The following is a 144,179-nucleotide window of genomic DNA, read 5'->3' on the forward strand; positions in this document are numbered from 1 at the left end:
CCATTGATTGCAAAGAAACAATAAATGAGCAGGTGTCCCAATACTTTTGTCCATATAGTCTATTTCTCTCAGATTTGCTTAGTCATGGTTGTGTACTGTGCACCACTTCACCTGTAATATGGCACCAGCGACGTACACGGTCCAGTCCAGCATCCAGGTGCAGCCGGGTGTTATCAGTCCGTACACAAAGGAGCCCAGCAGGGGCAGGGCGTGGAACAGCAGCAGCAGCATCTACAGCAGAGATCAGTGCAGCTCAGAACATGCAGCAGCTCTGTGTGTGGCCTACACCGCTCTGCACTGCTCTGATCACAAATTAATGCAGTTCAACTTCACCCTCAAGGGCACCATCACTTCTGCAGCTCAGCTACTCCCTCAGCATACCGAGAGGAGCGCCCGGGCTGAGTTCCCTCGCTCACAATCACGGCCACATTACCGAGCCATCGCACACCAACCCGTGTCATTGTGTTGTCGATCAGAGTCATTATATTGCAACAACTTGTATGTAAAGAGAAAGAAACAAGCGGACGACTTTGAGCGAAGGCCCGCTAAGTGAATTACTGAAGCATGAAAGTCATGTTGCCACAGTAATGGGATCCAGATATACCTTTGGAAAATTGCTTATACACTTCACTGTGGCCTTGATGAATCCTAATGAATGAGGGGAGGGGAGAGAGAGCCAATCAAATATGCCCTGCTGTTCTCAGTGGAGAGAGTATGCGCTGTGCCGGGGCATGTGTCTGCAGTGGTTTATCAGCATCAGTGATTTAGAAGGGCAACTGAAGCCCAAAACACACACAAACACACACAGACATGCACCAAACTCCTAGAAAACTCTAGTATACCGTCACTGTGACACAAAAAAAAACTTGTATCTCCAGATCAGCAGCTTTACATGAGGAGGAAAAAACCTTCTTCACTTTCAATGGAAGTCAATGTAAAAAGATTCATTTTGGAGCGTTTCTATTGGTCCATTCATCATGAAATTCATGATTACAGTATAAATTCATGAGACAGTATAAAGAACAACTGCCAGATTTATATTATGGACAAAAGTAAAAAACAGCAAAAATGGAGATACAAGGTTTTTGTGCTCAAATGCTTAGCATGCTGTTGCTAGCGACAGTAGGCTATCACAGAAAAGCTCCTGAAGGTCCCGCGGACTGTGCCTAATTTAAAGTAAACCCGTGACCACGGAGGAGAGGCAGACAATAGAAGTCCTATAAGATCTTTGGGAGAGGTCGTCAATCAGCAGAGTCTGTAAAGGAAACCTCTTAAGGTGCTTTGAGGAACCTTCAAGGAACCTTTTTCTTATAAAAACCCTTTTTTGGAGGTTCTTCAAAGCACTTTAAGAGGTTCCTCCACAGTTTCAAATTGAAGAACCTCCAAAAGCTCCTCAAGGATTTTATACATGCCAGACCAGCTGCACACCCTCCTGCCACTGCTTCCTGCCTAATGACCATGATAAAACCTACAGGAACTCTTAACTATCTGCCACTATTAATATCACCACCATTACCCATCATTCCTCTCATCACTCTGACCATCACTGCCATGACTATATTAAGTTATTCTACACCATGATTATTATATTATGATTATGAACATGCTGCACACCTGAGCAATTCAGCAGTTTAGATGGTTTGGTGACTTTGATCAATAATTTTTTAATAGTTCTGATCAGAGGAGGACGGGTCGGGTCCTCTTTGTGAGTCTTGGTTCCTCTCAAAGTTTCTTCCTCCAGCTCTGAGAGAGGTTCTCCTGCTCGGTGGTCTTTGGCTGCTTTGGGTCTTGTTGATTTCTTGTCTTTTACTAATTACGATCACTACTTTGTGACAACAACAGTTGTAAAAAGCTACACAAATAAATTTGATTTGATTTGATACTTTTAACAGTGTGTTTTTTATAATGTATCACAGTATTTTATTTTATTCATTTACTATTTGCCAGTAAAACTGACTTTGAAAACTGACTAGTGATCTGCCTCAAAGCCTGTCTTTATAGGTTTACAATCTTAAAATAAAAATGATGAAAAAATACAGTGATACACATTTTTGGTCAAACCACCCAACCTTAATATACAGCATGTTTAACCATATTAGCGTTAAAGTATAGAGTGAGTATAGAGTGTGGAGTCTCTGCTATTTATGAGGAACAGAGAAAAAAATAAAATAAAGAAACAAGAGGAAAACCAAACTAAATTAATGTAAATAGCAAAACTAAATGAAAGTCTAACCAGCTGCTTGTTTCTATAAGCCGTTTCATACGCTGGGCTTTTGAAATGATGCATGCAGTTTCACAAAAATCCTCCCCAAAAAAACACTGAATATATAATTTCATAACAATATTGTGATTGTGTTGGTTATATCGTCCACTCTTGTTATGTACATTTACTGTACACTAACCCTTTTTTCCAAACAGTGAATATTTACAGAAATATTTAGTGAGTGTACCACGTTTTCACACATTAACACTGTATAAACAATACAGTTCACTCTTTATCTCTCAACACACACACACACACACACACACACACATTACACAAGGTAATCTCCTCTGTGTGTGTGTGTGTGTATGTGTGTGTTTGGTGGGGTGGGGTGTGGGGTTCAATAGAGGGCTTCATTCTGGACTCGAGGGAAAGATTAGCTTATCAAGTCCTCACAGTGCAGCTCCTGCCTGATCGATGGCCTGCCATCCCGCCTCGACTCCAACCAGAAAGAGGACTCTTGATAACCTGTTGGCCCGACTAAACCCTGATCCAAACAAAACCAAAACATGTTTGACACCAAGGTGGGTCGGGACCGTCAACAGAGAAAGAGTGGGTGACAGCGGAGGGAGGCTGAATCTCCCGAGGTGTTCACCCTTCATACTGTGTGCTAATACTGAATAATGGTAATCTGATCGCTGCTGCATTTCTGGGTACAAGGGGTTGGAGGTAAAGCGAGCCCTGAGATCGCCCCGAGCCGTTCTGTTTGACTGCGTTAGGATGATGTGGTTATCTGCACAGTGTAAATGAGATTACTGGAAAACGTACAGATACTGTGCCGAGGAAACCTCAGTCAAACAAAATGTTCTTACCATAACCTTGGGGAAGCCCGCGGGATCCTTCAAATATGGCTCATACTGATTCACATACGTTGTGAAGACTTCCATTGGGCAATCCAGAACTGCCTACATGGAGAAAAACAAAAAAGCAGCCTTCAGGCTTCGCATTTCTTAAAGGTTGAGCTTGAAGCATTCTTTATTTAACTTCTCAACCAAATGCACTGTTATTGAGGAACTCTGGGCGTCTCAGTTGCCTAGAAATCAACGTTTAGCTGTGAATGGTAAAGTTCTTGTATTCCTTAGAGTCTAAGAATCTGGTCATCTCAAAGGCAGCACCATCAAAAGATGGGCCAGTAAGATGTCTAAGAACCTTGACTCACCAGTCCTCTGAAAAGTGTGAAGGCCATGATGCCCAGAAGGTAGATCACGAGCAGAAGGTCCAGAGGACGCCAGATCAGAGCTTTCTTTTGTTCACGTTCTGCCTACAGTACATGACCATCAGGATATTTAGACCTTTGTCTGACACATGAATTACACCATATGGACAAAAGTATTGGGACAACTGCTCATTCATTGTTTCTTCTGAAAGGGTGTTAAAAAGAGTTGATTCTGCTTCTGTTGGAGTAACTGTCTCTACTGTTCAGAGAAGAAGGCTTCCTACTAGATTTTGGAGGTATTGACAATACCTCTCTGCAGGGAATAAAACTATGTATTTGCACTGTGTGAGTAGTGGATGCAACCTAAAGTATCTGAATGCAATAGAATAGGTGTCCACAAACATTTGTCCATATAGTGTAGTTTAATTTCACAGTCATTATAAACGTACAGTACATAATTAGCCTACCTTAGATGCAGCAACAACTAGCAGCTCCCTGGGTTTCTGGAACAGGTGTATGGCTCCCCATATAGGCAGCAATAAGAAGGGCATGTTGATCCAGAAGGCAGGATAGATGTCTGAGCCATATTTACCTGCAGTCCAATTACAGTACAGGAACATTTTCATAGAAACTTAAAAAATGCGTCCTGTGAGATTATATTAATGTGAATTCCGAGTGTAGAATTATTAATTTTTCCTGTATGTATTTGTTCTGCCTTTTTCCACTCAATGTTAGAGGATAATTAAATCACAATTTGATTCACAGCAGTGTCGCAATCTGACACATTCATCTATACAGTAAAGAAAGTAATGGCTAAAAAAAATGCTTTTTCAGTTTTAGAGTCTTCAACATTAAAAACGTACAATACCTAAAGCAAAAGTATTGTTTTAGGTACCACCTCACCTCATCCACAATTCCCAACTCATCTCAAAAGAGCAGCACCATCATTCCAGAGAGCACAGGTCCCAATAGGTTCATGATGTTGATCTGCTCCAGAGAGTCCTATTCTATTGGCAGTATTTCTCTACAGGGACTAGACAAGCTGTGTGTGTGCATATGTACATCTGTGTCAGCAATGGGTGCAGATTAAAGTAGCTGAATGCGTTTATTAGAAGGAGTGTGCACAAACATTTGGACATGTAGTGCATGTTTACTCACCAACAACTATCCCCACCAAAAACACAGACATGTTGGCTAACAGTGATCCAGCCCAGAAGAGGCCCAGATTGCGGTAAGGCTTCCTGGAAAGAAAAGGAGATTCATCAGAACTGGCTCAGAACCACCGACCCACTCTGTGTACGATCAGCACATTAGTCAAAAGCTTCAGTGCAACAAGAAGCTAAAAGAGCCAACTTTGAACACCAGACAGTCCCAACCTGCCGGACATGCGGCGGATCAACACCAGGTACATGATGAAGTGCACTATCCCATCCCAGTAACACATCATGATGGCATATGCTGACCCGAGGTATGGCTCCCCCTGGAGGACAGGCAAGCCAACATCAGACGGAGCTCAGAGAACATCGCAAGTGAAGCTTGGGCCTGACCGTGATACTGACCACCTTCTGGTAGAAGTCCATGTATCCCGAGATAAAGCCGTCGTATTCCAGAGCGCTTACGATGTCGATGACACAGGTGAAGGAAAACTCTGCGAACACTGTGGAGAGGAAGACATCGGTTTCACAACCGGACAGACCTTCAGTCTGAAGTTCTTATGTTACTTCTGTTGGTATAAATGTTAAGAGCTGTTATAGTGGTATAATGGGACGTGCTTGGGGTTAATATGCTGTTGTTATAAGAGGTTTTGGCAGACTCTACATTGTGAAACACGTCAGTGCAAAGGTTGGCTTAGATTCAAACAATAGTGGAATTGAGGAAATGAGAGATATTCAAAAGCTCTTGGCTTTGCAGTTATACCAATTACTGTTATTCAGGGGTTTAGAGAGAAAGGCGACTGTCTTCGGTGTAATTACGCTCTTTCACAGCTCTTTTCAAATTCTCAAAATAAATGATTGTAGCTTTTATCAATAGGCCTACACCTGCTCCACAAACAGCTAAATTCATCCCCGTAACTCAGAGCAGGACTATTTCCAGACGAAACCCAGTGGCTTAATTTTATTGTGAGACCTAATCGCAATGACCCCTCCGACACAGTGACCACCGACCACATTCTTCATTATTTTACCAGCTATTGATTTCTTGCACTGCGGCAAAGGCTTAATGATGTCTGTGAGCTGAGAGGATATGTTCACATCGATCAGCCATAACATTAAAACCACAGGACTAATGTCCAAATCAGTAAAAAAAAATCAGCTTTGACCCATCGAGGCATGGACTCCACAACAAAGGCAGGCAATAAACATCATTACACTATATACGATATTTATCACACTATTTAAGCATGCAGACAAATTCCATCAGTAGCAGCAGATTCCTCAAAACTGCTGTTCATATACTTGAATTTTTTCTATTCTTAATGTGCTGCACCTCCAATTAAACAGCCAATTAATAAGCACTAATTACACTCTCTTTTATGAAGCGTGCAGTTGGTCAGTGTTCTTTAAGCACTGATGATATCCACGATATGCCCAGAGAAGTAGATTGTGCAGCAGACTAATACGCTGCCACCATGGCCCGGGGGGTCACGAGTTTGAATCCCAAAGCCATGCAATCAGTGTCCAGAGTCAGAGAGAGCACAATTTTCCAGGTAGGTACATGGCGCTCTCTCGCCTCATTACTTTCAAGTGATGTTGGCCGGCACAGGCGTCTGTGAGCTGGTGCGGTGGTGCTGTGGAGCGTGTCTCAACTCTTGATTATCTGATTGATTATGTGGGAATGACGTCGGTAGTTTTTAGTCAGTTGTGGGTGAAATTGTGAAACTCTGTTGCTCTTTCTCTCAAGGTGCTAAAAAATGACTCGAGCATGTTATCTTAAACTATGTCAATTCTTGAAGGTTGGAATTTTTTAATGCTTTTTTAATATCACTGTATTTTTCTGTGTTTCTTTAAAGCACTGTGTATAGAGGGCGCTATACAAATAAACATGCCTTGCCTTGTCATTATCTTGCCATTATCGACAACAACTGTTTGCACTATTTCTTTTTTTGACTCATGTTTGAATATGACCTGCAAATGTTGCTTTTTACTGAAAAAAACAAGTACTTATTTTACTGAATATTATCACAAACGGCCACTCGAACCAGATGCATGTTTACATCCCAAATTCAGCGAAAACAAACAAAAAACAAGGCTGAAGGTCTTTTTCATCACATCACGCAAACACAAGAAAAAGAAAGTGACAGAGCACAAGCAAGAACAGAAGTGTGGGGCTTGTGCGACAGATTTGTGCAGATATCTCCTCGATGTTCAATTTCATGGTTGAATTGCGAGAACAGATGTTGTCAACTGTCCTTATGCTGGCATCCACAAGTATCTGATGGAGGGCCTAGCTGATATGAGGTCGAGCAGAGAAGAGCCGCGCTGCCGGTGTGTGAGACGGCTCTGCTGAGCACTGATATACTGCCTGATAGGAGCATTCTCTCTGTCTGACTCTTTCTGCCTCATTCTGCTGGAGATATGCCCCTCTAATCCCCAGGAGGGCTTGGTTTAGCTTACCTAGCTAACAGGTGAGATAGGCTCTATCGATTCCCCCATCCTAGCAGGGGATTAGCATTACGTTCTGCGGTGCACCAGGTGACTTTGAGCCATCTTACACTGAAGCTGCTGTAGAAATAACACCACCTCGTATATCAGTGTTACGGCTGGGGAAATGCAGGGGAAATGGTACAGTCACTATACACTGATGAGCCAATACATTAAAAACACTGGCAGGCTCCATTGACTCCTGTCAAGGACTGGATCTACATATTAGGCAGTGAGTGAACAGTCAGTTCTCGAAGGTGATGAAGCAGGAAAAATGGACAAGCTAAGAATCTGAGACACTTTGACAAGAACCAGACTGTGATGTTCTAGACAATGACTGGGTCAGAACATCTCCCGAACATCAGGCAGGTCTTGTGGGGTGTTCTCTCCCAGTATGCAGTGGTCAGTACCTACCAGAAGTGCTTCAAGGATGGACAACTGAGGATCATGGGCACCTAAAGCTCAGCAATGGAGGCTTATGGAAGTCCCTTCTTATAACATACAGGATCTGCTGCTGACATTTTGGTCTTAATGCCAGATACCTCAGGACACCTTCAGAGCTCTTGTAGAGTCCATGCATCGACAGGATCTACACAGTATTAGGCTGGTGGCTGATTGGTGTATAATAGCGACATAATTGCAGTAGGCTATGCTGTCTGTGTTGTGTCCTAAAACCGGGTACAGCATGAACTGGGATGCCAGGCAGTGCAGGTTCTTACGTTCTGGTGGTGAGTCATTCCACTGGAATGCCAGTTTGGGTCACAGCTTTCCAAAGATCCTGATCAAGGTAATCTGCTTTGCTAAATGAATACACAATGAGAGCCTTTCATGTAGATGTGTGACCTACCTTCCCCTGTTACTAAATAAAACTTTGTTTTCTGTCTCGCTAAAGATTTCTGACATTTCTCATTGGACAGAACAAATTCCAGGTGACGTATGGAACAGTAGGCATGGCTTATTGGTGTTTGAGATATCTTGAGAGCAACTGAAAGAATCGAGAGATTAGTGATTAGTGATGACGAAACTCATACCATAGAACAAAAGATCCTTTGGTGGATTGTAGCGGGTGGCGAGGTAGATGAGGAGGAAAACGACCAGTAAGACACCAAGTCCAGTCTGCATGATGACTGTAGGCCTGCAGGTTCAACAGTACATTGTTAAATTAGTAGGCAAATTACAACCGGGCCATTTTTCTATCGATTCCCATTCATTTGTGTAAGTACACTGTCTGTGCTTCCCAAAAGAGATCAGTTCAGAGGGACAGTGTTGTAAATATAGACTCATGGTTGGAGGCCGCAGTGCAGATACAGTGTTATTTGCAGATGACTCTATGACCTGGCTTTCCATGGTGCTAAAACCTCTGTAAAACAGGTTTTAATCTGTGCAAATATACTCCAGACCTGACATCGTATGACATTTCCAACAACCCCAGTAATCCCACTATGTGGTTAAAGGTTGCTCTGGAGCTTTGTCTGGTCATATGAACAGCAAAACACCAACAGTCACGGCACAAATACACTCCTGTTCTCTGAATGCTCCTCGACTTTAAAGACCGAACACAAAACAATCTCATAATCAGCGTAGTTAGCGTGTTAGCATGACATGAAATCGGTCTAACTCAGTTTAACTGATTTTAACTTTTTTTTGAAGTCACTTTTTCTCTAGGAGCCTCTCTGTTCTTTTTTGCCTCTCAGAACTGCTTCTCAAAATGCTGTGTTTTATAATTTTAAGCTTAGAGCACCACAGGCTACTGGGATGTGAATCACTAGTTCTAAATGCTCTTATTGCCCCCTGGTGGCAGACAGTGATAAACACCCCCCAAAACATGCAATCCCAACTCTTGTCCCTGTTCAGACCAAACATAGATATGGTAACAGTCACATCTCATCTTCAGTCTTGGAGAACTCTGTCTGGTCCAAACCACAGCAGCTAGTTGTCCAGTTCTGACCTCCCTTCACTGGTTACCAGCACAGGATACAGTAAAACTACCACTATCACTTTTATAGTTCTTCTAGAAGATCTTCGGGCATCTGTTATCTATTTCCCAGTCTTGCTTGAGATTACAGGGTGATGCCTTTTCTGTGGTGGGCACCAAATTAATTAAGAGCCCACCTACTTATAAGATCTTCTCCCACCGTTCACCACTGTACTGTACAGAGTCTTCTAAAGGTCCATTGAAATGTGTGACTTGTTGATCTGCCCTGTCTTAATGTCTTGCTCCATTAATACATTTGTTTAAGTATTTTTGACATGCTTGGTTTGTGCAGCACGTCTGTTGGCTTTGGTTGAATTTAGAGGTGCTATATTAATAAAAATGACTCGCCATGTTGATGCATATGATCCATAAACTGAGCTAGCTGTGCAGTCCGGCTGTTTCCCATTTGGAAAAGTCATTAATAGAAAAAAAAGTGAAGACTTACTCTTGAAATGCTGGAACCGTGTTCATGATTTGAAGCACACCAAGGGCTGTGAAAGAAAATAAGAAAACGCAAATTTCCTGCACCATCTTGCCTGAGGGGCAAACAGTCAGTCTATTAGGTCCAGGTGTCTGTTGGCAACTCTTCGTAGCACTGTGAAGAAAATTGGCTCATTAGAGTGAAAAGCAACAGCAGTTTTATCTAATCTCAGTCAGAAAAACAGAGAACAGTTTGCTTCTTTATCATTGATAGAACCTCTAAGACCTACCGTGAGAGCTCTCTGGAGGAGCAGCAGAGTTATACTGGAATGCTCTGCATAGCTGAACCAGTTTAAAGGGTTTTTTTGGGAAAAGTCGCATATTTTGCTTTTGTCATAATCCGAATTAGTCCGGGTCTCACACGGCCACGTCACAGTTGCATGAGTGCATAAGCCTAGATTTAAATGTCACTACTGTTCTTCAGTTTGGGATTATAATTATGAAAACAGGCCTACTTCAGGCGCAGGTATACAGTGTATCACAAAAGTGAGTACACCCCTCACATTTCTATGATAAGTATCTTTTCTTGGGACAACACTGACAAAATGACACTTTGACACAATGAAAAGTCGTCTGTGTGCAGCTTATATAACAGTGTAAATTTATTCTTCCTTCAGTATTACTCAATATACAGCCATTAATGTCTAAACCACCGGCAACACCCCTAAATGACCAAATTGAGCACTGCTTGTCATTTTCCCTCCAAAATGTCATGTGACTGTTAGTGTTACTAGGTCTCAGGTGGGCATAGGGAGCAGGTGTGTTCAGTTTTGTAGTACAGCTCTCACACTCTCTCATACTGCTCACTGAAAGTTCCAACATGGCACCTCATGGCAAAGAACTCTCTGAGGATCTTAAAATACGAATTGTTGCCCTACATGAAGATGACCAAGGCTGCAAGAAGATGGCCAACACCCTGAAACTGAGCTGCAGCACAGTGGCCAAGATCATCCAGCATTGTAAAAGTGCAGCGTCCACTCAGAACAGACCTTGCGTTGGTCGTCCAAAGAAGCTGAGTGCACGTGCTCAGCGTCACATCCAAAAGCTGTCTTTGAAAGAAGTGCTGTCAGCGTTGCTGCAGAGATTGAAGAGGTGGGGGGTCAGCCTGTCAGTGCTCAGACCATACGCCACACACTACATCAAACTGGTCTGCATGGCGGTCACCCCAGAAGGAAGCCTCTTCTGAAGTCTGTACACAAGAAAGCCCGCAAACAGCTTGCTGAAGACATGTCAACAAAAGACATGGATTACTGGAACCATGCCCTATGGTCTGATGAGACCAAGATTAATTTGTTTGGTTCAGATGGTCTCAAGCATGTGTGGGGGCAGTTAGGTGAGGAGTACAAAGATAAGTGTGTCGTGCCTACAGTCAAGCATGGTGGTGGAAATGCCATGGTCTGGGGCTGCATGAGTGCAGCAGGTGTTGGGGAGTTACATTTCATTGAGGGACAGATGAACTCCAATATGTTCTGTGAAATACTGAAGCAGAGCATGATCCCCTCCCTCCGGAAACTGGGTCACAGGTCAGTGTTCCAGCATGATAATGACCCCAAACACACCTCTAAGACGACCACTGCTTTGTTGAAGAGGCTGAGGGTAAAAGTGATGGACTGGCCAAGCATGTCTCCAGGCCTAAATCCAGTAGAACATCAATGGGGCGTCCTCAAGCGGAAGGTGGAGGAGCGCAAAGTCTCGAATATCCGCCAGCTCCGTGATGTCGTCATGGAGGAGTGGAAAAGCATCCAGTGGCAACCTGTGAAGCTCTGGTAAACTCCATGCCCAGGAGAGTTAAGGCAGTCCTGGAAAATAATGGTGGCCAAACAAAATTCAGACACTTCAAGCTGCACACAGACGATTTTTCATCATGTCAAAGTGTCATTTTGTCAGTGTTGTCCCTTGAAAAGATATACTTACATATCTGCAGAAATGTGAGGGGTGTACTCACTTTTGTGATACACTGTAATTCACTTAAATAACAGCTTTTGAATCAATTTAGTTTTTTATTATTTATCATTTTTTACAACAAGCTTGGTCCCAAAACAGCTTTACAGAGATTCACAGAGCCTCTTATGATAAAGTCAACGGCGGCAGCGGCAAGAAAATGGAATGGTTCACTATAAAATGAAATTGCATCATTTTTTTCTCATCCAAAATAAAACGTAGTTCATCAGTAAAGTCGTCTTTGCTGTTTGAAGTTTTGCGCTGTTGGTTTTACACTTCAGCTATGAGGCTGATTTAGTTAACATCTCATGGAAACTTTTACCTCACCAGTTAGCACTGGAGCTACATGATAATGTGGCTAGCAAGGTATAAAAACATATATTCCACCAATTAGCACTGGAGCTAATGTGGCTAACAGTCAATGGAAGTTATTACCCCACAGATTACTACAGGAGCTACATGTCCTCTATTGCTGTGTGTAACAGCTCTGTGCCCGACCGTGCCTGTAGGAACAGTCCATGTTTAGGCCTTTAGGTGGCGTCATACCATCATAGTTCACTACTCTTATTTAGGCTGGGTCCTGTAGTGTCTTTAGGCTCTCTGTGAACACAGGTTTTTGCTTTATGTGAAACAGTTCTTTTATTCTACAAAACTATACAATTCTATAATAATAAAAAGCCCATAATTACTTATTATGATCTGCTTTAGGGGACGTTAATAAAGTGAACATATCCTACAAAACTGACCCACAACCTCTTATAACATTCCTGTCTTATAACAAGCCTTCACACCTTTAACAAATGTCTATAAAAGCATTAATAGATTATAGATTAATAGATCAGTTAACAATATTAACGTTTACAGGTTAGCTTTTAAAACTTGGCTGATTAGCATTTAAAAAGGTATTAAAATTAGCATCAGTGAAGTTAACAGGTTTGTATGAATAAAGTTTACAAACGATCATTAATAACATTGTAACATTCACAGGTTAGCATTAATGAAGTTAACTGGTTAGTATAATACAGTTATTCCGTTAGCGTTAATAAAGTAAATATGTTAGCATGAATAGATGTAGACAGTTAGCATTAATGAAGTTAATAAGGGAGCGTAAATAAGGTTAATAAGGTTAATAAGGTTAATGGTGGGGGTGAAGCTGGCTCAGCAGTTAGTTGGTTGTTGGGCCGTTGGGCCGTTGGGCCGTTGGGTCAGGGAGCAGGAAGGGTGGAGGGCTCTGCTCAGTGACAGCTGCTCCAGCTGTGTGTGTGTGTGCTCACTGTCACTGTGTGTGTGTGTGTGTGTGTGTGTGTGTGTGCATGGATGGGTTAAAGGCGGTGGGCATATTCCGTATGTGTCCAACATTAATGGTGAATATGGTTGTTAATATTAATGCAGTTAATGAAGTAATAACCTTTGAAAAGCATAAAACTACGTTATGTTGCCAACTTTGCCGTCTGTAAGTGGAACACCGTGATCTGTAGAGGAGTTAGAAGGTTTTTGCATTTCTGAAGAAGAGTTTCGGCCACAATATTTTTTGTTGACACTTCCTGTACGAATACTATTGCACTTATCCAAAATATGCATTCTGTAGGAGAAGAAGCGTCTTACAAAAACATGTGGAATGATAATAATAATATAAATGATTATAGTTATATAATAAATAATGAAGAAAATTAAAGTGTGATTGCAGCTCAGCAGTGTAGCTGTGATATAGGTTCTAGTTTTTAGGGTGTTGCTATGGTATAACTGTGCTAAGGAGTGCTGGGTTGTTGCTAAGGTATTGCTATGGCATAACTGTTGGTTGCTAAGGTGTTGCTATGGTACAGCTTTTGATTGCTAAGCTATTGTTAGGTGGTCACTAAGGTGTTGCTATGGTATAGCTGTTGGTTGCTAAGGTGTTGCTGTGGTATAGCTGTTGGTTGCTAAGGTGTTGCTATGGTACAGCTTTTGATTGCTAAGCTATTGTTAGGTGGTCACTAAGGTGTTGCTATGGTATAGCTGTTGGTTGCTAAGGTGTTGCTGTGGTATAGCTGTTGGTTGCTAAGGTGTTGCTATGGTACAGCTTTTGATTGCTAAGCCATTGCTAGGTGGTTACTAAGATGTTGTTAGGGTTATCTGTTGGTTGCATTAATTGTGTTAGAATGGTGTAGTGATGATATCTCGAAAACTGTAGGAGAGATTGCTTCTTAAAAAGCAGCTGAAACAACAATAATAGTAATATTAATAATAATATTAATAAGGAAATAAAAAACGTTTTATAATAAAAATATCCAACTTAAGAAGAATAATAAATATGGTTAATAAGATAAAGGTAAAATGGAACATTAAAAAGCTAGCTAAGTAGGTAATTAATACTTTAATAATAAGTAAAAGAAAATAATGCACGTTTAGCCAATCAGTGAATATTAATAAAGTTGTTAATTCAAATGAAAAATGGAAATAAAGAAAATACAGTTACTGGATTAGCATTAATAGGTATAGTCAACCAGTTAATATTAATAAAGTTCAAATGAAAAATGGAAATAAAGAAAATACAGTTAGCATTAATAGGTATAGTCAACCAGTTAATATTAATAAAGTTTAAATGTAACTGTTTCTTTATTTATTTTTCTCTCCAGCTTTCAAAATCTATGTTGATGTTGAGACTCATTAATTTTCCGTTCCACCTTAAATACTGCCATAGAGCCATATGAGCAGCTGCAGCGGCGCCAGACTGCCACTGTAGCGTGTTTAAGGTGGCGCGGGGAGATCTGTGAGGGGTGAGCGCAGCGCTGCCCCGCGGCCTGAGGGTGGCGGAAGTATCGGCTTTCAGTTCAAAATGGCCTCGTCGCCCCAGCAGTGAGGAACAGCGCAGCGGCGGCAGCAGCGGCTCTCACAGGGAGGACGGAGAGACACACTGTCGTCTGTTCAGCCGAGGTAGTCCGATACACTTCTGGGAGCTGTGATCGCCAGACTGAGCGGCTGTTTTGCTGAAGGTAAGAGGATGGATCCAGCTGTTATGGTCGCGGGGAGAGTTCATACGGTCCTCAGTGGCGGAATTCTCGCTCTGGGGGTTTAACTGACAGCTACCGCCTGAACCTCGCAGCCTGAGCGGATCTGAGAAGAAGGTTTCTGCTTCTTTATTCCTCAGTAATCTTCCTCAGGTCGTCACTGGAGACTTTTCTGATACTTGTTGATCGTCTTGTTAAACTTTTCAGTGTTTAATAAAGTTGTGAAAGCTGCTGAAATGTAACGGTGAAAAATCCGGATCCAGGGAGTGGAAATCTGCTCCTGGATTTAGTTCCAGCTGCGGGGGCTGAGCTGCGGCAGCCGGGCGGAGTAGAGCTGCCCAGGCGGCTGTAAGGAAACACTGGGGCGGACTTTGACTTTCTGGATCTGGATTTGCCACAGCTTTTGAAATGTATGCGTTTGCTTAGCCAAACCAGCAAAACTATCTTAGGAGTAATGGAGGCAATATTATCCTTATTAACATTATTATCCTTATTAACAATATTACCCTTTTTATACAGTCAGTTTGTTCAGTGTAAAGCTGAACAGTAGGTGTAGGTGACTCCTCTAGTACTGAACTGAGCTCAGCTTCCTGTTTTAGGTCATATTAATAAACTCATTTATGTCTAATATATATATATAAATATAGAGTCTCCTCAGCAAAATCTCTTAATATTGAAATGCTTTCTCGTAATTACAAGATACTGTGTGTCATAACTGGATGTATATAGTATATACAGTATAGTGTGTATGTACTTTTAACAATAACAAGATACTTTCTGATAATTAAAAGATGTTCCATGATATAATTTTCATGATATACTATGTTTTTACGTCATAAAAACATATACGTATATGTATGTTTTTACAACAAAGTCTCATAATAGCAAGATAATGTCCCAACATACAACTACAACACATGTTGGCTTTATGACATCATTCCTCATCATCCTCAGAAGTTATTTTCTCATGAGAACTATGACATAATCTCTCATAATAACAAAATAATGCCTCTTAACCACAAGATGTTATATTATATTCATATAGTTTTTTACATATCATATAACATATCTTAGAATACTCAAATACTTTAAATTACAACATGTTCTGTGATATTGGGCAGGTTTTTATCATAATTAGTCATTTGTTTACAACAAATCTCATAATAGCAAGATATTTTGTCATAATAATTAGATGTTTATTTTATAGTATTGATGATATCTCATAATAACAATATAGTCCATGTCATAATTATGACATAATGCCATTTATTTTACAATATATCTCAAAACACCAGGATACTTTCATATATTAACATAATACGTTCTTTGTCATAATTATGACAGTAGCTCATACTATTCTCTTATATTTTTCATATGTGTTTGAATGTATATGTTTATTTGTATAATGAGAATAATTATAACGAGAGTTTTATTTTTTGCTTTGGAGTTTTTAGTAAACAGTAAGTAAACAGTCCCTCTGAAAGCTGAGAGTGTATATGATAATGCTATAATTCCACCAGACGGCTGTAAGCTGATCATATTGCCTCATACTGGGTCATAGAGAGGGGTCAGACTCTCGTATTGCTCGTATCTGATGTACATCTGTTGAAACCCGTGTTGGATTGTTTTCGTTCTGACTGTGGATCCAGGTGAAATGTGAAGTGTGTCTGAAACAGAAAGTGAGAGAGAGGCTTTGAGCCAGTCAGACAGAGAGAGCTGGACGAGTCTGAGCTTGTGGGAGAGGACAGGCCCCCGGCGTGATTCACAGCTTTGGGATGCTCTGAGCGAACACAGAAGAGACACGGATCTGTTTTGGCTCCTCCTTCCGCTCACTTCCCTGGTAGACGGGTTGTTCTTAGGAAGTAGTTTGAGCTTCCTCAGAACTGTTGTGATGAAACATTTCTGCAGAACGGTCAGAAAAGTTGGCTCCTGTTACAGCGGATAAGCGGACTGGGCTGGATTTGGGCTCTTGTTGTCAAGTCATTTGTTATTGGTTCCAACTTTAGTTTTCGGGCTTTCTCGGCTTTCAGCATTGCGTCACTCCTGTAAGGTGTGGAGAACAGGCTCAAACGTTTGGGTTGAGCTAATCTAGTGCTGTCCGGAACTGATAAGATTCAGTCCTAGTTTTTAAATATTTGAGTGAGCATTAATAAATAAATAAAGTATTAATAAATAAATTAATCTTATTATGTCACTGTGTCAGATTAGCTTGTGGCTGAAGTGGTAATAAAGTTGACACAGCTGCACTGATGGAGGTATTAGAGGTAATACGCCGTGGTTCCGTTCTGTTCCCTTCCGTTCTGTAGAATCAAGGCCAGAACTGTCCTCCATGTTGTCAAATTTACAACCAGAGTCTGCTCAGTAGAGACCAGAGGCGGTGTCAGATTCTCCTTCTCCCAGATCGAGCCTCAGTGTCTCAGACCGTCTTCACTGAGCCTCCAGTGCAGAAGCAGAGCGGATTTCCCCCTGGACTCCCAGTCTGTCCAGTAAATGGAGCAGTGCTCCAACGGTAAAAGTGCAGCCCCGCCTTCTCATGTTCGAGCAGAGTAAGGGTTAAACTGATTTCTGGGGAAAATACAAATTGGGTCCATATCAGCACAGGGAGACTAACTGCTGGACTTTGGAGACACTGGAGATGGAGAGACTGTTTAGAGGAGGGAAATGAGGTGGAAAATAGGAGTTGTTTTCCCACTGAAACATAGGGGATGGGTGGAGCCGTACATAATACTGCAACCAGCCAGACCTGTGGTGGCTTCACTTATGAGAGATGGTGTGCTGTCCATGTTCTCTACAGTCAGTGGGTAGTATTAGAAATGTAAATACAGTAGTATAATTAATCATAAATGAGCCTGAATGAGTCTGTTTGAGTCTGAATGAGTCTGTATGAGTCTGAACAAGTCTGAACGAGTCTGTATGAGTCTGAATGAGTCTGAATGAGTCTGAATGAGTCTGTATGAGTCTGAATAAGTCTGAATGAGTCTGTATGAGTCTGAATGAGTCTGTATGAGTCTGAATAAGTCTGTATGAGTCTGTATGAGTCTGTTTGAGTCTGAACGAGTCTGAACAAGTCTGAACGAGTCTGAGTCTGAATAAGTCTGTATGAGTCTGAATGAGTCTGTATGAGTCTGAATAAGTCTGTATGAGTCTGTATGAGTCTGAATAAGTCTGTATGAGTCTGAATGAGTCTGTATGAGTCTGAATAAGTCTGTATGAGTCTGTATGAGTCTGAATGAGTCTGTATGAGTCTGAATAAGTCTGAATGAGTCTGTATGAGTCTGAGTCTGAATAAGTCTGAATGAGTCTGTATGAGTCTGTATGAGTCTGAATGAGTCTGTATGAGTCTGAGTCTGAATAAGTCTGAATGAGTCTGTATGAGTCTGAATGAGTCTGTATGAGTCTGAATAAGTCTGTATGAGTCTGTATGAGTCTGAGTCTGAATAAGTCTGAATGAGTCTGAAAGAGTCTGTATGAGTCTGAATGAGTCTGAATGAGTCTGTATGAGTCTGAATAAGTCTGTATGAGTCTGTATGAGTCTGTTTGAGTCTGAACAAGTCTGAATAAGTCTGTCTGAGTCTGAATAAGTCTGTATGAGTCTGTATGCGTCTGAATAAGTCTGTACGAGTCCGTATGAGTCTGAATGAGTCTGTATGGTCCTTGTTCACTAGGGGGTATGTGTGTGTTTGCTGCACTGATGGGACAAATGCTGAATGTTTGGTCTGTCTTGTCTTAACAAAGTTAATAAAGCTGCATTAATATGGTTAATAGTTTAACACTAATACAATAAAATAATGTAACTATTAAAGTTAACAGACAGTGTTAATAAAGTTAGCAGGTTAGCATTAATACAGGTAATACGGTAGGATCAAGAGAAATAATGAGAAAACATTATTGAAGGTAATTAGATATGATTAATAATGGTAATAAAATAATTTTAATAAAGTTAATTATGTAGTTTAATAAAGGTTTGCATTTTCAGCATTGTTGATGTTTATGTTTGGACCTCATTTACAGTTGTTACACGTGTTGTAGTGTTAATTAATCATTAAGTGGTTATTGATGGACAGTTTAATAAACCATTAATAAACAAATATTAGAACACTCTTCTTTCAAAGTGGAAGAGAGAGGATGCTGACGTTCAGTTTTCTGTGATGCAGAATAAATAAAATACTCTATTATTATTAATAAAAAAATCATTATTTATTCTTCATTAACAACATGAATGAATTTTATTCGTATTTTGTTCTGTAATGAACAGAGTGTGTAGGGAGTGTGTGTAAGAGCAGGTAAGCCCCCCACAGACTCTGAGGGTTTAAGGGGTTAAGTAGGGCTGAGTGAGTGTGAGCTGAGTTACAGTAACGTGCTGCTGATGATATCAGTGCGGTTTGTTCTTTAATGAGAATCAGCGAGATTTGTGAGATGTTCCTGTTCAGTTGGCCGTGCTGGGCGGGTCTAACCCAGCTGTGTTTTCCTTCCTTAGTAGAGGCCCACTGTCTCTCTCTCTGTCTCTCGCTCTCTCTCTCTCTCTAAAATACGTCTCAGTGCAAACCATTAATACAGTTTAGATTAGCAGGAATGAAGACAGTAGTATAAGTAAGACAGTATTAGTATTAAGTTAATATTTAGTTATTATATATTACATATTATGTTAATATGGTATACTGTCATAGAAATATACCATATTAAAGATAATACGGTACTTTTAGTAAACGACATTAATAGCATTAACAATAACATGAGTTAAATAGAATTAGAATAATAAATAATAACCAATAATAAATAATATAATAAATAAATATATATCATTATTATTATTATTATTATTATTATTATTATTATTATTTATGGTTGTAAAAAGAACCAAATAAACAAGAATAAACAAAGTGATTAAATACATTTAAAATATAAAGTAAATACAATTACAATTATTAAAGTTAAGAATTCAACATTCATAAAGTTAGTACAGTTAATAATGTTAACTTAAAAACGGAATATTGGAATTTATTGGAATAAATAATAACCAATAATAAATAATATAATAAATAAATGTATATCATTATTATTATTATTATTATTATTATTATTTATGGTTGTTAAAAAGAACCATAATAAATAATAAACAAAGTGATTAAATACATTTAAAATATAAAGTAAATACAATTACAATTATTAAAGTTAAGAATTCAACATTCATAAAGTTAGTACAGTTAATAATGTTAACTTAAAAACGGAATATTGGAATTTATTGGAATAAATAATAACCAATAATAAATAATATAATAAATAAATGTATATCATTATTATTATTATTATTATTATTATTTATGGTTGTTAAAAAGAACCATAATAAATAATAAACAAAGTGATTAAATACATTTAAAATATAAAGTAAATACAATTACAATTAATAAAGTTAAGAATTCAACATTCATAAAGTTTTTCAAACAGTATTAGTACAGTTAATAACATTAATAAGGTAGTATTTATGAACTTAATAAAATAGTATTAGTACAGTTAATAACGTTAGTTTTTATGAACTTAATAAAATAGTATTGGTTGGTCAGTTAATATGGTTAAAAAGGTAATATTAATAAAGGTAATAAAATAGTAGTAATAACACTAATAATAATGAATAATAAGGCCTTCTAGGAGCTGCACTGTCTCTGATTTGTCCTTTCAGACGGACTGTAGAGTCTTTTAAGTGCACTGGCTAATTTTCTCCCTCCGTCTCCTTCAGCTGTCCAGCAGCCGAGTGCTCTTCACCCCAGTCTGACTCGTATTGTCCTCTTGACGACAGGGTGTGTGTTGACGTCACTGAATCAGAGCAGAAATAGCTTCCAGAGAGAAAGACGTCAAAGCTATTATAATCTAGTGTCCTCTGTGACGAGCCGAGAGTGAAATTTAAGGGTGTGGGGTTGTTATCAAAAGTAGTGATGGTTGGTCAGGTCTTCAGAGCTGGTCTTCTCCTCTTCCTCCTCCCATCATCCTGACCTTCAGCTCTCTCCATTTCTCTCCCTTATTTCCCTCCATCCCCTTCCTAAAGGAGGACAGGTGAGATCCCCTAGACCACTCAGTCTACCATACTGTAATCGGGTACTGTACACCAATCAGCCATAATATTAAAACCACCTGCCAAATATTGTGCAGGTCATCCTTGTGCCTCCAAAACAGCTCTGACCCATCGGGACATGGGCTGAAGGTGTCCTGTCATATCTGGAACCACCAAGATGTTAGCAGCATCTAACAGGTCCTGTAACTCCCTGTTCCAACTGAAAATTAACATTGTAAGCCACATGTCCAAATGTTTGTGGACACTCCTTCTACTTTAAGCTGCACCCATTGCTGACACAGATGTGCAAATGCACACACAGCTTGTCTAGTCCCTGTAGAGAAGAAGTACTGCCAATAGAATAGGACTCTCTGGAGCAGATCAACATCATGACCCTACTGGCTCCATGCTGTCTAATGCCAGGTGTGGACTAGAGGGGTATAAAGCCCCCCAGCATTGAGGAGCTGTGGAGCAGTGGAGGAGCTGTGTTCTCTGTAATGATGGTGAAGGATCTCTATCCAGTACCTTTGGATGGGATGAGTTGATGTGGTGGGGTGGTGATCATCATCCAGCATCCTGACTTCACTTGTTGCTGGATGCAATCAAATCCTCACAGCAATACTCCAGAATCTAGTAGACCGTTTTCAGTGTGTCAGTGTTATTAGACAGGCGTAGGGACAGTGTGCAGAAAGACCTCCAGCATTCTAATGTTTACATTTTACTGCTTAATTAACACACTACAGACTTCACCAGCTACCTCAGGGGGGCGCTATACCGCACAATGTGAAGAAACTATAACTCGCACGACTGTCTGTTCAGGGTCGATGAAATCGTGATGTGTTTTGTACTGCCAGGTCTTTGGCAATACACTTATCCCCATCCTGTTTAATTACCTGTAAGTTCTCAGGTGAAAGCTCATGTGTGAAAGCAGCTTAGGTAAGGCAGGGCTAACACCAGAGAGGTCACACTGGGACACTTTACAGTGGTACAGTCTTATTTCACTGTCCAGTTACTTTTGGCTGCTCTTGACATGTCTCATTTATGCCCCCCCCTCACTCCCATTTTGCTGGATGGAGAAAGTGAAAAATGTTGAGGCAGCAGTGGATAATAGCTCTGTCCATTTCTCCATTCCTGGAACCTAGAATTAGGTAATGCTTCACGTATTAAGCCTGAACATGGACATCATTCTGAAGGGGCAACAGGATGAACAGGACCCTGCTGTTATGTTGGCACGGCTGGGGTAAACCGCTCTATGTGTAGCATTGATTGGAGCCTCGTAGTCAAATTAATTGGCCTCATTGTAAGCATATCAGTACAGAGCACATTGTTTCCCGTCTTCTCTGTTAGGGTGTCTTAAAGGTCAGCAGCCTGATTACATAAGTGCATTCAATATAAACCATGAGCTACAGAATTAATTACAGCTGATTGACGTCACGATTTTGGCCTCTGTGGTTATTTCATTAAAGGAGGCCGGAATTATTTCATGTTTGATCTGTGTGGGAACATTCTTAATGATTGCATTTTGAAGACACTGACCAGCATTGAGAGTTCTGTGAGTGTCCTTATGAACCACGTTCACCAAGTTCAAGCAAGGCCTGTCAAATCGTAAAAGTATTGGGACACCTGTTCTGAAACCAAGGGTATTAAAAGAGCTGACCCTGCTTCTGTTGGAGTAACTGTCTCTACTGTCCAGAGAAGAAGACTTTCTACTAGATTCTGAAGAAGCAAAGTCAGGATGTTGGATGATTGATCACCACCCCACCTCATCCCTCCATAAGTACTGGATGGAGCTCCTCCACCATCATTCCAGAGAACAGAGTTCTTCCACTGCTCCACAGCTCCTCAATGCTGGGGGGCTTTATACCCCTCTAGCTCACGCCTGGCATTAGACAGCATGGAGCCAATTGGGTCATGATGTTGATCTGATCCAGAGAGTCCTATTCTATTGGCAGTACTTCTCAAACATTTGGAAATATAGTGTAGGTATTATGGCGGACCATTTTTTTAAATCACAATTTGCTCTTAATCTCAGCGACTGTACAGAATCACAGTACTACTCATTTATCAGGCTTTTAGTGGCATTTGTATTGTTGCCCTGCTGTGAATTTAAGTTTTGGGTGAATTTAGTATTTTGTGTTTCTCTGGGATATTTACAGTTCGTGTTAATATAAATATAATTGTAATAATAATAGTAATAACAGTAAGTATAATATGTATAGAACTTTTTTGCTTCACATTAGCTACAAACACACACAAAGTTTCCCAGAAAAACATGGTCAGAAACTCCCCATACCACAGCATAAAATAACTTATCCAGCCCAGACAGAGTCCTTATGAGTCTTAAAACAGTCCCCCTCTTCCAGGGAATGAAGGGAAACATCCCCACAATGATTTAGAGTCACTCATGCAATCTGGGAAGCGAAAAAGTCGGCCAGTGGGCAAAACCAGTACAAAAACAAACGAACACAAGCATGTCAAGACGATGACCCCCTTAGAAAAGAGGAGATAGCACACCATGTTAACATTAAGACGTAATATTTAGTAACTAATGTGACTCATTAACTACTACTCTGAAGATTCTCCTGGTGAAAAATGAAAGACAGGGTTAAAAACGTAAATGTATCTAAAAGCAAGAACGACAGTAATTTACATTTACAGCATTTAGCTGACGCTCTTATCCAGAGCGACTTACAAGGTTACTGGTATTACAGAGGAGGGCCAGTGTAGTGTTAGGAGTCTTGCCCAAGGACTCTTATTGGTGTAGCGCAGCACAGTCACCCAGACTGGGAATTGAACCCCAGTCTCCCACATGGTGAGGTAGCTCAGTGGCAGGTAGTGGTGTTATCTGTTGCGCCACACCAACCTCTATGATAATCCAAAGGCACAACCCAAAGAGAGGTCAAACACAACGCCAGGTAAAGCAGCCAAAACAGAACCAGCACAGCAAACAAAGCCCAGAAGGGAAAAGCCAGAAATGAAGTCCCACAATAAAGCAGGTCAAAACTCGGAGAGTACAGGAAGGAACTGCTCGGTAATCTCAGAGAAAACGTGGGTAAAACCTTCCAACAACGACAGTCCAGCATTTATAATGAAACTAAGATTCCATACAGGTGAGATCAGCCAGTGTTCAGGTGACGTGGAGCAAAGAAGAGACTACAGAGTGGGCAGGTGAGACAAGGCGAGGCCGAAAACAGACCCCATCATCAACATTAAGACCTATACGGTTTAATATACTGCAGTCAGGGATGCCTAGAGCCTGCCTGTTCAATTGGAAAACTGCAGCGGTTTAAAACTTCGGTAGATATGAACCCTGATCTCCTCAGCACTTGTCTTCTGAAGGAAAGCACCAACAGAAGCTTGATGAATGAGCTTTGTTCAACCACAGGGTTTGCTATGAAGGGGTGTTTTTGGTAGAGGAAGTGAAAAGGACAGTTGTGTGATTCTAGTCAGTATTTCCGTGTTTGCTTTGAAAGACCAGTTGGAAGTTCTGGGATTTCGGGGAAATTTCCTTGTGTCGAGGCTGAGCAATACTGGAGAAACGGCAGAAATTACCTAATGTGACCATAGAGTCAGAACAAGCTGAGGAGACAGAAAATATGACAACACTGTTTCCCCACATGGTTTAGAAGGCGTGGGCAAAAACGGCAGAGAACGCCTGGAGAAAAAGCATCTCGAACACAGTCAAAGCTAAACTAGAACCACAGATATTACGCTAAGTTCTCATGTTCCTCTGGAAAATCCGCACTGTAGACTGTCTTAAAACCTTCTGGGAACGCTCCTCACTGCTGCCGGCTGGGAATAATGTCCAATAATGACGCTGAGCGGATGCCTAAGGGTGCTCTGTTAGAACACAGCGGTAAAAACAAAGAATCTAAACTGAATCAGGATTAAAATAAAATTTTCGTGAATCGGCTCCAATCCAGATCCACTAATCAATACCAATATATTGATCAAATCGATATTACAGTTAATTAAATTATTTGACATCGATTATCAGTTGAGTCATCATCGAGTTCATTAACGATTATATCAGCTGCTGGAGTCGCTCAGTCGGCTCAGGGTTGAAGTTCTCCTCCAGACTGGGCAGGACGGAGTCACGTGACTACACACACAACAGTATGTTTTTAAGAGGACAGTACATGAACACAAAGTGAGGAAAGTACTGACGGAGTAACCGATATGGGCAAGATTACGTCGATCAAAGTTTCTGAATGCAGTTCCCACTGATACATTATTAGTAATTGTCAGGGTCAAAGACTAAAGTCTCAGTGTTGTCTTGGCGCTCCATCCACCCACAGCTTTCCCATGGTCGGCTTGGGTTAGTCCCTTTTTCTCCTCAGCCTCTTGCTGCTTTTGGAGCTGAAGAACTTGAGATTCCACCAAACTCTTCAAATGTCATGGCCGAGTGGCCGGTTCTTCTACGCTGAAAAAAAGAAACTGATGCAGACGAGTGTATCGGTTTCACAGTAATGAAATGTCCTGCGTTAATGGAATATATGATGTATTACAGTTCACAGTTGTTGAGAAACTGATGAAAATATTTGAATCAGGATGATGTAAAGTCATCGGGCCTTTGACACCAACTGTCCTTAGGAAGAACGTTCTCCTGAAAATCCACTTGCACAGTTTTTGAGAAGGTTCTGATGTTCCCCAGTGTTTTCTTATTTGTGCAGTTTGTGCGGACGATGAGGTCCATCATGGTAAAAGGCAGAGCACAGCGGCCGGACGAATACACGAACAAACACAGGTGTTGGGCTGGTGCGCCTCGGCTGTCGAACTCGACATGCGTTAGGTTGAATTCGTGTTTGCTCGTGTTTGATGATGTTTGGTTGGCTGTCAGTTAGAACCGAGGTTTTCACACGCTGCTGCGCCCACTGAAACTCAGCGCACGCTTTCCTGGTTAGCCAGCAGCTCGTTTTTGCTAAGCTCTGCCATGGATGATGCCATCGTTTTAGACTGAGAAGACTTGCTCATCGCCAAAAACCTCAAGTACACTTCAGACGCTGTTCTGGAGGAGGAATGCAGTCCTGTTATTACAGTTCTGCCGTCTTATACGAGGTGAAGCTAACCTTTTTAGAAAGCTGATGGTGTTGCTCTGAAAACTGTGTGAAGAAGAAGATAAAACCAGGTTTGTCTTGATTATCCAGTTTTTCTGTAGCGATTCAGAAGGTTTTTAGGATCCACTGGAGGAGATTAGTGCTTGGAAACTAAATACAGCAGCCAAACATTTTGTTTTTCTGACGTGAGCCAACATCTGTCTAGTGTGTGTCTCAATAACAGTCATTTTATCTGAAATCACATCATATTGCCCCTTCTGAGCTTTTATCTTGCAAATGCCAGAGGTGCAGAAAGTAAAAGTCCTACTGCCTGGGTCACTCTGCAGCTCAACAGATGAAGTGATTTTTACATTTTGGGCCTGAATTCTGCACCACTATCCAACGCAGAAGAAGCTCTTTGGGCGCGCACTGCTGCCTGCCTCTGAATTTGCTCTTCAGACAAAAAGAAAAGACATTTGATTTTAAACCAGTGTTTTTAATCTGTAGTGGGAAAATAATCATTTATTTATTTAACAGTTTCCACTCCCATGTTTGTTGGGCCAACAAACAGCGGAAATGTGTCATCATGAGATTCATAAACGGAAAAAAGTGTGCTCGGAACAGAAATACGTCACGTCATGTAAAGGGGTATACTGGAACTGTGTTAGCGACCGCAGAACATCTCGTTGCCATTTTAGGGATTCCACAGCATGCGTTTTTACAGTCCACTCATATGAAGCCAGGTGCAGCCTCTGTAATTGGGCTTTCAATCATTTACCTCTCAATCTGGCTGGTCTTGAACTGATTTGGATAGAGCGCTCCATCCAACCTTACCCATCCTATTCCAGGAACATCAGGGAAGCTTGTTCTGGCGGGGATGTATTGGCACTGGTTTAGAATGTGCCATCTAATCACCAGCTGGAAGAAACATGTGGTCAGATGTCATCTCGGTGACCTGGAGTCGAACCGCAGCATCTGACAGATGATGTTTGGGTTTCTGGAGCCAAAAGGAAGCAGCGTCACGCTGACCAGCAAGGTCAGGGGCATGCCGAGAGTGGGTGGAGCCTGACAGTAAACCAGTTCAATGACCAGTGAGAGGAAGGACAGCGTAGAGAGAGGCTGGTTAGAGGCCTGGTCACATTCAGGAGCTGCGCTGAGCGTCTGGTTTAGCTTAGTTTGGGGCTGAAAATGGGCCAATCTGCCAGGTTCAGATCAGAGAGTCAGTTCCACCATCTGTAGGGAATTTGATTAATTCTTTGATATTTTCTTAATGATTATAGGTTGTGTTGAGGGCAGATACAGTGTATCGTTTCAGTATTGTCATTGCATGTGAGCAATAATCACATAGCAGGGATGCAATGTCATGAAAGTCAAAATTAATTAAATGGCAGCTTTTAATACAAAAAGAATTGTTATATTTGATAATATCTGCCCAATATCATGTATTTTATTTCAGTCTCGGATACACAAAGCACATTATCATTATAATAACATGTTGGACCAAAGACTACTGCGGTAATCTGGTGAAAATTACTGTATGTATATATATATATATATATATATATATATATAATATCAAGAAAAAAAACTTTGCAATGTCAGCTTATATATATATATATATATATATATATATATATATATATATATATATAATCATGCAGTCCTAGTTGTGCTGAATACGTTTAAGCCTATAATGGACAGTAGTAGGCTATAAATAGTTATCACTCAAAATATAGGCTTAAAAAATAATCTTGTCAGCTGTGGGGAAACAGACTACTTAAACAAAATGATCATAATCAGAATCACATCTACACTTATTTATATCCTACTGAAGGTGTAATGCAGTAAAAAAAGAGATAATTTAAATTGAAGTTTAAGGCAATATTTCCAGTTTGTGATTGGAGGGTTTAGTTTGTTAAAGGGTGGTGCGGCAGACTTTAAAAATGTTCTATTAGTGAATCTTTATTTATCTGTTCCAAATCTGAGACACTTCTTATTGTTGTTGTATCGAAAATATTGTTGAAAACAAGTATTGCATGGCCCATACATATATATATATATATATATATATATATATATATATATATATATATATATATATATATATATATATATGTGTTTGTGTATATATACATATGTCAACTTTACAGGAGGAGGAAAGAACCTTCTTAACTTACAATGGAAGTCAATGTTAAAAAGATTTTTTTATTCGTAACTCGTTTTGGAGCATTTCTATTGGTCCATTCATGAAATTCTGATACAGTATAAAGAACAGCTGCAGATTCATATTAGAGAGAAAGTGTGAAATTACAAAATTGGAGATACAAGATTTTTATGCAACAGTATCTATACATCAATCTATTTATCACAGTTTGGTTCTTCAGATTGTTACGCTTGTTCATGTTTTCCTGCATTGTCACCTTCATCACCTTCAAGAACTGACTGTTCACTCACTGCCTAATATGTAGATCCACCTCTAGACAGGAACCACTGGACCCTGATCATCAGTGCTGTTCACTTCAGCTGTCAGTGGTTTTAATGTTATGGCTGGTCTGTGTATGTTTATAACATGAAAATATTATACAAAAAAAATAGAAGCTCATAAGCGAGAACCAACTGTGACTAATGAAGTCATTATAATTTGATTATTGAAGTACAGATACTGGCTGGGCTTGCAGTGTAGAGATGATGAGGAAGGTCATCCAGAACTTCACCACAGGGTCTCTCAGGTCTGGGTCACGCTGCTTCAATTTCTTTTGGAGTCGAGGTTAAATATGATCACACTGGGCTTCTGTATTTATTTGGGGCAGCAGAGTAATCTGATAGAATTCCAGGATTTATGGTTCCTTCATTACACAACATCCCAGGACAGCGTTTATGGCACGTTATGAGTGAATGCTCTGTTGAATGCTCCTTTGTTGCCCAGCGGACTGATAACTGTTTCTGTGTCTCATTTCCACTGATTGAAACGGGTCGTGTTTAAAAACCCTCATTAATTTTGCAATATTTTGAATGGTGCTGCTCGCCTGTGTGTTCGCCTGTGAAGTAAGTTATTCCCCTCGTGAAATTTTAATCTCTGACTAAGTTCTCAGAGCGTTTACGAGCTAACAGTCATTTGGTTGTCTCAAAACGACGTACACACGACTCGTAAGCGCAGTGATGTTATCAGCCTCTTAAGTGCTGGTTGTCTTTCATCGAGCCGTGTGAAACCCCATCCACTCCTACTGAGGAGCTTTGAAATTCTCACACGTTCTGTAACTAAAGGCTCACCGAGATCAGGTGACGTCATCTGTCAGAAACGTCACGTTCCTTCAGAAGCTCACTGGATTCTCTCAGCACAGAGGGATGAAGCGCAGCAGCCTGTACGTTCAGCTGAGCCTGGTCTGGACGGGATTACATGAAGATGAGGTCCTGAGGTGATTTCCTCTGTGATCTGGATTGGCTTCATCTGTGTCACTGAATTACCTGCTGTTTGTCACTGAACTGAAGCTTCTGTCCAGGATCCCTAACTAGATAATGAGCTCTTTTTGAATTGTATCACGGAAATTAAATTAAATTAAAGATTTTTATTGTAACTTTTTATCACCCCAAACTGAAATAAGAGCCACCGCCTAGAATCATGTGACCACCTTTGCTCACACATTCAGGTACTAAACTTTCTCATCCTGCAGTATTTTAATCCCTGTCTGGATGGGAAAGTTGTGTATTTTTATTACCTTAATAAAACCTTTACTAATCCAATACCAAGAATACTTGGTTCTATACCAACAGGACTACGCCATCTGTACCAATACACTAATGACACTTCGTTGACCTACCTCTGTAACAAGATTAAATATGCTCTAATTATCATTAATAATAATAATTCAAATAACTAAAAAAACTTGCTGAAGTTAAAAATGACAGAGTTGGACTGAACTACAGTACGTTAGTGTAGCGCAGACATTTAGATTTAGATTTAAAAGCCACTGAACCACTGATTTCAGTTCATTTGCACCATCGCCAGCATTCACTAGGAACATATTGCAGCCATACTGGATATATTTTGAAGTGCAGTAACAAACGTATTTGACATTAGCTGTAGTTTATTGTGAAAAGTAAATATACTAACTAATAAATAAAAATAAACAAAGCCACTATGAATTCTGGGAAACCCTGACCCATACAGTACAGAGTGGTAATTATAATTAGATTATTTAAGTCCAGAGACTGCCGTGACTGATTTCAGTTGAGGTTAGCTGCATTTAATGATGACAAGTAACGTTGCTTTTCAGAAACACCAACCTATAAGATCCTGTTCAGGCCAGTTCATTTGAATAGCACAGCAAAGTGATGCCCAACTTCCCAACAGGGCTGAATGTCATGGAAAGGACAGATGCAAATTTGGCCTCAAATAAAGCTCGATGAAAATGATTTCTCAGAACTGTCTTTATTGGGAGGCTCAGGCATCCTGGTTGGTGTAGTTCTTTGGCTGAGCGCTGCATCCTGCTTTCTCCGCTCATAAAAGACTGCAGACTGCAGTTTTCCCCTCGCCACGGCAGGCTGTCCTCGTGAGCTCTGAGCCGTGACAGAGGAGATTACCAGAGTCACACTCCCTGGATGACTTCCATGTGCTCCAGTGGTCTGCCCACACTCATTGTGACACATCAGAACATGAGTAGAGTGGAAAGTCAGTGAAACAAAAGGGAGGGGAAACCCGTACTAAGCTCTAATTTGAGGACGAGATCAAGCTTGAACTTTTAAGACTCAAAGTCTCAAAGTGCAGAAATCCTTCCTTTTCATAAACCGCATGTAAGCATCAAGACGGGGGGGATTCGGGGGGGGGGGGGGGTTCTCAGGAACTCACGCTGTTGTTGCCTTTGAACGCTGAAGGTGTTAAATGGCAACAGATCAGACAAGAGGATCAGACGAGAAGCCACGTGAAACGGGAGCCGCAAGCCAATCGAGGCAGGAGTCACCCGAGCTCAGGTCGTGGAATAATCCCCCTTTGCTTTAGAGCCTCAGTGCTAGGCCACCCAGGAAAGCCTGAGCCACCTACTGCAGCCTGTAAGGTAATCGAAAGATTAATGGGAGTCAGAGGGACTCTTGTCCTGGAATGAACTTCGCCAGCTGCAAAGCATTCGTCTCCCCGGGCGCATGCAAGCACGTTAAGTAACTGATTGAAAACACCAGGATATTATTTTTTTTCCTTTGTGGTCATTGGAACTCCCCGACCCAAAAGGGGCTTGTTTTGCTGCTGAACCAGCATCATTTATTTGATATAAGGGCATGTTATGATTTTGCATGATTCATTAGTAAGCAGCCACAAAACTGGTCTGTGGAAGATTTCCCCCCAAAAAAATCACCCTAGAGCCATCAGATACCTTATGCGCTAAAAGTCCAAATGTTTGTGGACACCCCTTCTAATGAATGCGTTCAGCTGCTTAGAGTTGCACCAATAGAAAAGGGCTCTCTGGAGTGGATGAACATGAACCTGTTGTGTTTCTGAAGTGGTGCAACTCCTTTGGCTTCATAGAATTTAGGACCGTGGTCATTTTATTGTAGACGTTATTAAAATGCATTGAATTTAATTTTGATAAACTATCCAGCAGCCCTGTTTTCATTGAGGGATTGTGGTGAGGCTGTGCAGTGGAGATGTCTGAACTGGTCTTATTGTAAATTTCTGTGTTCATTCATTTGTGTAAAATTGTAAAGGTCATCAGAGGTTTGCGGGGGAGGATGGGAAGTTACTAAAATCTGGCCCTGGTTTGCTTTTAATATAAAACTCAGCTTGTTCCATACAGCTGTTTCGTTAATCCTCCTCTGGAATGACCATCACTCTGGATCTGACCGTATTACTTAGTTGGTTTTCCAGTAAGGATGAAGAGGCTTTCCAGGAAGAGGTCATTCTGAGGGCCAGTAATGATCGGTAACCTATTGATTGTCCTGCAGGATGGCTCTGCTAAAGAGGAGAACCTGATTGCTGTGGTGCTTGAGCTGCTGCAGCATCTGGTAGTTCAGAAGGGGATGGATCCAGCCAGGTGGCTCATGTTTGGAGCAGCCGACTGAAGTCCTTTACCAGCCCAATGTCAGTTTTGTGGTTTTGTGTTCAGGTTTATGAAGGCAGGTCAGGGAGTGGTTTGGCTTCTTCAGGAAGCTGCTATGACTGGTTCAGCAACGTCCTTCCTCTGACTCTGCTCTCAGTTAGTTCTGAGTAAAACTCTTAACTCCAGGCTGCACCAGAACCAGCAAGGCGCCCCTGCTTTTGTTCCCCAGCCTTTTATAAAAGTGTTTGTTATTTTAAAATGAATCCAGCTGCCTTTGATTTTTGATTGGGTTGAATTTAGGGAACTGAATGTGGCCCACAGTTATTGTACTGAGCAATATGTTTGATACTGTATCAAATATTGATATATCAGAATATTATATATCAGTATTATACACTGATGTATTCTTGTATGTATTATTTTTACATTTTCACTGATCGGAACATTAAAATCACCTGGCTAATATTGTGTAAGCACCCCTTGTGCTACATCTGACCTGTCGAAATGTGGACTCCACAAGACCTCTGGAGGCATCCTGCTGTGGTATCTGAAGCACCAAGACTAATGTTAGCAGCAGATCCTTTAAGTCCTGGACGTTGTGAGGTGGGACCTCCATGAGCACCAGTAAGCCCTGGGTGCCCAAAACCCTGTCACTGAAGCACTTTTGGTTTCTTTTGGAACTGACCACTGCACACCAGGAACACCCCACAAGACCTGCTTGCTGATGTTCTGGTGATGTTCTGACCCAGTCATTATCTAGAACATCACAGTCTGGTTCTTGTCAAAGTGTCTCAGATTCTTATACTTGTCCATTTTTTCCTGATTCATTACCTTCATCATCTTCAAGAACTGACCGTTCACTCGCTGACTAATATGTAGATCCAGCTCTTGACAGGAGATACTGGAACTGGATCATCAGTGTTGGTTTGTGTTGGTAAGTGTAGACTTTTAATATGATGCAGTTGGATTGAAATCCTCATGGTTCTGAAGTTTACTCCTAGTATAGGAGGGTATATACACACACTGTAAACACTGAGGCCTCTTTAGGTGTGTTGTTCCTCCGCCAGGTTTCTGTTGTATATCTGGAGTTTTTTGATCATGTTGAAATTCCAAATTCCAAATTCCCAGTTTGTGGCAAACTAACCACTGATTCCTGCAGTTCTGTCTGCGTTCCCTATCAGAAGACCTAAAAGGCCCTCACACAATCCCCAAACTCCTAAACTGTAATATTCAGGATCACATGAGTCTGATTCTCAGCAGAGTCAGCGGAGTTCGTCTGAAACCACTGTGCGGTTCATCACTGAGGCTTTGTGAGCGTTGGATACGGTTATGCCCAGGTCTCGTCTCGCACGGCTTCGGTGTGTAGGAGTGGTCACATGTCAGCGTGACAGAGCAAACCTGGGTCTGTCTTAACAAAGAAGCCTTCTTCTGAAGCTTGTGGTTTTGTGCTTTTTAACAGGTTCTCCTTCACCTTCTTTCTCTTTCTCTGTTACCCTGAGTGAGAGATGTGTTCAAAAATATCAGTACGGTGATGTATATAGCTACATAACTACATGTCCAAATGTTTGTGGACACCCCTTTTAATGAACGCATTCAGCTACTTTAATTCACACCCACACAGACATGCAAATGCACACACAGTTTGTCTAGTCCCTGTAGAGAAGAAGTACTGCCAATAGAATAGGACCCTCTGGAGCAGATCAACATCATGACCCTATTGGCTCCATGCTGCCTAATAATGCCAGGCGTGGGCTAGAGGGGTATAAAGCCCCCCAGCATTGAGGAGCTGTGCAGCAGTGGAGGAGCTGTGTTCTCTGAATGATGGTGGTGGTGGAGCTCCATCCAGTACTTTTGAATAGGATGAGTTGGGGATGATGATCATCATCAAACACTCTGACCTCACTTACACTCATGTCGTTGACTGCAATCAAATCCTCACAGCAATGCTCCTCCAGAATCAAGTAGAAAGTCTTCTTCTCTGGACAGTAGAGACAGTTACTCCAACAGAAGCAGAATCAGCTCTTTTAATAGCCTTAATTTCAGAACAGTGAAGGAGCAGGTGTACATATCAAATACAAATACATATTTATACATGAACGTCTGTGTGATTTTTGTATTGATGAGCCTCTGTAAGTAGGTGGAACTTTTTGGAAGTCACTTTCTTTACTGCCCCCCCCCCCCCCCCCCCCCCCCCACTACCCCGTTTCTTTCCACCTACTCTCATTTACTGTACACCACGGTGGAGTAATACAGGATTTAGTCAGCGAGAAGTCAGATGTTTTCCTCGATGGCTCGCATGCTGAAGTGTTGCTGCTCTCATGATGCTCTGAAATCTGTCAGTGATACTTTTAGTGGTGAAGAGCATAACCTCAGCTTACGACTGTGAGGGTTGGCAGTGGAACAGTAAAGTACTGTAAGAACTTTGATCATCTACATATATCATATTAAATGGATCAGAGATGCCCTGATCATTATTATATGTACATGTATATATTATATTCATATATTTTATTTTAACAGCCAAACTTACTCATGGCCATGGTTTTGAGTTGATACACACACACACACACATTCTCTACTGTCTGCTTGACAAAGTCTCTAACTAAATAATAGGACTTCTTAATTATGGCAAAATTAAGATTTGTAGATCATTTTTCATTCTTTAATATAATTGCTGATTCACTTCGGAACCATCATGCATTTATTAAACGTTTAAAAGTTTTTTTTACAGTGATTGACCTTTAAGTATAAACTAATTTATTACTAAAGAAAATGAAAAGATGAATAAATAGTAAATAATATATAATGGGGTGCACTGGATTTCCAGCACAAGACAAACTAACAGCATCATTGAATCACAGTAATCATATATCTGGAATATTATTATAATTATTTTGATATAATCGTTGGTAGATAAAATTGTTTTCACCCAGCCCTAATAAATAACATTATTTACTGTTTAATGAACAAAAATTATGTTTCAGCAGTTCTGTTCAAAATTCTATTGCCTGTTAAAATAACATGAAATTAAATATAGACCTGCATTAAAATCAATCAAAAATGTAAGAGATCTTCTAGTTTTGAGGACTTCTAGGAATCTAGTTGTGCACCCCTTTATTTTAATTAAAAAATTAAAATTCATTAATAAATATTTCATTAATTCATTAATAAAGTTTCATTTTTTGTTTTGTTTGGGTTATTGTTGCAGTTTTGCCGTGTCAGATACCCTTATCCATATTTTATCCCAAACCCAGTTTGCTGAAGTCATGTATCTCAGTATGTGGAGTTATGCCATAACTTAATTTTAAGGATCTCGCCCCAAACTCCTCCTCTCCACCCTTTATACACTCCGCTTCCAGTCCAACCACATGTCAAACAAACTTTGCGCCCACCTCCTCCCCATCTCCTCCTTTACTCCCATCACTCACCACAACTACAGGGGGTACCTGGCTGTGGTCCACAGTAGCAAAACCTCATATAAGTCATGTACCCCAACATGGTTGAAAACAGCGCTGCTTTCCTGCTCGCTGATTCCTTTCATTCCTGACCTTTGGGTTTCATGTTTGTGTGTTTCAGGGCATGTCGAGTTTGAGACACTGAGATCTGCACTGCGTTTCTCACATGGTCAGCCATCATGTTTCAGACTCTGACCTGATGCCTTCCCTCTCTGCTTCATCTGCCATGGATGGGCAGAACTATCCACATCCAGAGGGACCACAGCTGGATACTGGAATCTTCGGCCTGGCCTCGTCTGCTATGGAGGTAGCGTGTTGTTTTCATGTGTGTTTTCGGTTTTAGAAGAAGGGTTGCAACATCAGTGTCTGGCCATATGCCATAAGGGAAGTTCAAACTGATTGCACAATCACTTATTCCAAGAGGTTTGGGCCCCTTCCAGAAATCTGACATTTTGCTGTGTTACAATATTGTGAAGCTGAGTTTGGCTGAGTTTGGCTGAGTAGACGGCTGAATCCATAATCTTCGTAACAGCACACACAGTCCTGGAAATAATTGCATGACAACAATGTAAAGGGAAACTTTCAGTAAAGGCTTTGGTATTTATTATTATTTTCAACTTCTGTTCTCCGGTGGTTTCTAAGATACTCAGAATTTACCAAAACAGTAAACCTTACATGCTTCTATCACTAAAATCAAGACTGGTTGAAAAAAGAAACAGGCGCAGAAACAATGCTGCTGATGCATGTGGGTGACGACATGACGTTGTTGTGGTGTCACAGTCATTCTGACAGATGGCAGACACAGTTCCTGATAAGCGGATGTAACCCATTCGAAATACCATGCCGTCATCAGCAGGACTTTCCTTCTGTGGGAAGGATAAATAGTTGATATTTGAGTTATTTTGCTGTACAGTGAGGTTTTCACACTAGCACGTAACATAACAGCGGTCAGGTTTCTGCGCTCGTTCAGCAGTCGTTTAGGTGGAGCAGGTCAAAATGTGTGCTACCTATTGAGATTTCAACCCATCAGCAACACATTTATGTACTTTTTGCCTTCTGTCTCACTTCCTTTCTTCTGAAACGCATCTGTTCTCTTTCAGAACCCGATGCATTTCTGCACGCCATGGAGTTTCACACAGCAAGCTTACAACCTTTGCTGGCCTGTGCAACCTGGGAGCCAGTAAGTACTGTCAGACTTCATATAAACTTAGGGCTGGTGTCAGCATCCCCATCGCCATGCTGAACGGACTGGCACTCCCTCTCTATTTATATTTAATGTTCAGTTCTTAATCCTAATGCAGAAACTATTCTTAATTATTTGGCAACTATTTGGTTTGGCATATCTTGCGGAATCCCTCAGGGTTATATTTTAGGGCCTATAAAACTGATGTTAATTATGACGCAGATGTTACAATCGGAGTGAAAAACTCAAGTGTGGGCCTAAGGGGCCAGCATGCAACTGATAGGTTAACTGCTTAAATAAAAATCTAAAAAAAACAAAAGAAAAACAATCTATAATAATATATATTAAAAATTGGTAGATAAATACATATATGGCCAAATATTTTGTAAACATACATGAATAGAAATTATTGTACTTTCAAAAATCTTGATCTCAGTTTTTGCAGTTGTTCTCAGATTTTTCAGTTTTTTAATTATACTACACATGTACATTCTACATACATATTTAAATGTGTTGATAAATGGTTAAAATATATGTCCCTTATTTAAAAAAAAACTTTTGCAATTTTTTTGTATATAAAATTGACAATGATATGTTGAAAATATATTCTAAAATACCATTAAAAAAAATAATAATAATAATAAATGTGCAAACCATGTGCAAAGAAACGAGTGACTGAAAGCGATACCGCTCTCGCTCTCTGAGACCAATGAACATTGAGCTGCTTTGCATTGCTGAAGGGGAGGGGATGGTTAACCCACTTTCATTTTAATCAGAAACTGGTGGCGAAGCTTCCATGAAGCATTGACACATTAACACACATTACCTGTGGGCCTGACTATCTCCGCTAAATGAATGGTAGTAAAAGCAGGTTTGCATTACGCTGAGGTTTCCCAGCTCCTCTGGAATCGTACTGTGTTTTGTAGTGTTGGAATAACTGAATGGGCTTGAACCGATTGATAGTCGTTGTGACAGTGTTGTGAATCGCCGCGACTGTGGAACATGTTGTACGATGCACAGAAGGAATCATTGGGAGTCTCTGCTTTCTGTCTGTGTAATTCATGGCCGCTCTAAGTGAAAGTCTGCCAAACGTTCTGTAGCAGCTCAGGCCACCGTGGTAAACCGTGGTCATGCTTGTCGAGCAGATAAAGCTGTCCTGCCTTCTCTGGTGAACCATAAATGAGGGCGTAAATGATTTTGACCTTGTACATACCTCGGGTTCATGAAACCCTGTAATAACATGTAGCCCAGCCCTGAGCTGGACTTCATATGGTGAACTTTAGTGGGAAATATTGGAACCAGAAGCAATTTCTGAACTATAAACATGCAATTACCTAATTATAAGCAAGAAAAATGTCACTGCCCACCTCCTTGATACTCAATGATGGCTATAAGGTGCGTGTGGATGGTAGGATGGAGGGTAGGATCTCATTGGTATTGAACTTATATTAGGGATATATATTAATTGCAATGTTAAAAAATACAGTATTTTTTTTGTTATTTATTGTTGTTTATTGTTGTTATTTTATACTGAATCAGAATTAGAATGAAGGAAGGTTTTCTCCTGTAAAGCTGCTGATCTGGAGTTCTGAGATTCTTGTGTGAGAGCGATGATTTACAAAACGCTATGAGGAAATAATGCATTGAAAGGCATATCCAGTTTATCCATATAAGAGAGACTATTAGGAGAATTTAAAATATGCATTATCATCATCCACTGTGCCGACTAGTCATTAATGAATCACCAGGGTAAAGTTACACCCCCTAAGAGGCCTTTAATTACATACTTTCATACATTGAGAATAGATCTGTGGTTTGTATTCTATTAATTCAGTTAATGAGGGGTAATCCTGAAGAAGATGTAAGTCTGGGATTTTAAGGGGTTAATCATTTTTAATCGACTAATCATAATTTACACCATATGGACAAAAGTATTGGGACTAGATTTTGGAAGAGCATTGTTGTGAGAATTTGCTTGCATTTAGCAACAGGAGCGTTAGTGAGGTCAGGATGTTGGATGATTGATCACCACCCCACCTCATCATCCCGAACTCCCCAACTCCTCCCATCCAAAAGTACTGGATGGAGCTCCTCCACCATCATTCCAGAGAACACAGTTCTTCCACTGCTCCACAGCTCCTCAATGCTGGGGGGCTTTATACCCCTCTAGCCCACACCTGGCATTATTAGGCAGCATGGAGCCAATAGGGTCATGATGTTGATCTGCTCCAGAGAGTCCTATTCTATTGGCAGTACTTCTTCTCTACAGGGACTAGACAAGCTGTGTGTGTGCATTTGCACATCTGTGTCAGCAATGGATACAACTTAGAGTAGCTAAATGCATTCAATAAAACAGGTGTCCATAAATATTTGGACAGATAGTGTATCTCTGAAAACCTGAATCACCTAGAAAGTAATGGCATCTCCTGATCATTAACCAAACGAATCATTATCTCAGCTGGAGTTGAACTGAGGACAGGAGTGAACCTGCTGGGTTGGTGATCTGTTTACACTCACCCTCGTCCAGCGGAAACTGCTGAATATTTATGGAAGTCAAAGAGGCGATCGGCTGAAGTCAATTGGCGCAGGCTGAGTGGGCGGGGTGGATATGTGTGTGTAAAGGTTACTTTGTACAAGTGAGCAAAATTGCAGTCTCAGTTTTAGGATGAATAACGATTTGTGGCTGATGCTAGCGTCACTCTCAATGCTACATCCTGTCTGCCCACGTGCTCTGGTGGAAAAACAACGCTCAGTGTTCAGAATCTAATCAGTTTTTACTGTATATGAGACAGGGGGTGGGGGGTAGTGGTGGGGGGAGTGGTATAAAAAAGCATGAACTGAGTAAACTGGGGAACTGGTGACACCTTTACTTTAACATAAAACGGGTCAAACTGGACCACACATCTGAGTGCATACAAAGTGCATAGTGTGCACAATTTTCAGTGAGTCCCCTGTATATCAGAGTACAGAGCTGCTGACCTGCTCAGAAAATCACTGATATCAGAATAAACACTAATAATAACACTCCTACAGAAGGTGGTGGTGGTTCTCCATCACTGTGTTCATCATTAGAACATCTCCAAAGTTCTCCTCTCTCATGGAGTCTAGTATTATTTAGAGTTCTCCTCAGATCAACACCTGGTTTGGTGGTAAATCAGGGCTTAATGATGGTAAATCAGGTGAGCTGCTGCTGCTGCTGCTGCTGCTGCTGCTGCTGCTGATGGAGTTGAACACATCCTCCACGCTGTGCTGGCTGGACTGGGGGACTTCCAGGAGAAACCTGGAGGAACTGAGCTCTGTTCTTCAGACTAGCTCACCGACAAGATCTCACTACTTTCTTTCTTCAGAATGAGAAGCTCTTGTTTCTCTATTTTACTGGATTTATGTTCAGCTGCTTTATCTGTTCTGAGGAGATCTGGAGCTTCTACTGTAAAACTCTCACTGCTGAGAGACAGGGGGGTAGAATAACAGGATTAGGGGTCAGAAACCTGTAAAAAGTTAAAGAACAGTTTAACATACATAATACTAAATAAACAGTGAGGTTCCTTTCTGGAAATAGTTTCTGGTTAATGTTTACAATGCTGTGTAATGCTACCTTTGGTCTTATTTTAACCCATGTGATTCCAGCTTGTTTTCTATTACTGTACAGTCTTACTGGAATATCAGTAAGATACCCTTTAAGATTATGACCATCAAATATGAATTTCCTCTTGAATTAATTATAACTTAATTATAACAAATAAAAGTGTTGATAGATAACCTATACTGTAATTATGGACACTCCTTCTAAAGAAGGCATCCGGCTACTTTAAGTTGCACCCATTTCTGACACAGATGTGCAAATGCACACATACAGCTTGTCTAGTCCATGTAGAGAAGTACTGCCAATAGAATAGCACTCTCTGGAGCAGATCAGCCAGAGGCCAGGCGTGGGCTAGAGGGGTATAGTATAAAGCCCCCCAGCATTGAGCTGTGGAGCAGTGGAAGAACTGTGTTCTCTGGAATGATGGTGGAGGAGCTCCATCCAGTACTTTTGGATGGGAATAATTAGGGATATATAATGTATATGTAAAAAGACAGCAATCGTAGTGACAGCAGAGATAGCATGTACAGAGATATAAATAAAATAAGAGTATAAATAGAATATGAAAGTATAAATAACTGCCAATATGAATGCAGTAGGTGTACAAGTACTGACAATATCCTCGAGGCAACATTAGGTTATATATTATCTGCCTACAATTTTCAGCCCACTGGAAGCCGCCTGGTGTTTTTCTCAGCGATCTGGGCGCTCAGGGTTGTTTTTCCTCTCTATCTCCGTCATAAAGGCTATGAGAGATAAGAGCATGCTGCTTTGCTCAGGCAGCTGAAGGGGGCTGGGGTTACGCAGGCCAGGGGCCGGGCGTTCCGGGAAAGACCCACCATTCCAGAGGCACGTAGAGCGGAGCACAGCTCAACAGAGCAGAGCAGGCATTGTATTCACGGAATGCAGCTGCTGCTGTGAGCCAGAGGCTGCAGTGGCACTGTCGGATCAGGAGAGGGGGTTTTCCACTCGCAGCTACAGTACGGCCTCCAGCAGCCCTGCAGCCACTGAACAGGCTCTAACTGAGGCCTGCCTTAATGTGCACTTTATTTGAAGACTGCTGGAGTAGGCAAACAGGTGTGTGTGTGTGTGTGTGTGTGTGTGTGTGTGTGTGTGTGTGTGTGTGTGTGTGTGCTGAGTTTTCAGAGTAAAAATATCCTGTGTATACAGCAAAGCCATAGAAAAACAGAGCTAGCCAACAGCATCAACTAAAATGTGTGTTTCTTCTAAGTGAGAGAAACGTACTCAGTAACTTAGGTTAGAGCTTAGGATCAGCCTTAGACTGTACCTACATATCATATATAAGACATGTTACATGTGGTCGCACACTGTAAAAATCATTATAATGAAACATGTTTTTAATAATTTTACAGATTTATGCAGTTAAATGACATTTTCCTTTTTGTCTAGTGTATTTTTGGGGGGGAAATACAATGTAATACAAAACGTTAGTACTGTACTATTTCTTCATTCACAGATGAAGAGCACATGGGAGAAATGTTCCAAACAGGAGCTTTAAGTAAAGTAAAGAGCTCAACAAGTCCAAACCTCCTCCTACAACCTGACCCTTAGAGCTCCACCCCATCCTCTCTGTAGCCTGAGATCATCACTCACTCCTCATATCTTATAAATTAGGACTGTGTGGAAAACGGTGTGTAAAACACACACTACAGCCTGCACCTTCACACAGGATTTATAGTGGGTAGATATTCAACATGCCTCTCCAGGGCTGCACTGCATGTGAGGGTGGGGCCATCCGGTGTTCAGTGTTCATTTCAGAGTTAAATTCAGAGTTAAATTTAACACTGTGTCTAGAGAACTAGCCATAGGGGTATAAAGCCCCCCAGCATTGAGGAGCTGTGGAGCAGTGGAAGAACTGTGTTCTCTGGAATGATGGTGGAGGAGGAGCTCCATCCAGTACTTTTGATTGGGATGATTTGGGGAGTTGAGGATGATGAGGTGGAGTGGTGACATTCTTCTCGCTGAATGTTTTTTTTTTTTTAGAAGAAACAATTAATGAACAGGTGTCCCAATACTTTGTCCATATATTATACATGATTTTCTCACTGAGTCTTGGGTTCCCATGACCCTGTCGCAAGCTGGTTCACCAGTCGTCCTTCCTTGGAGCACTTTTGGTAGGTACTGACCACTGCTGGAGATGTTCTGACCCAGTCATTGTCTAGAACATCACAGTCTGGTTCTTGTCAAATTGTCTACTGCATTATTTATATATATATATATATATATATATATATATATCCCATTCAGGTATTGTGCTGTCCTCAGCCAATGAAATCACAGTTTTCAGTTAGTTGTGTGTGTATGTCTGTATGTTTCTGGTTTCGGCTGGAAATCTGCTCGGATGGCTAGCAACATGGGCAGAGAGGGGCGGAGCAGAGTCGGCCTCATGTCTTACTGTGTGAAAAGCCTGTTAGTGTAGTTGGATGAACTGTGATTGTGTTTATTCCTTTGAAACCTTTTGGAGAGTATTTTGGGGTTTGGGTTTTTTGGCTGCTTGGAGCACGTGTATTCTGTGGCTGAGATACTTTTTGTTTTCATTTCAAGAGTTCAGACGTATTTCTTAATAACAGATTGATTACTCATCCTGAATGTGTGTGTGTGTGTGTGTGTGTGTGTGTGTGTGTGTGTGTGTGTGGTCACAGAGAAACTAAGCCCACTGTAGTGGTTTACGTTGTGAAATCACTCATCGTAAGGAGCTCTGTGTAGTAGAGTTTCAGCGTTCGCCGGGTTGGTTTATTAATGGACGGTTTAAAAAGCGCCGCTGATAAAAACAACAGTAGATGATCCGGACTAAAGCTCAAACTTCCTCAAATACACGGAGGTGATTTCCCAACCGGGAGTGGCTAAAGAGAGAGAACTGAAAGTGAATGTCACATGACGCGATTATGACTCGATAGGTGGTGAATTCATGTACGTCACACACTGACAGGGACTGGTGTGCTGAGCCACAGCAGGAGAGACTCTGTCTGGGTTTAGACTGGTTTAAAGGTAAGAGCTTGTTTTAATAATCCTCAGTCCTGCTCAGCAGATTTGGTCGAATGAGAATCCTGATTTTCTGAACGCTGTAAGCCTCAGTCTGACTTCGTCTCTGCGTAGAGAATACATAGGTTGTTATGGTAAAACAAGAGAATAGAGTGGTGAGCTGTGAAGGGATTGGTCATTTAGTAAAAATACATACGTCAGCCAGAGCATCTGAATGTTCTTACCACTCTAAAAGAAGCTCTGTGATTGGTCACCGAGTCAGATCACAGAATGAAAATGTTGACGGCCTCTGGCTTTACGTAACAGCCTTTCCTGTATCAACACGTGTGAATTATAAGTGAGTTCTACTTTTTAAAACCGATGCCAGGTCTTTTTATTTACAGAATCAGGATTTATGGGGAATTCCACCTCCTCTATCTCTCACCTGCCTCTGAAAACGGTCACAGAGCGTTATTACACAATAATGATGAAGGAGCTACCTGATACCTCATACTTATGGGAAGTCCAGCTGCCCAGGATGCATCTGAGAAACATTTGGCATAAAACTTGTTTTTAAAATCTATTCATGATGGTGAGATACTGTAAAAAGAATCTATAAATTTACAGTAAAAAACTTTTTGGACCATATATTTCACTGTATTAGACACTACAGTAGCTGTTTGGCTTTCAAGAAATTCAAGAAATGTTTTGTTTACAGTGGATTACTGTTAAAAATGAGTTATACACGGTGGAAAAAAGGGGTTGTCAGAATGTTTTAACTGTAATAAATATGGTTCAGTGTGTCCTGCTATTAAAGGAAGTGGAGGTTGAAAATAAAAAGGTAATTTTGGGAGGAAGAACCTCCCTAAAGCTCCTCCTCCCAAATCTAACGTCCTAACGTCCGTACCTACTTTGTTGACGTGTTTGATTCCACATGGTCGTGGTCTGCTAAGAAACCTTCCAGTATACCACAGTTTTACCATTATTAACTTTCAGTTCATTAAAAAAATAAATTTAATCAAATCACTTTTATTGTCAAGTCACATTACACTGGTGTAATAACACTTGGGTGCATCGTCCCTCACAGTGGTACAAAAAATACAGAATACAGATTTACACAAATAGAAATACTGAATATTTACACAAATAGAAATACTGAATATTTACACAAACAGAAATACTGAATATTTACACAAACAGAAATACTGAATATTACACAAACAGAAATACTGAATATTTACACACACATAAACACACTCTCTATACACATGGACAGTGAGACGTGGATAAACATATGGATAGTCATTACACATTGGACAGTATATAAAACATGGCAAATCACCTTCAAGAACTGACTGTTCACTTTGTACCTGATAGATCCACCCGCCACTGGAACCCGATCATCAGTATTCTTCACTTTGACTATCAACACTGATTAGTGTATATTTAAATACTCATTTACTGTGTGTGTGTGTGTGTGTGTGTGTGTGTGTGTGCTTTATCGTCGATCAGTATGGTTTATGTTGATGACTGTGGAATGGTTAAATAGAGAATTTCCACTCTTCCCATTCATTCCACCACTGTTACTTTCTCTTTTGTTATTGCTGTCCGAATAGACGCTCTTGTCTGAGATGAATGTCTGTGCTTCACCTTCCAGGCAAATCTACTCCAACGGTTCTTCTGAGATGCACATGGATGTTTTCAGCCGTTCCTCTTTTCCTGAACTAGACTTCCTGAACAATGGAGACATGTCTCAGGTAGGCACTGGCTGTTTACTCACTGGGAATGCTTGGGCAGGGCTGGTGAAGAGCGGAGCGGCTTTGATCTTCCTCAAGTGTCTGTCTACAGGTGACTGGAGCCTCACCTGTCTAGACGCTTTACAGAACACACTCCTCACTCCTTTTCCAAAGGCTTGTTTTTGATGAGCTGCTGTGACTACATGGAGTGCTCTCCCTTGTCTCTCGTCTTTTAGATCAAAGACTACATTACTAATCAGTTCTAACAGAATAAAAAGGACAGCAGTAGTAGTAACCTACTGACAAATACACTGCATGTCCTAATGTTTGTGGACACCCCTTCTAATAAATGCATTCAGCTTCTGTAAGTTGCAGACTTATTGTCTAGTCCATGTAGAGAAGAAGTACTGCCAATAGAATAGGACTCTCTGTAGCAGATAAACATAAACATGAATATGAATCTATTGGCTCCATGCCGCCTAATGCCAGGCGTGGGCTAGAGGGGTGTCATCCAACATCCTGACCTCACTAGTGCTATTGTTGCTGAATGCAATTAAATCTGCACAACAATGCTCCTCCTAAATCCAGTAGAGAGTCATTAAGTATTAAGCCTTTTATAAGCCTCCATCAGAGTAGTCTTATGTCACAGTGTGAGGGACGAGAGGTGAAGGATCTGACTGTGAGTGAAAGGCGTGGAAATCAGGCTTGTGGGCAAGCCCATGTTCTCCACTGTGATGATGCCGTTCTTCTGGTGGGCGTGTTTTGCTGTAAGAAGTTGATGGACCACAGATCGTCTGTCTGATCACTTTCTTTTCAGGCTAAAGTGGGAGAATAAATGTCACATAAAGTCTGCGTCTCTTTCGCTTTCTGTTCCCTGTGCTCTAGATAAGTTCTCTCACCCTGCTCAAATTTGACTCGTCACCTGCTTATCTGTTTTCGTTTGAATGTTCCTTGCCGGGTCGTCCTGCATGTCCTCTGCTCACTCTGCATAGGTACACTACCTGTCCAAAAGTTTGTGGCCACCTGTTTGTCCACGGTTACCCGGGAGAAGGCTTTACTCTAGATGTTGAAGAACATTGCTATCTCAGAACAAGTCCAGAGCACCATAACCTAACAAACCACTGTTCTAGATAGTGTTTCTATGTTTACACTGTTCTAGAATGTTAGGTTTTTGGGATTTTTACTTTATTGACAGTGTTCTAAAATGTTCTCTTATAGTTTCCTCTGTTCTAGAATTTTCCCTCTTCCCGACACTGTCCAAGACTTCGCTCTGTTCTAGGATGTTGTTCTTCATTCTCTCTGGTTCATTTGATTTGTCGGTTCTCGTTTAGGTATTAGTTGAGGTTTGTTTGTTGTTGGTAGCATTTCATGATAGCTTTTGGTGTTTGTTAGTATTTGCTACTATTTCTCGTATTTTCTGCTATTTGTTGGTATTTGTTGTTTGGATCTGTTAGTATTTGCTGGTATTTCTTGGTATCTGTTGATATTTGCTGGTATCTACTGCTATCAGTTGATGTTTGTTGGTATATGTTTATATCTGTTGGTATTTCTTGTTGGGATCTGTTAGTATTTTCTGGTATTTATTGGTATTTGTTGGTACTTGCTTCTACTTCTTGGTATTTTTTTCTATTTGTTGGTATTTGTTGTTGGGATCTGTTAGTATTTGCTGCTGTTTTTTTATACCTGTTGATATTTGCTGGTATTTATTGGTATTTGCTAGTATTTCTTGGTATTTGTTGGTCTTTGTTGGTATTTGCAGGTGTTCGTTAATTTGTTGGTGTCTGTTGTATTTGCATGTGTTTGCTAGTATTTCTTGGTATTTTTTGGCATTTGTTGCTGTTTGTTGGTATCTGCTGCTATCTGTTGATGTTTGTTGGTATTTGTTGCTGGGATCTGTTAGTATTTGCTACTATTTCTTGTATTTCTTGGTACTTTTTGCTATTTGTTGGTATTTGTTGTTGGGATCTGTTAGTATTTGCTGGTATTTATTGGTATTTGTTGGTACTTGCTTCTACGTCTTGGTATTTTTTGCTATTTGTTGTTTTTTGTTTATTGTTGGGATCTGTTAGTATTTGCTGCTGTTACTTGATATATGTTGATACTTGCTGGTATTTATTGGTATTTGTTGGTATTTGCTACTATTTCTTGGTATTTTTTGCTATTTGTTGTTTTTTGTTTGTTGTTGGTGTCTGTTAGTATTTGCTAGTATTTCTTGGTATTTTCTGGTATTTGTTGCTGTTTGTTGGTATCTATTTCTATCTGTTGATGTTTGTTGGTATATGTTGATATTTGTTGGTATTTGTTGCTGGGATCTGTTAGTATTTGCTACTATTTCTTGTATTTCTTGGTACTTTTTGCTATTTGTTGGTATTTGTTGTTGGGATCTGTTAGTATTTGTTGTTATTTATTGGTGCTTGTTGGTACTTGCTTCTACTTCTTGGTATTTTTTTGCTATTTGTTGGTATTTGTTTATTGTTATTGTTTTGATCTGTTAGTGTTTGTTTTAGGCCCAGAGTTTCCTTCTGTTGCTTCTCGAAGATGCAAGTGTGTTTGTGAAGGTGAGACTGAGAGAGCTTAGTCAGAATATGCTTCAGCTTTTTAAGCTGCTGGAAAAAAAGGCTCTTCATGACCAAATGAGGTCACGACTGACCCGTGACTAATACTGACCATGCTGACCAACAGCAAGATCACACTGCCCCACCATCTTTCTCACAAGGCTCAGACAAACAAACACACACAGAGTCGGCCCATGTGCCCATGTGGATGCAGGATGTGTGTGAGTTCTGCACGACAGCAAAACGCTGGTCAGTTTCTAAAAGATTCAGTCAGTGAAGTTGTGAAGTGGTTTTCAGCCGTGTTGTTTATCACCTTTGACAACATGAAGCGCAGGACTTCCTCACATTGTTTAGAGACAGAGGTGTTGTGTGTACAGGATGTTCATCTGAAGAGTCAAAACCAAGACAGAAACCCAGAGTGCTGTTCTGCTCCTACAGCAGCTGCATAACATTTAAACCAACCACCTGCTTAATATTGTGTAGCCCCCCCTCGAGGAATGATCTCCACACGACCTCGGAAGGTGTCCGGTGGCATCTGGAACACCAAGACCTAATATAAGCAGCAGATCCTTTAAGTCCTGTAAGCTGTGAGGTGGACCTCCATGAGCATCAGTGAGTCTTAATGATCCAGTGCCCATGATCCTGGTTCATCCTTCCAGCACTTTTGTACTGACCACTGCATACCGGGAGGAACACCCCACAAGACCTGATGCCTGATGTTCTGGAGATCGTCTAGAACCTCACAGTTTGGTTCTTGTCAAAGTGTCTCATATTGCTGCTTCATCACTTTCAAGAACTGACTGCTCGCTTGCTGCCTAATACACAGTGTAACGGTATGTGGGTTGGACCCGGTTTTGGGCCTCATTGTCATTCACTTGTTCGGGTCTCGCTCTAAATGCATTACATTGGTTGAAGTAGATTACCTTCCATTACAACACTGTCATTGCCCTTCTCTCGCTCTCTCGCTTTCTCTCTCTCTCGTTAGACACCGGTTTGTTCACGGGCTCCCCTAGCTACGAAATACATGATGGCCAATATCAAGGTCAGCAAAAAATCATTGAGGTTCATAAACTGTAAGATAGGTCAATAATGTAATTATCATGAATGGCCTACACCCATCCTCCCCAACAACCACAACTGAAATCTGGCCTCCTCACCCCCGCCTCAAGTATTTCTCTGTCTATATCTTTATTAGCTACGTGTATTAGCTTTATTAGCTGTGGAATGATGGTGGTGGAGCTCCATCCAGTACTTTTGGATGGGATGAGTTGGGGATGATGATGTGGGGTGGAGATCACCCTACATTCTAAACTGAATGCAATCAATCAAATCCTCACAGCAATGCTCCTCCTCCAAAATCTAGTAGAAAGTCTGGACAGTAGAGACAGTTACTCCAACAAAAGCAGGATCAGCTCTTTTAATACCCTTGAGTTCAGAAGAAACAATGGATGAGCAGGTGTCTCAATACTTTTGTCCAATTATTATTATACAACATGCCTGAGAGACAGGTGTCAGTATCTCCTAATAACACATTTTGAGTCCTTACCCTCCTAGTGTCTGGAGCATTGGTAGTGCTGGGGGGAGCTAAAAAACAGGTGGGTTCATTGGCAGAACCAGAATTGGGAGAAAATATATATTTTTTTAAATATACAAATTATGAAAAAAATTATTAATTAATAGCCAAGTCAAAAATAACCTGTACTGTATGATAGGTCAATAATGTAATTATCATGGATGGCCTACACCCAACACATCCTCCGTCATACCCCCTCGCCTAATGCTCATTTGTTTAACCGCAACTGAAATCTGGCCTCTTCACCCCCGCCTCAGGTATTTCTCTGTTTGTATCTATGAGCTACGTTTCCATCAACTTTCTGTGCAGTTTACAAACATAATATAAAAGTGTGGTTTAAAAAAAAATGTTGATAAATTTAATTAGACTCAATGATGCCACAGTCATCCGTCAGTGATCGGGAGTCCCAGAGAGCATAGCTGTCCTCTCTCTCTCTGAGAGGGTAGGTAGGATGGTCCTCCCTCTCCCCCATCACTCAGCGTGGGACATGCTAGCCAGCATGGGCGTCTGTTAGCTGACGTAGCAGAATTAGCATTTAGTGTTGTCCTCCCGAGCGTGTTGAGTTCCAGTGGTTTTATGTTAGAGGACGTTTTATGTGACATGACAGCTTTAAAAAACATTAGCAACTTTATTTTTAGCAGTGAATCTGGTGTGTGGGACTGGAAATGTAAGAGTGTCACATGACAAGAGGGACGGAGATGGAGAGTTCACCTGGAAGACTGAGCAAGCTTAATCATGGAGGAGGGGCGAGGGGGGGGGGGGGGGGGCAAACAAGACTACAGTTATTATTGCAGTACTCCTAAACCGGTACAGTCCCCACAATACCTTGCAAAACAGCCTGCAGTTACCATGCACTTGGGAAACTACCGTATTTACCCTAATAGCAACTGCATGCACCCCACTGTGACCCCTGTACCATAGCAGTTTGGCACGAATACATGTACTCTTACACCCCTAATTAGCATATTTGATCAACCCATTCCTTCTACAAAGTCTGGATGAACCAAAGTTCGCAGAGTTCTTCTCGGTATGACTTCACCTTGAAGCCCAACACTGTTGACTAAGCAAGCTTAACCATAGTCCCAGCTAAACCCAGCCTGAGGTCACCTGGGATGCCTGTGGGGTTTGAAGGCCCTGCTGTGCCGCTGCTGTGCGCCCGGGCTCTTCTGACTGCGATATGGAGAAGGCACTAGTGGCTCGCTCAGCAGGAAGAGAGTACAGCCTACCTGAAGCAGAGAGCGATGAGAACGTGAAACCACAGCGCAACCACAGAGTAAGAGCAGTGCGCAGAGACCTCAACACTTATGCATGCTACACACACTGACACACACACACACACACACACATTTGTAGAGCGTGCCCCTGCAGCACCAGGTCCTCAGCAGGCCTTTGAAGATTGGATTCCTGCATTGTTAACCTGAAATGTGGTGAAGTTCTGTTTATTCAAATGCGGAGTGAGATCACACTAAGAGGGAGAATTTCAGAGGAACCGTACAGTCGCGTCGGCCAGGGTAGCGTAGGCCAGGGTAGCGTAGGCCAGGGTAGCGTAGGCCAGGGTAGCGTCGGCCAGGGTAGCGTAGGCCAGGGTAGCGTAAGCTAAAGTTCTGTGGAATGCTTTTTACCTCAACAGCCGAGAGCTCTGAACAGAGATGTACATCACAAACTTTCTCTCAAGCTTTCTGTAAATGTCATTGTTGGGGACAGTGGCGAGACTAGGATCCTGTGGGCCCCCGGTGCCCATAAATAGGCCCACCTATTACCGTAAATAAAGAAACAGCAGTGTGATGTAACTGACATTCCCACCACTGGCATCTAGCATCACCTCGGACCACACTTAGTTCTGAGAGGCACACGTGCCATGGAGCTCCATCCAGTACTTTTGAATAGGATGAGTTGGGGATGATGATGTGGGGTGGAGATCATCCAACATTCTGAACTGAATGCAATCAATCAAATCCTCACAGCAATGCTTCTCCAGAATCTAGTAGAAAGTCTTCTTCTCTGGAAAGTTGAGACAGTTATTCCAAGAAAAGCAGAATTTTTGTAATAGCCTTGATTTCAGAACAAACAATGGATGAGCAGGTGTCCCAATACTTTTGTCCAATTATTATTATACCACATGCCCGAGAGACAGGTGTCAGTATCTCCTAATAACACATTTTAAGTCCTTACCCTCCTAGTGTCTGGAGCATTGGGAAAAAATTTGGGGAAAAAATAGAAAAAATAAATATACAAATTATTAAAAATTAATGAATTAATAGCCAGGTCAAAAATAACAAATAACCTAAAAAATGAGGTGACCGATTGATACACTGACCAAATAAGACGATTCCTGAGAACACACAATGCACAGCACCCACCTTTCTGCATATATATAGATATGATTGAAGCTAATTTTTTTTCTGTTTGTTTATATCTTATTAAATTTGTCTTTTAATTTACTTGCATAGAAGTTGCTACTCACCTGTTTTATATCACAATGTTCAGAACAGTCTCAGCTCTCTCTGTAATGAGACCCCATGTGACCTAGAGTTCTGAGTGAAGAGATAATCCCTCCCTAAACCTGAAAAATCAAAGCCAGATTTAATACATTTAGAGATGTAGAGATTCCTTTACATACAAATCCAGCAGTTAGACACGACAAAGCAGAGCAGAGTATCCGGACCCGTCTTCATAGCCTGTTAACTCCAGAAGTGGATCACACACAGTCGGCAGTGAGATGCAGCGGGAAGGGCGGAGTCTGCGGGTTCAGGAACTGTGTGAACCGTATTTCTGTGCTGTGTTATCTCAAAGATATTAATAGAAACATCGAGAAACATCAAATGTAATGCGCCGGTGCATACGTACACCCCAGAGCAGCTTGCCTTCCAACAGCCTTATAGTGCTCCCTCTGCTGGAGACTCAGTTTGTCGCACAGCCCGGCAGAGCCTAATAGCGTATTAATGCCCTGTAATAATCTGCTGTATTTACAGTTAAAGAGAATTAGGACTAATGTAAATGACCCTGTCGCTCAGGGCTCAGGTAATCAGCGCTCCGGGTCTGTGTCTTGTTCTATCTTTCAAAGCCTCCAGTCTGTCAGAAAGCCCCAGTAAAAATAGCCTAAATAATTCTCAAGGAAAGCACCTTTTTTTTTGCATCTATTATTATGTATGAAATGGAAGGGTGTGTATGAAAGCACACACAGCGCGGTGCGTAACCGTAACACTCCATTTCTTGTTAATCCACAACATGAAGGGGAATTAATTGTAAGTACCGCAGGCCTGCAGTGGTTGAATCATCCTTACTGATATCCTATTAGAGCCAAATAGCTGCTCATTCATGTGGATTCCCAACCATGACACCACTCGAGACGCCGCTCTGTCTCCGGGGCTGGCAATCATAGGCTACTTATTGCCACGGTGGACATTGATCAGTGGGTCATAGTAGCGGCTCAGCTGGATGACTGCACTGTACTCCTGTTAGGACTGCATGAAAAAAAGATTTCCCAAACACACACACACACACACATCACACATGTGATATTAATAATGCATGCTGTGTATTGAAGATTGGAGTAAAATGAATGATATTGGGCAGATACCAAAATGACCCTGCACCCGTCCAGCGATGTAGCTATGGAGCACTGCAGTGACGAGCCGACTGAAACAGTATAATGTGCGTCCCGAGTGTGTGTTAAAATGCAGTTGCATTGTTTGAACATAGCAGGCATGCCATGCACCACACCTCCCGCGTTCCAGCTCTAATTTAATTAGTCGATTATGCAACAACATAAACACACTCATCATTTTTCATAATTTCACTCGATGCAAATCAAATTGTAAACCCAGTACCGTCAATCAAACCGAGGGCTGAGAGTATCGGTATACCCCTGGTGTATTGTAATATACAGTATACGTGTGTACTGTATATGAGGCCTAGGATGCTAATAATCAGTCCAGTGTTCTTCCAACCAGAACATCAAACTTCCAGCTTCAAGTTCGGCTCGGCTCGACCGCCATTCTTTAAGATCCACGGAAGACGAGCGTCCAGACTTTTTACTGTCCTGCACCGAAGTGGTGGAACGAACTTCCCCTGGGTGTCCGAACAGCAGAGTCCAACACTCACTGTCCTCAAACCCAGACTGAAGACCCTCCTCTTCTGAGAGGACTTGGGTGAAGAGTAGAGTATTATGGTCTGCATATTGACTTGTGTTTAGTAGAGTCTAAGATTAGAGGATCTGAATTTTAGTCTATTTAAACTAGCTGAGGTTCTTCTTCAGTAAACAGTGAAGCTCTTCTGTAAGAACTCTGGAGAAGAGCGTCTGATAAACGCTGTAAATGTAAATTCTGAGCACTGGTATTATGTGTTTCCATATTTATTCTGTATAATATACCTAATACAGAAATGCCTAGAGTTTGGACAGTGTTGTAGGCATGTCTCAGTCCGACCCACGCAAGTTTTGATAGATCGAGTATCAGCTATTTTAAGCCTGATTCAGTTCTGATCCTTTGTTTTTACCGCTGTGTTCTAACAGAGCGCCCTCTGGAGTCCTCTAGATGCGCTTAAAGGATATTATTCCCAGTTGGCAGCAGAGAGGAGAGTTTTTAGAAAGTGGCAGAGCAGTTTAGAGTTTGCAGTGTGGAACTATTTGACAGTGGAACGTCAGATCTTAATATCTGTGGTTCTAGTGTATCTTTTTTCAGTTCTGTCAAAACCATGTGTGTAAACACACTCCCACCACATATTTACTCCAAACTTACAGTGGATTAGAAACTACTCACTGCAGTGTTGTAGAGGAGCTGGGAGCTGATTGGTCAGGGAGGAGAGTCAGACTGGACTATAAGATATTAAACACTATAAAACAGTCATTTTAAGAAAAACCTCGACTAAACTAAATCAGTCAGTCCAGAATGTTTGATTATAGAAACTGATACTGAAAATAAAGAGATTTTACTGAACTCATTAATCAGCAGCTCAGCTGATCTAAACTGTAGGGCTGGATTATTTATATGGGATGATACTCAGCACTGAGACTCTCAGATCTGATTAAGGGCCAGACTGTATAGTGTATTTCTTTTTGTATATTGTCAGATAAGTGCTTTTAAAAATAATGTCCATCAGCTAGATTTTTTGATTTGTCTGATATTGGAAGCTGATATGTGCTGATGTGTTTATTGAAGATCAGAATGAAAAAAATATATAGAATATGAAAATATATACTAAATATCTTATTTCACTTGACCACATTTGCAGCTCTACAGAAATGAAGGTTATGTTATTTGAAATGTTAAATAAATAAATTAATAATAAATAAAAAAAAAGCAAAGTGCATTTAGTCACAATTTAAAATCATTGGCATCGAGCCATATTTCCCATATTAGTGCAGTTCTACAATAAATAATTGAAACATAAAATAATGTGTAATATTTATTTGAAAAACTTTTGCTTATCATACAATATTGATGTAACCTGTGTATTAATTGAACATCTGCATATAAACAGTGTTAGTTGAAAATGTAGGTTATGTATAGTTTACATTTAAATAAGTATAATCATGTATAAGTGTGTGCAGGGTGTAGAGTGTGTGCCTCCTCATTAGCCTCACAGATAACTCCTGCTTTGTGTGTTTACAGACAGTAAACCATTACCAACCTTAAACAAACCTTAAAAAACATGTACAGCGAATGTTGTGAGGGGACCATTACTCCCAGTTCATTCCCCCAGTAAGTTCAGTGTGTTTTGCAGCGTGGTGTTGCTGATGTGTGTGTGTGTGTGTGTGTGTGTGTGTGTGTGTGTGTGTGTGTGTGTGTGTGTCCGCCTGCTTTATACAGGACATAAAAAATAAATCTCAGCTCGGATGTTGAGAGGTCACGCTCCTCTCCTGAAAGGCTGCAGGATCACCGTAACTGCAAGTCATATTAACTCATTTCTCGGCCGGCGACACGCCAGCTGCGTAAAACTTAATTGCCTCGATCGTTGCCCCCATTCATAAGCCATGAATGAAGCCGGCGCGGCCGAGCAGGGTAGGGCAGTGGCTGAAACAATGTGCTCAGCAGGGAACCACTAGCATAAAGAGAATAATCTTTAAATAACGATCGGAGAGCATTAAACAGAGGCCCTTCAGCCGCCACAGTGCTCTAGAGAACCTGCATGCTGCGCTGTTTACACTACAAATGCGGTTGAGTTACACCATGTACAGTAAAGAGGGCCTGACTGCCAGTAACTCTAGTCACTTACCAACAAAAGCATCATTTCCTGAAAGCTCCTCCCCTCCTCCCCCTCTCGCCTCCCTCCCCTCCTCTCCCCTCCCCTCCTCTCCCCTCCCTCCCTACCACCTTCAGCATTGAGGAACTAAACCACAATCAATATGAGTGAATATGCAGGGCGAATACCTGTCACTCCTCTTTTAGCAGAGGGGGAGAAAGTTTAGTAGGAAGGGCGAAGAAGACGTCTCCTACGCCAGCCTGGTTCCTACCTGTTGTGTGTGTGTGTGAGTGAGTGTATGTGTGGGCTTGTGTGTGTGTGTGTGTAAGAGAGAGAGAGAGAGAGAGAGGCTGGTTTTTGGAGCTGTGGAAGCGCACTGTCTCTCTCGCTCGCTTGCTCACTTGCTCACTCCGTCCTTCCCTCTCCGTCTCTCGCGGTCCTCTCCGCTGCCTCGCTCTTCTGGAATGCGGCGGCCGGCGCTTTCTCTCCAGCGCATGGATGGATCTGTTGTCTGGTGAAGGTGAACAGCCGTGAGTTCCTGGAGGAGCGCCGGACTCATGTCGCTCATGCAGTTTTGGACTAAGTTTTACGCAGACCTGGGACGTCCGCTGCCCAAGGTAGAGGCCTTAACCGTTTTACCGCTGTGTTGAAGCTGTGCTCAGCTGTGCTCAGCTGTGGCTGCTGGTGTTGATGGGGGTATGCTGTGTGAAAGGAGAGCTGGCCAGCCGCTGAATGAGCCTGGTGCTGGTCTTAGCCGTATTCCCATGTTGTTCAGGGAAGTGGCTGGCAAGGTGCCGGCTGCTCTAGTTTCTCTCCAGGTGTTTTTCTCCTGTTGTTTCCTTGATGAGACACAAGAACAAACTTCCTTGTCCACACAGGCCTGTGTTTACCATGCCTTTGTCACTCTGTCTCCTCGGCTCTGATTTAAAAGAAAAATGTCCAACTTTGCACTGTAACTCAATAACCAACGGAGCGTTCTGCCATAAAGCCGTGGATTGTTCTGAGCTCTATTGATTCTCACGTCTATTTGTGTTGGTAATCATCATCATGACAAATGGCAATCATCTCTGGGTTCCAGTAAGAGGTGGACGCAGGCGCTTCTCAGATTCTGCGCAGTCTGCACAGTCCCAATGATTTGAATTCTAACTTCATGGCAACCTTTCTGTGCAACCCTTTCTAATGCAGAAGCTCTTCTCATGCAAACCAGCAACTTTTGCATGCTCTGAAATATGCACCTCCAGCATCGCTGCTTAACATAGTGACCGGTCAAGCCATGAACCGGTCCCAGCAGCTCCTAACTGATCCTCACTCGGGCTGAAGTGGAGGGATTGTGGAGGGATTGTGGATCTGGTGGAATTAGAAGCCGGTTTTCAAAAGGGGTCTGCGGGGCTAAGCTCACTGGAAGACTGTATGTCACTGTGGTCATTAGGTTCACGGTTGTTCCTCCACCACCTCTCCGAGTAAATTAGGGAGTCTCGGCTAAATCTCCAGACACAGAGCAACCATGGCCTGTCAGCAAATGCTGGGCAAACTGGTCTATTTTAGGCCTGAAGTTAAGGCAAGGCCTTACTGGAAGAGGGTGATGTAAGGCGCTTTGAGGAGCACATGCACATTTGGACACCTGTGGTCCAGCAGAAAAGAGCGGCGCAGAAAAGCGATGCATTCGTCCCTTCTGATCTTTCTCTTTTCTTCGACTTTAAGCTTGACGTCCGCCTGTCTGTCTGTTTACAGATGGGTTCCATCGCTCTGTCTGATCACTGTCACTGTGAAGATGTTTTTTTTAGATCCGCTAGATCTTTCTGACCCCCCTCTCAGAATAGAACAGGAGGATCTACAGTGCGTCGGAGGCTTTGGGTGGTCTCGTTTCTTTGTTTTCCTGTCTCTCTTCTGTGCTTTTGTTTTCACTTCTTGTCTTTCTGAGTTTTTTTTATTATTATTATTGAGGTCATATTTATTTTTTTATTAAGATCATCTTCACTGCTGGATTTAGAGAGGGAGTGTTCTACATTTATAAATCGTCTCTGCGCTAAAATGCTTTTGGGAAGCCCAGCCCAGCTCTGTCACGCTGTTACTCTAAATACTGTACATTTCTAATCTTCTGGCAGTAATAAAGATATATTTAGACAAACTAGATCAACCGGGTCGACCTGCCTGATGTAGGAATACCTAATTCATGCTTCCGGAACCCGAGGTTCCTTTAAGTTTTCAGGTTCTTAGTGGGTGTATGTACACTTCTTATTCTTTACTGTAGTTTCCCTTCTACATCCGTCCCTCTCTCACTCCCCCTGAGTGTTTCTGATGCTCTGTCCTCTTTAAAGATCTCTGAGATCAGCAGTTTCAGACAGAACCTGTCAGAATAAGTGATTAGAGATGTGTCAGGAAGCTCTGGTGGTGATAGCGAGGTGGGTGATGAGGCTGTTAGTGGTCTGCTGTTTTCCCGTCACTGTTTGTCGGGACCGTTCAGTAAGTGTCAGGCGCTGTGGTGTGGTGTAACCTGACACATTGTTGTAATAGTGAAGCATTATTTCACAGCAGGAGTATTAGCGTCAGCCGCTTCACTGACGTGTCTCCGACCCCCCCCCCCCCCCAGCACAGGCATGAGCGCCATTGACTTTACTCATCTTCCTGATGACGAGTGTGGAACGCATGAACACACGTCTTTGCTGGGTTTTGCTCAGGTGTGCCTCGTTTTCCTCATCTTGCTCATTTTCCTCATTTCCAATTGAGGCTCAAACTGACTTACGGTTACAGAAACCCTCCGGGTGGTCCCCAAAGACCGCTGAGCGTCACTTATCCCCCCCAACCCCCACCATACACACGCTCGCATACACACACACACACACACACATATTCTGTTTTGCTTCCTCTTGGCACGCAGCACCAGAGCTGTGGCTCACAGAGAGCTAACACCGGAGCAGTTTGGCCTTTTTGGCTGAGCGTGTGTTGCCATAGCCAGGCTTGGCTGTCGGGAGTGTTTGCACTGATGGCGCGGCAGCCTTTGCAAAGCGCCTCACTCTCTTTCTGTCTCTCTTTCTCTCGCTCGGCCCGGCCCAAAGCAAACAGAACCTTCAGAAGAGGCCGGGGTTCCTGTAGAGCACCACCTTCAGCACATGGAAGACGGCAATCATCTGTGTTTTCTTTAAGGTGGGAAGGAGCTCTGCTGAGCAGCAGTCAGCAGGGGGCAGGTCATAGAGGCGTAGAGACGTAGCCCCCCCAAATGTTCCTCAGGCTCACTGCTTGGAGGTACCAGTTAATGTTGTCATTTAACATGAATTATTAGTACAAATTAAAATAACCTCAAACACACAGTAGGGGGAAATCTTCATAGGCCGTGAAGTGAAGTTCTTGCTGACCCAGATCACGTCCTTATAAGTGAGGGAAGGTCCCTCTTAACCTGAGACACTGCAGCCACTCAACAGCCATCCCATCAAGCCTACAAGCAGTTCAGAGGCAGTCACCAAAAAGCTCAGACAGCTGGCCCAACTAGTCCCACCCAGCCCAGTGAGCCTCCGCACCACAGTGTAGAGTCGCTCTGACAGCAGGCCTGGAGAGCCTCCGAACCACAGTGTAGAGTCGCTCTGACAGCAGGCCTGGAGAGCCTCTGAAGTTCATGACTAGTCCTGAGGGTCTCCTATAGAGATTCATGAAACACATTTAGAGCCCACCACCGCTGTGTGAACATTGCTACTTTAGTGTGAAAGTAATCGACTGAATCATAAGCCTTCATTTTCTAGGAACTCCAGACATGCAGGAATTAATTTAATCAGTTCTGTGGAAAGTGTTGATGGGTTTGTTCTGATTAGGAGACTTTTAAACACATAGATCTAACCTGTCAGTACTGTGATGTTTTCAGCAATCTATTTTACACGGATTTAGTGATTAAGTGGTGTGTCTCAATACTTTTGTCCATATAATGTATGTTGAATGTACTGTATAGTACTTTGTTTATTCATTTATATATATATTATATACATTATATATATATAGATTGTTTAAAGCTTTTATCTGGGCAGTAAAGTGTGACAAAACGCAAAAGAACTTGATTTAGCAGGTTTTGGAGAATACTGGGCTTCTTATAGGAGATTTCTGGAAGTGGCTCACACGCAAGGTTATTTATATATTTGTATATAATGCTCTCTGTGCACATAAACACTATTAATAGATTGTACAAATATACATATCTGAGCACATGCTCTCTTTATATTGAGAATCCAAATAAATAAAAAAAACAATATTACCTTTCAAATGTGGAATAGCGTTAATATATGCCATAATGTCAAAATAAATCTGATAATAATAAAATATGTATACATGTATATATATATACGTATATACATACATAGAAATATATATATAATGTTTTTGTGCTAATGCTGCTCTAACTGTGTAATTACACACAGCTAATTGAATATCTCATTAATTCATTGTGAACCTGATTCATTTCAACAGTGCTCATCTTTATTTACTGGATACACTTTTAGGCCTCTGTGAAAATCAGAGCGTAGAGCTGCTGACCTGCTCAGTAAAACTCTGATATTAGAATAAACACTAATAATAACACTCCTACAGAAAGTGGTGGTGGTTCTCCATCACTGTGTTCATCATTAGAACATCTCCAAAGTTCTCCTCATGGAGTCTAGTATTATTTAGAGTTCTCCTCAGATCAACACCTGGTTTGGTGGTAAATCAGGGCTTAATGATGGTGAATCAGTAATAGGATCCGTTCTACTTTCTGCAGTAAAGACTCTGGTACTGCTGAGAGGCGAGATCTATAAGAATGTGATTAGGGGCCTAAAACCTCTCTACAGAGCTGTTTATGAAAGAGGAACTTCTGCTGGAGCTTGAAGGTCTATATTTCGAAATTTGGTTTATGTATAGAAGTCTTATTTGACTTCTGAATTGTTCATAATAACCAGAATGAAGCGTGGCTGTGTGGGAGAAGCAGCATGTCGTTAGCTCATTTCCTGGTTCTGGAATACTGGGGGATTCCCTGTGTGCTGGCTCAGCGGACAAGAAGTGCCAGCCAGGCTGCCTCTTCCAGGAAGCCTCAGCTCCCATCCCTGTGGTTAGAGAAGACAGCGGTGCGAAGCAGGATCAGGAACTGAAGAGTTAAAGCTCTGAGTGTTTTGCTGTCTCTCGTTTCCTTATAGCGAGGTCGAGCTCAGTTGTTGTGATCACAGCTGCGATTAGTGCGTCTAGACGAGGCGATTCTCCTCACTCCGGGGACTTTGGGAAATAGCGTAGCTGTGGTGTGGAAGCCTTTGTCACATTAGGATCAAGGAGCCGTAACATTTAAGGACTCCACATGGTGACTCTGAAGGGGGTATGTGTGGTATCTGCATCTTTAAACATCAGTAGCCTGGGGCACCCGTGACCCTGTTGCACACTGGTAGACCTGCCTGATGTTTTGGAGATGACCTTCAACAGCTGACTGTTCACTTGCTGCCAAATACACTATATGTCCAAATGTTTGTGGACGCCCCTTCTAACCACTGCTGACACAGATGTGCAAATGCACACACAGACACACATACTCCGCTTGTCTAGTGCCTATAGAGAAGCACTGCCAATAGAATAGGACTCTCTAGAACAGATCAGCATCATGACCCTATTGGCTCCATGCTGCTTAATAATGTCAGGCGTGCGCTAGAGGGGTATAAAGCCCCCCAGCATTGAGGAGCTGTGGAGCAGTGGAAGAACTGTGTTCTCTGGAATGATGGTGGAGGAGCTCCATCCAGTATCTTTGGGTCAACATCAGAATCTAGTAGAAAGTCTTCTTCCAGCAAAAGCAAAAGGTTGCTGAATGAGCAGGTAGCAGATAATCCAGTCTGTTCACTTCGCCTGTCAGTGGTTCTAATGTTATGGCAGAAGTTCAGTTCCTCAGTGGTGGTTCTGTCCGAGTGTGTGCGTCGCAGCTCAGCCTCAGCGAGGGAGTTTATCCCCAGCATCTGTGCTGTGCTGCTAAAAATCATGACATGTGGTGTCAGTACTGCGGCCGTGTTTTCAGGGCCGGTCAGTGAGGAAAACACTGCTGCTGATTGTATCACGTCCCCGATGGATTGTGAAAAGGAGGTCTATATATGGGCAAATGTGGTTTTTGAACGCACTGCTGGGAAACACAAAGTGCTTGTTTAAGCAGTGACTGACTGGAGAGGATGAAGTGGAAGAGGAACATGCAGTGAGAGCGCAGGGGGACTCATCAGACCACAGGCTTTCTTGTTTTAAGACGCTATCGTAAGAATGAGACTGAACATTATGTCAGCTAGACGACCCGTAGTGTTCCCTAAAAGGCCCACAATACTGATCTGGTCCAGAAATGTGTCTGTTTCTGTAGCTGTGATGCTCCTTCTGGGTTAGAAATGAGAACACTGACTCTGTAGATACTGGAGCTCTTTGCTATGGAAAGCTTTTACTGTTCTCTATTTTGCAGAATTTACTGTAACAGACTTTGTCGAGAGTGTGCTGCCACTTTGCGGTTCACCATGAGCTTCAGAAAACTCAGGTCTGACACAAAACCCGACTTTTAGAAATCGCCCTGGTTCTGCTTTGTGAGTAACCAGCTGCTTTATTGTCCTGCAGGCTTCTTCTCCTGAATTTGAACTATGAGGTTGTTGAGTAGACCTTTACTCTTACAGAGTGTGTAGTGTATTGACTCATAACAATAGTGGAACTCATTAAACATACAAAAACATTTAACCAGATCAACCATTACTGTTTCTGTTCTAGATAGAACCATCGCTTCCACTGCAGAACCTGTTTTCTGCTCCGCGGCTTTTTTCTATCACAGGATATTACTAATCAGTAACGACAGGGAAAGCAGTGCAAACTGGCTCAGTTGTTCCTAATTTCCACCAGCGGTGGAGGTTCAGAAGAGGTTAAGGGTATGGGATTATTTCTACTTACAGTCTTTTGCAAAAGTTTAGGCACCCCTGCTTAAATGAGTGTAAATAAATGAGCAAATTGTTGACAGGAAACAAATCTAACCAAATCAATTATTTTGTTCATTTACTGAATTTAATAGATAAAAATATAAAATAATAATGCAAAATAATAATAAAATAAAATAAAATATTAAAACATATTTAAAACATAAAAAATAAAACAACATATTTAATGTGCCGCTCCTCTTTTTTGCAATCTGTTGAGTAAATAATCAGTGGTGTCTGTAGAGGTTCTGTGACTTACCGAATTTGACCAGCGGTGCATGAGTCTGAGACTTCACATTATACTCCATACTATACACTACAATTAATAATAATTAATATAATAATAACATCTATTCATCATTACAATATCATATTTAAATTTTTCCCAGCTGGGTTTGTTTTGCTGTGTCCCAAATTATACACTTCTACACTTCACTCACTACTACCAGTGCACTTATACTGGTGAGGCACAGTGGTGAGGCAGCCTCTGTGTTTCCAGACTGGAAATGGAATTTTGTCTACATTTATTACATTTTAACAACAATTTCTGTTTCCATGGCAACATCAGCAAACCTTTTTGAAGCATTAAAAATGTTGTCATTAAAAAACCTTTTATTTGTAGTGTAGTGTACACGTCCAAGAATCAAAGGGAAGCTACCTTTCATCTTAATGATGTCTGACACACTTTTGTCACACTTGTCTGACCATCTTACACCTGGAATTCCCTGTTTGAATCAGTTTAACGAAGATTCTGACACTTGTCTTAGATCTTATTAGGGCTGTGTTCGGTTTAGGAGGACGGCGGGTCGTCCGTATTAAAGCAGAGCTGTGAACTATCCTGCTCTTTAAAGCACATCATGAGTCTGAGCTAGACCTCCTGGCCTTCTGGGCTTTCTCAGGAATTTAGATTTAAGACAGTTCTGAGGAAGATTTTGTAATTGAGGCTCATTCATTTCTCTGTAACTGAACCTGGGCAGGCCGAACACCATACCAACCCCTGTGACCCCCAGTGACCCCTGTGTCAGCCTACAGTCGACAAGAAATCAAGATCATTTCTTTGCCACTCAGCAGACCATGTGTGTGTGTACACGCTTCAACATGCACACACACACACACACGCCTTATTTTGAGCAGAATAAGTGCATCAAGGCTGATCACAGCAGTAATTTGAATACAACAGGTGACTCAGCAGAGTATTTGCAGCTTATTACCCCATCCCAGAAAATATCCCTCTCCCCGGAGAACAAGCGCCTCCAGTCTGAGTCAGAGCTGTTGCTGCTGCCGCCCAGTTCACACTCAGCTCCTCCCTGGATGCGTTCAGCAGTGCTCCGAGGTGAGCGTTCCCACAGTTCGCACACACCTTTCCACTGGCTACACCCAGCCTCCGAGGGTCGTTCTTCCATGGGAAAGGAAGCTTTCGTGGAATTTGCTTTCTGTGAACAGGTCTTGGTGAAGACGGGCATTCACATGTTCCTGTGCTGAGGAGACACTTACCCAATCCCCAGTCATGTGACCTCCCCCATCACTTGGAGAGATGTGAGGAGGAGGAAGTGCCATCAACCCGCCCCTGAGAGAGCAAGGCCAACTGTGCTCAGTTCATCGGGGCTCTGAGGAATCCACTGGAACTTTATTCGGTGTCTGTGCACGGCTGCTTCAAAATATTCGGAGGTTTGGGGTCGGAGTGCATTGGGAAGAATGAGCATTTTGTAAGTTGTGATATTAAACACCATCGTGCTAATCAAAACCCCACAGTCACCCAGCTCCTCCACCCTGGCCACCCTCGGTCCCAGCTTTGCTCTCAATAATAGATCATCTAACAGCATAAACCCGGTCATCAGCTTCCTCCATTCTAATTTAGTGCAATTATTAAATATGTTGTGTATCGTAACAGCCTTAATAATCTGTTTTTAACAAACCACTTTCAGTACATTAAATTACGTTCATTTAATTGAGTTTCTGAGGTTATGGATACACTGTAGGTTACCAGTAAAGCTTCTAGCTGGTCAAGCATAAAGTCAAAGAACACACACACACACACACACACACACACACACATCCCTGATTAGCTGAGTGCTTTGCCCTTGTTGCTGTACTCTGTGTTGCTGCCCCTGAGCTAACAACCATAAAACCTTGTATCTCCATTTTCTCGTTTCTCACTTTTCTCCATAATCAGAATCTGCAGCTGTTCTTAAAACTGTATTAGAATTTTGTGATGAATGGACCAATAGAAACACTCCGAAATGACCTGGAACAAAATCTTTTATATTGACTTCTATTGAAAGTTCAAACGGCTTCTCCTTCTTCTTCTGTAAAGGTTTTTTTTATCTTTATATATTTAATATTGTGCTTTTCACTGTTTATTTGATCCTGTAAGCGGTCCAGCGTGGTCAGATCCACCACTCCGCACCGTAAATCAGCCGGGTGTTTACTGTAAGGCTCGTATTTCTTTCACTCCCGTGTCACCTGGGAGTCGTGTCAGTGCAGCGGCAGCAGCTGAAAGCTGGTCCGGTTCCAGATTTTCGTTCTTTCTGCTTATAAACCCTCTAAGTGTAAGCTGGATTCCCACACCTACCCTAATTTTTGCTTTCACTCTTTACTGAATGTGCGGTAAAGGTAGTATAAATGCTGAAAATCCACTCCAGGATTTTGTTCCAACTGCCTGGGCAGCTCTGCTGCAGCTCAGCTGCCCAGGCAGTTGGAACAAAATCCTGGAGTGGATTTTCAGCATTTATTACTTTCTCTAGGTAAAAACTCTTATTGCTTCTCTTCATTTTCCTGATCTGTTCTCCTTCCAGCCACTATAGGCAAATCCCACCCTGACTGGTGACACTCTTTCTGCTGGAACAGACAGGAGTCATCGGGAACCTGCGGGCTGTCCACATTTCTGTCCAGTTCCTGAAACAGACGCACTGCTCTTGATTCCTTCGGCTTTACAGATGGAATCAGAATCAGAATCTCGGCTTTTCTTGTGTGTTTCTGGAGCCGACGATGTTTTGTGCGCTGGTCAGGGGTGTGAAAATGTGTCAGTGCCAATGTAAAAATCGATTGCAATCGACTGTAATAATATTCCATAAAGTGTGGAGCACTCAGGAGCAGTGAAGGAAGGTGGACGAGCTCTCTGGGTGCACTCAGAAAGCAGCTTTTCATTAGCCACTACACTGACTTCTGTTTATCTACGGACGAACATGATCAGAATCACAGAAAAATGAAAACATTGGTGTCAGACAGGCGTTTATATTTGACCGATATTTCCAAGCAACGTTTGATTACACTGATTATTTCTTCATGGTAATTTATTATTATTTATGTTTAATTATTTTATTTACTGACATCAGCAGGGCTATCTAGGGTCCTGATAAAATGCTGTAGCCACAAGCTACCTTGATAACTACATACTATACAATACGGCATCGACTAGACCCACTGTTCTTTAACACAAGACTCTTCTCTGTTCTGGAGCCGAAGTGGTGGAACAAACCCCACAGACTGAAAACCGCCTCTGATCTCTAGCTATTCCTTATAGTGCTAATCCAGATGCTTACAGTAGTGTGGCGTCAGAACAAGGCCAGATGTTTCGAGCACCAAAAAGCAGCAGCATTGGCCCACAGTCCCATAACAGTGCATCTCAAGCTCTGGGAAGTCGCTGGCAGTGTTGTGGATGCACAACAGATCACATCCCATTGATTAGCCGTGGCCTGAAGGTTGACCAAGGCTTGGTACCAGAAGGTTGCTGGTTCAATCTCCAGGGCCACCATCCACAGCTGAAGGCATTCATCACACAATTGCTTCCCGAGTGCTGAGGTGGTTTCTTATCGCTCAGGGTTTGTGTGTGTGTGTGTGTGTGTATTCTCACTGCCTTCATCACTAGTGTGTGTCTTCACTGCCACAGATGTGTTAAATGCAGGTTAAATACCATTGCTCTGTTGTATCAATCAGTTGGGTTATCAGTGACAAGGTTGTGGGTTCGATACCCAGCCACTGTTTAGTCCTTAGCTGAGGTCTTTAACCCTCTCTGCTCTGGGCATGTTTGATCAGTGTATCTTTGTGTGGGTGTGGGTCATCATAAAGGTGTGGTTCTCTCTCTCTGTCTCCTGCTCAGGACCTCTCCTGTATAGATGATCCGTCCAACGCCTCACTCTTCTCCTCTCCTGACGATTCCCTGTCTGAATATGCAGATCCATCAGCGCTGCTGCCGGACAACCTGGCAACTGTTCCAACCATATGGGACATCAATACGCCAGCACAGGCCCAGGAGGTGAGGCTCGTCTTGCGCACCCACTCCCCAGCCCACACGCGGACACTGAACAAAGCTCTACGGGTTTCTTCAGAACTCTGAAAGATATTGTTTGCTACACTCCCACGCTTTAACTCTCACAGTGTTTCAGAAGATGGCACAAGACTCGCAAAGTGCCCCATTCACACTTGTGCACACTTGTTCCTTTCATTTCCAGTCATTTAGTTTCATTTATTGCTGCTTCTGCTCCCTTTCAGGCGAATTCCAGATTTCAGGGTTTGAGCAGTTTGGAGGATATTTCTGCTGTGATCAGCACACCATCACTGGGAGGCATTCAGGTAGATTAACACTAACTGCCTCGTTTTTTTCTTAACTGGAAAATCGATAAATAATGAATCCATTCAAATTTATACTCAATCACCTATCTTAATCAATACAAACAAAGCATAAATTAAATTTATTACGTTACTGAGCTAAAAAAATAAAAAAATACAGGCCGCGTATTTACATATAACACAGTTACTTCAATTTATAACCTGGGTTCGAATTCTTTAAATTATTGACCCAAGCTATTCATATGACTGGCTGTGTGTCTGGTGTTTCTTTGATCCACTTTGCTTTCGCTTTCTTTTTTACGTTGGTTATGGGATATGTGGGTGATCTGTGTTCTGTGTCTGTGTAAGCTGTTCTAGTTGGAGCTTTTGTGTTTTCTATCGATAACGCAGAGACAGCTGGAGGAGGAGGAGGAGGTGGAAGAAGAGGAGACAGAGGAGCTGGGCCATGTGGACACCTACGCTGACTATAAACCCTCTAAATGTAAGCTGGTTTCCCACACCATACCCTGAAATTTATTTTCACTCTTTACTGAATGTGCGGTAAAGGTAGTAAAAAGGCTAAAAATCCACTCCAGGATTTCGTTCCAAGATGCCTGGCAGTTGGAACGAAATCCTGGAGTGGATTTTCTGCATTTGTAACTTTTCTCTAGGTAATACATTCTTATTGCTGCTCTTCCTCTCCCCTATCTGTTCTCCTTCCAGCCACTATAGGGAAATCCCACCCTGACCGGGTTGTGGAGACCAACACGCTGTCCAGCGTTCCTCCTCCTGACATCACCTACACCCTCTCCATCTCTGATTCCGTCATCAACTCTGGCCTGCTCTCCGCTCTGCAGCTAGAGGCCATCATCTATGCCTGCCAAGTATGTACAGCGCCATCATCAAATATCAGAATCTGTATAGTTTTAATCTCCATATCTGCATATACTATGTTCCTTGTGCTGCAGCAACACGAGGTGATCCTGCAGAACAACCAGAGAGCAGGCTTCCTCATAGGAGACGGAGCGGGAGTGGGCAAAGGCCGCACGGTGGCCGGCATCATTCTGGAGAACTACCTAAAGGGAAGGACGAAAGCACTGTGGTAAGCCATCATTTGTCCATCGGTTGTCAAATTCACAATAACATGATGCAGTGATTCTGGACAGTTTAATGAGGAACTATCTGGGATTTGGCTTAGGAAGCACTGCTCTAATGGACCTCACTGTTGCATTTCCTTGAAGGAAGGGTTTCAAGTTATGTAATTTTCCACTTTACCTAAATATAGTCAGCCTGTCTGCTTTCTGGGCATGGATTAAGTAGATTCTTGGAGTAAACTGGACTAAAATAGCAATTACCATTAAAAAAGGTCTGCTTAGTCTAGACGTAGGCTTAATTTGAAGTTCTACAGACTGTCAGTGTGGTTTAGGACACTCTGAATTATTGATAATCATGGTCACAAGCCAGAGCCATGCCACTTTGCCATCAGCAGCCAGAGTCTGAGGGAGCACAATTGGCCGTAAGTTGTATTGTTGTAAATTAGTACCTCGGTTTAAGACTAAAAAAGCAGAACTTGGCCTCAAAGCATGCCCTGGCTGATCAACTACATCTGAGGGAGGTGGATAATTGTGTAAGTTTAAATTTCTTTCAGAATCGTTTCTGTCTGTAGACCCGTCTCTTTACCAAACCCCTTGTCTCTTCCAGGTTCAGTGTCTCCAATGACCTCAAATATGATGCGGAAAGAGATCTTCAGGACATCAGTGCTTCCAATATTCCAGTGCATGCCTTGAATAAAGTGAGTGTGCTGTCATTTCTGTTGAAACTTCGATGACCTACTGTTCGTTTCTGTTACTGCAGAATTCCCCCTGCTCATTTTAAGACAAAGGCAGCAGTTTACTCACGCTCAAGTTCTCGAACTTTGTCCTGTCAGATAAAGTATGGAGACACAGCTACCTCAGAAGGGGTCCTGTTTGCAACCTACTCAGCTCTTATTGGAGAGAGCCAGGCAGGAGGCCAGCTCCGCACCAGACTGAATCAGATCCTGGAATGGTGTGGGTTTGACTTTGATGGAGTCGTATCCTTTACCTTATTGAGTTCTAAGAACTTCGCCTGTGTGTTTTTTGAGATCTATACTGATGATTTGATTATTCTATTTGAAGATTTGAAGTCTTTTGCCCTTAACAGTGGCCTGCCTACAGATTATTTTTGATGAATGCCACAAAGCCAAGAACGCCACGTCCACTAAAATGGGCAAGGCTGTGCTGGACCTACAGTGCAAGCTGCCTCTGGCCAGGGTTGTGTATGCCAGTGCCACAGGTGAGTTTTACCACCTCCCAGGAAAAGGCAGTCTTTATTATTCTTACTGGTTGATCCAGAAGGGTGAAGGTTCCTCTGTCCCTCAGGTGCCTCTGAGCCAAAGAACATGATTTACATGAGTCGCCTGGGGATCTGGGGAGAAGGGACACCATTTAGGACATTCGATGACTTCCTCCACGCTATTGAGAAGAGGTTCGTAGGAATTGGCTTAAACTTGCCCTTAAAGTCAGCTATCTTCTTAAACCAAGTTTAAATCTGATTGGCTGTTTATGCTCTGTTTTATTAGAGGTGTAGGGGCCATGGAGATTGTCGCCATGGACATGAAAGTCAGCGGGATGTACATTGCACGGCAGCTGAGCTTCTCAGGGGTCGCCTTCCGCATTGTAGAGATCGGCTTGGATGATGACTTCAAAGTCGTCTACAACAAAGCTGCCAAACTGGTGAGCCTCACACAGCGGCCGCTTTTACACTCCTTCAGTATAGAGGGAATCTGTCTGGCATTTACACACATCATCAATATCATCCACATACATATATTCATATGTGCTGTCACTCAGTGTAATGCAGCGTAATGGTGATGCCTGTTGAGCGAGTGATTCTGACTCTGTTCTCTGTGGTTCCTCAGTGGGCCGAGGCCTTGGCGGTGTTCACTCTGGCTGCCGACTTGCTGGGTATGGTGTCCAGGAAGTCTCTGTGGGGTCAGTTCTGGTCGGCCCACCAGCGCTTTTTCAAATACCTCTGCATCGCTGCCAAGGTGCGCCGTCTGGTGGAGCTGGCCAATAAAGAGCTGGCGGATGGCAAGGTAGGCATCGCCAGACACCACTGAGGGAGTCATTCAGTGTGCATAATTTGAATAAGGGTGTAAGAAAATATCAATGTTTTGCAGTGCTGTATCAATACTCAGAAACTCAGTATTGATTATTAATAAATAGTATTAGACTATTTACTGTTCTGACTGGATAAGACTTTTCTTTTAGACTGTGAAACAGTGGCAGTATCGCTACATACCGAATCGTAGACCCTGTATAGTGATATGGGTCATGTCGGCAGGTTCCTGCCAATACACAGCCCTAGATTTTAAGAGTACAGGGTTTACCTTTACACTGCACGTGGATTCATACTTCTGTACTGTATTACAGTGCGTGGTGATCGGGCTGCAGTCTACAGGCGAAGCTCGAACCCGGGAGGTTCTTGATGAGAACGATGGGCACCTGGATAAATTTGTGTCTGCTGCAGAGTGAGTATGGCATATCTGCACTGGTGTAAGAGTATGTGTGCGTTCCCCTACGGTTTGACACACTGTTCCTGTTTATAAATGAAAGCGTTTGATGATACACATCTACAGTGTGTGACTGTAGAACCGTCTCTTTCCAGAGTGGCACCTGTGGTTTCTGAATGATTGAGTCTTTATCTGTGATATCTCTTAAGTCATTGAAGTTCCATTTGCTACGCTGAAGTTCGATGGCCCGATAAAACTACTCAGCTTTTCTCAGCGGTATATTACCGGCATTGCTGTCACTGTCACGTAATTTACATTTTTAGTGTGTCATGTCGCTTACACTGCTCTACAATAATATAAATAGAGAGCGTTAGTACAGATAATGTAAGTATGAATGTTTAGCAGTCATAGTCTTAAGTATACTCTAGGGACAAAAGTATTGGGACACCTGCTCAATCACTGTCTCTTCTGAAATCAAGGGTATTAAAAGAGTTTCTCCTGCTTCTGTTGGAGTAACTGTCTCTGCTGTCCAGAGTAGAAGACTTTCTGCTAGATTTAGGAGGAGCATTGCTGTGAGGATTTTATTGTATTTAGCGACAAGAGCGTTAGTGAGGTCAGAATGTTGGATAGACCTCATCCCCAACTCCCCAACTCATCCCTTCCAAAAGTACTGGATGGAGCTCCACCACCATCATTCCAGAGAACACAGTTCCTCCACTGCTCCACAGCTCAATGCTGCAGGGCTCTGTACTCCTTTTTAATACCCCTCAAGCCCACGCCTGGCATTAGGCATGGTGCTCATAGGTTCACGGGACTAGACAAGCTGTGTGTGTGCTTTTGCACATCTGTGTCAGCAACGGGTACAACTTAAAGTAGCTTAATACATTCATTAGATGAGGTGTCCACAAACATTTGGACATGGATGTTTAGATAGTGGTGGATAATGACCGTGTTTGTTGCTGTATTCTCAGGGGGGTGTTCCAGTCCCTAGTCCAGAAGCACTTCCCATCGGAGAAGGAGGGAAGAGAGAAGGGCCCAGGAAACAAGAGGAAACGTAGGTCTCCTGACAGTGCACTCTTATTTATTAGTTCACCCTGAGAGGAAGCCTAGCTTATAGCACAACTGTACCCCGGAGTGGACACACTGGGGTCTAGCAGTAGTGTCTGGAGCTTGTTTTAAGGGTTATGCTGTACCTGTACATGTTGTAGGAAAGCCCCGGGGCAGGAACCCGAAGTGTCTGAAGCAGACGGCGGATGGAAGAGTGGTTATTAACATCAGCGATGACAGCAGCACAGAGTCGGATGCAGTGGACAGCGACTCCAACTCCTCCCCTGATTCGCTCCAAGACAACAGCGATGATGTCATCTTCGTTACCCACTCCAACTGTCATGCTGGTACACAGATAGAGAACATTTGTACATTAGTTTTGGTACATTATTATATTATTATTATTATATATGTCTCCAGCAGCAGCTTTACAGGAAGGGGAAATACCTTCTTACCGTTCAGTGGAAGTCATTGTTAAAGATTTGAGATTTATTTAGTCATTTTGGAGCATTTCTATTGGTCAATTCATCATTAAAGTTTTGCACAATGAAAATAATCTCTTATACAATGAAAAAAGATATATACAGAGATATATACAAAGAGCCACTTAATCACCATCTGCACTGCATGCATAGGAATTTGTCCTCTGCATATATCCCATCGGTGTGGTGAACACACACAAACACTCACTATTGAGCACACACACACACACACACCATGCCTGGAGTGGTGGGCAGCCCTGGCTGCGGTGCCCAGGGAGCAGTTGGGGGTTAGATGCCTTGCTTAAGGGCTCCTTCCCGTCACATTGCCTCTTCTCGAATCTATCTACCCAAGGTTGGGGTGAAAGATAAATATTAAATAGATAATAGTTATTATTGTTATTATTATTATTGTTGTTGTTGTTGTTGTTATGTAATAATAATTACTTTACTACAAACATTACTTAATAGTCAATATAACATTACAAACATTCCCTAAACATTATAACATTATAACTGTCATAAAACAACCTCAAACAACCAGAAGTTGTAAAGATTGTTGTGTTGTGTAATTTGTGAACAGAAAATGATGATCTTGGTCCTAACAGTTCCGTTCCGTCTGTCTCACCAGCTCGACTAGAGGAGATAAAGCAAGGCCTTCTGAACAAAATCTCTGAGCTCGGAAAAGAACTACCTCTAAACACACTGGATGAGCTTATAGATAAATTCGGAGGTCCGGAGAAAGTGTCTGAGGTAAGGCCTGTAACTCTACTGGTGTGAAACTACAATAGGTGTGTGTGTGTGTGTGTGTGTTTTCTGGCTCTCTCTTCATCTGTGCATGTGTGTTTGTGTGTGTGTGTGTGTGTGTGTGTAGATGACAGGGCGTAAGGGGCGCGTGGTCCGGCGGCCGGACGGGAGCGTGCGGTATGAATCCCGTGCTGAGCAGGGTCTCACTATCGACCACATCAACATAAAGGAGAAGGATCGCTTCATGAACGGAGACAAGGTGAGCAGAGGGTTAACCGCTTCTCTCAGACGAATGCAAGTCGACTCAGTTTGACTAATTGCAGAACTTGCATCATGGAAAGATTATTTTAGAGTCCTTTGAAGCAATTTCCAATCCTCTCTCTCCCTCTCTCTTTCTCTTTCTCTCTCTATGTCTTTAGTTGGTGGCTATAATCTCTGAAGCAGCCAGTTCAGGGATCTCTCTGCAGGCAGACAGACGGGTGCAGAACCAGCGCAGGAGAGTCCATATGACCCTGGAGCTGCCGTGGAGTGCTGACCGTGCCATCCAGCAGTTTGGTGGGTCACTATGTTATTAGCCTGGTAGATTAGACTGGGTCACACTCACTCTCAGTCTTTTATTTTTCACCATTAGTCCAGTCTGGTGTCCTCTGTAAATATACAATGTATCATCACGGTCACACAAAATCTTCATGTCTCCAGATCAGCAGCTTTACAGGGGAAGAAGGAGACTAAACTTTCTAAACTTTCACTCCGAGTCATTTGGGAGCGTTTCTATTGGTCCATTTGTCATGAAATGTTGATACAGTATAAAGAAAAACCAGATTCACATTATGGAAAAAAGTGAAAAACAGTTTTGTGTAACAGTGATGAAATGAGTGTATATAAATAATTGCCACTGTCAACTTCTACACCACTACTGTATATTCTGAGAATACTCACATATCCAAAAATATTCAGACAAAATAAGGGGAGCTCTTCAGCGCATTTTTAGAAGGGACACTATTCATATACACAGTAAAATACTGTATGTGGGTTATGTTCACCCGGATTTACAAAAATCATTGCCGGCCACTCAGTTTACGCTGTTTATACACATCGTCACCAAACCCTAATCTTTAAATAGTGACCTGACTAAAATTCCACTTTCAGTACCAAACCACAAAGCTTTCAATACCAAGCCACGTTTAGTGTAGCCTTCCCGTAAAGGAGGACATCCTAACCACAAACCTGTAAACAGCGAGCTCACTTCTTTTCGTCCCTCTGGCTCAGGTCGCACTCACCGCTCCAACCAGGTCACTGCGCCGGAGTACATCTTCCTTATCTCTGAACTGGCCGGCGAGAGACGCTTCGCATCTATTGTGGCTAAAAGACTGGAGAGCCTGGTATGTGACCCCTACACTCATATATACACATATACAGACCATAGTGACCTTACTTTTACAGGAGCAATCTATTTGTAATAAAACCTGGTGTCTCTGAAATGGAATTATGATCATTTCTGTTGGTCCATTCATTCTAAATTGTTTACCAGGTATAAAAGGGTACCTAGTTTTTACAAACTGAGCAAAATAAAATAATATTTACATCATTTTAAAGTGACATACAGAGGCCGAGCTGCTCCTTAAACAGTTGCTCTCAGATTAATTGACATGTTTGTTTAATTCAGTTAATTTTGTCAAATCAGAATCACTCTCAGATTTATTGACACCCACATAGAACTTGGCTCTAGCTACTGCAGAATCTCTAGTATTATATGCAATAAACAGAAAATGTACGTATCATTTCCAAACAGTATACAATATACACAGTATACAATCAGTGAGCAGACTGTACAGTGACAGGATAAGATACAGGCAGTACACCTGAAAATCTAAAAGTATTCAAAAGTAATATAGATTACTTTAAATAATTAGATAATTATATATACAGAGATTAATTAGATAGAAATACAATATATGGACACAGGAATTTTTGCACAATATTTAAATATATGTATAGAAAATAGATGTTTAGGAATTGAAGTGGGCGGCTGGTGTGCAGTGTAAGAGATGATGATGTGGTTGAGAGGGGTGAGTGTAAAGTTTAGAAATTGTCTTGAGGTTTAGGTTGTGAGACTGACGTTGATGTTTTACATGTGTTCACGTCTGTAAGGATGGTGCCACATGGCAGGCCTTCATCCCCACAATGTTCTCTTAATGATGGCTTGTTTCTCCCTTCAGCAGGGGCTCCCTTCTGCAGTTGGTTCGCATTAGTCATTCTGGCAAACTGAAATAGGAGCAGGCACATGTATTAAGACATCCTCCTCACTTTCAGTCTAACTTTAATCTGATGCCACCTTATCTAATCCATTCCACAGAGATACAGAAGCTCACCCGATCTTTAACCTAAATTTAATTCAGAGCAAATATTTATATCTTGTGTTTCCATCTGTGCTGCACTCAGATGCTGATGCTCTTCAGATCTTTCAAGACCAGACAAATGTAGTTTATATGGAAGTGGTGGGAGTCTCAGATGTTTGTAAGGTTCAAGCTCCATCTATCTGCTCACTCCAACCGAAAACACCACTGTTCAGAGTAGTCCTGACAGTCTGTCTTTCCACAGGGAGCTCTGACCCATGGTGACAGGAGAGCCACGGAATCTAGAGACTTGAGCAAGTACAACTTTGAAAATAAAGTAAGTTGGCTGATCTTATCTGGAGCAGTTTGTGTGGGGGATAATCTAAAATGAGTCACGAACCAACCGCTAAGTGACCTACTTCTGGTTTCATCATCAGTATGGCACCAAAGCTCTAGACAAGATCACCAAAGCCATCCTGGGAAACATTGAGAGCAAGGTGCCCCCTCCCAAAGACTATCCTGGAGGCGACGCCATGTTCTTTAGAGGTAAGAGCAGCCCGGTGTGAGTAACAGCTTTAGACCTTACACTCTTATTATTATTTGTATAACAACAATAAAGTTAAATTGAATTGAAATATCATTGCTGTCTCACAAAAACATGGATCTCCAGATCAGCAGCTTTACGGGAGGAGGAAAAACCTTCCTAACTTTCAATGGAAGTCAATGCAAAAAGATTATTTCCATTTTGGAGCATTTCTATTGGTCCAACAACTGGAACAACTGCAAGTGAAACTACACGATTTGTACATGACAGATATATATATATATATATATATATATATATATATATATATATATATATATATATATATATATATATATATATATAGATAGATAGATGTAGATAGATATAGATAGATATAAAGATTCACATATTTAAACATACACACACATATATATATATATATATATATATATATATATTGCTGTCATTCACATATTGTGTAGTTTGAGAGATATAGTGATTTATAAATTAATTAATTAAGAGAAAGCATAAAATCCCAGATAAAAGAAATTCACTGTCCCTTTAATACATTTTCCAAATTTCCTATTTTTTTTCTATTTAGACATGAAGCAAGGCATGATGGATGTTGGCATCTCCTGCAAGGAGTCTCGCTTGGGCTTTAGCCCTGAAAAAGGTGAGTCAGTCCATTAGTATTTGCCTTCACAACTAAACCCTACCCGTGTTCACACGTATAACTACAAATATGTGAAATATGACTGTACGCCCCTCTTCTTTGGCAGACTGCTCCATCACCAAGTTCCTCAATCGCATCTTGGGTCTGGAGGTGCACAAGCAGAACTCTCTGTTCCAGTACTTCACTGACAACTTCGACTACCTAATCGAAAAGGACAAGAAGGAGGGCAAATATGACATGGGGATCCTGGGTAAGGAAGTCTGGTATCCAGTTGTTTGTAATAGTCCACTGTTCCACATACTCACGTATGCTGTAGGGCTGCATGGTGCATCGTTGGTTGGTATAATTTAGCCAATATTGATCTTTGCAACACTGATACCGACAAACACAGCAATATGCAAATTAGGCCTGAGAATGATTTCAGAAGAAACAGTGAATGAGCAGGTGTCCCAATACTTTTGTCGGTATAGTGTATGCAACAGTTTAACAGTGAGTGTTTTGTCCATACTGCCCTATAGGTGATATTATGTGATGTACACTCAGTGTCCTCTCTCTGTGTCTTTGCAGACCTGGCTCCTGGTAACGATGAGATTTATAATGAGACTCAGGAGAAGTTTCTGACTCCAGGCAACCCTCAGGAAGGGCAGGTCACTCTCTATAAGGTCAGTTTTGGATTAGAATGTGGAGTTTGAGATCAGACTGAGTGCTCAAGTGAATGAATTATGATAGACTTTCACTTCTAGGGTTAGATACAGGCTTTGTTTACAGGCCTTATGCTCAGATACTTTCTCCAGATCCCTGAATTCATCTATAAGCTCATCCAGCCCTTGTAATTTCTTCCCGAGCGCTCACGCACACAATCTCGCAACCTCTTTTGACCCGTAGAAGGTCTTAACCACATGGCTTCACGAGAACTTGGCTGTGGTCATTGACGGAGCAGATAGCTGTTTAGACTCCTTCCTTTTTTCTTGTTTATTCAGGTTCGTTTCCTGTGTTGTGACATCTCTCAGATATTCACAAGCTCACTGACTCGATTGCACAGAAACGAAGCCTCTTAAACTTGTGGTAGTAAATAGATCAGAGGGCAGCGTGAATATTAATCAGCCTGCCGCGGTCCTCCAGAGGTCCTCCAGAGGCTTGGAGCTTTGTTGTGAATTTCAGGAAGTGTGTAAATTCTCAGAAGTGTTTTTCTCAACTTGAGGATGTTTTGAGGGAAACCGAAGAACAAATTCATGAGTTGTTGCTTTACCCTCAACAATTAACACTTCATCATTGAGCAAGACCCAAAAAGTACATGGTGTTAGTACATAGAGAGTGTTATTCAGAGGATTATGTCCATCTAGTGAGGATACTGCTCTGAATGCTATATGTAGAGCTGTCATTATAGATTAGTCTCATTTCTGAGTAAATTATTGGTCATTTATTCAGTAATTATTGTTTTCTTAAGGCCAGGCAGTAAAATAGCTTCAACAGTGACTCTAGATGCTCTAGATAAAAAGGAAGGCTTTTACTTCAAATATGTAAAGAGAACAGTGGCAGAAATGCATGAAGACGTGTCCATTAGGTTCTGTTGTGTTGTACTAAGTACAATACAGCAAACTGTGCATTATCAGGCTGTCTGCAGGTGTCAACCAATTCAGTTGAACTGGATGTTCTTGAAGGAGCCTGTTAGCCCTAGTTACGTTATTATGACTATATTATTATGACTAATGATATTATTTAACTCAAATAAAACTTCATGAATCACATTTTGATTTAAGCTGATTATGAACAGTAAAAAAGTATTGGGACACTTCACTGCTCCCTCACTGTTTCCTCCAAAATCAAGGGTCTTAATTTGAAGTTTATCCTGCTTTTGTTGGGTGTTTTTAATTTTTTAAACTGCGCTGCCAGTTTCCTCTTTTTGAGCGATGAACACAAAAGCAGTTTGAGTGCTAATAGCACCCCCTTTTGGAAAATGTTCAGACTGCTGAACATACACTATATGTCTAAATGTTTTGAGACCCTATTTAATGAATGCATTCGCCTACTTGAAGTCGCACCCATTGCCAATAGAATAGGACTCTCTGGAGCAGATCAACATCATGACCCTATTGGCTCCATGCTGCCTAATGCCAGGCGTGGACTAGAGGGGTATAAAGCCCCCCAGCATTGAGGAGCTGTGGAGCAGTGGAAGAGCTGTGTTCTCTGGAATGATGTAGATCTAGTAGAAAGTCTTCTTCTGGACAGTAGAGACAGATACTCCAACAGAAGCAGGATCAGCTCTTTTAATAGCCTTGACTTCAGAAGTGTAGCTGATGTTTATTATCCAGTATTTCCGTGTTAATCTGGTATTAATTGTAAGTGGTGTCCGTGAGAAATTGTGAGGATGGGAGAGTCCTGCAGTTCTTATTAGGGTCTGTGTTCGTCTGTTTGTGCACTGTAATGATGAGGTGGTTTAGATGTTACACAACACCCGGAACAAACCTGACTGCATTTCAAAAGTGAAACAGTCTTTAAAGTATGATAATTACTTCTGGCTTCTCCCTTTAACGGTAAAGACAACAGCAGGCGTTTTATCACAACTGTCTGGATTCCAGCTACAGCTAGTTCCTCCTCTGTAGTTTTGCCTCAGGATAAAGCAGGCTTTGTAATGCAGGCACCACAGCCTGTCTGCGGTCATCGTGCAGTACGTGTAGCTGATCCTGAAGAGAGGCCGCAGAACTGATCTCAGATCAGCAGCCTTGCAATTCTATTATAATTGACGCCTGGTTGCAATGGATAGTATAATAACTGTCAGAAAATATCACGTTTGTACACGTTTTCCCTCAATGAGATCCTAAATATGATAATAATAATTAGTAATAATGTCTGTAATGTTCGGATGTGGAGATGTAGACCTGGCCTACAGTGGAAGCCTTTTTTCTCAGGGATGCCAACTCTGTTAGATTGTCCTCCTCAGGTCTGCTCAGGTTGTGTGAATATGAATATGTGGTGAAGTGCAGATTCACTGAGGGTTAGTGGGTGGGTAAGAGCAGCTGCATTAAGTCGTGTGTCACACATATAAATATCTAAACACTGTCTTCATACCTCACAGATCAGCGTGGACAGAGGCATGCACTGGGACGAGGCCCTGAAGAAGTCCCAAACTCTCAGCAGCCCAGACGAAGGCTTCTATCTCTCCCACAAGGTGTGAGCTCGAACCAGACTTTCCCCCATTTGCATTCTGCTTCCTGTAGAACTGCTCATATGCAAATAATGAAGGGTTCCTGAAAACGGGGAAACTTGATTCCCTTCCAGGGGTGAACAGAAGTTCAGCATTAGATCATTCTTAGATCATTCAGTACAAACGCTTCAGACAGCTCAGACAGGAAAGATGATCAGAGATCTACATTAAAATAGTATGTCAGCCTGTAGGCATCTTCCACCTTCAAAGACATCCTAACAGACTGTTATTGCAGACTCTAAGCTCTGGCGTCTTTCTACCCACAGCTGAGAGGGGCTCACCCTTGTGTGCTGCTTGCTGAGCAAGGCCGGGGGCACAACCTGGTGCTCTACAAACCCAACGTAGGCAAACAGAAGCAAACTGAGAACCTGGAGAACATCCAGAAGAAGTACCGCAAGGTCTGAGCATTTTCACTCACCGAACATTTTCACTGTCAGCCAATCTAAAGCCAGTCACTCTATGTTGATGGTCCACTGTAGATGCTTGTCTTTAAATTATATTCAACAATCTAAAATATCTCAGAGTATCTTATATTTTAATATAACTTTAATTCAGAATAAAATTAATAATATTGATACATTTACATTAGTCTCATCTTACTTACCAAAATATCTAAAACACATAATTATGAGATTGTTTCAGTATATTTCTACATTAATTCACTTATTTCTAGACATTTTTACTTTTTGTGGAACTTGTCTAAACTGATTACTTTTTTACTGACAGAATTACACTTTCCAGAATTTCACTGCCCAGTGAAAAACCAAAGTAGCGACAGGAGAAGGCAAAAATGTTCCTAACTTTGAACTTTATTAAAAAATAATTGAGTTTATTCCAAGTAATTTTAGATTTTTCCAAGCAAATTTCTATTGGTCTCTTTATGCAGAACATCTACTCAGTGTACAGAACATCCAAAGGCTTCAAAAGAGGATGTGTGTTTCTCACTGGACAGCAACGATTTGTAGATAAGCTACATAAGACCATCAACATGAAACATGTCTTATGGTTATTTAATCAAATCTTGATTTTTATTACTCTGCTGGCTTTTAGTGGATAGCTAATACCAAAACATCCCATTACACACACTGAGGCACTCTGCAAACCCTTCTCTTAGAATGTAAGAACACATGTTGGATTGATAATAACATTTGTATTGCTTTAAACTCAGGTGACTCCAGAGGAAGCAAAGGACAGCTGGGAGGGCCAGTTCAATTTCTCCTTCAAGAACTGCAGCCACGCCAACTGGTGAGTGCTGAAGGCCTGATTTCCCTACCAGACGCACACTGTTAACTGTAGACACACTGTAGTTTAACACACAGATGTGTTTTGTGTAGGAATGGACGGTGTAAGAAGATGGATGAGGGGCATGAGTGTTTGCAGGGCATGCGGCTGAGGCAGTACCACGTCCTGTGCGGAGCTCTGCTGTGTGTGTGGAAGCGGGTGGCTGACGTGGTGGCCGACATCACCAGCTCCAGCATCCTTCAGATCGTGCGCCTCAAAACCAGGGAACACAAGCAAGTGGGTGAGTGTCTGCAGGGAGAGCCACTGAGAGGTGAAAGGGTGTCCAGATGTAGAGCTAGGCAGCTAACGTAGCCAACGAACACTAGAAGTCAATAGGCAACTTTCTGTTAATAAAGGAGGCTTTATACTAGCATTGCTGTGAGGATTTGATTGCATTCAGCGACCAGAGCGTTAGTGAGGTCAGGATGTTGGATAATCACCATCTCACCTCATCCCCAACTCTCCAGATCATTTCATTCAAAAGTACTGGGGGGCTTTTTACCCCTCTACTAGCCCAGCTCTGGCATTAGGCAGCATGGTGCCAATAGGTTCATGATGATGATCTGCTCCAGAGAGTCCTATTCTATTGGCAGTACTTCTCTACAGACACTAGACAAGCTGTGTGTGTGCATTTGAACATCACTGTCAGCGGTGGGTGCTCAAAGTAGCAGAATGCATTCATTAGAAGGGTGTCCACAAACATTTGGCCATACAGCGTATATATGATGAATATATAATGAGTAGAGAAGTAGTAGTAGAGTGTGTACATTGCCACAATGAAGATGTCGCAAATCTCCCCGTCTCTCAGGTATAAAGATCCCGGAGAGCTGTGTGGCTCAGGTGCGAGAGGAGCTCCACAAGTTGGATAGGGAGGTGAAGAGGAAGCGGCAGGAGAAGGAGCTTCAGGAGCAGCGTGCAGGCCAGAGTTTGCTGGGGCTCACTGAGTTTCTCCCCCAGCCTCGGCCCAGCCTGGCTCCCAACTACTCCAACCCCATACCATTCCCCCCCTTCCCCCTGCACTCCTTCCCCTCACAACCTTCACAAAGGAACCCTATAGAGGCCCTGCTGGACCTGAGGGTGCGCAGCCCCTCGCCTCTTTCCCCAGACAATGCGCAGGCTAACCTTGGGACTGTGGAGGACTTTGGGCTGGAGTCTTTCCCACAGGGGCCGCAGCAGCAGCAGCAGCGGCAGCAACAGCAGCAGCAGCAGGACAATCATGAGGACATCATGGAGTTCTTCAGCACGATTTTCAACTCAGAAGTGTTACCCTCAGTCACCCAACAAAATTCAGTGACCCCCTTCAGCTCCAGCATCCCTTATTCCTCCTCATCCTCGACCCGGTTCTCCCCCTCACTCACCCCATCCTCTTCTTCCTCCTCGCTGGCACTCTTTGCCTCTTTCTCGCCGCCAGACCAGCAGACCCTCACTCTGCCCAGTGCGAACTGCTCCAGCGACACGGTCATCAACGCCAAAGAGGTGCTGAGCAGCATGCTGCGCGACTCGGACACTCGCCAGTCCGTCATTCACTTCGGAATGCCCGAGTGAGACCGGCTGGCCGAGATACTGCACGCTGTGTCCTACAGGGCCCAGTTTCCCGAAAGCATCTCAGTATTAAGATATTCTTACCTGGTAGAGAGAGCTTTTAGAGTGATGCTCGCTCGACCATTTAAGAGTCATCTTTGTGTTAAGATACTTTTGGGAGACCCATCCTAGACCTGTTGGGTTAAATTAACCACTGTGTTTCAGTGTGTAGTGAAGGTTCCTCACTCTCTGCACTGGCCTCAACATTCTAGACCAGTGGTCACCAATCCAGCTCCATAGCACCAACCGTTCCAACCAGGGCTTCATTTCTGTCACATCGAGTTGGCTTTGGCACTTCATGGCTCACATGAGATTCGAGATGAGAAACAATCATGTAAAATCATTAATGCAGTGATTGCACAATATCTGCATAATAATATCTGTAATTTTACAAAGCAAAAGAATGAAATTTATGAAATCTATGAAATTTGAAACTGATCAAATGCGAATAACAGCCCAGGAATCCACATTGTGATTGTGATGAATGATTTAATGATCTTTACTTGATCATTTTATGCAACTACAAGCCTAGATCAGCCAAACTGACTGATTGATCTTTCTTCCTAGTCGTTTCTGCTTACTGCACTGTTACTGTACTCACACAGGCAGGCGTCTGCAGTTACACAGTCATATACAGAGTCAACCTGAGCTTCTATCTTCCTTTAAAATGGAAAAATTAAAGCAGAGAATGCTTTATCTGCTAGAATACATGACCAAGAACATCAGGATTGGCTGTAAGATGACTGTGATATGAAACATACTCACAATCAGCTTAAAACATTGTTAAGCTCAAATAATCACAGACTGAGCTTAGAAACAACGGTAGATCTCCACAAGGATGGTTGGTGACCACTGCTCTGGACGGAGCTCCCCAATACTCTATAAATCAGCCGTCCACACTCTGACTCAAACGCTTATTTTCAGCAGTTCAGTCTTTGAAACTTGGCTGTGTTGTGAAAATGCAGCGTTCAGACCAATGCAATACCATATTTGTGGAGTCACACCGCCCTCTAGTGGTATGTCAGCAGCAGGTACCGCACCCTTGGTTGAAACTCGTGAATAGTGGTGAAACCAAAACTGGACAGATAGCATCACCCGCGCCCCCAGTAGCTTCGTATCTGTTTCGCAACGTCCTCTGACGCACTTCTCCTGCAATTTCGGACACAGGCGGATGACAGACTACTGTTAAAACAGTGCCTTCGGAACACAGTAGGGAATGTAATCCACACACAAAGGCCTGTACAGTATAGATTTGTATACAACACTTCTTAGGCATTTATTTATTCTTTTGTCTTTTATTTATCTGGCCTCGGACCTGGACTCGGAGAGGATGGAGTGGACGTCCCAGGTTGGGGTCTCTAGCAGCAGAGCAGCTGGCCCTTATACTCCTGTTGGGGTAACATGGTAGTTGGTGGTTCAGCAGTGCTTTATATGTATGTCTGTGTGTGGTGATGCCAGATGTTGTGGTTCAGCTTTTAATCATCTTTGATGTGATTCTCCGCTTGCGAGCTATTTTTATCCTCTCAGGAAATCAAAAAAAAAAAAAAAAAAAAAAAGACTAGTTTTCATTCTCTGCCTTTAATAGGACAGTCTTGTTACAGTACAGTTAAAGCGCGGCGCACTGTACGTGAGTTAGTGTCGGCTACAGAGAACCTTTAGTTGGCAAACCAACAAGACTGAAAGACTTGGAAGAACGGAAGACCAATAGATGAATCTATAGTGTAGGTGGGGTATCGCGGGGAGACGCCCAGTCTTAGTCATATTTATGTTTCTAGTGATTTATTATGGATATTTATGCAACAATAAAGGGATGATACTTCTATACTATACTTGTCCTGAAATCGAAAACGTGCTGAAATTCCTGCAAACCAAAGCAGACAGACGAAGGTGCATCTGACTTAGTTACTGTGCACCGGAGTATTGCACTGTTCCAGTCTGCTGCACCAGGGGGAAGGGGGGGTTCTCTTAGTTTTAGTTTAATTTATGCAGATTTGTACTTGTTTGAAGCCCCAATCAGAAATGAGCAGAACAGCAGCAGCTGGCGCAAAATTTACTGACATGAAAGAAAGAAGACAGAATGGGTGGTACCAGCGATCCTGTCCTGCGTTGATTCCTGATCGGGGTGTTTGGGGATCTTCTGCAGCGGCCGGACGGTAAAGTTGCAGAAGGCCTGGACGCTCGTCCTCAGAGCTTCTGACCACTCGCTGTATCTCAGGAAGACTTTCAGTGGCGTTTTGGTTGATGTTCTGTTCTTTTTCCAAAAAAATAAAAGCAGACTAATGCACACCCCCAGTGTGCAGGTCTTACTCAGAGATTAGATGGCATGAGGTGATAGATGAACACTGCCTCTTTCACTCTTGGCTTTATTTCACAGATTCCACTTTACGATTTCTTTACAGCCGATGTTGAGGCTAATTGTCTTTTTTTTATTTTTATTTTTTTTACAGCCTTTTCTTAACCTGACGCTCGATGAACACATGAAACACACTAACCCGTTCCCAGTTCTGATAGAAAGGGTCCAGACTGGCACTTTAAATCCTTACATTAAAAGCCTGTTGCCTGCAGTTTTGAAATGAATCAGCTGTAAATGGTTCTTGGAGCGATGCTACAGAGAAAAAACTTCAGTTCTGAAAGGAACCGTGTTTATAATAAGTATTTACTGATGGATGTTGGACTGCATCCCTGTTAGGGCCTTCAAATCTGGACCTCGAATTCAGTCTCCAGTCCTGCATTGTGTTCTCACTGGACATTAGGGGGAACTGTTAATGTAATGGATTGGCCCGAATTACAAAGTCCAGGACTGGGAACTGAATTCAGGGTCCAGATTTGAAGTTGACCTTAGTTCTGTGGCATCTTTCTTAGAACCATTTGTGTCTGTTTATCTCAGTGAGGCAGGTGTTTAAGGTACAGGTGTACCAGCCTATTCCAGCCTCTTTGTTCCGGCTGTGCGTCCGTACTGTCAGCAGCGTTTACTAGATACATCGTTCTTATCAGCCAGTCGAAATGCTGACAGTCACAGTGGACAACCAGACCCATATTAATATAGTAGGAACCAAACCCTGACCCGACTGTGTCATTTTGATCAAAACAAATTTAACAAAAGATTAAAACTCCATCCAGGAGCTCCTCATTCCATCGCTTCAGAAAGCAAAAACAAACCTTCAAAAAACCCTAGATGAAGTCGTTTTAGTAGACTACTCCAACCCTTAATCTCCATCTGTGGTTTACAGCCGATTACCGAAGACAGTCGTTTTGGCTGATTTTTGATGAAATAACCAGAAACGGAACAAAAACACCTGTTAACTTGAATCACCTGAAGCCGTGGCCCACCTCCACCTGTTACAAGCCCATGCTTATGGCCCATGCCGGTAGTGACCGTGTGCTACAGACTAGATGAACTGACCCCTACATGGCCACAGCTGTTCCAGACAGAGCTTACCAAACCTTCAGGCTGCAGAACCGTGGTTCTTTCTGATTCCTGATCGGGGCATAAGAACAGTAGATGAAATGAGTCTGTCTGTTGTGCACTCTAACGATCCTCCCTCTGCAGCATCAGCGATCTCAGCACTCTACAGCACCGACCCAGTGAAGCGTCCCTCGTTTATTCGTGTATAATTTGCACTAAAGTGGAAGAAGTGAGTTTCTGTACGATGTGTGTTCCTGTCCCTGTAATGTCGTGTGCATTTTGCATCTTCTGTTGCTTCTCTTCTGCATTTCTGTCACCTTCAAGTAATTTATTGCTCAAAGAGACAAAACAACATGCTACTGAACTGCTGTAACGTTGAAACGTGGGTTTCTGTTTGACTGGGCCTGCTTTTGTACTCTGGGGTTTGCTTTCCTCTGTGTATTTATGACTAAGATTCAGATGTATATAGTGTAAAGATGCAAATTGTGCCTTCAAACTATTTCTTAAAGAAATTTTCTACATAACAGAAAGAACGTTCGCAGTGCAATCTTTGTTATTAACAAAGCAACCAATAAAAATAACTATGTTCAGATTGCTGAAGTTATGACTCATCATTGCATGTAAATATGAACACTGTATATAAACTGCTGAGATGAGATACACGATACGTCCACATGTTTCTGGACACCCCTTCTAATCCATACATTCAGCTACTTTAAGTTGTGCAACACAGATGTGCAAATGCACACACAGCTTGTCTAGTACCTGTAGAGAAGAAGCACTGCCAATAGAATAGGACTCTCTGGAGCAGATCAACATCATGACCCTATTGGCTCCATGCTGCCTAATAATGCCAGGCGTGGGCTAGAGGGGTATAGAGCCCCCCAGCATTGAGGAGCTGTGGAGCAGTGGAGGAGCTGTGTTCTCTGGAATGATGGTGGAGGAGCTCCATCCAGTACTTTTGAATGGGATGAGTTGGGGGGTTGGGGATGATGAGGTGGGGTGGTGACCATCAATCAAATGCAATCAAATCCTCACAGCAATGCTCCTCCACAATCTAGTAGAAAGCCTTCTTCCCCGGACAGTAAAGGCAGTACTAAATCAAGCGTCTGAATACTTATGTCAATGCATTTTCCTGTTTTCCCAAAATTCTGTTTTGACTTTGATTGATTACAGGTTGATAGAAACACCTAAAACTCAGCGTCTCCGGGCGTTTGCACACTACACTTACCACCTTTAATAATGAGAGGAATTAGTTATTATGAATAAATACAAAGACTCAAATCTTACAACGTAAACAGAAACACCTAACCCAGGTAAAGCCTGTGATTAGTAGGCCTACACTGTTGCCCCGGGACAAAGGCAAGTTTGAGGGGTGGAGTAAGACTGTAACAGGACAGTTAAGTGAGAAAGGGGTGAAACAAACAATCACACAGTTATTAATCCTGAATATTAATAAATAAACTGGCCAAACTGAAGTAAGAGCTGTTGTTTTGTAAGTAGATGAATCTCAGTCTCACCAGCTGCTCTGACTCACTGCGAGGAGCTGGAACTCACATCACTGCCGGGAAACAGAGCAGAGAAAACACCAGTTTCTCCCAGATACTGAGAGAACACAACCACACCCTCGCGTTCCTGCCGTCAGCCCCTCCGTCCCAGCCGACGCCCAGCCCAACCCCTCAGCTCCCCAGCATTAACATCTGACTGCCGTGGGCTGATCCTGATAGACCACAGTGTTGATGGAGGTCTGTGGGTGTGTATTTGAGCTGACTACCCCAGCAAATTTCAGTTGTTTGCTTGTGATCCCAATGTTTAAACAAACAAACAAATAAACAAACAAACAAACAAACCTCAAATAGAAAACTAATGAATTTTAAGGTATTTCTGTTGACTCTGGAGGAGATGGAGGTTTTAGTAGATTAGGAATGGGCCTACAGTCACTCCACCTTTTCACTCATGGTGTAAATTACAGTGTGGTCAGTTTAGACATATAGACATATGTCCCCTATTTAGACATATGGACATGTCTTCTGTTCAGACACAAAGACATGCCCTCTGTTTAGACATAAGGACATGTCTTCTGTTTAGACACATGGACATGTCTTCTGTTCAGACATATGGACATGTCCTCTGTTTAGACACATTGGACATGTCCTCTGTTTAGACACATGGACATGTCTTCTGTTTAGACATATGGACATGTCTTCTGTTTAGACATATGGACATGTCCTCTGTTTAGACACATTGGACATGTCCTCTGTTTAGACACATGGACATGTCCTCTGTTTAGACATATGGACATTTCTTCTGTTTAGACATATGGACATGTCCTCTGTTTAGACATATGGACATGTCTTCTGTTTAGACACATGGACATGTTCTCTGTTTAGACACATGGACATGTCCTCTGTTTAGACATATGGACATTTCTTCTGTTTAGACATATGGACATGTCCTCTGTTTAGACACATGGACATGTCCTCTGTTTAGACATATGGACATGTCCTCTGTTTAGACATGTGGACATGTCCCTTGTTTAGACATATGGACATGTCCTCTGTTTGGGATATGAAATTGGCTCTGGCTGGTCTTTCTAAATTGTGTAAAATGTTGGGATTTCACCGTGATCTCATGTCAGCGTTCTACAGCTTCTAAGTTGTCACTCATTCTGTGAGCAGATTTTTAACAGCATTAAACAGGCCTGTTTAAGCCCCGCCTCCTCACCCTCCCACTGGCCTATATGTACCTGCATCTACATCAACCAGTGGTCAAACTGCTTCCCCCCATAGCCGACTGACCAAAGCCTGAAAATGCCTAAACACAAATCAGTTCAGCTTAATCTGATGTTTTTATTTGATTGTTGTGTTTATTAATGTATTTTTAAAACATTACAATGAAAATGAGAATGTTCTGGAAAAAAAGGTGATAAAAGAAAAGGTAAAGGTGCATGTATTTGTGACTGTACAGCGAAATGTGTCCTCCGCATTTAACCCATGTGGTAGTGAACACACACACACACACACACACACACACACACACACACACACACACTAGTGAATAAGGGCAGTGAGTACACACACACCCAGAGCGGTGGGCAGCCAACTCCAGCGCAGAGCAGAGAGGGTAAAGGGCCTTGCTCAAGGGCCCAACAGTGGCAGCTTGCCGAGCCCGGGAATCGAACCCACAACCCTGTTATTGATAACCTGGAGCTCTAACTGCTGAGCACCACTGCCCCGATGTTATTTTAAGATTAGAAAAAATCTAATGAAATAATATCAGTAAAGGTTATTAAGTTTCTGTATTAATGTTTATTAATATAGCTATATGATTTTAGCTATATTTAACTCCCTCCTATCCTCTCTCTCTCACACACACACACACACACACACACACACTGCCACAGTTCTATAGCTTAGGCCTACTTGAAGCCCCCCTCAGCCACAACAGCCACCCGTGTGTCCCCAGTGTCCTCTTTTTAAGTCAGATATCCCGAGGCTGGCTCTCAGTGTGATTCTGAGACACTGACGCCCCCCCGCCAGAGAAAAGGTGATGATGCCCCCTGCCCCTTCCAGATCACGCAAGAGCAAACTGGCCTTCCAAAATGTACCAGGAGATATCTGATAGATATTATTATAATTATTATAATTATTAGTAGTATTAATTAATTAAGCTGGTTCACCAGTTCGGCTCTTGATCACCATAGGGTATGTTTTTCACTTGAGTTTAATGGTTTTAATTGGTCTGCCAGTATGACCAGTCTGACCAAGCTCATTAACCAGTAAGACCACGTATCATGACCAGCCTGACCATGCTTGTCCACCACTATGACCAGCTTGACTAAGTGTGTCAGCCAGTATAACCATGCTTTGTTGCCCAGCACGACCAGCCTTAACCTCACTGGTCCACCAGTATGGCCACCTAGACGAGCAGCTTGGTCAAGAGGGTCATGCTGGTCAGTGTTTAATCAGTCTTTAATGAACAGTCACAGGTTAACCAGTTTACCAGGGCATGTGTTCAGCTGGATGACCAGCTTTTCAGCCACCTTGACCATCTTAGGACCAGCTTAGACGACCTGGATCCAGTTCCCAGCTGATTAATCAACACTGGTGAGGTGTAATGTGACCTGGGACAGGAATTAACCCTTTAATTAACCGCTTCAAAACAACACAGCAGTGAAAAAACGAACCTTGCAGGCGTGACGTAAGCGTTACCGCCCTGTAGCCCCGCCCCCTGGCCCTTCTCTGCAGGTAAAGCTTCACCTAGAGCTTCACCTAGAGCTTCACCTAGCTCGAGCTGCGTGTTTTACAGAGATATCGAAACCGAGGAGCAGGTGAGAGACCAGAGCCCTGAGAGTGCAGTGAGCTGGAGTCCTGGCTGAACTCGCTGTGAGAGAGGGGTAAGCTTCTGTACTGCTGCTGGCTCGGTGTGTGTGTGTGTGTGTGTGTGTGTGTGTGAGAGAGAGAGAGAGAGAGAGAGAGAGAGAGAGAGAGAGAGAGAGACAGAGACAGAGAGAGAGAGAGAGAGAGAGAGAGAGAGAGAGAGAGAGAGAGAGAGAGAGAGAGAGAGAGAGAGAGAGAGAGAGACAGAGACAGAGACAGAGAGAGAGAGAGAGAGAGAGAGAGAGAGAGAGAGACAGAGACAGAGAGAGAGAGAGAGAGAGAGAGAGAGAGAGACAGAGAGAGAGAGAGAGAGAGAGAGAGTGTTTACATTGAAGATCCTGGAAGTGGGTTGTGTGTTTCAGATGGTTGTTTATGTTTATGTTTATGTTTATGTTTATGTTTATATTACTCAGAAATGAAGTAGATTGACAGGGTAAAACTCTGTGAGCTCTGTGGCTCGTGTCTCACTGCTTTGCTGGGTTTGGAGGGAGGATTGTGTGAAACTGAGCTGCTGAGGAGTTGAGGAATTCCACCTGAGTGCTGTTTGCCTTGTTCTGCTGCTCTGCTGCTTGGGTTGTTGGGTTCTTTGGTTGTTGGTTTCTTTGGTTCTTTGGTTCCTGGGTTCTTTGGTTCTTTGGTTCTTGGGTTCTTGGGTTCTTTGGTTGTTGGGTTCAGCCTGACTCATCACCTTTCTTGTTATATAAGTTTATAAAGCCAACATGAGTCATAAACCTACTGTTAGTCCATTTAGGGTCGGTGTCCCAGATAGGGATTAAGCCTAGTCCTGGACTACACAGCTGATAGAGATTCTCCACTGGACAGGGATTAAGCCTAGTCCTGGGATAAGTTCCCTTCAGTGGAGAATCTATTCAGAATCCTGTGTAATCCAGGGCTAGGCTTAACCCCTGTTTGGGACACCAACCCTAAATGGACTAACAGTAGGTTTATACCCATAAAGTCCAACAGTATTTAGATTTTTAGACTTTAGACTATGTACATTTCCCTGGATGTGGTTTAAGATTAGACTAGATGAGATCTGTCCTCATTGAAAAGTCTCCCTTTTCACTGCAGTTCAGTCCGAGACTAAGTTTAACCCGTGTGAGAGCAGCCCTTCGAGCTTAATCAGGCTTGGGACAGCGGCTTCATATTGTGGATGGGAACAACAGGCCAGAGAACTGAGCCTTACCCCCGGACTGGGAACAGTGGAAAGGGGAAGCTGGGTGACCGTGCTGTGGGACAGGTCCTATTTTTGGGACCTTTAACATTTCACTAAAAGCAGGAATTTCCTAATTGCCCTCTCTGGGACTTGTCTTTTACCCTCCTCACTCCTGTGCCCCACCAAAATATGCTCACCCTAGTTAAAGGAGCAGTTTACCAAAAATCGAATTTGCAGAATTTACCCCCTGCTGGTGAATGTGGAGCTACAAGGCTGGGGTATGTTGGTTGGTGTGGCAGACAGGTAACCCCACTACCTGCCCGTGAGCTGCGGCACTGGGTGAGAAACTGGGGGAAGATTCTGCTGTTACACCAGTAAGAGTCATTAGGCGAGACTCCTAACTCTAATACGAGCATATGAGCTTCAGCTAAAGGCTGTAAATGACAGACTTCTGTTATTTGTAGCTACTTCAGTCTCGTAGACGTTTCAGACATTAATATGTGATGTTTTTATCTGCCTCTCGTACCCAGACCTTTTACAGGTAGGAGAATGTAGAGTTAGCAGTCTTACCCATGAACTATTACTGAGTGTGCTCATGCAGCCAGAGAATTGAACCCTAGTCTGTTACTCTCAAATTAAATAGGCTTTCATTCCAATTTCTTTGTTTAGCAATAAGACAAAACAGCAACAAAATGAAACCAGATAAATGTACGACAAACACAGCGATGCAGATCCCTCAGAGCTGGAGGGAGAAACCTTCAGCAGAATGAGTAGTAAATGGTAAAAAGTCACCTTAGCAGAACAGCTGTACTGAGATAATCTTTAATATCCATTATTATTATTATTATTATTATTATTATTATTAACACCAAACTACACCAACCACCAGCACACCAGGACAGCAAACATATCAGCCAATCAGATGCACTGGAATATGGAAATAATGGTGCAAATGAGGTTGTTCTGATGAGCTGCTCCTTTAAGGCCTGCTGCAGCACAGCCTGTGTTGTGAATGAAGCTCGAGCCAAAAGCCTCAGCTATTTCTAACTGGCCCTTCTGGTTCTGCCACCCCTGCTGGTCTGTACTTGACTTTGAGTTTCACTGAGGTTTCGACAGACATCACTGCCAAATAACTCCGCACTCCCTCTCCGCTGCTCGAAAGATCCTCCTCGATCATCCTGCGCTATCCTGTCCTATCTCCCGACACGCTAACCTTTCTGGTGTGTACTTTCTTCCCGGTGCCTGAGGAACTCTGTCTAACTGGGATTTCTCAGTCCAGTGTTTCTCATGAAGACATTGGCATGTTCAGTGTGTTCCTCACTTTTCTCCATAATGGGAATCTTTCGTGATGAACGGACCAATAGAAATGCTCCAGAATGACCAATGACTACAAATATTTCTATAGAAAGTTAGGGGGGTCTTTTCCTTCTTCTGTAAAGCTGCTGTTTGGGAGATACAGGGTTTCTGTGCAGCTTGATGGCCTGTGTTACTGGAGTGGTCAGAGCCTTTGCCATGATGTTACTGGTGAGATGGTGAAATAGTGGGACCTCTAAGAGGTATCTCGGGACCTCTTAACCTGTACGTTACGAAGCATCTTTAGTTTTGGGGGTGCAACAGAAGCCAATGCTTTTGGCATGGGCTAAGTGTGACCCCGCCCATTTAAGGAGTTTGGCCCCTCCCATTCAAGCTAAAGTCTTAAATTAGCTATTCATGACAGATGTATTTCTGAACGAGGCACAATAAAGGCGGCGATCAGAGCATGATGAACGGACCAATAGAAATGCTCCAAGATCTTTTTACATTGATATGCACTGAACGTTAAGAAGGGCTCGTTAAGAAGGTTAAGAAGCTGCTGTTTTGTGGAGATTGTGAGGGGTTTGTGTGTGTGACGGTATGTAACCCTGAAGTCTGAAATGCGTGAGGCCTGCAGAGAGCGGCGGATGTATCCATCATGCTGTGGTGCACAGTGAGCGTGAGTAACAGTAGATGGAGCTTGAGTAAACAGCCCAGCCTGCCTGTGCCCTGGGAGCAATCAGCAGTTTCCTCTTATGAAGGTGTTTACAGACCCTGTGGAGCAGACACACCTTAGCGCACGGCGGCATGTTGGGCGGCGTGTTCAGCACCGTGCTCGGCCCCTCTCCAGCATGTTTCCTCCACAGTGTTCGGCTGTGCTGTATTTTAAACACTGACCCCAAATCAAAGTACGTCTCCAGCGACTAACGAGCCTGGTTACTGATTGACCTGCTGGCTCATGCAGCAGTAATGGTGCTTTTACAGAAACAGGATAGATCTGATATTTGATGGCGGTGAAATGAAGAGCGTCTCCGTTACCATTTGAAGCTCAGTCTGAGCTGAGAGATCGAGGCCAGCAGAAATGTTAGGGGAAAGGGCAGCTTTCCTAGACTGTCCCTGTTTTCCAGGATCTGATGGTCTGTGCGATCACGGCCTGCTGCTCCCTGATCCTGAAACTTCAGCACATACCTTCCCATCGCTTTTTCTAGGCCAGTGCTGAGCTCTGTCAGTCATTAACCCAGCAGGATAATGATTCCCTGTGTGACCAGGGCAGCAGGCATTTACACAGGGGCCAGTTCTGGGGCTGCAAGGTTGTAGACATGCTGTGTCTGTTCACAGTCCTTAAACACCTGTGAAGGCTTGTTTTTCTCTTTTCTCTGTAATGTGAATCTCTTGCTCTTTTCAGAATTTCATGATGACCGGACCAATAGAAACGCTCCAAAATGTCCTGGAATTAAATCTTTAGTTCCGCTGAAAGTTCAGAAGGTTTTTGTCTCCTCTGTTTTGGAGGTTTTACATGACGCTCACTCAGTGCTGTTTATTCAGCAGTTTGCCCGACCCACCCAATAGAGCTAATTATTCAACTTCAATTTGGCCACACCCACTCACTATCAATTATTCTGCTTTTTGTCTCTGCCCACCCACTGCTAAATATTCAACAGTTTGGTCCTGCCCCTTAGTGCTTTTTATTAAGCAGTTTGGCTCCACCCACTCACTATGAATTGCTGAGCAGTTTGGTCCTTCCCACTCTATGCTATTTATTCAGCAGTTTGGCCACACCCACTATATGCTATTTATTCAGCAGCTTGACCACGCCCACTTTGTGCAATGTGTTAAGCAGTTTAGCCCTGCAGCCTTAGTTCTCTTTATTAAGCAGTTTGGCCCTGCCCCCTTAGTGCTATTTATTAAGCAAGTTGGCTCCACCCACTCTCTATGAATTATTTAGCAGTTTGGCCCAGCCCACTCAATGCTATTTATTCACCGGTTTGGCCGCAACACCCACTCTATGCTATGTATTAGCAGTTTGGCCCTGCCCCTGCTAATAATTAAACTGTTCTCTTTCTAAACAAGGCATGCTAAAGCTCAGCCAATCAGAGCATAAGCCACTTAAAGGCACAGAATCAAAAACAGGCTGTTTAAATGAAAGCAGTAAATATAATAGTAATAATAATTTAATATAAAATATGAAAAATACAGCTGTGTAAAAACCATTTAAAGTGGAATCTGGAGAAGCTGCACATAAACCTGTACTGGTCTGTACTGGTTAATCTTTACTGGTTTATGGTGCAGGTTTTGGTGTGTGAGCAACAGAATGAGGATTACTGGCTGATGTTAATAAGGCTTTTATATTGATGAAATAAAGCCCTGGATAAAGACCAGCGGCTGGAGCTGAAGCAGAGCTCAGGTCTGCTTGTGTTTTGAGTCTCTTCAATAAGGAGATGTCCTGAACCTGCTGGCTGTAATCCTGTAATGCAGTTCATTAAGGGCTGTCATGTTTAGAGGGTGTGTCGGATCAGGGATATCTCCAAACTCATGCTGGACTCCAGCCCTCAGCTCCCCTCCCTGCTTTAATAAGAGGATATTTGTTGTTTATTTGGGTTTCCCAGGCAAACCGGTCGGCTGGACGTTGGTTGCCTCATCATGTGTCCTGATCCTGCTTAAAATGACCCTCCTAAGGTGGTTCCGCCTCACTGGAGCAGAAAACAATGCGGACTGTGAAGGCTCCACCTTAAAGACAGACAAAGCTAGAAATAGCAGGTATCCCATGGCCGTGGGCGGAGCTTTCCATTGACTCAGGTGCTTTGTGTGCAAGGTGTTTCTCGCGGACGTGTTCTCTGATAGGCCTTTGTTGTTTTCTGTGGATTTCCTGTGGAAAGAATCCAGCTAATCTCTGCTTTTGCTGGTGGGAAAAATGTGCTTGGCCAGAGTGAGCTGTGGTGTTGTGCAGTGGAGCTGACCGTTAGCAGTGCGAGGGCTTCGTCACAGAGGTCACAGGTGTTTCTCATAGGGCGTAGCGTGGCAAGAGGATAATGGAGGTGAGGTTCAGAGACCTGGTGAGTACTTTAAAAGGGAGTCCACAAGCTTTATTATCTGTATCTGTTTCAGTGTATCTGTTTTTGGTACATTTTTTAGGAGGAAAAAAAACAGCTGGTTATTATACACTATATGGACAAAAGTATTGGGACACCTGCTCATTCAGTGTTTCTTCTGAAATCAAGGGTATTAAAAAGAGCTGATCCTGTCTCTACTGCCCAGAGAGGAAGTCTTTCTACTAGATTTTGGAGGAAGAGCATTGCTGTGAGGATTTGATTGCATTCAGCAACAAGAGCATTAGTGAGATCAGGATGTTTGATAATGATCAACTCCCCACCTCATCATCCCCAAAGTACTGGATGGAGCTCCACCGCCATCATTCCAGAGAACACAGTTCTTCCACTGCTCCACAGCTCAATGCTGGGGGGCTTTAGACCCCTCTAGCCCACGCCTGGCATTAGGCAGCATGGAGCCAATAGGGTCATGATGTTGATCTGCTCCAGAGAGTCCTATTCTATTGGCAGTACTTCTTCTCTACAGGGACTAGACAAGCTGTGTGTGTGCATTTGCACACCTGTGTCAGCAATGGGTGCAACTTAAAGTAGCTGAATGTATTCATTAGAAGGGGTGTCCACAAACTTGTGAATACTGATATGTCCAGTTCTTTTAGAAGGTTCTAAAGTTGTGTTATGACTGCAGCAGTGTGGCTCTGGTGTAGAGTTCAAAGCCAAATCTATAGAAACTCGGCACTGATCACTTTTTATTGGTTAATCATTCCTGGTTATGGGTCGGGTTGTACAGTTCGTCACATGTAAGCAACAGTAACTCACCCATACACGTGATTACAAGGTCTTTTCAGTGTAGTTCCAGTGTGTAGGTAATCTCTGTAGCACATGGTTGATCACCACAGCACAGAACTACCCTTGACCCAAAACACACTCCACCAGAGGCTAGAATGTCAAACTAGCTGTGCCTGACTTTTATCTTTAAAGAGTTTAATGGTTAACGTCTAATCTGGTGTTGAATTTCAGCTTGAGGGCTACAGTTTCAGCCATAACATTAAAACCACCTGCCTAATATTGTGTCGATCCCCCTCGTGACACCCAAACAGCTCTGACCCGTCGAGGCATTGACTCCTCAAATGTCCTGTGGTATCTGGGGTCACCAAGACTAACATTAGCAGCAGATCCTCTAAGCTGTGAGGTGGGACCTCCATGAGCATCAGTGAGTCTTGGGCAACCATGATCCATGTTGTCCTTCCTTGCAGCAGTTTTGGTAGGTACTGACCACTGCATACCAGGAACACCAGGAACAAGACCTGCTTGCTGATGTTCTGGAGATGTTCTGACCCAGGCATTGTCTAGAACATCACAGTTTGGTTCTTGTCAAAGTGTCTCAGATTCTTACGCTTGTCCATTTTTCCTTCTTCATCTCCTTCATCACCTTCAAGAACTGACTGTTCACTCACTGACTGATATGTAGCTCCACCCCTATCAGGAGCCACTGGAACCAGATCATCAGTGGTTTTAATGTTATGGCTGATGAGTGTAAGAGAGTCAGTGATCTGTTGTTCTTCTCTTGATTTAACGTTAATTAGAGTTTCTGTAGAAACTGGTCAGAGTTAATGTTTGGTGTGTGTGTGTGTGTGTGTGTGTGTGTGTGTGTGTGTGTGTGTGTTTGATTTATGATTGTCAGATGTATGATAAGCTCAGTGTGGTCCTCTGGTGAGTTTAGGGGTCAGCAGTAGGAGTTCAGTGAAGGAGTCCAGGTCTCTGTTTAGTCGCACATGAAGGTGTTTATCATATGTTCAGGTCTCCCAGGGGTCCGCTGTGTTGTTTTTATTGTCTGTATTCCACTAGTGGGAATATGGTGTTATTATTATCAGAAACAGTTAAACTCTAGTCTAAACCTACCTGTATTAGTTCTGTGTTCTGTCTGTTGTACAGAGTCCTGACTGAGACAGTGATGATGATCTGTGGGGGCTGCACAGCTTGTGCCAGGCACCAAAAATCAGATTTCTTAGAAGTCTTACTCAAGAAGTGAAGAAGAGGTAGTATTAGCGCTGGCGATGGCATTGGGAATGGAGGTAGTATTGGCGCTGACTTCGGGAATGAAGGTAGTATTGGCGCTGGCATTGGGAATGGGAGTATTATTAGCGCTGGCATCGGGAATGGAGGTAGTATTATTAGCGCTGGCATCGGGAATGGAGGTAGTATTGGCGCTGACTTCGGGAATGAAGGTAGTATTGGCGCTGGCATTGGGAATGGGAGTAGTATTGGCGCTGGCATTGGGAATGGAGGTAGTATTGGCGCTGACTTCGGGAATGAAGGTAGTATTGGCGCTGGCATTGGGAATGGGAGTAGTATTGGCGCTGGCATTGGGAATGGGAGTAGTATTGGCGATGGCATCGGGAATGGGAGTAGTATTGGCGCTGGCATTGGGAATGGGAGTAGTATTGGCGCTGGCATTGGGAATGGGAGTAGTATTGGCGCTGGCATCGGGAATGGAGGTAGTATTATTAGCGCTGGCATCGGGAATGGAGGTAGTATTGGCGCTGACTTCGGGAATGAAGGTAGTATTGGCGCTGGCATTGGGAATGGGAGTAGTATTGGCGCTGGCATTGGGAATGGGAGTAGTATTGGCGATGGCATCGGGAATGGAGGTAGTATTAGCGGTGGCATCGGGAATGGAAACGGGATTGGAAGTGACAGTGGGATTAGGGATAGAGGATTGGGAATGATTGTGGTATTGAAGAGATTTGGCAGTGAGATTGGAAATTTAAGGATTGGAATTTTGTGTAGATTCAGAATCAAAGAATATATTTCTAGTCCGGATGGATTTAGTCCCAATTTTTAAACGTCGGAAATCAGCATCCTCCACCTCCTCTTCCTCCACCACCTCCTCCACAGATATGTACATGGAAAATATAGCGGTCAGAAACAGCCGTTATAGAAGAGTTTGCTGTGCGGACTGTTCCTGCTCCCAAGCAGACATGTGGACTGTGATTTTAGTGGTTGTGTCCGGGTGGGCTTAAGGGGCACTTCAGCTCTCTCTCTCTCTTCTGATGACCTTTCTTAAAGCTGCGAAAAACTTTATAAGAAATACTTGGTGGAGGAGGATGGAGCGCCTCTGTGTGTTCAGTACTGTTTCAGACTGCAGTGTAGAACTGCTCTGACCTCTCCTCCCAGTCCGTTACTTTACCAGCCGAGCCCTCTCTGCTGATGATGTTTGTATTCCTCCTGCAGGCAAATCTAAATGTACATGCTAATTTGACTGGGACGGGCAGACACACGCTCACTAGCGTATCTAACACACACCTGTGGAGAGTCAGTGGTCAGGCAAACTGCAGTGTAAAACATTTTTAAAAAATCTAAAGAGTAGAAAACTGTGAATAATGCAGCTGTCTGGCTTAAAAACATCTTTTTAAGTGTTGTTAGGCCAAATAGCCTTTAGTCTGCTAACTAGCAAGATAGCATAGACAGGTAATAAAGCTGTATTAGCGTTTCATTACAACCTTTTAACAGGGATGTCCTGATTCGGTCAGTGGATCTGAATTGGGACAGATCGAGGCTTGGTTTAATAGATCTGGTTCCGATCCTTTGTTTTTACCACTGTGTTCCAGTTCTAGCGCCCTCTGGTGCTTTTGCTTTTTGGAATCAGCCACACTTAAACGCTGTGAATTCAAGCGGTTGATTGATGAAACGAGGGCCCCGTGCACAGATGCAGCAACTCGCACAAAATGGACCATGTGATCTGACCACATGATCACATGTTTAGGCCAAAAGTCACCTGATGCCGATACATAGCCCATGATACATAGCCCAGTGGTTCACTGGTTCATCCTTGCTCTGCCTTTCAGTCCAACTCTCAGCTATGGTGGGCTTGTTTCTGCCGCCACCTGTTTTCAGACCTCACCAATCAGTGGGCACCCACAGCGCCCTTTAAAGGCACATGGGGGAATGAGCTTTCCTGGCAGTGTACTAGATATACACAGAACAGAAATCTGACACGACGTAATTTTGAGATACAGCGTAATACAGCGACTTACCGTGTTCCTGTTATGCCGCCCAAGCCTGGTTAGAGTGCTTCTCAACCAATCAGAGTGTGAGGTTGTATAAACAGTAAATATGGACTACACAATATAGGAATGAGGCCTTTAACTGTGGTGTGCAGTTTATTATTTATTATTATAATAATAGGTATATTATTATTATTATTATTATTATTAGTGATTAATGTTCAGTGACAAGTCGCGTGTGTGTGTGTGTGTGTGTGTGTGTGTGTATTAGTCCTAATTACTGTCCTGGCACACACACACATACTGTATATGACGTGATCTGCCTGCAGTGTTGTAAAGGAGCAGGGAGCTGATTGGTCAGGGAGGTCAGTCAGACTGGATTATAAGATATTAAATATTATATAAATAAAGGAACTTCCAGCCTTTCAGAACTTTTGTCTAGATCTTCTGTGTAAAGACCTGCAGCTCTTCAGCAGAGCCTGGAACAATAAAGAGAAGCTGGTGTGATCTGTCGAGCGAGAGTGATTTATGAGGTGTGAGCGTGTGCTGGTCTCACTCCGAGTGTGACTCGGTCAGAGTGTGTGAGCCGGTATGCCGACCATGAAAACCATGCAGAGAATGTCCATAGAGTGTACTGTTGTGTATGGGGCTGCTCATGTTGGTGTGTGTGTGTGGCTGTCGTTGGTCGGGGAGGTGTCGAGTTGCAGGCCCCGCCCCCTTTACCTGCCTGGCAGGAATGCAGAGAGCAGGTGAGAGCATGCTCAGGCTCAGGTTGACACTCTGGAAAACTTGCTCTTCCTGTGGGGCAGGGAGTGGAGGCTGGAGTGAAACGCAGAGGCCTTCAGTCGAGCCTCCGCTGGCCAGTTTCTGCTGGACTCGAGCTCATGGAGCGGGTTGGGGTCTCAGGTGTTACCTGTTGATTCACCTGGATCTAAAATATTAACTTTTTTCCTTTTAAACGTTTTGCTTTTTCAGAAAACAGACATGGAGGAGATGGTGATCTGGGAGCAGCACACTGTGACTCTGAACAAAGTAAGTTCTCAGATCTTCTCAGTGTGGAGTTTCTGCTGGTCGTTGAGTAAAACTCCTAAGTTGTTGAGAAAGCTGGTGAGGTGTGAGGTGTGCTGTTGGGGAGTGAGTGATTGTGAAAGCGCGAGTGTGTTTGTTTAAGAACGGTCAGCTCGTGGGCACAGCGCTGTATTTTTCGCCTGTCACCAGAACACACCCAACATCTGGGATCATGTGACGGTTGTTCCATCATCTGATAGAATGTGTAGATTTCTCTCTCTCTCTCTTTCTCTCTTTGTTGTTTTCAGTCTCTCTCTCTCTCTCTCTCTCTATTTCTATTTCTCTTGATTGTCCTACCACCCCCCCACCCCCCACTGTCTCTCTGTCTCTCTGTCTGTCTGTCTCATCCCGTCTTTCGTTTTCTCTAACAGGATCCTAAAGTGGGATTCGGCTTTGCTATCTCAGGTGGGCGGGACAAGCCAAACCCAGCCAATGGGGACACGGCGGTGATCGTCTCCGACGTGATTCCCAGCGGTCCGGCCATGGGGAGACTCCAGTAAGTTCTGTCAAACGCATCGTGTCCTCCCCTGTATCCCATTCTGATCCTGTCCAACCTGTTGCCTTTGTATACAGGAAACATGCAACACACACACACACACACACACACACACACACACACACACACACACACACACACACACACACACCTACAGATTTTAATCAAGCATGAACTCTTTGTCTTTGTGTGTGTGTGTGTGTGTGTGTGTGTGTGTGTGTCTTTGTGTGTGTGTGTGTGTGTCTGTGTGTCTGTGTGCGCACAGGACGAGAGACCAGATAGTGATGGTAAATGGAATGTCTGTGGAGAACTCCACCTCCCTCTACACCATTCAGCACCTCAAGAGCTGCGGCAAAACAGCCAACATCGTGAGTACAGCGGTCTGCTTCCACGCAGGGGTGGACGATATGACTGATATGTAATATTGTGATACATGAAGGCATCTCTGTTCTGGAATTCATACAACATCATGAAGAACAGCAGGAAAATGACATAATTAACATAATAACACATATAAATAACAAAATGATACTTGATGCAAAATAAATAATAAACCATGATACATTCTAATAGTGCTATCATCATTAGTGTTGATGATGACAATGATAATAATAATGTCCAGCCTCATATTTAATCCATAGTGTCACTAAGGGGGTAAACTGTTTAACTTGCTAATTTAAGAAATGTCCTTCTTTATATTCGAATCTCGAATAACTGTAGTTGTGCAGTAACATGGTGCATGTAATAACAGTGTAATTACTGGTGTGTATTCACTGTTACAGGTGTATTACTGTTGTACAGCTTGTGTAATTACACCTTCAGTTTGGTCTCATGTAATTCCACAAGCTGTACAACGGTAATGACCCTCGCCTTATTACACCTGTATAACCATCAACCGGCCCTCATGTCCATCACCATTACGTCACCATTAGTTTCCTGAATTATTAACGTGTAACTAATGTTTAACTACACAGTTCTTACAGAAAGTTGGGCCCGAAAGAGCTAATTGTAGTTCTGCTGTGTTCTGCAGACTGTGAAGAGGCCACGCAAGATTCAGATTCCAGCCAGCAACAGGCCCACCCGTGCAGCCTCCCAGTCGAACCTGCTGGACAATGATCGCTATGACCAGAGACCTCGTCGAGGATCAGACTCTGGGTACGATCGGCGCCCCCGCAGCGCCACGCCGGAGCGCAACGGCCACGACCTGCCACTCATGTCTGGCTTTAAGAGGCTGCCCAATCAGGACGCCCCAGACAAGCCCATCAAAACCACACTGGTCAAGAAGAAGCCCACAGATGGTGAGGAGGGACATCTAGACGTTAATGAATTGTTGAGAAGTACTGCCAATAGAATAGGACTCTCCTGAGCAGATTAACATTGATTAAGCTATTGGCTTCATGCTGCCTAATAATGTCAGGCGTGGGCTAGAGGGGTATAAAGCCCACCAGCATTAAGGAGCTGTGGAGCAGTGGAAGAACTGTGTTCTCTGGAATGATGGTGGTGGAGCTCCATCCAGTACTTTTGGGGATGAGGTGGGGTGGTGACCATCCAACATCCTGTCCTCATTAACACTCTTGTTGCTGAATTCAACCAAATATTCAGAATGACAGGTTTGATTGCCTGTTCCTTTAAATGATGATGGGATCTTGCATGCTAGCTAACACTTACTTCACCTTGAGTTCATATCTCTCTCTGCCTCCCAGCTGTAGTCTGGCCTTTCTGTCCTTAGGTTTTCAGCTACTTAAATCAGGATGCAGAAACACTCGGGATGCAGTTAGTCTTCATTCTCTTCTGTCTGTGGTATTGCTTTTATCCAAAAAAAACACACCTGTGCCCTGACAATTCTGAGAGGCGGCTGCTTTTTAAAAGTCTGTGTGTTGGATTATGACTGGAACAGCATAGCAGATCTCCACCTTTTGTTTGTGTGAGACGCAGTTTTGTAGTTATTACATGATGTTTGTGTCTCATTTCCTCCCTCTGTAGAGTATGGAATGAAGTTGGGGAGTCAGATTTTCATCAAACACATGACTGCCACCGGTCTGGCTGCCAAAGAAGGCACATTGCAGGAGGGTGATCTTGTCCTGAAGGTGAGAACGTCCTTCACCTTCAAGTTGTAGTGTTCAAGAACTCACTCTTGGCTTCATCATGGATCTAAAACTGATTCCCCTTTCACAGATTAATGGAATGACCACAGAGAACCTCTCCCTGCTGGAGACCAAGCATCTGGTAGAGAAGTCCAGAGGGAAACTGACCATGGTGGTGTTGAGGGACAACAGGAAGTTCTTGGTCAGCATTCCTGAAGTGGAGGACAGTCCCCAGAACAGTGCAGACGAGAGACCCAGGAACAGCAGCTCTGAGATGGAAGGTGAGTCTAGAAGAGGTTCAGGAAGCGATGAGGAACATCTACAGCAGTTGTTTGGGGCGTAAGAATGATTGGGGGCATTCTGCCAGATTTGATCTGAAGGTGGTGATTCAGCTTCTAATGCTGTTATAAAGGATTATGGTCAGTTATAACCTTCTACAATCAGTGCTGTTGAAGTTCTGCCTCTAGATCAGGGTGAACATGAATAGATGCTTAATGACACACTGATTCATTTAGATGATTCAACTCCACCACATGTAGAGCGCTATAATTGACCACTATCATACTGTACAGTTCATACGGTCTATGTTCCACTACCAATGCAGTTGAATCAAATAGTTACCGACTGATTCAGTGAATCATATGAATGATTTCAGTGAATCATTTCCTGGTTCGCTGGATTTAGACCGCTGGTGTTACCTGTTACCTGGTAGGGTTTTTCATTTCTCCAGCACAGGATTAGTGCAGTATCTTTGTCTGATATGCGCTCATTTCATTTTCCAGATATTTCCGATCTGGATTCAGATGAACGAGCGAACAGAGCCTCTCGTCCGGCGGCACGAGAGCGGCGCACACGCAGGTAAACAGCACGCACATTCTGTACAGGCTTGCTGGTGAAGTTGGGCCTGGCTTCCTGTCTAACACTGAGCGTTTACTGTCTTTCAGAAACAGATCTGAGGCTGCTGCGCTCTCCAAAACACGCGACTCGTCCCCACTGCGCTCCACCCTGACACGGCCAGTCGCCCAGTCCAAGCCCACTCGCAGAGGTCAGTCACACACTCCCTGCTTGCAGTCTCATGCTAAAGTTTGAGCACCCCTGGTGAAATGATACATGGTGTTGAAAGGTGCTGCCACTATGACCCAAGCATCACTGTTTGAATCCTGGGTCATGCTGCCTGCCATCAGCAGCCGGAGCCTGAGAGAGCACAATCGGCCTGGCTCTGCTCTCCCTCCACTTCACTTCACAGTGTACCAGAGCTTTCCTCGGAGCGTGATGTTTGCCTGGTGATGCTGCATTGGTGTGGCAGTTGGAAAAGAGGCAGTTGCTGGATGTGCATGTGTCGGAGGAGGCGTGGGTCAGTCCTCACCCTCCCAGTTTTTAGGAGACTTGCGTGTGATAGGGTAATTGGCTCAATCTAAAAATGAGGATGAACATTGAGCAAAAAGACTGTGTATGTTGTTGCCATCCAGTCTAAACCTCAGTCTGGCTTTTAATTAATTCATTAATTTATTTATTTATTTATAACACTAACTCACTATATGATAAATGGTCTGATATGAAACACCCAGAGATTAATAATTAAATTAAACTGAAGGTAAATTAGATTAGATTAGTTCAATTAAATCTAAAAATATATCCCATTACATTAAATTATATTAAAAGTTAAATGTTTTTTTTACTAACTAAGTTTAATACTAACTAAACAGTAAATGGGAGATAAGACGAGGATCTCCATATGATGAGAATAACTGAAACTTCTTGCTTCTCATACAGTTTCATCAGAATCAGAATCCGACCGCAGCAACTCCCCTCCAGCTAAACACGACAGCCTTGATAACCGAGACCGGTACAGGTAAAGACATGGAGTCTCTGATCTGCTAAACTCCATTCAGCATTCACCTACACCTTCATACACACCTATCAGCCATAACATTAAAAGCCCTGCCAGCTGAAGTGAGAATAACACTGATGCTCCAGTGGTTCCAGTGTCTCCTGACTTACAGACAATATTAGGCATAATGTACAATATTGGTTTTAATGTTTTGGCTGATTGTGTATTTATATGCCCTGGTAGGCCACCGTTGTGGTTGTTCTTGGTTGAGCTGTGTGTACTGGGAGTAAATGAGTGGTTGTTTATGCAGAGTGCTCTCTGGTGTCTCCGCGCTGCCGAACCCTCAAGCTTCTCCTGTCCCTCACAACTGGAATGCTCCTCGGAACTCCTCAGCAGCCTCACGGCCCCGCAGAGGTCAGTCCCAAACTCGTGTGTTTGCATGATTACTGGTGTGTTTGTATGTTGGATGGCGGTGTTCGGGCAGACAATCACATTGGGCTGGTTTTGTGTTTCAGCTGTTTCTGAGTCGGATTCAGACAGGAGCGCCTCTCCACCACCCAGACGAGAGAGTCCCAAACCTGACCCTCACGCCAGATACAAGTACGATCACAACACACTGCAGACACTGTAAACCACGGGTCGGCTGTGTTCCCCTGCTGTGTCAACAGTACACAGTTCCTCTAAAGAACCGGAGGCTATGTTCACACAGCAGGTGACAGTGGCGCAAATCCAGAGCCTGAGTGGTCCAGCGGAATAAGGCACGGTCGCGATGACCGGAGGATCGCTGATCCATAACCTGATCATGCTGCTAGCCATCGGCAGCCGGGGCCTGAGGAGGCACGATTGGCCTTGTTCTCTTAGGGGTGGGTAGATGGCATTTTCTCAGTGCATCAGAGCTGGGTACATGGTGCTTTCCTCCGATTGCATTGGTTGACCAGTGATGCTGTGATGGACGAGGCATGTGTCTATTATCACCCTCCCAGTGTCGGGAGCATTGAATCTGATAGGGGGAGAATATGTCTGGGTTGGCTAATTGAGAAAAAATGGGTACAAAAAAAAAGTGTCCCAAAGCAGATCATGTTCATCATACTCACACACACACACACACACACACTCTCACACACACACACACATCAAGCTCTGGAGCTCTGGAGTTCAGGCTAAATTAGAAGCCACATATCACAACAGCCCTGTTGTTTAGAGATTTCTAAGGAAATGTCTGAACGTGGCCACAGGGCCTGCTGCGGAGTAAAAGGTATAGGTAAAAGGTAAAGGTGCACGTATTTGTCACTGTACAGCGAAATGTGTCCTACGCATTTAACCCATCTGTGGTAGTGAACACACACACACACACACACACACACACTAGTGAACTAGGGGCAGTGAGTACACACACACACCCAGAGCAGTGAGCAGCCAACTCCAGCGCCCGGGGAGCAGAAAGGGTAAAGGGCCTTGCTCAGTGGCAGTTTGCCGAGCCCGGGAATTGAACCCACAACCCTGTTATCAATAGCCCGGCGCTCTAACCGCTGAGCCTCCACTGCCCCGGTCAAAGGATGCTTAAAAAGCAAATTTTAAAGAAAACAATATTGCAAATGAAAGAGTGGGCGTGGCCAAACAACATGCCCTTTTATAGCGAGCTGGAACACATTCTCTGTGATAAGCCCCGCCTCAGCCACTGGAACTCCTTGATAGTTCCTGTGAAGCTGGAGAAGATGCTGAGAAGATGAACCCGAAACCTTGTGTGTTATCCGCCTTTAACCCATCTGTGCAGTGAAACACACACAGTGGACAGTGAGCACACGCACCCAGAGCGGTGGGCAGCCATCGCAGCAGAGAGGGTGAAGGGCCTTGCTCAAGGGCCCAACAGTGGCAGCTTGCCGAGCCTGGGAATCAAACCCACAACCTCATCAATAGTCCGAAGCTCTAACCGCTGAACCACCACTACCCCTACAGTTTAGGAGCTTGAACTCTTCAGTCGGATGTGGGATTGGATTGGATTTGGTGAGAGAGTCAAATTTGGGCCGCTTTACCTGCTGTGTGAACGTAGACCTGGAGAATCGAGGTGAATCAAATTCACATCTGTAAGATATGAGCTGTATATTCACCCTTCTGTTAAAGCAGGCCACTGCAGGTCTGTCTGCTCATCCTCCAGCTTTCTCTTTAGAGATTCTCACTGTTGCCACAACATTGCTTCCATACACATGGTGTTCCTCACACTTGACCAGCTCCACTCCACCGTGTCCTGACCGACACCGCAGCTGTCATTTCAGTTATTAACACTCAGCCTGTGAAACTGCAAATCATGGCACTTTACAGCAGTGGTCCTCAGGGCCCAGTTCTGAGCTCCCAGCACACCTGAACCAGCCAGTTTAAAAACATTGATCACCTGGTACAGGTGTGTTGGGAGATGGGCTGGAGCAAAAACATGCACTGGCTGGGGGCCAATTAGAGCGTCTGCTTCATTCTATTCATTTCAACTTTAATGAATTAAATCTGATTGTCAGTGGGTCAAAGGTTTATACACACCAGGTACAGTCTGAGGGATTGAGTGATATAATGACTTTAATGATTTTAGCTCTTAGGGCAAAGGGAAAGGAAATACTGAAGCATCTCAAGGCATCACCATTGGGCCCTCCATCAGGACAGTGATCCTGAGCATTCCTCCAAAAATTGTGACTAAATCTGTGGACTGAACTGACAAAATTTCAGCAGTTCTGTCCAGAGGAATGGGCTAAAATTCCAGAAAAGTAGAGGCAACAAGCATTTGATTGAAGGCCAAGTATGTAAACCCAGCTGTATCTACAGGTTTCATTACAGTAGGAATTTGAAGAATCTGAGATTCAGTACGGCTAACAGGACAGCTCAGACTTTGATGACTGACAGTAAACGTTACTAATGAGATTCTGAACAATATTTATCAGAAATAGATATAGAATGAGTACATTTCTGATAACAAAACACAAACTATCTTTATAGTTACAAATACTAAGCTTGTTAAATTGCAAAGCTCTTGCTTAAACTCTGAGCTACTAACACTAAACACTGGATACCTGGCGCAGGTGAGCTGCTGGCTTGGAGGTGGGTTGGAGCAAAAACATGCCCAAACTGGGGTTTCCAAAAGGCTGGGTTGAATAACTCTGTTTAATGAGGTGTATGTAAACCTTTGACCACTTTTGTTATGTCCAAATATTTATGGACACCCAGCTACAGGGGGACACAGCTTGTCTAGTCCCTGTAGAGAAGTAGTGCCAAAAGAATAAGACTCTCTATGAACCCTATGGGCTCCATGCTGCCTAATACCAGGCGTGGGCTAGAGGGGTATAGAGAGGAGCTGTGGAGCAGTGGAAGAACTGTGTTCTCTGGAATGATGGTGGTGGAGCTCCATCCAGTACTTTTGGATGGTATGAGTTGGGGAGTTGGGGATGATGAGGTGGGGTGGTGATCATCATCCAATATCCTGACCTCATATAATGCTCTTCAAGCTAAATGCAATCAAATCCTCACAGCAATGCTCCTCCAACATCTAGTATGAAAATCTTCTTCACTGGCCAGTAGAGACAGTTACTCCAACAGAAGCAGATCATTGATCACAACACACAGCTGACCTCATCCTTTCTGAACCTGCCATGTAGTTACAGTGTTTCTCCTTTTCCCAGGGTTCTCCCTGACCTTCCTCCACCTGGCTTGAAATCATCTTCCATGAGCCGCTCCCAAGAACTCCTCAACCGCGGGACGTCCCCATACAGACCACCACCACGAGGTGAGACCCCGCCTCCAGCAGGCATTTAACCATTTTACCTCTCCTGTATCAAAAACCACTTTAATAAAACATGCTCTCGTTCCACAGACGAGTCTGAGTCCGATTCAGACCGGAGCTCTGGACCCCCGCTTCGGCAGGCCACCCCCTCCAGCCAGGACTCGCGCAACAGATACAGGTACAGATGAGGCCTCGCTGCCCCTCCTAACCCAACCAGCAGGAATCTCCTATGCAGGAATCTCCTATACAGGACCACTTATCCACCCACTGAGGCGTTCAAGATCATGAATTCGCTTTGTTTTAATTCACCTTTGCTTTGTTTTGGTTTGGTTTGTGTATTTTTCTGGGTTTTAGGGTCTTTTGTTTTTAATTTTTTAATGTAAGAAAGGTCAGCTTTTTATTTAGATTTTTGAAATGTTACCCTTCATGTTTTGTTTCTTCTTTTTTATGCCGCGATGTGAAATTCATGATCTTCTGAAATAAAAGCACCAAATCACAAGTGTGTATGCTCCTGTACTGTTTGCATTTGCATGTGCTTCCTCTGCACGTATGTGGCGTGAACACGATGACCTCACACCTCTAACACACGGTTCAGTAGAGTCCGATTAAATTGAACTTCATTGGACTGTTGATTTAAATGAGTGAGAAACACAGTCAACAATCAACAGGATCAACTATATAGACCCGTACTGACCCCGTCCCCTCCCGACCTGACCCGAACAAACCCAACCAATCCCTACTTACGCCATGTTCCTTTAAGACCAGCTGTTCTCTGTTGTTTGCATATTAAGAAATCATGCAAATCTAGGTGAGAACCTTAGGAGAACGGCTTGCGTACCTCCTGTGTGGAAGTGAGTCTGTAAACCATCTATTAAGCAGTAAAGGACAGTAATGCTGTCTAGCAGCTTTGTGGAGGTCAGCTAGGGCACAACACACTAGGACTAGGCCTTCCCTTCTCCAGTGGTGGGGTAAGAGATGCAGATCACTGTTCTCACTGTCCACACATCAAACCCTACCACTCTTCAGCCTGGCTTTACATTTCTCATTTTTTATCTTCAATATTTTCCTCCCTTTTTCAAATAATTTCAGTATTTCATCCATTCAGTTCCTCTCAGTCTCTCACTCGTCCTCTTCCTCCACCAGGGCCACTCCTGAGGTAGCAGCTGCAGCCGTGATTGAGCCTCCCAAATGGTCGAAACCCTCCACGCCCCTCAGGAGAGGTAAGCCTGGTGCAGATGGACTGGCTGAAGCAGGTCTGCTCCATCTCAATCTTCTCCATCTGAGCTTCAGGAATGAAGATGATGACTGTGATGATCAGCTGCCTAAATCAGAGTCTACTGGTCTTGTCTTTACAGGTCCCTCTGAGTCGGAGTCTGATGGAAGCTACCCTTCAGTTCCCAGACCAGACCACCCAGCTGTACACGAGTAAGACTGGCATCCTTACATGATCAGTAATTAAAGCCAATTATTATTATATTGAAGTATTTATACCTCAGTTCTGATATATAGCAGAGTAGTATTTATGGATTTGTGAATTTAATATAATGTAAATTTATATAAAATATTTGTATTAATATTAAATGTACTACTTTTAATGACAATACTAGCATATCATATAAAACTACAGTGTTATTGTCAGTATTATTTAATACTAATACTGTTAATAAATGTGGTCAACATTATATTAATAATGTAAACTACAACTAGTACTATAATGTTATTTAGTATTTTATTATACTAATACTGTTTATTTACTGAATATGACTAAATATTACTCTAAATATTAACTACTGTTAATACTGTAATATTTACTAATACTATCATGTAATTTAGTATAAATTAATACTAATACTTTTACTAAATATTGTAAACATATTAATAATATTGTTGATATATTAATGCTACAACGTTATACAGTATGTTTTAATATATTACTATAAATAATATAATTCTTATGCTTATACTATTGTATTACTAAATATGATAAAACAAAGATGAGTTAAGTTCAAATGAATACTGTTAGTCAATATCATAATACTATTATTACTATTCTACCGTTGCATTACTGCTGTATTTATCCTGTTACTATTATGTTACTATTGTTATTAAACATGATTAACTGAAACATGATTAAACTGAACTAAATATTAATTATAACTAATGATGTAATGATGTTACTCAGGACTATGTTGAATGTTATTTAATTGAATACTGTTTAATCGCCACATAGAACTTAATACTCTAATATCTACTACTATCGTGTCACTCAGTGTTATATTTAATATTATTCAGTGTTTGAATATTAATAGCCTGCTAAAGATATAAAAACACAGGCAGATGAACGGTGTCCTGTGTTTGTGTTTTAGGGCTGTTCCTGAAACGCGAGTGCAGTCAGTTAAAAGCAGACCAGAGCCTCATCACCGAGCGCCCTCTCCTGCCAGACCCCCATCTGGAGGTCAGAACACATAACACTTGTTATTAATGCCACTCACGCTTATTACACTGTTATTAAACCGCTATTACACTGTTATTACACCACTCAACTCTTTATACCTGTACCTCTGAGTCTGTCCTGGAGTTTAACACACTGCACCGCTGTGTCCTACAGACTCCTCAGTGTCTGAGAGAGGCCCATCGCCCCCCAGGAGATCCGGCAGCACGGATCATGACAGCAATCACAGGTACTTTCCACACACACACACACACACACACACACACACACACACACACACCATAAACACACTCCTTCTCCTCATACAGGTTTTTCATGCTTTCTAAATACAACTGCAGATCAGCAGTGGTGTTGCTAGGTGGTTGCTAAGGTTTTGCTATGGCATAAGCGTTGCTTTCTAAGGTGTTGATGTGTTGTTTCTAAGGAGTTGCTATGGTATAGACGTTTATTGCAAAGATTTTGCTGTGTGGTTGCTAAGGTGGTACTTTGGCATGGGTGTTGGTTTCTAAGGTATTGGTGGGTGGTTTTTAAACAGTTGCTATGGTATAGGAGTTTGTTGCTAAGGTGTTACTAAGCAGTTGCTATGGTGTTTCTATGGAATATCTGTTGCTCACCAATCCATTGCTAGGTGGTTGCTAAGGTGTTGCTAGGTGGTGTGCTGTAGTAAACCTCAGTGCTTTCTAAATACAGCTGCAGTTAACATTAACATGGGTCATTTGTAGAGATGCTCTTCCACTTTTACCCGGACCCGGTCCCTGAGTACTGTCACTCCTACTACCATGTTCTGCTTGTACTGTGTGTGTAAATGTCCATCAGTGGGTTTAATGGAGATACCACGTCCTTCCTCCAGCTCTCCTGCAGTTTACCAACCAAGTGCCACTCTACGCTCTGACCCATCCCTACCCAGCCACACCCGGATGAACGGTGAGCATTAAAATGACCTAAAACTTTATAACACAGTAAGGTTCTTAAGGGTTTTTTTGATTGGTCACTTGGTGTAAAGGATTTCATCTCTATTACAAACATGCCTGCTCTTATATATCTGTTATAGGTACACTATATGTCCAAATATTTGTGGACACCTCTTCTAATGAAGGCGTTCAGCTACTTTAAGCTGCACCCATTGCTGACACAGATGTGCAAATGCACACACATAGCTTGTCTAGTCCCTGTAGAGAAGAAGTACTGCCAATAGAATAGGACTCTCTGGAGCAGATAAACATCATGACCCTATTGGCTCCATGCTGCCTAATAATGCCAGGCGTGGGCTAGAGGGGTATAAAGCCCCCCAGGATTGAGCTGTGGAGCAGTGGAAGAGCTGTATTCTCTGGAATGATGGTGGAGCTCCATCCAATTCTTTCAGGAGGAGTTGGGGGTGATGAGGTGGGGTGTTGACCCATGTTAAACATCCCGACCTCACTAGTGCTTTTGTCGCTAAAAGCAATCAAATCTTCACAGCAATGTAGGACAACATTTTTGCTACTTCAAAATCTAGTAGAAAGTCTTCTTCTCTGGTCAGTAGAGACAGGTACTCCAACAGAAGCAGGAGAAACTCTTTTAAAACCCTTGATTTCAGAAGAAACACTGAAACACTGTTTCTTATTAAGTACTGCAGGGGCGATATTGTGCACTGATTTTAAAGCTAACAGATCATTTAACTCAGACGCATGAGGAATGTGTGCGCTGACCTCGTGTTCTTGTGGTGTTTCCAGGTAAGCCTGCAGAAGAGCCCCTTTACTCCCTCCCTCCAGATGCAGTCCCTGCACCCAGCATGGGGTATGACACCTTTACACACAGGCCTAACCCCTAAAAGCTAAAGAGCATCAGCCTTGAGACTGATTTTGAAGTCGCCTGTCTCTCTTCTGCAGGTACAGCTCAGACCAGAACTCGGTGGGCTTCATTAAGGAGGGGAGTGTGGGGCTTCGGCTGGTGGGAGGAAACGACGTGGGGATTTTTGTGGGCGGAGTCCAGCCCAACAGCCCTGCCCAGAAGCAGGGCATGAAAGAAGGAGATCAGATTCTGCAGGTAAGACTTGACTTTGACGATGTTTATTAAATTGAATAAATTCTGGTCAGACAGATGTGGCATGGATTCCACAGATTCAGACAGATGGCAGACTCACTGTTTATCTCCCAAACACTTAAAAAGATGCCTGCTTCAAGTCCTATCATAGCAGAAACTCTGACAGCCTGGTGGAAACTCCACTCCACTCCCCAGTTGGAACCACCCTGACCTCCTCCACCCCTATAAAGAAGCGCTGCACTTTGCTTCATGGAGTGGCAAACACATTTCCCAAAATTACGCCCTGGTTTCACTCTCATGTTATCCAGAATCGCAGAATTGGCAGTAATCACTACCTCAAATTCCACCAAAATTCCACGTTAAACAATTTTATCAACATGTCCTCTCTAAATAAACTTATCAAACTAATACTGAAACCAGACTAAAGATTACTTTACTGGTATCTACAAGATGGCAGCTTTACGGGAGCAGAAAAAACCTTCTTAACTTTAATAAACATAATTTAAAGCATAGGTTTAAGAAAAACAATTCCAACTACAAAACATAACACAAACAAAATATTATATGCAATTAAAAAAGTACTTAAAGTAAAACAGCGAAATGTTAATAAAATAATAAAATACAAACTAAAATTGATACACTAAATGAATGATTGATATATATTCAATTAATACTCAATATGTGTATATATAAATGAACTTCTATCAAACTAATACTGAAACCAGACTAAAGATAGCTTTAACAGACTCAGCATTGGAAAGAAGATATACCCATCACCCCCAACTCCAAGATCTGGATCCAGATATGCAAAGTTAACTTCCACATAATCACGAGCAGCAGTCTACATCTCATACCATGTGTGTGTATATATACATGTGTATATATATAGTGTGTGTGTGTGTGTGTGTGTGTGTGTGTGTGTGTGTTTTATTCAGAGAACACACTACACTACACAGATGATGTTTACCATGGGATTCACCAGCTCTGATATCTGCCCACACTGCTCACAGAACACCACAGATAATTACTCCACGCCATGTGGCACTGCACACCCATAAAACGCTGCTGGCAAGCAATCATCAATATACTACCAACATGCCTAATATTATCACCCCCCCTCCCCATCATCCACAGAACTATGTGCGCTAGGAGCTATGTTAGCAATCGGTACAACTAAAGAGACGTCCACTGCTCCACTCACAGCTCTAACCATCACCAAGACCAAAACCATCCTCATAAACTGGAAATTAATAAACCGCATTACCAGTGGAAAAGTCCCCTGATTGATCAAAGATCTGCATTCATCAAAAACTAAAAAACAACGCTAAATATGGATCAATCTGGACATCCAGTCATTAACTTCCTTCAGCAAGAATCACCCCACAAATCTCAAACTATAGAGCAACAGTCATTTCTGTTATCAGTTATTAAGCAGTCAGACTGACCTTCAGAGAGGTGAGGCTGTCCTGTTAACCTGCTGCTCCCCATCCCTCAGGTTAACGGAGTCGACTTTGGCCACTTCACCAGAGAGGAGGCCGCCATGTTCCTGATGAACATTCGTGCTGGAGAATACATCGACATCCTCACTCAGAATAAAATGGACAGTGAGTCCTTCTTTAAGTCCCGTTTCAGCCTTCGACACCTCACCTCCCACACCTATCCCACACTGGACAGCGGCCTCTCTCCACTGTGTGTGGACAGGTGTAATAGAGTCTGTCAGAGATTGATCAGAGACTGACTGATGATAGCTGTATTCATCTAGTGTTTTATTACTGGTGCCACTGAATGCACTAAATCATAGAATTCATGTATTGAGTATTAATCATCGTTTGATGTGTAAATAGTAAGGGTGTAAATTTGGTCGGGATGCTCGCCAAGTACCCAGTCGGCCCTTCTCCCTTCGCCAGTCGGCCCAACGGTTTAGTCTCGAAAGGCTAAAGTCTCCGCTACTGGGTTGGGTTTCTGTCAGTTTTGGGGGGTGTAAATATAGCAAGTCAGGACTGTGATGTAACAGTTTATGGGTTTTGGAATTGGCCTGTTTTCCAGCTCTGTGTTGGATCTGCTGGATGTTGTTTTAAAGGAGGAACAGCAGTGTTTGATGGCTTCCATCTACTGAACCCTCGTCATTTAACTAGACCAAGATAAACATGTCATTAAAGGACCCTGTTTATACTTTTTAAACTTTTTTTATGTTTATGGACGCTTTGCTCGCTGTTTGCTGCTCTTGCTGTCCTTTGCCAACACAGGCCTACATGAGCAATGCTAGGCTACTTGTTTTTGGACTTGCTTCATTTTGGACTTCCTGTTTTTATTCTCCTTTCAGTTTATAAGAAGATCATGAAGTCCAACCTGGGCGACTCCTTCTACATCCGCACGCACTTTGACCACGAGGCTGAGGGCACCCACGGCCTGACCTTCACGCGGGGAGAGGTGTTCAGAGTGGTGGACACCATGCACCGTGGCAAACTGGGCACCTGGCTGGCCATTCGCATGGGAAACGACCTCCATGAGCAAGACAAAGGCACCATCCCCAACCAGACCAGGTGAGCTCCAGAGCAGCGTGAGGTTTAGTTCAATGGGAAATGGAAGTCTTTGTCTGGTGTGGAGCGTCTCCAACATCTCGCCATTTTGTGTCTCAGGGCTGAAACTCTAGCCAACATGGAGCAGGCTCAGAGGATCCAAGGAGCCGAGCGACAAGCTTCAGGCCCCAGGGCAGAGTTCTGGAAATTACGAGGTCTCAGGGGGGCCAAGAAGAATGTGAGAAGAACACGGGATGACCTCCTTCAGTTGACCATCCAGGGCAAGTTTCCGGCATATGAGAAGGTCCTGCTGAGAGAAGGTGAGCAGACAGATGATCTAGATTTTGATATGATTTAGTCTTAGTCTAGATACGATAGTGTAGATTAAAAGTTTAGCTGAAGGAAGAAACTGGTATCTACAAGATGCCAGCTTTACAAGAGTAGAAAAAACCTTCTTAACTTCATTAAACATAACATAAAAAATACAACTAAACAAAAACAACAAAAAACTAAATATTATATGCAATTAAAAAAGTACAAAAAGTAAAATATTACAAAAAGTAAATGTGATTATCTCTCTCATTATATATAAATATATAGAGATACAGAGAGAGTCATTCATTCAGTCCATCAATTTTAGTTTGCATTTTATTAAAATTTCACTTTTACTTTTTGTATCACTTTAAGTACTTTTTAATTGCATATAATATTTAGGTGAGAGGGTGAGAGGTCATCTCAGAAATATAGAAATACCAACAATAGCACATTTCAGGTTCTGTAAATTTTTATTTTTATTAAGTTTTTTTTTTCCTTTACGTTACAGCCAGCTTTAAACGTCCTATTGTTGTCATGGGTCCACTGAATGACATTGCAAATGAGAAGCTGTCTACAGAAATGCCCAATGAATATGAAGTTGCAGGTAAGCTAATATTGTAGCCCTGACTGAAATTAGTCATTATTAATTTTGTCACTGAAAATTGACCGTGGTGTGTTTTTGCAGAAATGGTTCCTAGGAGTGGTGGAGACAGCGCATCCACAGTCATAAAGCTGGACACCGTGAGAAGAATAGCAGAGCAGGTGCGGTAACTGCTGCTCTAATGGCTTTACCATTTACATTATCTCCAAAGTGGTGGTTTTCAGTTGTTTTTCAGAAGAGTAATGAATCTGTGCCGCTCTAAAACCGCCATTATTACCATATTCTGTTCAATATTCTATATTCTGTTCTGGCTTTTTTTTTATTGCACCATCGCAACTCACAGTTACAGTCTATATCCCTGTTCTTTATCTAGTAGAGAGCCTTCTTTGGACAGAAGAGACAATGACGAATTATCAGATGTCCCAATACTTTTGTCCATATAGCATTTCAACACATGCATGTTTGTGCAGTTCTTGTGAAATTTGTACAAATGACAAATATATCCTGACTGATTCTGTGTTGCAGGACAAGCACCCCCTGCTGGACATCACACCAACTGCAGTGGAAAGGCTCAGCTATATTCAGTACCACCCAATCGTGCTGTTCTTGGATCCTCACAGCCGCAAAGACGTGAAAACTATAAGACAGAGGTATTCTCCCAACTCCAACAAAAGCTCGCGGAAACTCTACGCCCAGGCCCTGAAGCTCAGGAAGCACTACAGCCACCTTTTTGCTGGTAGGTGGTCTTTATTTAGAAGCAGAGCCACGTGTGTTGGACTGCAGTGCACAGAGCGCGCTCAGTGTTTGGCTCTCTGTTCCCGTTAGGCCGTATCGACCTGCAGCCCACTTCGAACGTGTGGTATGAAATTCTGAAGGAGAAGATTCGCCAACAGCAGTCTAAGCCCGTCTGGGTCTCGGAGGTGACGGTAAGGATTTTCTCTGTGGGCTAGGTACACCAATCAGCCATAACATTAAAACCACTCCCAGCGGAAGTGAAGAACACTGATGATCTGGTTCCAGTGCGTCTTATCAAGGGTGGATCTATTAGGCAGCGAGTGAACAGTCAGTTATTAAATGGTCAGGCAGGTCTTGTGGGGTATTCCTGGTCTGCTGTGGTCAGTACCTATCAAAAGTGCTCCAAGGAAGGACAACCAGTGAACCAGTGACCAGATCAAAGGATGACGTCAGGGCCTCTAGCTTGTGGAGATCATGCCTCAAGGGCTCAGAGCTGTTATGGTGGCACGAGGGGGGCTACACAATATTAGACAGGTGGTTTTAATGTTCTGGCTGATCAGTCATATAATTTATAACTGGAACTACCTTTAACATGACTGTGTGTGTGTGTGTGTGTGTGTGTGTGTGTGTGTGTGTGTGTGTGTGTGTGTGTGTGTGTGTGTGCGTAGCTGGAGAGTGGTGTTGATGAAGAACTGGATGCGTTCAACCGTGCCAACAATGCTGATTACCTCAGTGGCGCCAGCGACTACGAGGACACCGATGGTGAAGCCTATACAGACGGTGAGGCCTACACTGACAACGAGGACCTAGAGGAGCCCGCCGCCACCCAGCCAGGCATCATCGTTCGGCGGGGCACTGCTCTCGCCCGCTCCTCAGAACCAGCTGCCAAACAGAGCCCAAGCCCCGAGTTTGCCCGGGAGGAGGAGCCTGAATACACCCTGCCTCCCATTCTCCACGTCCCAGAGCCGCTCTCCCTGCGCCGGCCCCCAGTCGAAGCCCCAGAGCTGGAGGAGCCTCCGTCACCCACCCAGCGCAGCTTCTCTGACTCAGACTTCAACACTGACCTCGCTCCACCTACCACTCCCTCAGAGGGGCCTCCAGATTTCAGGGCCCCAGATCCCACCGAGTTCCCCCCAGAGAGCCCACCACCGGTCACACTGTCCACCATAGAGAACAAACTACAGCAGGTACGGCACAAGCCAAGCTTCACACATTTGCCTACAGGTGTTGCAGACCGGCTGTCGTTTGCGATGGCTCACCACTAGGCCTCCATACTCTGACTGGACCGCAGTCAGGTCCCAAGCAGAACCTGGGTTCATCATTTAAGATGATGTGGTCTCAGTCCACAGTGGTCTGGGTCTCTCGTTCACAACACCACTGCAAACAAAGGCAGCGGTGAGCTTTGCCACATCGGCCTAGATAGCCTCGGAGAGCCTTTTTTTAGAGCAGTGAAGGGGAGTACTTTTACACCCCCTTGTGGCAAGACCCAGTTTCTGATCTGACCACAACAGACTTTACTGCGTGCCGGAATCCCACAGTTCTGTCAGGGTGGGCTTTTTTTTGTAAGTGTTCATGAATAGAAAGCAGAGAACCAGAGAAGTTGATGGAGTGTGCTTTCTCTGTTTGCTTAGACCCGTATGGCAGAGCCTGAAGAAAAGCCGGCACCCCCGTATATTGTGTAAGTATCATCACACACTACTGCAATCCGCTGATCTGCCCAGCAGTGCTGTGGCCTATATCTTGAATGACCGTGTGTGTGTGTGTGTGTGTGTGTGTGTGTGTGTGTGTGTGTGTGTGTGTGTGTGTGTGTTTCTCAGGTTGGCGCATCATGAAGCAATGCTGATGCGCAGAAGCCAAATCCGAGGCAGCGACAGCTCTGATGATGACGACTATAATGATGAAGATGAAGCCGATGATATGGAATGGGGTCCCGCCACAGAGCTCTAATGCACACAGCCTTCTCCACTACACAAGACTTTGGTGGCCTGGTGGACCTGGTTTTTACGATGAGCCGACCTTGTGGACGTACTCTGAGCACTCTGACCCCTGGACCATGTCTGAGGATTGATCTGGGGTTCTGTTGATCGTTTGTTTTACACTGTTTTACAGTAAAGTGTTGCCTAAGAAAGTTTGGGCGTATTGGATTGACTCTTTTTAATCACACTCTGTATTTTAAACACGACTTCTTTTAAAATAAAAACATTTAACGAAGGTTTTAATGCTCGTCAGTGAAGGTGGATGTCATTATATTGGATGCATTTCAACTGCACACTGTAGAAAATAAAAAGACCACACAAACGCTGTTTAAAATCACAATAAGCAGCCTGATGAATTTAATACAGGCAGATGTACTGTTCAGTTTTTTATTAAGCACATTGTAGATTACGCAGTATTTCCCAATTCATTACTATAGATTTCTGTTGCACAGCTATATCCATATTCTCTATTATAAAAATATATATATATATATATATATACATATACATACACAGAGGTGCAATAATGTATATATTTATAATTATATTTACAATATATTATTAATAATGAATAATAACACAGTATTTGACATTTATTATATTATATGTGCAGTTAGAGAAAACATTGTTGGTGTGCTTTTCAACAGCTGGCACCAAAAAAACAGATAAACACCTCAAATATAAAATGTATATTTTGAATATAAATATATATACATGTTCAAATTTTATATTTTGAATATGTATATACAAAAAGTATATTTTTGCAAAGTATGATTGCAAAAAAAAAAATATTAAATATATTTTTAAAATAGATGTATTTTAAAATGTATTTTAGATTAAAAAGCATTAAAGCATCTTGGTTTTAGAAACAAGATGTATATTAAATAATTCAGCTGCATTTTTACTGTGTATCTGTACCTCGGGAGCTGGTTTCTGTCATGTTAAATATTTATTTGCTAATCATTCATATTATTTTAAATATAATATTATTTCTAATATTTCCTCATATGATTTAAAAAGTATTTCCAGTGTGTAAAATGTATTTTGGAATTAAATACAATATGAAAAACAACATATGTAAGATAGGTTTTAGTCTGTATGGGTGCAGAACTGAAACAGGGGCAGTTAGCTGGTGTAAAAGGCCCATCCCACACCTCTGCCTTTAAAAGCGTTTAACTGAAGTTTTTAAACACTGGTGTGTGTGAGAGTGTGTGACAGTGTGTGAGAGTGTGTGACAGTGTGTGACAGTGTGTGAGAGTACCTCCACACACCGCTTTCGCTTTTCTTTGAGAGGGGAAAAACAGCTGAAAGCGGATGTGGTCTCGGGCTTCGGGCTGCAGGCTGTGCGCGCCGTTAGCAGCCGAGTGAACGTGTGATGTTCAGCAGGAGGGCACCAGGACGCGCAGGGCGCACAGGGCGCAGGGAACAGGGCCCCTACCGAGCCGGACTGAGCCAACTCTGAGATGGGGAGCAGGGGGGTGGGAGGGGGGCCTACCGTGTGAGAGAGAGACCCAGAAACCCAGCGCGAGGATCCAGAGCTGAAGCTAAAATGTTCTCCAAGAAGAAGAAGGAACTGATAAAGACGCACTCCATGTCTAAGAAGAGTGGAACAGGAAGCGCCTCGTCTCTCAGCTCCTCATCAGTGAGTAGCAGAGCATCCTCGCCTCCTTCCTCTTGCCCTGCACCCCGCTCTCCACCGCGGCCCCCGGCTCCCAGCAGGGGCTTTAGCTGGGGATTAGGACTGTGGAGGTCTGGAAACTTGCTGTGAGCTCGGTGTGAGTTGATTGTAGAGGTTCAGAGAGGCAGTTTAGAGAGTCTGAGGTGGCAGCTGCTGCTGCTGCTGTGGTGGTGGTGGTGCTGATGAGTACAGCTGTACGTTACAGATGAGAGATCTTTCATATATATATTTAATTTAAGTGTTTATGGTGTGGAAATCATCTCAGAAGATCAAGAAAATAGTTTTTAGCTTTTAATGTTTTATTTTTTTTGTTTACATTTCCTCGAGCTAGCCTAGCTGCCTTCAAATGTGCTGAAAAACTAAAACTTAGCTTCATCTCCAAGAAGATGAGCTCGGCCTGGTTCTTGTTGTTTGGTGTGAAGAAGCTGTTGTGAAAATGATGAAACGGGGAGCAGGTGGGAAAAGCAGCTACAGTCCTTATTCAACGAGCCAGAGGGTCAAGAAATCAGACAGTAAGCCCAAACTGGATCTCTTACCCAGTAGACCCAATGTGTGGCTCAAGCAGGTAGGTTCAGACCTTCTCTCTCTTTTACTGTGGTTTTCTGTAACGTTGCTGATTCTGGAGAAAGCTTGTTCTGAATTCTACTGCAGTGGATGTGTCTTTAATGTGCTTCAGCTGGGTTTGGCCTGCATGTCTGTCGCCATGTGGTGGGACACTTTCTAGCCAGGAAATGAAGCATTTTCAAAACGTTTGGGGTGTTTGTTCTGTTAGACAGGTTATTTATTGGTTTCTCCAAAGCCAGAACGTTTGGGAATGAGCTGAAAGTCACTGAGGTCAATCAGGCTCCTTCACAACACCACTGCGTTTGAGGGGTTTGCTTCCGGTCTGCATTAAATGTTGGTAGAAATGAATGAAATCAGTTGATGGGACTAAATTCGACACGCTCAAGACATTTCAGGGCGATACGCTGACCGTTTCTTCGTTATCCACCTTTATTAGAGACTGGGGTCAGTGTTTATTGTGGTAGGGAGATTTCAGTCCGATGTTATGTGTAGGACAGTGTAATAAAGCTCTTAAGTCTTCGTTTTTCGATGATTTTGAGGGTGAGTGTCAGCGCGTCGAGGACTCGTGCTCGCTCTGCTGGAGTGCTTTAACTCCTGATTCAGGGTGTGACAGGAAATAGGCCGCAGCGTTACACAACGGGCTCTTGTGAAAGAAACCGTTTACCAACAGCTGTCTCTGCAGAGTTTGTCTAAACGTCTTGAACCGTGACCAGATATGAAAAAAACCAACCCCAAGTTTCTTAAGAGCTTTCTCATATCATTTCTGATTGCATAGACCTTTTCCTCCAGCCTAAGCTTAATTATCTCCCCACAATTCTTCTCCTTCTCTCGTTTCTTCTCAGTTGTCCATTCTCCAAGAGCAACCTCGGAAAGATGCCGGGGACTCCAGCGCTTCTGCTTCTTCTTCGTCCAATCCTGCCAGCCTCTGCCCCTCTTCGGCAGATGTCCCGAACTGCCCGGGCACTCCCTTGGCCCAGCACTCCAAGCTGGTGGGCTGCCCGTCCCCCGTGGGCACCCTGAAGAGACCGACGGCCCTGAGCCGTCACGCCAGTGCCGCCGGCTTTCCCCTCCAGTCGTGGGTGTTCAGTAAAGGCCAGGGCCGGGCGGCCATCGCCCATAGTCCGCAGGCCGAGGCGGTGGAGATGCCCACCGTCATCGAGGTGGAGGACATCCCCTCACTTCTGCGCGTGGTGGCCCGTTTCGCTGAGGCTGTGGAGAAACTGAAAGACGTGGTGCTTGAAGGTAAGAGACAGGTGGCTTTCGGGTTGAGGATGAGGGTTGGTGGGTCAGGGTGAACGAGTCTGAACGTTGGGACGTTTGTCTGGTTAGTGGGCCTGTGGAAATGCAGCATTGCTTTGTGAGCATGATTCAGCTGCACTGATTTCACCTTCACACCTGCTTCATAAGTGTAAACCTCCAGCCCTTTGTGGATAAGACTGACCTAAAATATGTGGCATTTTCAAAAGATATGTCTCACAAACTTGCCCCCCCCCCCAAATCCAATTAAACACAACTAATTATAGCCGTTGTAATGAAACATGCAGTTGGTTATAGGGTTGTCAACCAGTCAATCAGTTCATATTGAAAGAATAATAATGTGCAGCTTTCTTGTTTGTTCATTTATTAGTTTATTTATTTATGATCAGAAAGGACACTTTTTGCTTGCACTTTTATTAAAGCGTTTTCTGTAGTTTTTGTTCAATCAAAACCTTAATTTTTTTCAAGGCCTCCCTAATAATTATAAGAAGACGAATAATTCTGAAATACTGTGATACCATAAAACCGTGAGACAGATATTCAGAAAACTCCCAGAAAAAAAAAAACTACATTTATTACAATAATTAGAATTTAATTCAAAATAAAATATTGTTGCCAAATAAATTACTTGGCTGTTTTCAGATGAAATATCCCAGGAAAGAAAATCCAAAAAAAGCTTTATATATTGTTTTTTAATGTCTCCCACCACTGTATGAACTGGGGTCTCAAAGTCCAGCGATGGAGGTGCTGGAGGTGCAAATATTCAATGATTTTCAGTAATTTTTAATGTTTTTTCATGATAGGAGATTTGCATTACAAAATTTTACCCAGATTTTAAAGATTGCTGTCAGAAGGCCTTTGTACAATAATATCTATCCAGTTCTATTGAATATAATTTAATAGAAATTAATTCTGGCCTTTATAATAAAGAACAGTTAATTAGTGATGATAGCCTCAGAAATGCCCAGAAAATAACTTACAACATTTATCACTATAATGATAAAGTATAATGATATAGCCTATCTTCTTATTCTGTTCCACTGCAGTGTAAACTGGGGTCTTAAAGTGTGGCACTGGAGGCGTGGAGTCCAGCACAGTTCAGTGTTTTCCCTTTTTAAAACACACCTGATAATTAACGAGTTAAAGCACGGAGGTACTCTGAGATCCCTGGTATAAATGCAGTAGATCCTCCTGTCACAATATCTGAGTTTCAATATATGAAAATTAATTTTGAATCGTAGCGAATTGGTCGAACTGGCTGTGGTGGCAAAATGTGGTGAGATTTCACAGTGAGGGGCGTTCTGTGTGCCCCTTACCAGCTCAGCTCTTCTTACTGCTGCTGTTTTAATAAAGGGCTTCCTTTCAAAACTGCAGCTTCCAGCAGTGGAGAGCAAGTCCAGAACTCAACCAGCTGTGAGAGCTATTCCCTGAAGAACCGTGATCAAGTGAAATCTGTATGTTTATAATCAGGTTTTTGTTTGACTGCAGATGGACAAAAGTATTGGGACACAGCTCATTTTCATTGAATCCATGTGTTTCATTCACCACGTACTACAATATTTTCACCCTTATGGAATGCACGAGTAGTGCCAGATTTTAAAGACTTCTGTCAGAAGGTCTTTGAACAATAATATCTATCTAGTTCTATTGAATATAATTATAGAAATTATTGTACAACTTTTGTTTTGACCTACATCTAATTAAACAGGACTAATTCTGGCCTTTATAATACAGTTCATCAGTGATGATAGCCTCAGAAATGCCCAGAAAATCACTTACAACATTTATCACTATAATGATAAAGTGCCGCCATATTGCCCACCTCTGGTATTTGAAAATATTGGAAACTGTGGTATTTTATAGCCTATCTTTTATTTAATTTATATTATATTTTATTTTATTCAGTAGACAGGCTACTGCTTGATTGTCTAGACTGTTCTAGACTGTTCTAACTCCATCCACCCACTGATAGACTTTCTAAGCACACCTGCTCACATTATAATGCTTGTTTAATCAGTCTGGCTTTGATGGACATATAGCAGGACTGTGGTTTTCTAAGGGTCACTGAGTACCTTCCCACAGTAGAGCTCAGTTTTATGTGTTCTTTATGCAAATTAAAGTGAAGCAAAGGATGTGGTCCACTTGTCATCATGAACTGCCCATTGATAATAACGACTTCCTTTACACGAGTCTACAATCACTATGTAAAGGACAAGAGACTGCCCAGCCGTACAGCACGAGCTGCGGCTCATAACAGAGGATATTCGAGAGTACAGAGCTGATCAGAACACGTCTAGACGATGCAGATTTCTGCTGAGGTTGGATCTTCTGGTTTTGCACGTTCTCTGGTGTTTTATCTCCTGTCTGTCACACCTTTGCAGTTTTCGCTGATCTTCTGCACAGTATCTGACCTGATAAGCTGTGAGCATGTTTTACGATCTAGCTAAGTGTTCTAGTTTAAGCATTACGTACAGTCAGCTATCCACTGCTTTTCACTGAAACTGGATACTGAGTTAAAAGCATTAGTGTTATTAAATATATATATTTTTGTTATTAATGTTATTATAATAAACTGATAAGAAATTTACAAGCAACAAATAATTTATGTGGCTAAAAGGGTCTTAACGATTCTGCCCAGTCCAAGTTCTTCAATGTTGTTTATTGTCCAAGTTGGTATAGTACACTATATGGACAAACGTATTGGGACACCTACACATTCCACCTACAGGAGCTTTTATATGACGTCTCGTTCTAAACCCATAGGCATTATTAATCTGGAGCTGGTCCCCCTTTAAAAGCAGCTCTACCAGCAGCAGCAGCAGGTCTGGAGCTCTGCTGCAGTTACTGAGTCAGTTGGAGGCTTTTCTGCACTCTGCTCTGAGCTCAGCACTCGGCCCTGACCCCGCTCTGTAACTTTACGTGGTCTGACAGACACTCGGTGGACACTGAGCTGCTCTCTGTGAGCTGTTCCTCCTAAACTCTTCAATAATAACACCACTCACAGCTGATGGAGGAAGATCTAGGAGGGAGGAAATTTCACCAGCTGACTTGTTGTTGTTGGTGCAGCGGTGTCTCCTATTACATACAGAACCACGCTGGAGTTCAGTGAGCTCTTCAGAACCTCCCGTTCTTTCACTGATGTGTGGAGGAAAGGCAGACTGCAGGGCTAGAGACTGGAGTTTATACAGCTGTGGCTGAATGAGACTTAATCACACACCTGAATTTAATGAAAAGGAGCCGTGTCCCAATACTTTCGTCCATATGCAGCCACACAAAAACCTGACTAGAAACATATAGAAGTAAAAGACAGTATAAGGCAGAGCTGAAAGGTGGGGAAGGGCGGTGAGAACTTTGCAGAGACTTTATGTGGTTGTTATTTTAATTGTGTCCTTGTCTGTTCACATCCACAAAGAACCACGACCTGTAGCTTCCCTCGCTAACGAGCGCCCAGGTGGAGGAGGGAAATTAGAGAGAGCAGAAGTAGACAGGGAGCAGAGAGAGAGAGACAGTGGGAATTATTGTGAAGTGTCTGGCCCGGGTGGCAAATAACATGTCAGACTTGGTGAGAAGGTTCCTCTGTGTTTTACGTACAGGCCTTAAACAGACTGTCAAGCTGTGGGGCATACGATTCTCTTATCGGCTAGAACGGGTGGCTAGTGACTGGAAACGACTGGTCCAATCAGGACACACAGCTTTTGGTGCGTTTCTACTCCTACATGTTCGGCGGCCATCATCGGGGTGGCACAGAGATTTCAGTCCTCATTAGATAGGCCACTGCTCGGCCTGCCCTGCGTCTCTCGGAGTGGATCTCGTCATTTACATATTTACTTTTAGGGAAACTGTGCCAGTGATCCGATCTGGTTCAGAAACACTCCACAGATGAGCTTTAACAGTCTCAGGCGTGTTAGTGCTGTGCTGTAGAGGCTTTCAGAGATCCTCGTCCCGCTTCTCCATTGTCAGTAAAGCCAGAGCGGGTCGTGGTCTTGTGGCCTGATTACAGCAGTTCTCAGCTACTGCTCAGGTTCTGCGTTTGACTGAACTGCACGTAAAACAAAAGGTGTTTGTCCCAGACTTCACTCTCATACCACTCATCACATGATTGGTGGAACTGAAATGGGGGCGGTGCTGCCTCAGGCTTCCGCTTGTTGCTCTGAGCTTCGGTTTCCGTGGCGCACCGCACTCAAACAGGAAGCTCTACTCTCATCCCCCTTCCTCTCACACACGGCCTGGCAGAGCCGCTCTCAGCCCGAGACACACCACACCTGTGACTCCATTATATTACATTATAGTCATCAGTCCCATTGATACTACATGTCCAGATGTTTGTGGACACCCCTTCTAATAAATGCACTCGGCTACTTTAAGCTGCACCCATTGCTGACACAGCTTGCCTGTAGAGAAGAAGTACTGCCAATAGAATAGGACTCTCTGGAGCAGATCAACATCGTGACCCTATTGGCTCCATGCTGCCTAATGCCAGACGTGGGCTAGAGGGGTATAAAGCCCCCCAGCATTGCAGAGCAGTGGAAGAACTGGTAGGTTCTAGGTAATCTCATTTCTTTCAGAAGAAACACTTCCACCAATTCTGTCAGATGTCCATGTTGCTTAGCCTCGTGCTAAATGGTTGGGCAGAAGGAGGACAATCCTACCCAGCCGGACGGATGGCTGTGGCATCACTGGGAATTTAATTTGCAGTCTCCTGATAATAGGGCCAGCGCTTAGACGGTTGTGCCACTCTGAGCCCAAATCAAATATAAAAATCCCAGATAGCATGTCCATGTGGAGCCCAGCCTGTATAGGGGTCAGTGGGCTCCCCAGTGGTCAGTGATGAGAACATGAGGGGTTAAACATGGGGCCGTATCTGGGTTGTACACTTAATATAGGGCCTAGTTGGGCCTAGATGTGAGATTAGGGTGGGTTGTAAAGTAGCCCATGTTCCACTCATGTGAGCACATGAGCATGTTGGCTGGGATTGTAACATTAAAATAGAACCATTTCATTAATGATGTAATAACATAGCCGACACACAGGGGCCTCTAGAAACTCTATACCTATTACTGAGCCTGTTTAGAAATCTACAGTGTAGGCGTATTAGGGCTGCACGATATTGGAAAAAAGTAACATTGCAATATTTTTTTCTGTGATATTTTTTGCGATATACACGAAAACAGGAATTGTTCGGTCAGTTATCCAACATATCATATTAATAACAAACTTAAAATTAACGATATTGGGCAGATATAATCTGCCTCTTGTAGATGTGGTTTTTCCATTTAGCCAGCGTGTTTGATTGAACTTGCTTTAAAGGACATTGAGATCGGTATATTGTGCAGACCTGGTCTAATTCTAATTTATAGTTCATTCAACGTTTCTTTAACGTTTCTTTAACGTTTCTTCAACGTTCCTAAATTCAGCCGTGTCACTCCACTACTGCGTTCTCTCTCTTCACTGGCTTCCTGTAGCTGCTGCCCTCATCAGATTCAGACCCCTGACTCTGGACTACAAAGCCAAGACTGGACCAGCCAGCCCCTCCGTACTTGATGGCGATGGTCAAAAGCCTGATCTGCACCAAGAGCCCTTCCAGCTTCAAGTATGGCTCGGTTCGACCTGCCATCCTTTAAGATCCACTGAAGACGAGCGTCCAGACTTTTTACTGTCCTGCACCGAAGTGGTGGAACGAACTTCCCCTGGGTGTCCGAACAGCAGAGTCCAACGCTCGCTGTCCTCAAACCCAGACTGAAGACCCTCCTCTTCTGAGAGGACTTGGGTGAAGAGTAGAGTATTATGGTCTCCATATTGACTTGTGTTTAGTAGAGTCTAAGATTAGAGGATCTGAATTTTACTCTATTTAAACTAGCTGAGGTTCTTCTTCAGTAAACAGTGAAGATCTTCTGTAAGAACTCTGGAGAAGAGAGTCTGCTAAACGCTGTAAATGTAAATGTAGTAATAATGTGGTTGTGGTCTTAAAAGTCTATGGGCTTCTGTTGGAACCATTGGAGCAGTGTCATTACCATCACAGTGCCTTTAGAGGTACGGGCTCTCCGTCAGTGGACCAGGGTGGTTGGATTTGTGACTCGGCCGGTTGTGATCGTGTGCTGCTGTGAGAAATCTCTTTCTGTACGCTGTGTGGGCTTCTTTCATTCCCCCGGCTCGTCTCCGCCGCAGCGCTCCTGCGCTCTGTAGCGCCGTTGTTTTGACAGATTGAGGGGAAGTATGCTCTGCTGCTCTGTGTGTAGGTCTCCGGTACAGAAAGGAGGAAGTGGCTTTCTGAGGTGTTGCAGCAGACTTGAAAGCAGACGACAGCTCCTGTAAATCAGCTCTCCGCGTGTCGCGGCGTCTCCTGCACTGGCCTCTGATTGTTGATTCACTGGCTGCTCTCTGACAGACGTACGTGGTGAACACGCCGCCCGAGAGGGAAGAGCTGCTGGAGTCTCCATTGTCTAACAAAGACACACAGTGTCACTGTGGTCCAGAGGTGGAGTGTACATAACTGGATTAGTGTTCAGTACCAGTCACAAGTTTGGACACGCCTGGTGGAACGTGTGCTGATCATCATTTATAAATGCTAGTGTGACTTTATTTTTGAGGACACTGGGGAGACACGGGTGTCCACTGTAGTAGGGTGTTGTGTGTGTGTGAGGGTGGAAATACCTCTCCAACCCTGCAGCTACAGTATGTTAATGTGCATTAATACACACACATTAACTAATTCAGCAAAACTAGTAAACAGCCTTAATAACTTATATGACCCAATCACCTCCTTTCACTTCAACTTGGGCCTACTGAAACCCCCAGCTACTACATCCTACAGTGGATACCAGTCTGTCTTTACTGACAACCAAAAATGGTCACTTTAGCATTTGGATTAAATGTTTTTAAGATGATGATCAGCACACATTCGACCAGGTGTTTCTAAACCTTAGAGATGGGCGATATTGTAGAAATATTATATCACAATATTTAAAGACATTTTTATAATAAATGTAAATAAAACTCAACTTAAAACTAAAAAACAAATTAAACATGAATAATTACTCTAAACACACACTAAATATTCAGAAATGAAATACTGTGTTGATCACAAATCAATAAAATATCATCAAATTGCCCAGCTGTAAAGAAAAACTGACACAGTAATAAAACTCTTCAATAAAATGTAATATTACGTGAGAATTGGTTTGTTTTGCTGCTAAAAGTAATTCACTTTCACTCCAGTGCAGTAAATACACATCACACTTTGAGCGCCACCTCATGGACAGCTGTACACGTGCAAAGTGCTTTGCACTTTATTCACTTTATTCATTTATCTTGGTGTCCACATATTTAATATTTAACATAATAAACAGGCTAGAGTGGAACACACACTGCTGTAGTATTCTGGAGACGCTTATAATAAGCAGAGACCTGGTTGGTTTACCAGTGTGAAGCTAAACCTCAGTAAAAAATCAAAACCAGGACGACTTTGGTAAAGTATCGCCCCCCTCCTGCTCACTACAGCACGTGCATCGGTGAACTCTGAGCTAACCTGGCTGTAGCTGTGATGCTGTTTCTGCACCCTGAACGCTGAATGTTGAGGCCTGAGTCTGGACTGGTCAGCACTGTCTCACAGTGCGTGTGGCTCTGTTGTTCCAGACAAGCAGGAGAACCGGCGGCCGCTGGCTCACGAGTGTCTCGGAGAGGTCTTGCGGATCCTGCGACAGGTCATCAGCATGTACCCCCTCCTCAACACAGTGGAGACCCTCACTGCTGCCGGCAAGCTCATCTCCCAGGTCAAAGGTCAGTTGACAATCTGTATGTCTAGTTTATAGCCACAAGACAAAATAGTATTTCAGTACTTGGGCAAAGATGAAGCATTTTGGGTGAAAATGGAAATGTAATAATAATAATAATAATAATACAAATAATTCAGCTGTGTACCAGTATAAATAAGTAAGTTTCTACTAGAGCTGGGAAATATGACAATATTTGATCGTATTGTAATGAATGTTGTTATTATGGTAGACAATATGCTGTTATGTATGAGTGAATCATGGGTATTTTGAGTAAAATTGCGGTACTCAGTATGGGAGAGTATTTGGATAGCAGTTCTTAAACGTTCTACACAGTTAGTGCATTTTGTCTACATGCCTAAATATTGCGATAAATATTGTATATCGTAAAAATTACGTTAAATATCGTGATATAATTTTTTCCATATCGCCCAGCTCTAGTTTCTACAGTAAAAACTCTTATTGCTCTGATAATTGATCTATAATAATGGGATTAGTGGCCTAAAGCCTCTGTAACAGTGCTGCTGTGTGTGTCTTAAGGCTTCCACTATGAAAGCTGCAATGAATCTGAGAAGAAGGACTTTGAGAAAGCTATCGAGACCATTGCAGTCGCTTTCAGCAGCAAGTAAGTGATCCTTCCTGTCGTTGAAGTGCGTGACAGGCTGCCTGCTTGTTTGTATTTCGTCCGAAAAAGCAGATTTTTAGAAAAGGTTTTCCTGTCCACATTCCGTCGCCATCTTTACTACAGTACTGTCACATTTAACATCATTTGTATAGGCCCCAAAACAGAACCCTGTGGGACCCCACATCATGTGCTAAACCAACCGTTATCAAATATTTCACAGTAGTTTCTGCATTAGGATTCATAATTGTAAATAATAAAAGTGTAAAAGGTTAAAATAGACATCTTATCGTTTAGGTTGGACGTATCCTCCGCTATAGCACTACCTCACAGTAGCTTCAGTTGGGTGTGGTTGAAGGAAAGAGGTCGATTACAGACTGTGCTCTAGCTGCTACACCGATAGTATGGTTTTTTAGCTGCAGAGCCAAAACAGGAAACTGATTCGTGGCTTTTCTTTGCTTCTTGGTAATTGGCCCACAATGAGAAAATCAAGGGTTTTGCATTTGAGCTGATCGTTATCGTCCTACATGTCATCCTCTGATGTGTTCAGGCTTTACACACTTCACCTTCCCTTATTACCTTTATATTATAATGATACTCCACATTTCATTCTGACATTTACTCAATGTCCCTCTGAGCCCACATGTAGTCGATTGGTCTAGACAAGTCCTCTGGTTTGGTGTCAAGTGTTCCCTTCTTTACAGCTACTGCGCTAATGTAGCCGCTAGCTAGTGGTAGCCTTTTCACCCGTGAAGGTGATGAAGGTGATGAATTAGGAAAAATGGACAAGCGTAAGAATCTGAGACACTTTGACACGAACTAGACTGTGATGTTCTAGACAATGACTGGGTCGGAACATCTCCAGAACATCAGCAAGCAGGTCTTGTGGGGTGTTCTCTCCCGGTATGCAGTGGTCAGCACCTACCAAAAGTGCACCAAGAAAGTTCTATAAGGGACAGGGTCATGGGCCTTCAGGGGTCTTGTGGAGTCCATGCCTTTACTGGTCAGAGCTGTTTTGGCGGCACGAGGGGTATCTACACAAAATCAGTGGTTTTAATGTTATGGCTGATGGGTATTGACTCCCGGGACAGTTAAGAGGTTCTTTTTGAGGCTGAAAAAGGTTCTGTTGTTCAGAGTGAGACGGAACCGTGTTTTACTCTCTGTACTTTACTCTCTGTGTCTCAGTGTGTCAGAGCTGCTGATGGGGGAGGTTGACAGCAGCACTCTCTTATCTGTACTGCCCACAGAGAAGAGCAGGGTAAGTGTGTGTGTGTGTGTGTGTGTGTGTGTGTGTGTGTGTGCAAGCACAACAGCTGCCACTAATAGTGCCCTCCCACCACTGAGAAGGCAGTCTCTTCACTTCCTGTGTGTTGTGCAAGTGTTACAGTCCTGAAGTTTACGCTGGCAGACAGAAATTTCCAGTGAAGCTTGCATCATACCGGCGCTGATACACAGAACCAAACACAGACACAAAAGAGTTAATAACAGTAAATTTAACATTAGATAAATAATAATGTGAAAAACAATATAATACACATAAAAAGAACATGTAACTAACAATGTAAATTGTAAACTAATAAATAACAGAATTACATGAATTATTAATTTAATAAATCCATAATTCTTCATAATCATTTGGTTTAAGTTTTTTCTGTGAGGGAGCTTTTAGACTTTTAGAGGTTCAGGCGTCTGGGTGCATTTACCACCCCAGTTCTGACTCATAGGCTCTCTAGAGCAGAACAGTCCACACCCACCCTCTGAATGACTGTATTACACAGGAATTGAACAGAAAACATTAAGAGGGGGTCCAGCACAGAAACCCACTATAATGTTTATATAATTCATTAATTATTAATCAGTATAAACTACATAATTAATTATAGTCACAGTGATAATTAGGGGACAGTGGTGGCTCAGTACATAGTACGCTGCGTTATTGATGACAGGGTTGTGGGCTCAATTCCTGAGTTCACCAGGATGCATGTATTTGTCACTGTACTGTGTACAGCAAAATGTGTCCTCTGCATTTGACCCATCTGTGGTAGTAAACACACACACACACACTAGGGGCAGTGAGCACACACACACCCAGAGTGGTGGGCAGCCAATCCCAGCACCCAGGGAGCAGAGAGGGTGAAGGGTCTTGCTCAACAAGGGCCCAACAGGGGCAGCTTGCCGAGCCCGGGTATCGAACCCACAACCCTGTCATCAGAAGCCTGGAGCTCTAACCGCTGAGCACCACTGCCCCACTGTTGAGCAAGACCCTTAACCCTCTCTGCTCCCCAGGCCGCCCCTGCTCCGGGCATGTGTGTTCACTGTCCACTGTGTGTGCCTGCTCGCTAGTGTGTGTGTGTGTGTGTGTGTGTGTGTGTGTGTGTGTGTGTGTGTTCATTGCACGGGTGGAGAGAAGTGAAGTTCTGTCTGTGTCCGACACTAATGGTGAATGTGTCCTTTCCTAACATTAGACAGTGGCTACCAAACAACTAGCCCTGCTCCTTTCCCCCACAGCTTTCCAGCGTCTCAGTCGTACTTCAGGATTTCTGAACTCAGTAGCTGTGTTTTAGTCTGCTGTGTTTTAATCTGCTGTGTTTTAGTCCGCTGTAGTTTAGTCTGCTGTGTTTTAGTCTGCTGTAGTTTAGTCTGCTGTGTTTTAGTCTGCTGTAGTTTAGTCTGCTGTAGTTTTAGTCCGCTGTAGTTTAGTCTGCTGTAGTTTAGTCTGCTGTAGTTTTAGTCCGCTGTAGTTTAGTCCGCTGTGTTTTAGTCCGCTGTGTTTTAGTCTGCTGTAGTTTAGTCTGCTGTGTTTTAGTCTGCTGTGTTTTAGTCCGCTGTAGTTTAGTCTGCTGTGTTTTAGTCTGCTGTGTTTTAGTCTGCTGTAGTTTAGTCTGCTGTAGTTTTAGTCTGCTGTAGTTTAGTCTGCTGTGTTTTAGTCTGCTGTAGTTTAGTCTGCTGTAGTTTTAGTCCGCTGTAGCTTAGTCCGCTGTGTTTTAGTCCGCTGTGTTTTAGTCTGCTGTAGTTTAGTCTGCTGTGTTTTAGTCTGCTGTAGTTTAGTCTGCTGTGTTTTAGTCTGCTGTAGTTTAGTCTGCTGTAGTTTTAGTCCGCTGTAGTTTAGTCCGCTGTGTTTTAGTCCGCTGTGTTTTAGTCTGCTGTAGTTTAGTCTGCTGTAGTTTAGTCCGCTGTGTTTTAGTCTGCTGTAGTTTAGTCTGCTGTAGTTTAGTCTGCTGTAGTTTTAGTCTGCTGTAGTTTAGTCTGCTGTAGTTTAGAGAGCGTGTTTGTTATGATGGTATCTGTGTGTTTGGCAGTCTATGGAGAATCTGTACAAAATCTCTGGTCAGGATTCTTCACAAACACGGAGCGACTCTTCTGAACTAGGTACTGAACTTCATCTCTGACATGGGGATAATTATGTTAGATCTCAGTTGAGAAAGTGTGTTTAAACTGTGTGTGTGTGTGTACGTGTGTGTGTGTGTGTGTGTGTGTGTGTGTGTGAACAGTAATGAGTTCGGAGGAGGTCGACATCCTTTTGCAGCGTAGTGAAGGTGGAGTGGACTCTGCTCTGACGTACGCCAAGACCATCTCCAAGTACATGAAGGACCTGATTGGCTACATTGAGAAGCGGATCTCTCTTGGTAAGACCCAGACTGTTGTTCTGTGATGTACTGCAAATGGGCATGCACACTATATGGCCAAATGTTTGTAGACATCACTTCTAATTCAGCATTCAGCTACTTTAAGTTGCACCCATTACTGACACAGATGTGCAAATGCACACACACAGCTTGTCTAGTCCCTGTAGAGAAGTACTGCCAATAGAATAGGACTCTCTAGCGGGTGTACATATATTTTACATGCTGCATGTTTTGTATTGCAGAGGTGGAGTTTTCTAAGGGCCTTCAGAGACTGTACCAGACTTGTAAACAGACCATCACTCAGGTAAATCAGAACTGGGTCAAGCTGCTGAGTGTCTCTGAGCGCTCTTCGTCCGTTTGTCTAATTTTCCTTCTTCTTCTCCTTCCTCTTCCACAGCCACACATGCCTTTCTTCGCCATCTACTCTCTGGCTCTGGAGCAGGACCTGGAGCAGAGTGCGGGAGTACAGCAAGCCGCAGTTACCCTGCACAACCAGACCTTCATACAGGTTCACAACTTCATTCTCAACATTATTATTATTGATTTTCCATTAATGTCTGCGTATGGAAATAAATACAGAACTAAAATTGAATTATTTTTTTATAATTAATGGTGAAATAATACTTCTTATCAGTACACAGAGCATCACTGACAAACAAGAAAACCCAATAATACACCCAACTAAACAGTACTAGACTTGATAGAGTTAGGACTGTTGGACTAAATCATACACAGTACTACTAGCAGTGCAGTGCTTTAATGACTGTCTGATCACATAGAAATTCAAGATAAAAGACAGGATAGATCAAATTTAAGATAAAAATGTAATATAAGAAGTAATATCAAAACACCACAAATATAAATAGCTAATTTGTGTAGCTTTTTACAACTGTTGTTGCCACAAAGCAGCTTTACACAATTAGTAATTAGTAGAAAACAGAAAAAAAGAAATAATGTAAGAAGACATGAAGGATCCAAGACCCCGAGTGAGCAGCCAACGAGAACCTCCCTCAAAGCTGGAGGAAGAAACCTCGGAAGGAACCAAGACCAAGGGGACCCAACCCGTCCCGACCCGGAGATAAGAAATAAAAATCTACACATTAAATATATAAGAAGAAGAATTATCAGTTTAGGAAGACAGTCCCAAACTAGTCCAGCTAAATTAGAGCCACTTTTAACTCATTAAAATTCAGTCTGGTAGAACGGGTCAGAATATAAAACTTATGAAACTGAAAGGTTTTCTGTGGTTTCTTGTTTTCTATCACTGTATTAAAGAAGCACAAAGGGTCTTTTATTGTCGGATGCACTGATCAGTTCTACTCTACACATTCAGATTGGTTTCATTGAGGGGTTTAACGAGATGGAGGTGTTAACCCAGCTAACATGTCCATGTGGGGTCTGTAGGGGGAGCCCAACTGGGAAGCAGAAGGTTTTGTCCATGGGTTCTGTGTTGGTCCCACATATGGATGCCCACCAGGGTCAGTGATGGAACCAGGAAGGGTTAAACACGGGGCCCATCTGGATTGCACACTGTGCATGAGCCCAAAATGGGACCCATGTCAAGTCAAGTCAAATTTATTTGTATTTTTACAACTGTTGTCGTCACAAAGCAGATTTACATAATTAGTAATTAATAAAAGACAGAAAAAAAGAAATAACGTAAGAAGACATAAAGGATCCAAGACCCCCAGTGAGCCCCAACGGAGACAGTGGCAAGGAGAACCTCCCTCAGAGCTGGAGGAAGAAACCTTGGGAGGAACCAAGACTCACAAGGGGACCCAACCCGTCCTCCTCTGGTCAGAACTATTTATAGATTATTGATAAAAGTCACCAAACCATCTAAACTGTGGAACTGCTCTGATCATAATCATAATCATAATATAATAATCATGGTGTAGTAGAACTTAGTCCATTTAGGTTTAACATGGTCATTAGGCAGGTAGCAGTGGTAGGAGGGTGTGCCGCTGATCTGGTATGGGTGGTGGTGGCGGGGGGGTGGCTGCTGCTCGGATTGGTAGGTGGCTGCTGGTCTGAAGCAGGTAGAGGGGACCTCAGCGGTCGGGCCGGGTGACCAGTTACTCGGAGAAGGTAAAAAGAGAGAGAGAGAGTTGAGGGTGGGCCCAACTGGGTCCCAGTAACAATGTATGTACAAACCCACTCAGAGCCCACCTGGACCACAACTAGCCCCTAACCTAGACCTTGTTCCTATTGTGTTTCTACCAAAAAGAAACTGATTAGATTATTTGTCTTTACTAGATGTTGTTTATGTATGTGCTAAACGAGTCAAATATAAATCTCTTTATTTGAGAAGTGTAGGCGGGACTGTGGAGATACCTGCTTTTTGGGTTGTTGCACAGTTAATCCAGCGGTTAATCTGAGATTTTACGTCTGAGGATTCTTGTTGTGAAGATTCCTGCTCTTGTCCTCACAGCCTCTGATGCAGCGGAAGCAGGAGCACGAGAAGAAACGGAAGGAAATCAAGGAACTGTGGCTCAAAGCCAGGAGAAAACTGGTGAGATCTTTGTGTTCTTGCTCTGATTCTGAGAAACCACTTTGAGAAACCCAGGCCTGACAGTGTCCATCTAATTTGGAGACATGTCTGACCAGCCAAATAACGTAAAAAATCTGTAACCAGTGAATTCCTTCATTCAGTAATTCACACAACATGTAGCTGCATGTATATGATAACTACTGTTCACTGTCTTCCCCCGGGGAGACGGGGGTTAGACTCCCTGGCTGGACGAGCACACCTGACTACCCGTGATTCACATGTGAGAGCTCTGGAGAGGAGAGTCAGATGAGTCAGATGAATGACTTTAGTGTGAATGTGTTTGTAGTTGGAGTCTGAGGCAAACCTGAAGCGAGCGAAGCAGGTGTACAACACTCGCTGTGAGGAGTATGAGAAGGCCAAGATGGCAGCTAGCAGAGCTGAGGAGGAGGGCAGCAGCTCCACCACCAAGGCCCTGGACAAGAAGAAACGCCTGGAGGATGAGGCTCGCAATAAGGTCTGTACTCTGCCTACAAATCCCACAATGCTCCACAGTTAATTACACTTGTCTCTCATGTAAGGATTCAGAGGTGGGGAAATGAACCACTCTCACTCCAAAGTGTGGACAATTTGAAGTCTGATGGACTCACTGGTAGGAAGCTGGGAGTAGAAGCCGTACAGCATCTGGAATTATAGAATTACTATAAAATATATATCCAGAATTCCTGTATTTCAAAATTGATGATTACATTTTTAATTACAGTATATTATTTATTTTCTTACTTTTGTTTTCAGGATACCTTTATTTTTAGGATATTAAGTTAAACAAGTTTTATTAAAGTTTTATTCAAGATATTAAATTAAATCTAAATTTGTAGCCATTTAGAAAGTACGACAGGCCAATGATATTGGTGTATTTATGATGTTTAATGTTTGATGGATATTATCATATTTAAGATATCATATATGATATATAAATTAATAACGTAACACATTCCAAATCATTTTTCAAAATATATTTCTGCAGTAGTAGGGGTGGGTGATATGGTAAAAAAAATAAAATTTTCACGATACACGATATTTGTTGCAATATTTGTTGCACTGAGTACAGTGATTTTTATTCAGAATCTACTGTACTTTACCCACTTATACAGCACTAATTACTCGGTGTGTAATGAAATGTAATCTGTTTTCTTTAAGCTCTGAAAATATGCAATTTACTCATAAAAATCAGAATCAGAATCTCTTTATTTCACCAAGTCTGTTACACATCCAATAAATTTTACTTGGTGAGAGCAACACAAGTATGATGTAACAAACAAACAAACAAACAAACAAATGGTTAACAAGTATTAAGTAAAAAAAAAAACTTTTATGTACAGATATAATTATATAAACATTTACAGAACATTGACAGCTGTGCAATAATCATAGTGCAAATGTTATGCGTGTTGTGTATCAGTATACTGTTTATCACCATAACAAAACTGATCACAATACAGTCAACTTTTCTCAAATTGCCCAGCCCTATGTATTAGCTGTACTGTAGAACTCTGCTGTGTTGTAATAGCAATAGCCTCACTGAGCCATATGACAATCATCTACACCATCCTCTGATCAGACCTCAAAAACTGGGCCTTAAACTGGGTCTCTGGTCTCTCTTCATCCCGAACCTTCCCTCTCTCTGTCTCTTAGGCCGAGGAGGCCGAGGCTACGTACCGCACATGCATTGCAGACGCCACCACGCAGCACCAGGAGCTGGAGCACACGAAGGTCACAGTGCTGAGACAGATCCAGGAGGTCATCAAGCAGAGTGACCAGACGCTTCGCTCGGTGAGGGGCTGTTTGTGTGTCCCGTGCTCTCTGTCTCTCCCCTCACACACACACACACATTTCCCTTCTACACACAGCTCATAATTACGACCCGCAGCCGGTCTGGTGGTGAGCCTCATTCTAGCCTGGGTGCAGGAGAAGGCTGGTCTCTGTAACTGGAGACCTTTACCAGGCTTGACCTCTGGGCTGAGCTCTACTACACTAGCTGACACGCCTTTTTCGAGAGCACTTAGTAGAGGTCCTAGGAATTGTTTATTGGGTCTGGCAGGGTTAGAGCTCTGAAGTATTGAATTGAAGGTCTATGGACTCTAGCTTTGGATATTCAAATGGGAACGAGTGAGCACCTCTGTAAGTTGCTCTCGACGAGGGTGTCTGCTAATGCCGTAAGTGTAAAGAAGCGGAAGGTCTTAATACAGGTCTACAGGTCTTAATAAACATAATTAAACACTAATTAAAGTCCCTCTATCTTCTCCTCCTTTTCTGCAGGCCACTATTTCCTACTACCAGACCATGCATGTGCAGACGGTGGCTCTGCCTGTCCACTATCAGACGCTGTGTGAGAGCAGTAAGCTGTATGATCCTGGTCAGCAGTACGCCACCCACGTCAAAGACCTACAGATGAGTGAGGAGCCTGAAGTCCATTACAACTTCGAGCCCTACTGTGCCTCCAGCAGCCAGTGCGTTTCACACACCTCATTAACACACACACACACACACACGGTTTGTACAAACTGAAATAAATGTAAATTGGTTAATTTTCCTGAAACAGGCCAATATACACATCACCACTGTCCAATAAAAACAGTAATTAGGAGCATTTCTATTGGTCCATTCGTTCAGCATTATTTACACAGTATACTGAGCAGCTACAGGGATGTATGTGATCATCGCAGTCACTCTAAAACCTTGTATCTCCATTTTTGTTGTTTTTCACTTTTCTCCATAATGTGAATCTGGCAGGTGTTCTGTACTGTGTCAGAAATATTTGATAAGTGGTCTCATGGAAATGCTCCTTTAGGTAGATAGTACCATCTGTCTGATCTATCGCTATGGCTAATTGGTTTGCTCACCTGGATTCGGACCCTGGATCTCTTTAAAGCCGCTGTGTGGTGATGTCTGTTGTTAAAATCAATATTTTGACAAAGTTAAACTTGAACCTACATTAGATTTAGTCTGATGCGGAGATCAAATCCAACAGGAGAAACCAGAAAAGACTAAATTCACCACAGAAACGACTGATAACAGGAAATAAAAAAATAAATAAAATAAAATATGTAGACAGGAGTGTTTTGCCATCATCTTGTCATCATTTTTTACTTTGAGTCGAAATTTCATGATAAATAGAGTAAAATATTTCACATAGAAAATTAAGAAGATTTTTCCTTCTCCTGTAAAGCTGCCATATTGGAGATTCAAGGTTTTTGTCAGACAGCAACAATATATATATATATATAGTCTGAAGCAAGTTTGTTCACCAGATTCACTACTACAGAGAAACTCTATTTATTTTTTCTATAAACTCTATTTATTTACTTAATTCTACATGTTCCAAAAAAAACATTAAAATGTGTTGTGTGCAAAAGTAATGGCACATTAGCTACAGTTATATATTACCTTCAGTACATAAATTGTAATTGTGTCTAAAATGTGCACAAAAATGCCATATTTCTATTATCCAGTCCTGTGTGTAGTGGTGTGGATCAGTGAGTGGATGTTTGTGTGTTTGACGGTTTGCTTGCGACTGCAGGCAGGCAGCCAGATTGCGCGCTGACAGCTCCAACATAGACGCAGCTCAGAGCAGCACTGAAGCGTCCGTCACTGCAGCAGAAGATCCAACCTCCCCTCAGAAGGAGGAGCAGAAGAAGGGTGTGTAGTCCTGTTGTTTGTGTGTTTCGCTCGTGTGTTTCGTGTGTTCTGTTATCTCAATAATTTAAATCACTAATTCTAAGAGTGCTCAGAATGTGGTGTGTGTTGATGTAGCTGTTGCTGTTGTGCAGTGCTACACTCCCTGTGGCAGACTGGGGCTTGATTGCCCAGCTGGTCAAGCACTCCAGTCCACTCCACACCAATAAACGTTCTTGGCTACGTTCTCAAGACCCCTAACTCTACATTCTCCTGCCTGTGGAACTTCATTCACATGTAGGAGCTCTGGATAAGAGCGTTAGATAAGTGCAGTAGATGTGAAAGTCACCTTAGCATTTATTAAGCAGAGATTCTGAACAGACGTTAACCCCTTATGCCCCTCAAAAAGTAGTGCGAACTGACGGAGTTGTTCCTAAGTTCTAACAGTTGGGGAAAAGCCAGGAATGTTGTGTGGAGAACATGTGCAGAATTGCAGAATTCAGTGATAAAATAGATTTGAGACATTTAGGATTTGGAGATCAGGTATTATTACCATTTTTCTAAACATATTAAAAGGTTCTGTGTAACTTTTGTGTATTTTTACCAATAATATAATCACATGTGTTCTTTGAACAAGTACAGTTCTTACATGCAAGCTAAAATTGTCCCCTGAATAATTTTACTCATGAGTCTGAAGAGCAGTACTGGTGCTAGGGGGAGCTACGAATGGGTGGGTTAATTGGCAGAACCAGAAAAGGGGGAAAAAATTGATGAATAAACATTTTTAAATAGTGTAAATTATTGGAATATTTAACTGAAATGGGGTAAACTTGGGCGTGACGTCATTCCTAGCTCCGACATCCGACCTCCAAAGTAAATGGGCCGCAGCATCAGGACCAGTCAGCTGCAGTGGTTCAGATCATCTGGACAAAACTGTAATTCTTGACTCTGATTAAAAAGAAACGACTGTTTGAACGTAACATTTGAAGCCATTATATCTTAAATAATCAGTGATGCCTGCTGTCCCTCCCACAGCACGAGGTCACTTGACCCACAAATCGTGGGGCTCCACCGTGAGTGACACAGACGTTGTGTGTGGGGGCAGTGGACTGGGTTCCCCCACCACCAGCACAGGTATGTTCTGGGTTTGGATCTCAGCACTCTGGAATGTTTGATTTATATAATTAAATAAATGCAGGAGAGATTTGGCTCCAGAGGCAGGTCTGATATCACCCTTCATGGTGTTTTGTGACTGTGTTTCAGGAGACATCAGCAAAATGGCACGGACAGCATCCACAGGAACCATGTCCTCCAACGAAGACGCAGACGAAAAGGATGGAAACATGGCTTCCTTTGAATCTCCCAGTAAGGCTGCAGATCGCACATCATTCACAGCTGCTTATCCTCACTGCAGGATTAGTCCCAGACTAAGATTAACTTATGAAGAAGGCTTTCTACTAGATTCTGGATGAGCATTGCTGTGAGGATTTGATTGTTTTTAGCGTTAGTGATCACCACCTCACCTCAACATCCCCAACTCCCCCCATCATCCCAATCAAAAGTACTGGATGGAGCTCCTCCACCATCATTCCAGAGAACACAGTTCTTCCACTGCTCCACAGCTCCTCAATGCTGGGGGGCTTTATACCCCTCTAGCCCACGCCTGGCATTAGGCAGCAGGGAGCCAATAGGGTCATCAATGTTTATCTGCCCCAGAAAGTCCTATTCTATTGGCCGTGCTAGACAAGCTATTTGTGTGCCTTTGCACAAATTTGTCATCAATGGGTGCACCTTAAAGTAGCTGACTGTATTCATTAGAAGGTGTGTCCACAAACATTTGGACATGTAGTGTGTACGTAGTGTTTTTACTCTCGTTCCTCGCTGTCGTTTGTAGCTTAGCTAGACGGCGTCACATGCTCATAGTGTTTATCCAAAGCCAAATTTCTCAACTGTTTCCTGTCAGTATTGGTGTAACCATGTGTTGTGACCACTGTGTGATCTGCTCTGGGCTAACGGAACCTCACCAAGCCAACAGCGTGAGACTTCCACCAGAGGAAAGGTTTCTAAAGATGGGAAGGATTGTAGGACAATGCTGACTAATAAAAGTAGCTTGAGTGATCTCTGTTTCTGACGCACGGTCCAGCAGTTGACCACACTCTTAAAAATAAAGAGTCTGCAAAGGGTTCTTTAAGTGATGACATAGCAGAACCATATTTGGTTTCATTAAGAACCATTTTTGTATTAGAGATTGTAGAAGTGAGTGTGGAGAACCTTCACTTGATGTAAAGGTAAAGGTCCTTTACACTCACACACACACACACACAGCTCTACCACAAACAGGGTTCTTTATGGTACCAAACATGGTTATTTAATGGCATCACCAAAAGAACCCTTTGTAGAACCTTTATTTCGCCTAGAGAAGGACTTACTATTCTGTAACTATAATGACTACAGTGCAAATAATCAATTTTTTTTACGGTATAGGGGTGTAATTAACATTTAGACTCACTGTGGGTGTTTATATGTACACTATAAGGACAAAAGTATTGGGACACCTGCTTATTCATAGTTTCTTCTAAAAACAAGACTATTAAAAAGAGCTGATCCTGCTTTTGTTGGAATAACTGTCTCTACTGTCCAGAGAATAATACTTTTTTTGTACTTTGGGGCACTGCTGTGAGGATTTGATTGCATTCTGCAACAAGAATGTTAAATGTTGGATATATAATCAGCACCTAACGTCATCGCCAACTCCCTACCTCATCCCATCCAAAAGTACTGGTTGGAGCTCCTCCACCACCATCATTCCAGAGAACACAGTTCTTCCACTGCTCCACTGCTCCTCAATGCTGGGGGGCTTTATACCCCTCTAGCCCACGCCTGGCATTAGGCAGCAGCATGGAGCCAATAGGGTCATGATATTGATCTGCTCCAGAGAGTCCTATTCTATTGGCAGTACTTCTTCTCTACAGGGACTAGACAAGCTGTGTGTGTGTGTGCATTTGTACACTGTGTCAGCAGTAGGTGCAGCTTAAAATAGCTGAATGCATTCATTAGAAGGGATGTCCACACACTTTTGGACATGTAATGTATTTCTTGAATTTGACATTTCCACGAACTGTCTTTACTATTAAAGTGAATGAGTGATGCGATGTTCTCCTTACTGACCTCCACCTCCATCTTTTCATCCAGATATTAACGGCATCGAGCCTGAGATCGTGGTTCCCACTGGGCCGTTTCGGAACATTGGCCTGTCCAAAGCTGCACAGACGCACCGGCTCCGCAAGCTGCGCTCTCCAGCCAAGTGCCGGCAGTGTGACAGCTATGTGTACTTCCAGGGGGCGGAGTGTGAGGAGGTGAGGTCTCTCTGAAGCCCTGCCTGAAGCTCTTCTTGTGTTGATGAAGCATGCAGGTGGTGCAGGTCCTTGTTTGTGGGCATGTGAACACTATTAGAGATGTGTAGATCACATAGATTGCTAGATAGACCACTGTATTCATTCCTGACGGAAAGTCCCACATTACAGCAGCCCTAAAGCAGAGGAAGACCTTACTTTTATACAGAGATATAATTACTAATCAATATTATGCAGAGGCATACAATATATGGACAAAATTATTGGGACACATCTCTTAACCACTGAATTCAGGTGTGTAAAATCAAGTCTCTAGTCCTG

The 144,179-nt window shown here is 42.8% G+C and overlaps 4 protein-coding genes across 10 annotated transcripts in view; 3 read left to right on the forward strand and 1 right to left on the reverse strand.

The window, feature by feature from the left end:
- Positions 1-9,581, reverse strand: part of tm6sf2b (transmembrane 6 superfamily member 2b) — an 11,834-nt gene extending 2,253 nt beyond the window's left edge. The window contains exons 1-9 of the mRNA XM_072660602.1: positions 9,481-9,581; positions 8,092-8,195; positions 4,979-5,076; positions 4,796-4,899; positions 4,578-4,660; positions 3,887-4,011; positions 3,423-3,524; positions 3,076-3,168; positions 112-231 (exon numbers count right to left, since the gene is read on the reverse strand). Coding sequence (XP_072516703.1) covers positions 112-231; positions 3,076-3,168; positions 3,423-3,524; positions 3,887-4,011; positions 4,578-4,660; positions 4,796-4,899; positions 4,979-5,076; positions 8,092-8,195; positions 9,481-9,566 — 915 coding nt within the window. The 5' untranslated portion in view covers positions 9,567-9,581. The remainder of the gene's footprint in view (positions 1-111; positions 232-3,075; positions 3,169-3,422; positions 3,525-3,886; positions 4,012-4,577; positions 4,661-4,795; positions 4,900-4,978; positions 5,077-8,091; positions 8,196-9,480) is intronic.
- Positions 9,582-14,258: 4,677 nt separating this feature from the next.
- sbno2b (strawberry notch homolog 2b) lies at positions 14,259-85,678 on the forward strand. Of its 4 annotated transcripts, XM_072660550.1 has the most exons (32): positions 14,259-14,428; positions 35,128-35,313; positions 36,107-36,186; positions 44,412-44,511; positions 65,827-65,982; positions 66,219-66,299; positions 66,687-66,777; positions 66,999-67,159; positions 67,244-67,377; positions 67,977-68,067; positions 68,203-68,346; positions 68,471-68,588; positions 68,675-68,780; positions 68,875-69,028; positions 69,214-69,390; positions 69,728-69,825; positions 70,779-70,861; positions 71,016-71,201; positions 71,965-72,086; positions 72,208-72,339; positions 72,500-72,635; positions 73,350-73,462; positions 74,682-74,753; positions 74,854-74,962; positions 75,544-75,615; positions 75,722-75,865; positions 76,183-76,277; positions 78,692-78,784; positions 79,087-79,218; positions 79,989-80,065; positions 80,155-80,342; positions 80,910-85,678. In XM_072660550.1, exons 2-32 carry the CDS (start codon positions 35,173-35,175, stop codon positions 81,644-81,646), a joined length of 4,323 nt encoding a protein of 1,440 aa, XP_072516651.1. In that variant the 5' UTR covers positions 14,259-14,428; positions 35,128-35,172; the 3' UTR covers positions 81,647-85,678. The 4 variants fall into 4 exon arrangements, with proteins under 4 accessions (XP_072516651.1, XP_072516652.1, XP_072516653.1 ...); XM_072660551.1 differs by lacking the exon at positions 66,219-66,299; XM_072660552.1 differs by lacking the exons at positions 14,259-14,428; positions 35,128-35,313; positions 36,107-36,186 and adding an exon at positions 42,722-42,781.
- Positions 85,679-89,367: 3,689 nt separating this feature from the next.
- On the forward strand, positions 89,368-119,061 carry tjp3 (tight junction protein 3). Of its 3 annotated transcripts, none has more exons than XM_072660186.1 (31): positions 89,368-89,484; positions 99,943-99,999; positions 100,407-100,531; positions 100,797-100,899; positions 101,562-101,829; positions 102,515-102,618; positions 102,707-102,896; positions 103,398-103,473; positions 103,560-103,660; positions 104,389-104,467; positions 104,757-104,860; positions 104,962-105,046; positions 108,106-108,209; positions 108,297-108,384; positions 109,350-109,426; positions 109,562-109,631; positions 110,573-110,661; positions 110,815-110,887; positions 111,509-111,582; positions 112,371-112,434; positions 112,527-112,683; positions 114,176-114,284; positions 115,004-115,223; positions 115,320-115,519; positions 116,023-116,118; positions 116,200-116,276; positions 116,641-116,851; positions 116,941-117,041; positions 117,519-118,037; positions 118,482-118,528; positions 118,668-119,061. In XM_072660186.1, exons 2-31 carry the CDS (start codon positions 99,952-99,954, stop codon positions 118,795-118,797), a joined length of 3,789 nt encoding a protein of 1,262 aa, XP_072516287.1. In that variant the 5' UTR covers positions 89,368-89,484; positions 99,943-99,951; the 3' UTR covers positions 118,798-119,061. The 3 variants fall into 3 exon arrangements, with proteins under 3 accessions (XP_072516287.1, XP_072516285.1, XP_072516286.1); XM_072660184.1 differs by lacking the exon at positions 89,368-89,484 and adding an exon at positions 94,719-94,969; XM_072660185.1 differs by lacking the exon at positions 89,368-89,484 and adding an exon at positions 94,719-94,951.
- A 991-nt stretch (positions 119,062-120,052) lies between these two features.
- arhgap45b (Rho GTPase activating protein 45b) overlaps positions 120,053-144,179 on the forward strand; it is a 30,879-nt gene continuing 6,752 nt past the window's right edge. Inside the window, exons 1-17 of one of the 2 annotated variants that reach the window (XM_072659905.1) lie at positions 120,053-120,468; positions 121,911-122,310; positions 129,958-130,101; positions 130,635-130,719; positions 131,902-131,974; positions 134,016-134,085; positions 134,208-134,342; positions 134,585-134,646; positions 134,740-134,850; positions 136,774-136,854; positions 137,180-137,347; positions 138,526-138,663; positions 139,150-139,340; positions 140,411-140,529; positions 141,541-141,639; positions 141,769-141,870; positions 143,698-143,861. In XM_072659905.1, coding sequence (XP_072516006.1) covers positions 120,376-120,468; positions 121,911-122,310; positions 129,958-130,101; positions 130,635-130,719; positions 131,902-131,974; positions 134,016-134,085; positions 134,208-134,342; positions 134,585-134,646; positions 134,740-134,850; positions 136,774-136,854; positions 137,180-137,347; positions 138,526-138,663; positions 139,150-139,340; positions 140,411-140,529; positions 141,541-141,639; positions 141,769-141,870; positions 143,698-143,861 — 2,235 coding nt within the window. In that variant the 5' untranslated portion in view covers positions 120,053-120,375. Of the gene's footprint in view, positions 120,469-120,516; positions 121,070-121,910; positions 122,311-129,957; positions 130,102-130,634; positions 130,720-131,901; positions 131,975-134,015; positions 134,086-134,207; positions 134,343-134,584; positions 134,647-134,739; positions 134,851-136,773; positions 136,855-137,179; positions 137,348-138,525; positions 138,664-139,149; positions 139,341-140,410; positions 140,530-141,540; positions 141,640-141,768; positions 141,871-143,697; positions 143,862-144,179 lie in introns of those variants that run through there. The other variant, XM_072659904.1, reaches the window with a different exon arrangement.

The sequence above is a fragment of the Salminus brasiliensis genome, chromosome 17 (genome assembly GCF_030463535.1).
Source record: "Salminus brasiliensis chromosome 17, fSalBra1.hap2, whole genome shotgun sequence".
Taxonomy (NCBI): domain Eukaryota; kingdom Metazoa; phylum Chordata; class Actinopteri; order Characiformes; family Bryconidae; genus Salminus; species Salminus brasiliensis.

Coding starts and splice junctions, on each gene's coding strand:
- sbno2b (XM_072660550.1), top strand. CDS start 35,173: ATGGTCAGCCATCATGTTTCAGACTCTGACCTGATGCCTTCCCTCTCT. Junction 68,347..68,470: donor GGTTTGACTTTGATGGAGTC/GTATCCTTTACC, acceptor GCCTGCCTACAG/ATTATTTTTGATGAATGCCA. Junction 75,866..76,182: donor ATATGACATGGGGATCCTGG/GTAAGGAAGTCT, acceptor GTGTCTTTGCAG/ACCTGGCTCCTGGTAACGAT.
- tjp3 (XM_072660184.1), top strand. CDS start 94,946: ATGGAGGTGAGGTTCAGAGACCTG. Junction 112,435..112,526: donor GTCCCTGCACCCAGCATGGG/GTATGACACCTT, acceptor TCTCTTCTGCAG/GTACAGCTCAGACCAGAACT. Junction 116,852..116,940: donor CTACAGCCACCTTTTTGCTG/GTAGGTGGTCTT, acceptor TGTTCCCGTTAG/GCCGTATCGACCTGCAGCCC.